Source organism: Pteropus medius, unplaced genomic scaffold (assembly GCF_902729225.1).
Source record: "Pteropus medius unplaced genomic scaffold, Ma_sr-lr_union100, whole genome shotgun sequence".
Taxonomy (NCBI): domain Eukaryota; kingdom Metazoa; phylum Chordata; class Mammalia; order Chiroptera; family Pteropodidae; genus Pteropus; species Pteropus medius.
Genome location: NW_024349803.1, coordinates 3,612,150 through 3,755,762, shown reverse-complemented (window position 1 = coordinate 3,755,762; position 143,613 = coordinate 3,612,150). Strand labels below are relative to the sequence as shown.

At 43.1% G+C, this 143,613-nt stretch overlaps 4 protein-coding genes, 2 long non-coding RNA genes and 1 pseudogene across 13 annotated transcripts in view; 3 read left to right on the top strand and 4 right to left on the bottom strand.

Annotated features, from left to right (window-relative positions):
- Positions 1 to 5,646: 5,646 nt before the first annotated feature.
- On the bottom strand, positions 5,647 to 5,765 carry LOC120582587 (uncharacterized; annotated as a pseudogene).
- Positions 5,766 to 13,774: 8,009 nt separating this feature from the next.
- Positions 13,775 to 56,925, top strand: GALNT15 (polypeptide N-acetylgalactosaminyltransferase 15). 6 transcript variants are annotated; one of them, XM_039837054.1, is made up of 10 exons: positions 13,775 to 14,954; positions 31,403 to 31,569; positions 34,953 to 35,157; positions 40,500 to 40,667; positions 43,052 to 43,169; positions 44,490 to 44,684; positions 47,276 to 47,407; positions 47,796 to 47,900; positions 52,255 to 52,398; positions 54,904 to 56,925. In XM_039837054.1, exons 1-10 carry the CDS (start codon positions 14,425 to 14,427, stop codon positions 55,048 to 55,050), a joined length of 1,911 nt encoding a protein of 636 aa, XP_039692988.1. In that variant the 5' UTR covers positions 13,775 to 14,424; the 3' UTR covers positions 55,051 to 56,925. The 6 variants fall into 6 exon arrangements, with proteins under 6 accessions (XP_039692988.1, XP_039692989.1, XP_039692990.1 ...); XM_039837056.1 differs by having other exon boundaries at positions 14,803 to 14,940; XM_039837058.1 differs by lacking the exon at positions 13,775 to 14,954 and adding an exon at positions 28,863 to 28,954.
- An 18,219-nt stretch (positions 56,926 to 75,144) lies between these two features.
- LOC120582050 (uncharacterized) lies at positions 75,145 to 77,236 on the top strand. Its single transcript, XR_005647444.1, has 3 exons — positions 75,145 to 75,271; positions 75,793 to 75,841; positions 76,996 to 77,236. It is a non-coding gene; the product is annotated as an uncharacterized LOC120582050 (long non-coding RNA).
- A 6,858-nt stretch (positions 77,237 to 84,094) lies between these two features.
- Positions 84,095 to 90,931, bottom strand: DPH3 (diphthamide biosynthesis 3). Of its 2 annotated transcripts, none has more exons than XM_039837052.1 (3): positions 90,671 to 90,931; positions 90,039 to 90,135; positions 84,095 to 86,599 (listed from the first exon to the last, which is right to left on the bottom strand). In XM_039837052.1, the coding sequence occupies exons 1-3, from the start codon at positions 90,776 to 90,778 to the stop codon at positions 86,541 to 86,543; spliced, it is 264 nt and encodes an 87-aa protein (XP_039692986.1). In that variant the 5' UTR covers positions 90,779 to 90,931; the 3' UTR covers positions 84,095 to 86,540. The 2 variants fall into 2 exon arrangements, with proteins under 2 accessions (XP_039692986.1, XP_039692987.1); XM_039837053.1 differs by having other exon boundaries at positions 90,061 to 90,135.
- An 87-nt stretch (positions 90,932 to 91,018) lies between these two features.
- On the top strand, positions 91,019 to 125,520 carry OXNAD1 (oxidoreductase NAD binding domain containing 1). 2 transcript variants are annotated; one of them, XM_039837050.1, is made up of 9 exons: positions 91,019 to 91,489; positions 95,951 to 96,106; positions 97,916 to 98,042; positions 98,337 to 98,400; positions 109,376 to 109,482; positions 116,884 to 117,025; positions 123,147 to 123,389; positions 124,180 to 124,288; positions 124,944 to 125,520. In XM_039837050.1, exons 3-9 carry the CDS (start codon positions 97,924 to 97,926, stop codon positions 125,096 to 125,098), a joined length of 939 nt encoding a protein of 312 aa, XP_039692984.1. In that variant the 5' UTR covers positions 91,019 to 91,489; positions 95,951 to 96,106; positions 97,916 to 97,923; the 3' UTR covers positions 125,099 to 125,520. The 2 variants fall into 2 exon arrangements, with proteins under 2 accessions (XP_039692984.1, XP_039692985.1); XM_039837051.1 differs by lacking the exon at positions 95,951 to 96,106.
- Positions 123,061 to 134,284, bottom strand: LOC120582049 (uncharacterized). The gene is made up of 2 exons (XR_005647443.1): positions 134,062 to 134,284; positions 123,061 to 123,842 (listed from the first exon to the last, which is right to left on the bottom strand). It is a non-coding gene; the product is annotated as an uncharacterized LOC120582049 (long non-coding RNA).
- Positions 134,285 to 138,633: 4,349 nt separating this feature from the next.
- The window catches only part of RFTN1 (raftlin, lipid raft linker 1), a 185,477-nt gene continuing 180,497 nt past the window's right edge, over positions 138,634 to 143,613 (bottom strand). The window contains exon 10 of the mRNA XM_039837049.1: positions 138,634 to 140,008. Coding sequence (XP_039692983.1) covers positions 139,631 to 140,008 — 378 coding nt within the window. The 3' untranslated portion in view covers positions 138,634 to 139,630. The remainder of the gene's footprint in view (positions 140,009 to 143,613) is intronic.

The window sequence follows — 143,613 nt, the reverse complement described above, 5'->3', positions numbered from 1 at the left end:
ATAACTTTTATTACAGTATATTGTTATAATTGTTCTGTTTTGTTATTCATTATTGTTGTTAATCTCTTACTGTGCCTAATGTCTAAATTAAACTTTGTCATAGGTATGTACATATGGGAAAATATGTAGTATGGTACTATCTGTGGTTTCAGAAATCCACTGGAGGTCTTGGAATGTATCCCCCACAGATAGTACTGTATATGTCTCCTAGTGATTCTTCTTTGGTTGACCCCTGACCCTTGACTGATTTAGGTACTCTGCCATTCCCTGGGAACGCAGGCATTGGCCCTTCCCTTTCTCTGTGTTGCAGAAAATGCCAGATGGTGGCCAGTTCCTTAGGCTCCATTTCTACACATACTGCCACTCGACTTGCAAGCTCCTCTGACAATCTCTATTCTATGTGCAGGTGGAAGGCTGGGCAGGCAGCCCTGTTCTCAGCTATGCAGTGGGCTGACTGGCTGTGCAGACTAGCACATGCCAGACGAATAGCCCAGTAGGTTCGGCTATTTTCTCATGAGAGGAATAGTGCCAGAACTGTGACGAGAAATCACTGGAGAACTTCACCAGCTACAATGAATGGTGGTCATTGGCCATCTAATAAATCTCAAGGCAGGAGAGTGAACTGAGCTCACTAGACAGACGCAGAGGTGTCTTGCCATGTAGATGTCAAGACAGACTTCTAAGCATCTCCCAGATTGCCTTAGAGTTCACATGAGCTAAAGATACATTTTCTCTGGGCACATACCCAACAGGTGGGGTTTTGCGCATCTTCTATCAGAGAAGTTGCAAATTGGCAGTCCACGGGCTGAAGTTGGTCTGCCTACATGTTTTGTTTGGCCTTAACAGTGTTTTAAAATTTTTTGATTTTAATGCCAACTTTTACAAATTGGGAATTTCACATTTTAAAAATATCTGAATTTCCTGCTTTTCTTGAAAAATCAGGTTTGGCAAGTATAGGTCTATTTTCCTGCATGGCAAAAATTGGCCGTAGCTTAGTAACAGCTGTTCCTGTTAGACAGGGAAAGAAACTCTCCAACTCATGCAGCCTCACCCACCTACTGCTCTTGCGTATGTTACCTGACCAGCTTCTGGAAGCATCTAAGATTACAAGCCCTGGTCACCCCATCTGTAGCAGATGCTCATATCCTCTCCCACTGTAATGGAAACCCAGGGATGACTCCAAATGACCGTGTCTATACCTCTGCCTGAGGACTTCCTTTGGCAGACAGTCCCTCTGTCCCCTCCTTAGCAGGCTGTGAATATCCCTTTACCATAGTCCTCAACTAATGGGAATTGGTGCATAAATACCCCAGCTGCCTCCCCATTGGTTGGGATCCCCCTGGGGCACATTCTATTCCCTGGTTCCCAGAGGTCCCCAATGACATTAAGCTCTAGTTACCCAGTGGTAGTTGCCTTGCTGACATGCCCTTTAAAGTCTGCCTTATTTTCCCTATTTCTCTTTCCCTTCCCCTACCAGTGTTTTTTTTTTTTTTCTCCTCCACCACCTGAATAAACTACTTGCACAGTTTATTGTACAACAAAACTTTGTACTAGTTATGTTCTACACAGTTGCCATGAACCGTGAATTGGGCAATACTGAACCACTGCTTCCAAGGGAAAAAGAGGTTTAGGTTTTCTCCTCAATGACAGAGCCAGGCTCCTAGTCTTCTGGTCACAATGTTTTCATCAACCCATCAATATATAACATTGTTTATGTGTTTGTTTTCAAAGATACCTTATTTAATATGTACTATTGATTCACTAAGATTGGACTCGCAGCCAACAGCACTACGACTCATGCCTGAATAAAGCTCACCTAACGCATGTCCAGCTGACTCTTGAATAATGTGGGGGTTAGAGGTACCACCAGCCCACGTGCTAAAAAATTCACAGTCCTCTGGCCACTTGGACTCCAAACCGGCAATAGAAAATACAATTTACCCTAGAACAATACGGGTTTGAACTGTGTGGGTCCACTTACACATAAGTATAGGTTATTATTATTTAAATTCGCATATAAGTGGACCCGGGTATTCGATCCCATGTTGATCAAGGGTCGATTCTATTTTCCCTGTAAGGGACATCACAGCCTTCTTGCTCTTAGAAACACTAGACAGCACTTCAGCACTGTGCTTGATGGCCATTTTAAACAGCAAAATCACCAACACAAAGCACAAAAATGCAAAAAATATGGCTCTAAATAGAACACAGAAAAGGACACTTGTGTTCAGAATGAGTGCCGAAACAAGAAGGAGGGATGGCAACCCTGCTTGACCTCAGCTGGGAATGCGCACGCCGGGTAACTCAAATTCCTTGGCTCTCTGTGCATGTACACGAATAACTGTGCAAGTGACACAAATCTTGATTTCGAGGTTACAAATAAATTGTAACGAGTGGGCAAATTCACAAATATAAAATAAGGGAGATCAACTATACCCCAGAGTCTGCTTCTAGGGAACCCCAAACACAGACAACATCATAGGAGTGCTTTCCTCCTCAAGTAATTCAGCAGCAACTAAAAACCTGGAAAGAAATATAAAACAACGGTTTTCAGGAACTGGCCATCAGGTAGCACCGGATAGTGATCTCCAAGAAAGGGAAAACAAATTAAGTGAGTCCTATGATTCCCCAGTGGAGCCTGGGGGTAGCCCTGAGTTGAGGAGACAAAACTGGGAGACTGAGGAGGCCAAGGTGGTTAGAGTTTGAAGGCAGAGTACTGAAGAGCCGAGAGCTGCACACAGAGAGAGCTCCAGAGATTTGCAAGGATCTCCCCGAGTCTTCATATGAGTTCTGATCGGAACATCCAAGGCCAAGGAAAGATCCACCTAAATGAGCAGAGGAAAGAATCCTCAGAGCTCACACAGGGTTGGGAATCATGTTGTCATCAGCCAGAGTGGAAAACTTCGTAATTCATGGGGCATCAGGTAGAGTTCTCAGTAGCAGGGAATAATAGGCCCTCAGCTAAAGACTGCTCAAAAGATCAAGCTGTGTTCAAGTAAGTGAACTACCTTCCAGATATAAACGTCAATGATATTTAGAGAAACACAAAGATATCCAACATCTAACGAGATAAAATTTACAACATCAGGCACCAAATTAAACATTACCAGGTATACAGAGAACCAGTAAAATATGACCCATAATGAGCAGAAAAATTAATTGAAAAAGATCAAGAAATAACATAGATGATAGTATTAATAGACAAGGACATTGAAGCCATCATTATAACTATATTCTATGTCTGAGAAAGTAGAGGAAAGACTGAGCATGTTAAGTAGATACATAGAAGATATTAAAAAACAACAACAACAACAAATAGAACTTCCAGAGATAAAATTAGAATGTATGATATGAAAAATGAAAAATACACTGTATGAGATTAATAGCAGATACTGCAAAGGAAAAGATCAGTTAATTTGAAGACATAGCAACAGAAGCTGGACACGGAAATTGAAATTCAAAGAGGAAAGGAGTAAGGCAAGTCAAAGGCTTCATTAGAGCGTGACTTCTAATTCCAGGTCATTTAGGTCCGTCCCTGGAAATTGACTGGTACATGGGAGCTTTGGCTCTTGGGAGGATACAAGAAGGGGAAGCTGGGCTGAGGGCCAAGTCTCCTAGGCACACTGTCAGGAGGAATGGACGAGACCCTGCCACCTCTCCTCTCGGGCTCAAGATGCCTCTCAGTGCTCCCCAGCTGTCTTCTTTCAGGCCTTAGAGATTCAGCAGATAGCTGTATCTACCTACTATATTTTTAAAGAATTTCTTTTTCCCTAGGAAATGGGGAGGAGCAGCTATGGCGTTTCCTGTCTCTCCAGTTCTTTCCTGCAGTTTTGACTTCCTGTAAACATAAGCACTTCTTGTTTTAAGATTTACTATTTATGAATGAGAAATGGGCAGGTGGCAAGCATGACAAAATGAAGATGAAATAAATGTCCTAAATATCACACTAAGTTTTCATAGATCTTGTTTCTAAGGATGGTAAAATATAAAAGCGGGGGTGGGTTTCCCTTTCTTAACAGACATTTTTGAAACTCTTTTCAGATTATACTAAATGTATTCTGGATAATGTTAGAGCCCTGCAGAAATGAATATTAAAACTTCAATAAGATACCATTGTTTGTTTCAATTATAAAATATCTCAAACGTACTGAAAATATATAATAGATACACATGTATTTACATTGCAAGTTCTTTAAAAATTGATATTTTGTCATATTGGCAACCTATTTTTTATACTTATGTCTTGAAGGGGCTGTTCTTTTAAAATAATTTTTATGTTTTAACACATATGCTTAATATGTGGCATCCTATTGATTATTTTAAAAATTCACATAAATATCATACCGTCATTTTACAATGTACTTTTTCACTTTGTGTTTAGAGATTTATTTGCATTGATTCATGCAGATTTTGTTCGCTCATTCTAACAGGTTGGATAGGACTTCATTATATGACATTATATGGACATTTGAGTTATTTTCTATTTTTTGCTATTATAATGCTTCAGTGAATATCCGTGTACATGATTTGTGTGTGTGTGTGTGTGTGTGTGTGTGTGTGTGTGTGTGTGTGTGAACATGTACAAAAATTTCTCCCAGAAGTAGAAATGTTGGTTTGTAGAGTATGTGTATATTCAACATTACTGGATATTGTCAAAATGCTCATCAAGTTTGTCAAATTACACTCCTGCTAGTAGCATGCGAGCAACTCTTTATTGCCATATCCTTGGCTGAATTAGTATTATTAGACTTAAAATATTTTCTTCATCAATCTGTATCTAAACTCTTCTGCTCTATTGATTTGTTTCTCATACACATGCCAATACCGCATTAGTTTAATTATTATAGCTTTATAAATCTAGATATCTGATGAGAGGGATTTCTTTCCTTGTTCTTCATGATTATCTTACCCACTCTTAGCTCTTTACCCTTCTGTAAGAATTGTAGAATAGCTGGTGAAGATCCACAGAAAGTTCAGTTAGGATTCTGAAGGTAATGACAGTGAATTTATAGATGGATTTGAGGAGGACTGACATTTTTATGACATTGATGTTTTTCACCCAGGATCATGGTACATATCTCCAGATTTACCTTTATTCCTATAAAGTTTATAGTTGCCCCTATAAATTTTGCAAGATTTATTACTAGGTATCTTAAAGTTTTTGTTGCCGAGATACCGTTTTTCACTTAGGTAGGCAAGGATGAAAAAGGTTAATAACACTTTGCACTGGTAAGGTTATGGGGAAACAGGCATTCTCATATTTTATTAGTGCAGGTGTAAATTAATACCACCTCTTTGGAGTACTATTTGTAACAGCTCTAAGTTTTTTTAATGCATATTTTATTTGACCCAGAAATTCCATTTTCAAGAATTTATAATATATGCACATATATGAGATTTTGTGTGTGTAAGGACACTTAAGACAGTATTATTATAAGAACAAAAAATTGTGATGACCTATATGTGCATTGGTAGAAGACTAGTTAAACCAACCACTGAAGTTTATCCACTTAATGAAAGACTATGCGACAGTTATTATTATTATTATTTTATTATTATTTTTTGTTTTAGGTGAGGCAACCCTTGGTTGACCTCGCAGATTGCAAGGACCTTGTCAACTTACAATCCCTTATTTTTTATATTTTACGCCTACAGCACCTTGCCTTCCTAGGTGGTCTCCCATCCAAGTACTAACCAGGCCCGACCCTGCTTAGCTTCAGAGAACAGAAGGGATTGGGCTTGTTCAGGGTGGCATGGCAGTAGACATTATGTGACAATTAAATAAAATAAGGCAGGTTCATAAATGCATGGTAAAATGTCAAAGATTTTTATTTTTTTCTTCCTACTGCTTCCTTTAGGTTTAGTTCACTGTTCTTTTTGCAATATCTTAAGGTGGTAAGTTAGGTTATTGATTTGAAATTTTTTTCTTTTTTAATATAAGCATTTACAGCTATAAGTTTCCCTAGAATACTACTTTAGCTACATCCCACACATTTTGGTTCATTTTTATTTATTTCCAAGAATTTTCTAAGTTCTCATATGATTTCTTCTTTGACCCATTGGTGAATTTCTCAAATTTATTTCTGTCATTTATTTCTGTTTCTTCTATTTTGGTTGGAGAACATACTTCGTACGATTTCAGCCCTTTTACACTTATTCATGCTTGTTTTATGGTTTAGCATATGGTCTGTCCTGGGTAATGCTCCATGTGCATTTCAGAGGAGTGAATTTTGCTCTTGACGGGTGACAGACGGTGTCACCTCCCTTCTCATCCTGCTGTCTCTTTCTTCCAGTTATTTCAGAACCTCTCACCCTCTGAACTTGAAATCTCCCTCTCTCATGCTCAGTTCACAAGGCTTTCTTGTTTTTTTTCCTTCTTTCTCGTCCCTCTCACCTCTTTATTATATAGATCAATGTAGCCTCCTCCATGGTGGCTCTTCCTCCTTGTTCTCTTCTTTTTCTCTATTCTTCACTCTTTCCATTATTCAGATTCTCCCAGAACAAAACTGAACCTGAGGACTGACCCAAACACAGAATCCACTCCCTTTCTCCATGCCTCTTTAGCTTGTCCTTGAATCTGCATGACAAAAAGTCCAGGAACCAGGCTGACAAGGAGAGAACTCTCCCTATGCTCAGAACTCTCCATATGGTTGAAATGAGCTGATGAAGACAAAAATTTTCCTTCTAGACCCACCTGCCATGGATTATAGACCCAGTGGGAGATCACTGTAAACAAAATCTTCATTAACCATGGCAGGATTATCCTCCTCCCTGAAATTACCTGCTGGAAATTCTTTCTTAGCCCTGTCTATGTGTAACAGAAACAAACAAACAAAAGGCTTTGATAGTGGCGACCTCAAAGTTGGAATCAAGTTGGCTTTATTTCAGTATTAACACACTACGAAAGCCCTTTGAAGTCACAGCACCAGCAGACGCCAAGGACACAAGACCCCTCACCACTTTGTGAGATCTTACAGCCTATGACAAAAGGTCATTACACTTTTGTTGTTTGTCACCAGACTTGGAGAAATGTCAGACCTTTATATTTTATTTTATCTCCTTCATATTTATCTAAATATTATTTTTATGCATCTCTATGATTACTCCCAGTGCAGTGTATGGTTATTTGTGGACGTGTCTTACTGGCCACATCTTTTCATTTTTTTTATCTTCTGTGCTAAGCAACTTGCCTGGCACATAGTGGATACTCAATAATGTTTTCAGAAGGAATATGTATTTATTATACCCAGTAGGGCTTCACTGTACTTTCCAAAAGAATAATTTTAGGTACTGCAAACCTAACATATTGGTAACATAACTGATCTTCTAGCTTTCAAATATTCCAAGTCCTGGGTAACTATTCTTCCAGGCACTGTATCAAAAATTTGGCAACATCTTTAATCCTTTCAACCCCACTTCTAGTCAGTGTAATTATCTGCAAGGTCCATTTCAAATTCATACTGCAGATTCATATGTGTGCACGCGTGCATGCACACCCAGACATGCTATATGTTTGCTATTTTGAGTATAGCGAATGGTGCATTCACGCTACTTTCTACGCTAGGACGGGCAGTGTCCCTTTCTTTATTCGCAGGATTAGAGGAATAATGAAAGGTAGAGATGCACTGTTACCTTAGACTCCTTAGACCTTCAAAGACACCTTGGAACTATATGGCAAAATGAGATCTTTGAGGTACTAACTGATGTGTTTTGCTCTCCATAAATTCTTCTGCACCTTAGCCCTTTTCCCGTTCTGACAACTGGCATCTGTCCTCATTATTTTGGGGAAAGGATGTCCCTGAAGAAAGCTGATTACAAAAGAGGTAACTGCTTGGCTTTTGAGGTATAATAGCTAAACAGAGACATAAACAAAAGAATTTGGACGAACACCCGAAGAGTAGCACAGAGCCTCCCTGCTCTGCGCAAGAGCCAAAGGTCTCCTGGGCAAAGCTGAGATTGAGATTGTGGCACATTTTCTGAAAACGGTTGCTTTTGGAAGAAAAGATGTTGATATATATATATATATATATATATATATATAAAATCATGACTTGAAAATATAATAACAGGATTCCCTCCCCGCCACCACATTTTGTTAGAAATTTTTTTTAGTAAAATTGGGTGGCTATATTCAATTCCATAATACTATTAGGGTCATTGGCATTAACTAGGTTTTTAAGACAGGTTGACTTTACAATGTCGGCATGGCCTTTACCCTCTAATATATTATTTTAGGCATCATATAAAACATACTGAAGAATGTTTCACTCTTGCTAGGACTTTAGATTTCAGAGAGTACCAATTATCTAGTTATATACTTTATTTTACAGAACGCAGGTCAAGAAACTCATCACAGATTTACCTAAGAACAGAAATAATCTTGTCGAATGCTACAGGAAGTTATTTCTTTCAGCCATTACTTACTCTGCGTCCAGAAATAAAAGGAAGAGATAAAACAGTTATGCTGTTTGGCATGCCTGTCTTAATTCGGATTCCCCTGAGATAATAACTTGGATGCAGGTAGTTTATTTGGGAAGAGGGAGTAGGAGAGTAAGACAAAGAAGGAAGAAAGTGAATAAAGGGTTTATGGATGAGCAGATTTGCCAGCGTGGAAAACTAGGGCCACAGTCCTGCTAGGAACTCTTTCAGAATTACGTAGACCGTATATCAGAATAGTCTGCTAAGATACTTACACATCAATTTCCTTTCCTCAGTGATTGACATTAAATCCCTACCACTTCTGGCCTGTTCTGCATGAAAGGCTAGCACACTCCCTGATGCTGGAGAAACCCTCAGGCAGGCAGCGAGATGCAGGCACTGAGGTGGTAAGATGTTTATGTACACGGTAACTGTCCATCTGCAGCTGCTGGTGAACTCAGAGCTAGAACAAGGAGATCTAGAGCAATGAATCACCCATGGCTACTAAAATCTCTTTGGGAATTTAAAAAATGTTAAATATATATTTTAAGATCCCCTAGGCTGGAGGAGATATGGTTGAAGGGAAAGCAAAGAAACCTTGGATCCCGGTTGGTCCCTGAAAAGTGCCCTAAGCCCTCCTCCCCACAAGCCAAGTCCCGGGGAAGAAAGTATTTGTGGATAAAAGTCCTCTTCGAACAGCATGGTATGGAAGCAGAAGTAGAGTCGGACGTGAGTTTAGGCTGGTGGCTGTGAGGCAGTCTCGCAAAGTACCCCATGCCCCTGGAAAGAGGGCCATGGGTGTGTCACAGACAGCCTGTGACCCGAGGAGGCCTTGTGTTTGGAGAGCAGGTGGATGCATCAGAACCTCTGCAGGAAAATGTCAGCTTGGAACAGGGCCCTTTCAGAGGACTCTGGCACAGATAGATGATGATGAGGAGGACGGGTGTGCTCCATCTCAATGCCTGGGCCCTGTGTAGCATCCACAACTTAGACGCTGTCCTGGAGAGAGCGAGGGGTCGGAGAAACCTTGAACTCTCAGAGATTGGTTCATGTGTAAGGTTGGAGGAGTATTTCTGTTTTTGCCATAAATGGACTCATGAACCCACAGTCTCCTCAGTGTGGTTCTCTCCAAAATGGGTTCATGAGTTCATTTATGGCAAAAATAAAAACTCTCCTCTGGCCTTGCTTCCCCCTCATGCCTGAGCAGAACTTATCGTGGACCAAAGAGAAGCAACTTGAGCTCGGATCTCTTCCTCGTCGTGTTAAGGTATACGTAGTCTTTGTGAGAGTGCATGCAAACCTTAGCAGACAATAGAAGTATCTGGACGGCTTGTTAAAACACAGATGCCTGGGCCCACCCCATAAACTGACTCAGTAAGTCTGAGAAAGGCCTACGAGAGAAGAAGAGAGCCAAATATTCTCGGTAGGCTCCACAGGGCTGTGTCCAGGCCTGCTCCCCGAAAGAATTCTTGACAGGGCAGTGTAGCCTCTGAGACTTCGGGCAGTGAGTGACAGAAGGGAAGTCCCTCAGGAAAGTCCCTTTTCTGAGACCGAGGAGGGTAAGGTGGTGACAGAAGGGGCTTTACGGTTGTGTTTAGGGATCCACGGCTTGTTCGGTTTTGTTTCTGAAAGAGAACACATAAACAAGAACATCCAGCCACACGAGGACACGAGGACAGAAGCTAAGAGACAGGAGGAAGCACTGCTGACACCTGGGTGCTAAAGGGAGGATCGGGCTACGAGAAATTATAGGAGCAGCAAAGGAACAGCCCTGCAAGCCAGTAGCTGAGACAGAGCAGAGCAGCTCGTGTGGGGAACATGGTCCCCACAGCCTGGGGCTGGGAAAGCCTACTTCCTTCTCCCCCCAGTCCTAGTGACTCTGGGGATTTGTGGAGAAGTCTGGGTCCTCTGCTGTGTGGAGAAGTGACACTTGCTATATCGCCCACGAGTGGGGGCCCTACTTTGAACTGTGTAATAAACGCTTGGGATGGGGAGCTCAGGGGTCCATTAGAGTGAACTTTCCCTGGAGCCTGGTAGGAGGCAGAGTCAAGGGCAGCGCGGCTGAGCCCCTCCATGAGGGTCCTGCCAGTAATGGAGGGAGGAGGCAAGAGAATTAAAATGTTAATCAAGCCACAATCAGAGATTGAAACCTGCTGATCAGCCCTGTGGCCAGGCCAGGAGGACACCTGCAGAACAAAGACAGATTTCTGCTGGGATTGCTAACCACCCATTCCCCACACCTGTGAAGGGGAAACAGGAACCAAGAGTCATTCCCTACTGCTAAAGCCATGCGGAGCCTGAGGAGGAAAGGCTGGGGACTGGCAGCGGGTCTTTCACTCCACTATTCCTACCTTTTCACGCAACATACTCTTTCCCTTCTTCACTGTATGTCCATAGCAAAGGAAATGGGTTAACAAAGTCTTTTAAACTATAACTCGTGGGAACTAAAATGATTTATAAACAGAATTCCCTTTCATGGTCCCTCTCACTGTCCCTCTCACTCTCTGTCTCTGAGAAGTGTTACCCCTTTCCTAATGAACTTTCCTTTTGACTCCAACTTTGGCCTGTGTGTTGAATTCTTTGTTTACTCTCTGCCAAAGGACTCTCTTCTTCTCCTGGGACAGGGCTTGATCTCTCTGTCATTTGGGGGAAATTTGCCTTGTCTGTTCCAAATCCAAGCCATTCCAGCAGATATAGACCAGTTTAGGGGGTTTTGAGGTGTCTCTGTTCATTTGGGGATCACCTGGGAATTTTATTTCCTATAGGGCACCTTAAAGTATCATCCTGTAACTAGAGACTATGTGGAATCCTTTCAGGGCTGATCCAAATCCTAGAGTTTCAGAAGACAGCAGATCTCGCTGGACTTGAATCGGAATAATCATACAGTTGTCTCTGGGCTCATCTGACAAACATTCGAGGGCTTAGTCTATGCCAGACACAGGTCCAGTCTCTGGGGACACAGCAGTGAACAGACAGAAGCCCTCCCCTTGTCGAGCTTACCTTTTGTGAGGGTCAGATGTGGGACAGACAATAAAGAACTGAGTATCTTACTTCTCAAGTGTCGAGAAGAACTATAGAGATTTTCAAAGAAAGCAGGGGAAGGGGTCAGAGAGTCTCGTGCGGAGATGGAGAGATTGTCCATGTAGAAAGGTGGTCAGGGAAGCCCTCACGGAATCTGTGACATTCAAGTAAACATGAAAGTGAAAAATGAGCAGTATGGCTGGATTTCTGGGGAAAGAGCCATCAGGTGGAGAGGCTGCCAGGTAAAAGCCCTGAGGTGGGATGTGCCTGGAGAGCTCGAGGCCAGTGTTGCTGGAGAGGGTCGGGGAGGGCTCTCTGCCCAGGGTGGAGACTACGTTCAGTTCTCTGAAAGCCTCCTGGAACCTACACTTCCTATCCCATCCCCCTCACTAACCTCAAAATATCCTAGAAATTCTAAACTACTTCCCAGGATGTCTGCCTCCTGAACGTAGAGGTCACACAACTCCCAGCCCCAATATACCCTGATGTGGGATTTGGAAAATAAGATCCCCAGTCCCTCTCTGGGGCCTCCTGCTATCTATTGGGGCACGGTACTGGGCTATCGAGAACAACCACTTACAACCCACCATTTCACCTCTGACTCTATGAATAACTTCGGGAAGAACACATAGGCGTGCGTGCACCCACACCCACACCCACACCCACCCGCACAGACACACGCTGGAAGAAGCAACTGAGTCAAAAGGAAAAACATTTTTTTCCATTAAGAGGTTTAAGCTCACTGTCTAAGATCGACATCAAAACAGAAACGATGAGCAATTCACTTCAGGAATTCCCCGATGGCAGTTTTCCCACTCCACTTTTGTTTACAAGGACAGCCTTGCTGCTTTACAGCCATCAGGAGAAACCCCTCCTCTCAGGATCCTGGGTCATGCTGGATTCTCTCCTCTCTCCTCCCTGCATCCCTCCCTCCCCGATGTGGGGTCTCACAGCTTCAGACACCTTCTATGTGCTGCTGGTGTCTCACTTTCTGTCCCCCCTGACCTCCAGCTATCACCTATCTAGTTGCCTACCCTTCATTTCCCCTTGGCTGTCTTAAGACATGTCCAACTTCACATGTCCCAAACTGAGCCGCCGCTGCTCACCTCCTACCTCCTCCTGGCCTTCCTCATCTCAGTTGATGGCAGCTCTGCTCTCATTATTCAGACCAAAAAGTTGAAATCATCCTTGACTCATCTTTCTCTCACACTGGATATCAATTCATCAGCAAATCCTACATGCTCTTCCTTAAAATATGTCCAGAAGCTGATCACTTCTCATCACCTGTACAGATGCTATTTTGCTCTACACCCTTATCATTCTCACTGCAAAATGCCTTAGTTGGCCGTCCTGCTTCTGCCCTTGCTCCGCACTGTCCAATCTCAACACAGTAGCCAGAGCCATCTAGTTAAAATCCAAGTTGACTGTGTCTGTCCTTTGCTCACAATCTTCATGGGGCTCCCAGCTCACTCTGAGGAAAAGCCCAAGTCCCTACAGTGTCCTCCATGGTCCTACGTGATCCTCCCCCTACCTCTTATCCTTCTTACTTCTCTCATTCCATTTTCCATCACGTTTCACCTTGCCCACTCCGTTCCAGCCACTCTGCTCTTCCTCAGACAGGCCAGGCACACTCTTGCCTCAAGACCTTGGCATTTGTAATTCTCTCTGCCCAGAATGCTCATCCCCAGAGAGCTGTCTACTCCTTCTCCTTATACAAAATGCTAACTCTTCTGTGAAACTTCCCCTTGTCATTCATTGTCACGTTTCATCCCCAGCCCCTTCCCCTGCCATATTTTTTTCTTAGCTCTTATCACCATCTGTTCCATTGTATACTTTAATGAATTATCTGTCTGCCTCCCGCTAGAGTGTAAGCCCCACGAGGCACAATTTTTGGTCTGTTTTATTCATCGCTGTACTCCCAGTCCCTAGAATAGTTGTGGCACATGGTAAGTGCTCATTCATATTTGTTGGTTGAATGAAGGAAGTTTTACAACTGAAGGTATTCAGATGCTCTGTGGTCAGGAGGGGCTTATAAGAGCATCCCCCAGCTTGCCTCATTTTCAAAAGAACGAGGACAGTGGTCCTCAGGAAAGGAGAGAGAGGCCAACTGAGCTTTGCAGATCGCCTGTGGGAGACTGAGGGTGAAAATAGACAGCTAGCTCCATGCACCTAGGTCACATGGACGGCCAGCCTTTCTGAAATCAGAAGGGAATACGCTCTCCTGCCCCTTTGGGTGGGGCAAGAAGATTCAAATCCAAACTGCTGGCATGTTCCGGTTTGGGTTTGGTCCTAGCAGTGACGACTTTTATTTTCCTCTGGAGCTGTGTTCCTTGGGTTGTGCAAAGCCTGGGAACAGTGAGGGCATTAGGACCAGGAGCGAGGCGCGTGCCTGGCTCGGGCTGTGTCTGGCAGAGGGCTCTCGGCTGAGCGAGTGTAGAGCTATGTGTGAAAGGAAATCAGGCACTGCCTGCCGGCTTCACATCTGTTGATCTGACCTGACTTGAAGCGTCCAAAGGACGACGGCTGTCAGCTTTGCTGGACTGAGGACCCACCAGAGCTCTCTCTCCCGGACATCGCCTAGCAACCTGACCATTCACGGCCGGGGGGAAAATGAAACACATGAGACTAAACACCTGAGCAGAATGGAATAATAATTTTTTCCCAAGGAGAGAAAGGGTGTAAATGGGAGCAAACAATTTAATTTGAAGTCCCCATGAATGGGCTTTCAGGCAATTAAAGAAGTTTATGCAGAGAGAACCTGGGGTGGGACTTGGGTCCTATGTCTTTCTGATTCTAAGTGGCAGTCGGTCTTACACGCGCTATTGGCAAATGTCGGATGGGATAAAAGGACCAGGTTAAGTGACAGGCAAAAAACTTGCAGGTGGAACCAGGGACCTAGGTTCTGCTGCAAGCTTGAAGGAACCTGGAGCAGGAGAAGAAAGCGAACTTGAACATGACCTGTTGCATTTGGCAAGTTCCAACAACATGCTCCTAAGGAAGCGATGCAGGCATGGACCGTGCAGACTGCAATTCCTGCTGCTCTTCCTGATGCTGGGATGTGTGCTGTTGATGGTAGCCATGCTGCACCTGCCCCCACAGGCCCTGCACCCAGCTGGCACAGCCCAGGCCTCCCGGCACAGCCCTGAGGCTGGGTACCGCCTGGACTTTGAGGAATCCCAGGAATGGGTGCTGGAGTCGGAAGATGAGGACCAAGAGTACAGCCCACTGGAGGGCCTGCCGCCCTTTATCTCGCTGCGGGAGGACCAGCTCCTGGTGGCTGTGGCCTCACCCAGGGTCAGAAGGAACCAGAGCCAGGGCAGGAGAGGTGGCAGCTACCGGTTCATAAAGCAGCGGAGCAAGAGACTGGACCAGGAGGCCCCAGAGAGGGACTGGGGAGCCGAGGAGGAAGACCGGGAGGTATCTGAAGAAGATGAGCTGACCCCGCTCAACCTGGAGGTGGCGCTCAGCGCCCGCATCCCCCTGCAGAGGGCGCTGCCCGAGGTACGGCATCCGCTGTAAGTAAGGCCATTTCTTCCCATTTCCCCGGTACTGGGGTGCTGTCAGCAAACTTTCTGCATTCTGCCTCCACTGTCCCTAGGGCCACACTTCTTAAAGTGGGGCTGCTGGACCAGCAGCAGCACCATTACCTGAGAACTTGTTAGAAATGCAGAGTCTCAGACCCTCCCAGACCCACTGAGTCAGAAACCCTGGGTGGGGTCCCAGCCATGACCTGTAACCAACCAGCCCTCCAGGTGAGAACCACTGTCCTAGAGAACAGAAACAAGCGGCTCTTACTTATTCCTTCTCTTCCCCGTCCTGGGTTCTAGTGCTTCTGTGTCTGGATTATTCCGTCAAACAGAGGGGACTTGGAGCAGATGTTCTCCAAGGCACCTTCCAGTTCTAATACTCGGACTCCAGTGTATTCTGATATTATAATTGTTGTTAGTATTTGCTTTTATTTCAGATCGAAATAACAGTTGCAACAAACATTTATGTGGCTCTTGCCATGTGCTTGGCTTTAATCTAAGAACTTTTCATGTATTAACTCACAAAGTCCTTACAACTCTGTTGGATGGGAGTTATTTTATAAGTATGAAAATAAGACACAGAGAGACCAAGTGACTTCCCCACAGTCACACAGCTAGTAGGTGCCAAAGTAGGGATTTGAATCTAGGTAGAAGCTCCAGTCTGCCTGAACCACCACTACACACTACCCTCCTTAGTCCACTAGACGAAGGGGACAATTCTAACACCTAAGAGCTGAAATACTGCACCCATGCAGTCTAACGTGGCAGGGTGGCCCCACCCTCGGGAGCAAGCTAGGAAATGTGATGACGCGCAGGCTGTGCCCAGGGAGGCAGAGGGCTCGTCCTGTGCACACTGGCCCTCCTCCACCATCGCCATGGCCGGCTGCACTGAAGGGGGCCTGGTTACCAGCATCCAGGGGCAATGCAGCTGGTTAGTTTGGGTGATCTAGGTCTCTTCCCTAAAGCCACTGCTCTTCCCAGAGCCCAGAGAGTTTCCTGGGAAACAAGTGTATCCTCCAGCCCTCTGGGTGAGAGGAGCCATGTAGAGCAGCAGTTGGGAGCAGGACCACATACTCCTCAGATCCCTGATGGGGTCCCTCTCAGCCTGGCTACTGAGCCACCACTCACAGGGTCCTGCAAATACAGGACACCACGAGAGTGACACCTCCTTACATTGTGAGCCTGGGTGCCTCGCTCCCCTCCCCCTCGTTCCAACCCTGCTGTTCTGACTTCAGGTCTTGGCTTAGAAAGCTCTTTTCAGGAAACTCCCAGACCCAGCCAGGCCCACCCCCTTGCAGTTTTGTGTTCCCTGGAGTTTTAACTCATAACACTCATTACAAAGAAAGCTAAATAGCCATTGATGTGTTGGTTAGTTCAGTGCCTGCTTCTCTGCCATGCAGTGAGCCCATAGGTCTAGCACACAGTAAAGGAATGGTTGCTGAATGAGTGAATAGAGAGTTTTCAAATTCTTTTCATACAATTTTTTCATTGGCCTAGAGATAGAATGAGTATCCTTATTTTGCCAAAAAAGAAACATTGCTTCAAACAAGAGGTCTCTGGTTACCAAAGGAGTGTGTGTGTGTGTGACTATGTGTGTCTCATTGTGCAAGTGTGCCGTGCACATGCATATCTATGGGTTCATTGTGTATGTGTGTTTGTGCATGTGTTTGTTGTGTTTACGTTGTGTTGTATGCATATTAAATAAATGCTGTGCATATATGTTTTATGTGGTACATGTGTCTAGTGCATTATATTGTGTTTGTGTGCCCAGATGTGTATGTGGTATGATGTGCACAGGTATGAGTTGCATGGTGTGCTGTCATGTGTACACATGTATTATGGTTGTGTCAATGTACATATGTGTTGATATGGACATTGCAATGTGTGTGGTACACATACGTATTGTGTGTTTTGTGTTGTACCTGTGGTGTGATGTGCCCAAGTGTATCATGCATGTGTGTGCATATGTGTTTTGTTTTGCATATGCTTGTATGGTATGTGTGTGCATGTACATATTGTGTTGTGATCGTGTAGCACATGTATGATGTGCTGTGTGTATTATGTGAGTGTGTTTTGCATGTATGTGTTACAAATGTATTGTGTGAGTGGTACATGTGTACATGTGCAAATGTGTGTTATGCATGTGGTATGAAGTGCATAGGTGTGTTGTGTGTGTGGTGCAAGTGTGGGCGAATTTTGTGGCATGTGCGTGATGTGCACATGTGTATGCATGTGTTGTGTGCGTGTGTGTAGTACACATGTGCATTGTGTATATTGTGCATATGGTGTTTTATGCACAGGTACTGTGATATACTACTTGTTTTTTGTGTTTTTGTAGTATATGTGTGCATGTGTATTTGTTGTGAGTGTGTTGCACATATGTATTGTATGCGTGTGTGCGGCATATGTATTATAATTGTGTTGTGTTACACGTGTGTATGTGCAAGTGTGGTGTGTCATGTTTGTGGTGTGAAGTGCATGTGTGTGTGGTGTGAGCATGGGTAGGTACATTTTGCGTTGTGTGTGATTTGCACATACGTATGTGTACATGTGTGCGTGCATCACTTCAGTGGTTGCCTTTTCAGGCCAGAGTAACCAACTCATCTCAGTTTGCCTGAGACTTTCCCGATTTTAGCACTGAAAGCCCTAACAAGTCCCAGGCAAACCGGGACGGTTGGTCTCTCCACCCCGCAGCTTTCCAGGGTTCTTGCAGGACTGCCCTAGCTCCATTGGGAGGTGTGTGGCGCCCTCTGCTGGCTGGAGCCCATCCATGCAACCTGGGCCTTGGTCTCCAGTCTCCCCTTTTCCATCTACACTTCAGAGACTGGGGTCTTCCCTTCTCAGCACCCCTCCAGGATACACAGGGATTCTCTGCAAAGTGAGGCAATACCCCCACCCCAGGGTGACAGGGCTCTCCTCCTGCCACCACTTTAAAACTGGACCAAAATATAACCTATAAAAGAACAGCCACGTATTAACCATCTACAGGTCCAGAACACTAGACGTCCTGCAGCTCTGCCTCCTGCTGCAGCAAGACACACTACCATCTGCTCCAGAGCTTCTTGCAAGTCCATCGTTGATTCCTAACCCAGGCAAGCCCCACTGGCCCCAGTTCCCTCACCGAAACCCCCACCCAGCCCTGGCCTTTGCTTATTTCCCCCGTCTGGTCCGCAAGCCTTTTCTGAGTACCTCTGGGTCATTGCTAGAGGTCGGTTCAAAAAGGGGTCATTGCGAGGTGAGTTACCAATAATGTAAGACCAAAACAAACAAAAAAAGTCAATGTAAAAGATCAAAAAGCTGCCTCTGGAAAGAGAGAGAAAACTATAGCGAACATTTATTAAGCACTTACTATGTGCTAGGGTTTCTGCTAAGTGGTGTGCACTTGTTTTATCTTTATAACAAACCTATAAGATAGGTAATATTATCATCTCCATTTTATGGATGAGAAAACTGAAGCACAGAAAGAGGAAGGGACTGGGGCCAGGTTATCCGACCAGGTGCGCCTGACACCAAAGCCATGCTCTCTTCACTACCATCCTGTACTTTTTGGGTAAGTCACGTGGGCTGGAAGCATTTCAAGTTTTTCCATCCATACAATGGAGAGAACTCACACTGGTCCACAGAGAGACACAGAGGAGGATGTTTATCACAGCGTCCTTGGTGGCACTGAGGAGTTGGGGACCACCTGGGTGTCTCATCACAGGGCACTGGCTGGATGCAGCCCAGAGGTTCTCAGCCAGGAGGGGAAGAAGCGACACCCTTCTCAGCGTACACTACTGATAGAGAGAGACCTTCAAAGTATCACACTGAGTGAAAAAGACACAGAAAAAGGGCTGTAGCACACCATCATTGGGCGAAATGTGTACTCCATGCACACTGACAATCCGTTCTTTATAAGAACAGATGAAACACGATGGAATGGATGTGCTGTGGGGAAGGGAGGGTTCTGGAGGCGGGGGCAGGGATAAAAGTGAATGAATATGCAAATGAAATAAAGAGAAGGACCCATGATGAAGCCGCAGGCTGAGCACTAAGGTTGACTCAGCCCTTCAACGCTGCTGTCAAAAATGGGGTGGAGAGAAACAAGCCTTGCCCATTCATCCTTGTGTGGCATTGACAGCTCTTCTGGGCCCAGCTCTTCTTTGATCATCCTGGCATCCAGTGTAGGGCAGTTGATGTCCAGGAGCAAAGAGGCTCCTAACTGAGAAAGTGCCTCGTAGTCTTTCCTCCAGGCTTGGGCTCTCAAACTAGAGTGTGCTTCAAAACATTTAGAGAGATATAATTTTATTAACCAATGGGCCCCAATAAATTTAATCAAAAAAAAAAAGAAACCACTTAGAGGGTTTGTTAAAAATACAGATTCCTGGCCTCCGCCCCTACAGTTTTAGACTCAGTAGGTCTAGGGTGAAGTCTAAGAATTTGGTTTCTATGAGTTTCTGGGTGATGCTGCTGCTGCTGATCTAGGACACTCTTTATGCCAAACAGGTTGCACAGAGCTGTGCTTCTCAAACTGTAATGTGCATGCAGATCACATGGGCATCTTGTTAAAATGCAGAGTGTAATTTAATAAGCCAGGGGAGCAGCCCAGGATGCTACATTTCTATCTAGCTCCTCGTTGGTACCAGCACTGCTGGTCCACACACCATCACTGGTTCTCAAAGGACATGCATCTCAGATTCCCCTCTAATTGCTTGTTTAAAACGTAGATTTTCAGAGCCCATCACTAGAGACTCTTCATAGTTCTGAGCTGGAGCCAGTGATCTGAATTTTTAAAAGCTGATGCAGGACAGTTTTGGGGAACCACGGGTACAAAAGCTAGTGAAAGTGAATGGAGAGGTAACAGAGTCCGGGAAGGTTCTATGGAGGAAGTGGTACTAGGATTGGAAACTAGGGAAGAGAGGAAACACAGTTCCCCTCATCACCGGGGATTTTATACTCAAGCATAAGTGTCAGCTCAGCTGTAGGTGGCTGTGTGCCACCTGCTTGCATCAACTTATAACTTGATTTACATTTGAGCCCATTTTTCCCTGGTTTATACAGTCACAACTGTGACTAAATCAAAGTCACACGGAACAGTGAATTTGGGGTTGAATCCTGGCACCACTTGTTATTGTGTGACCTTGTATAATCACTCAACTTCTCTGAGGCTCAGTTTCCTCAAGGAGATAACACCCCCGCATAAGGTTATAGATCAAAGGAGACAAAATGTTGATGATTTTTCGCCCAGTATTCAAGTTCGAGCAGAAGTTGCCCTTATCCTATTCTTGGGTATAGGACCTAGGAGTGAGTTGGAAAGATGGCAGAAAGCTGGAACAGGCAGGTGTGGACATCACACCATCGTCCTTTCTCTGATCAGTTCTTTTCTGCCCCTAGGGGGCTGCTAAATTATTATAAACTTGGGGGCACATTGGAATTATCTGAAAAGTCTTAGAAACTACTCATACCTGGATCCTACTTCCAGGGATTCTTATTTCATTGGTCTGGGGCAGGGCCTGGGCCTCCCCAAATGGTTCTAATGTGCGGCCAGGGCTGAGAACCAGGGCTGCCGGGCACCAGGTGGGCGATGGCCTTTCGCAGCCAGTGGTGGGAGATCGGAAGTGGTATCTTCTCCGTTCCTTTCCTCTTGCCCAATCCATCAGTTCCCCCCAGGCAGTGAGCCACCCCAGGATGACTCTCCACCACTTGTTGGCTCAGAGAGCCTGGGGTACAGAGGAGAGAGGAGACAGCTCAATAAATCTGAGTGAGCGGGCTCACCCCTGGGTGTGGAGATGCAGTGAGGGGAAACAGGAATAGGCTGGGGCAGAGACCCGGGGAGAGTCTCAGCTCATCCCTTCCCCCACGGAAGAGAGAGAAAACAACACAGTACGGCCTGTAGGAGTACTGGTTCCAGGGTCTGGCCAGCCAAGTCACCAAGGGAAACCCACAGGTGCCAACCTTTCTGCCCTGGAGCCCAGCGTTGCCACGGCCAGGAGCAATACCTTCCCTGGATCTCATCTCCTCTCGGGATCTGTCACTCCCAACGGGGTTGTGGTGTAGACAGGCTAATCAAGAGGTGAGCACTGATTGGACTCACCAGTCTGAGCAGTGACCAAGGCCTAAGAAGCGACTTGGTGCAATAGTTCCCCCTGATGGGGACAGCCTCCCCTGGAGAGTGGCCACGTGAACCTTCCATGCTCTTCCTTAAGGAGTTTGATCTTCGGGCATATGAAGAGGGTCAGCAGTTGGTAGCAGGTCGTAGAATGGGCGGTAAGAGATCGAGCTCATGATAGCCAGTGAGGTAGTGTGTTGCTTTGTGCTTCGGGCTGGCCTTCCGCTTTGTGGTCAACTTGTACCTTGTCTTTTTTCATTACCAAACATAAATGGTATTACCTACCCCAGTGCCACTCAAATTGTGGTCCTCAGACCTCCAGCATCAGAAATGCAAGCTCTCAAGCCCCACTCAGACCTACTGAATGAAAATCTCTAGTTTAACAAGCTCCCGTGTTAAAGGTGATTAATATACATGTTAAGGTTTGAGAATCATGAATGAGGCCAATGACTCATGGCCCTGGCTGTTCATTAAAATCCATGGGAGAGCTTACAAATCAAAACCCAGGCTCCACCCCAGACCAACCAGTTACATAACCATTCACTGAGACTCGCTCCTGGGTGATTCCAATGTGCAGCCAGCCTAAGAACCACTGATAGGCCCCTTTAGGTGAAAAGGAATAGAGATATGTTATATCAGGTGTCAGGGTTACTGCAAGTCTGCACAGAAGCAAGGAACAAGGACTGCCCAGGGAAGGCTGCAGGAGGTACAAGCCATAGCTCTTCCAGGACTGGGCCTCCCTGATGTCCTTCAGCTGCTGGTGTCATCACCTGGGAGCTCACTCACTAGAGATGCAGAACCTCAGACCCCACTCCACACCTCCTGGATCTGAATCTGCATTTATGGAGACACTGGGGATACCATGCATATTAACATCTGAGAAGCACTGCACTACCTCTTGGCTTCTGCTGCCTCATCTTTGGCTTACCACCCATGCTATGATCTGCTACCAGCCGCTGACCCTCTTTGTATGCCTAAAGATCAAACTCCTTGAGATGGAGCGTGGACGTTTCCCGTGGCCACTATCCAGAGGAGGCCGTCCCCACCAGGGGGAAACCAGGACACTTCTTAGGCCTTGGTCAGTATTCAGACTGGTGATCTAATTCGTGCCTATCTCTGGTCCAGGGCTAGGGGGCCAAGATCAGAGCAAGACCAAGGACGCCCAAAGCCCCCCAGAAGGAGGCTGTGAGACTTCAGAGAACTCTCACAGAGACGGGGACTGCAAATACCTTGCATGCACTGTGGGAAATGAAAGGCTGACAGCCTCACCTTCAAGTGCAGGCTCCAGCCCTTCCCACACTTCTTTCTCATCCATAAGCTCCTCTGTCCATCCCTCTAAGGGATCATCTCCAGGCTGTGGCCCAGCCCTTCTCTCCCTAGGCCTGGCCTGGAAATTGGTTCCCAAGATGATCCACATCAGTTACAGACAAGATGGGCTGACCATTGGGATTTTCTCAAGATGTAGGAAATTCGCTCAATGGTATTACTCTCCTACTTATATTGACAACCAGCCTACACACTCCTTGAGAGCAAGAATGGTGTCTTTCTTCATTCACTGAACATCTGTTTATCTAGCAATTATTAAAGGTGAGAAGGTGAGCAAGACCCGGCCTCAGCCCCAAGGAGCTTGGGGCCTCTGGGGGATGCAAATAAGTAGCTAGGCTGTTACATGGGTGAGCACAGAAAAAAACTGAGATATGGAAGCCCACCTGAGTATGTATGTGTGGGAGGAATATGTTGATCTGGGGAGAGCCCAGGTCAGTAACCCCAAAATAGCTTTAGAAAACCCCGCAGAAACTTTTCTACTCTGGCTTGGCAAGGGGAGGGTGGGGGAGTATTGGTGCTGCAGCCAGGCCATCTGGTGCAATGCTGTGACTCACTCTCTTGGAGTCATCGTCCAAGTGCATTTTCCAAGTTCACAAGGGATCCTGGAGCTGCATAAAGAGAGGGTGCGCATCTGTGTGTAAACACACACCCGGACTCCTCTGATCATGGAGTGTGATGCTACAAAGCTAACATTTCTTGAGCAGCTCTCTTGGGCCAGGATGATCCCTTTTAATCCAGGCAGCATCCCTGGGCTGGAGAAACATATTAGCATCTCGTGCTGGCTAATTAGAGGGTGTAAATGGCGGAGTCAGGATTCAAAGCCAGGTCGATTTGATTCCAAAGCCCTAGATCTTTTCTGTCCCTTGTTGCCACTCAGAAGATGGACAAATGAGGTCAGGGTGGGCTTTTGGACATTTGTGTGTGTATACAAACTGAGATAGTAAAATATTCACCAGGTATCTGGCAGAAGGACAAAGTAGCCCCATTACTTAATAATAAGAACACATGTTTCTTCATGGTTACTCTCCATGAGTACCTGGTCACACAGACACTGCTTCCCAATGTCCCAAAGGCGTGTCTGTGCACTGCCTTGTCGATCTCCTCAGCAAAGCCATGGCCCAGATGGAGCAGGAGGATGCGCCCCCGCCTGGCTGAAAGAATCTGAGATGCAGAGAGGTGGAGGCCCAGGGCGCCTTGTGTCGACCACTTTCCTTTTGCTCTCGTATTGTTTTGCTCTCTTATTTGCCTACCTGATTCCCGCACAGGATTCAAGATACATCATAAAATAGAAAATTGCTGTTAATATAACGTTTACTCAAGATAAGGGGATATATACTTTAGAATATCTTTTCTTCTGTTTCTAGTCCATGCTAAGCCCCTTCTCACCTCCAGGCCTTAGCAGAGCCTGTGACATCTCCCAGGAACACCTTTCGCCACCCACATGCCTTCTCTGGACTGCGTCCTACCCGCCCTTCAGGCCTCGCCCTTCGTCTCATGGCCCCACTCCCTGGGCAACTCCTCGGAGCACTCACTACAGTTGTCAGATAATTATCTGTTTAATAGGATATAAATTCCATGACGTCAGAGACTATCTTAGTTTGGTTTCCCCCAAAGCGGACCCTGAGACAAGGATTTGCTCTGCAGGAGACGCCAGGGAGAACCGAGAGGTGACTGGGCGTGTGGAGCAGAGAGGACAAAATGTCCATGAGTTCCCGGTAATTCAGACACCACAAAACGGCAGCCCACAGGTTGTATCCTGTCACTGACGTTTCTTTGGCCACACAGTTTTTTTTTCAAAAAAAACATTGGGCTAGTGGCCAACATAAAAACTCAAGAGATTTCATATGAACAATTCAGATTTATGGCTTTTCCTGAAAACCAGGAAGATCTGGCAACCCTGGGATGAATCTCCTCCTGGTCACAGTGGCTGCTCCTTTTAGGTGGGCCATGTGGTCTCTAGCTCACTGCAGCCACCACGGGCCAGTGTACACCAGGAACAGTGACCCCTTGGCTGCCTGCCAGCCTCTGTAGACATTTGAGTTTGTGCTCACAAGCAGGGGTTGGCCTAGATGAACTTTAAGGTCCCTTTTAAAGATCACTGTTGGCTGGAACTTAGGGGGCTTTTTTTTAAAGCCTTCCTGTAGCTTCCCTGAATCACTGACCTGAATGTACTCTCCCTGGGTCTGGGCTACCCACCCCTCTTTCTCTACCCTTAAAGCTCTGGAAGGTTGGGTGGGAGGTGGACAGGAAAAGTGGGTATATTTTGAAACAGATGATGGATGGTTAGCACGACCTCCCTCACTCTCCTCGTTCCCCACCCCCCTGCTTGTGAGCGCTCTCTCCTTAGAGACCTGGTGTTCTCATGCTGACATCAGGGTCTAGTGTTCCCAAACACAGGTGAGCTGGGCTTCACAATCTGAACCTTTTCTTACACTCTCACCAGCATCTCCTGAACCTTATGTACTCACATCAGCTAAACAGTTAGTGGATGCTCACTGTTGTAGCCTTTACCCTTTTGAAGGAAATTCATCCGCATTTTAATAAGACAAATTAAAAGCCACAAAAGCTACCTGGGTGAGGAAGGAGTAGGGAGGCCCTTGCTCCTAGTGACTGCCTGAGTGATGGAGAACATCATACCACTCGGCCTGGGTTCTAGGGAGTTGGGCCCTGCAGGGGATCTGTATGAGCTCCCATCACACGCATGGCCCTCTGTGCCTGTGATCCTGAGTGGTGGACAGTGCTGCCATACTCCAGCTACAAGAGGCATCATCACATGATGTTCAATGAGCATGACATCCACGGGAGATGCACAGCACAACAGCGCCAATGATGGTGATGAAGATTAAATGAGACAGCATATGGGAAACTTCTACGAATGTCAGGGATCATTATTCTGAGAACATCTGGCTGGTCCTCCCCTGTACTGAGGGATAACACCAGAAGCCAGCCAGCACACAACATTAACCTGAGTGATAGTGACAGTTTCCGTTCATAAAAAGTTTGCTATGCACAACGCCCCCACACATATCTCTTTGCTTATGTGATCTACACATGGCCCTCTAAAGTAACCCTACTTGTTATCCTCATTTTGTAGATGAAGAAATTGAGGCCTAGAGAGGTCTCAAAGCACATGGGAGGCTTGCAAAAATAATAATAATAATAATAATAATAATAATAATTATCATTTATTGAACTCTTACTATGAATAAGGCCCTGGGCTAAATACTTTATATGTATTCACTCATTTGATTCTTCCAATAACCTGTTTTACTGAGTTTAACTAAAACTGAATTTAAGTAAGTGCATGCTCAAAAAGGACTTATTGGAATTGAAAAGATGGCTGAAAATAAGAACTGGATTTTTATAACTGGAAATTTTAGAACTGGAAATTTATAACTGGATCTGTGAATCTGGAAATTGTTGAAAGGAAGGATGGTTATCAGATAGTTATGTCGCTTGCCCAAGTCACATAAGGACAGATCCAGGATTCCGAACTCAATGCCAAGGCTTGATCTCTAGCCACTTGACATACAGTCTCTTCCCAAGATGCTCTAAGTTGACACAGTTTCTGAACAAGGTGGGTGGAGTTACAGTTTGGCTGCTCTCAGGGTTATTACATGTCATACCCTCCTCCACTCTGTGCTACTACTACTCGGGCTATTGGCATAGGGAGGGCTCATCCTATTCGCCCATCCTCACAAGGCTCGGTGCTGCCCATCATTCCCTGGCATGATGACCACGGACCCTCACAAGCCCATGCATATATCTGGTACCCCCACTGGTGTCTGGGGCTACACAGCTTGCACCATCCATAGGCCCCCTCCTCTCGGTCACTCTACCTACCAGAAACAATCAAATCCTCAATGTCTCCTCTGGAAAACATCTAACAGGCCTGAGACACAAGTATTGCCAAACTTGTGTTTATAATAATTAGCACTGCATTCCAGAGTCATGTCAAGGGTACTGGGCTTTCTCACAAACCACAGGATTCACTCAGAGCCCAAGCTTATTCTCCCCTGAAACACCAGATTATTTCCATGGTTATTTTCAGCTCTCATCTCCCGGCAGTTTTGCAGTTGTCTGAAGAGATGCCCCAAAGCTGTCTGTTTGTCTTGAAGGCTCTGTGAGCTTCTACCCATGGAGCAAGTGATGACAGGTCCTTTCCAAGCTGATGCCAGGACACCTACATCCACAGCTCATGGAGGCAGCTCCTTTAGCCTTGTAATAGCTTCCAAAAACCCACTTGGCCTTTCAAAGTACTTAGCAATCTATTAAGTTTATTGCATTCACACAGCTTGCCCATTTATCTGTTAGCCATCCTCTCACTGTAAAGAGAGTACACAGTTCTAGCTGTACATAAAACCCAGAAAATCCTGGAATAAGACAGATGGAGGGAGAGGAGGGGAGTCATGAAATTCTCTTTAAAGCTCCTGCCCCTCTGGCTTTTCCCTTCCTCCTCTCCTACCTGAAGAGGGCCCCAAAGAGCCGGGAACACAGAATTTCATGGCTGGAAGAGCCTTTGGGATCCACCTTGCAGTATCGGTATATCTTCTAATAATGGAGCAAATACTCACACAGCATTTACAGCCACTGCTCTTAGTGCTCTGTGAAGCCATTTAATCAATACAGCAGCTCTTCAAAGTGGATGCTGTTATTACCATCCCGAGGAAACCAAGGCACCCAGAAGCTAAGCGACTTGCCCAGGGTCATTTACACTGCCAGGAAGTGTAGAATTCTCAGGCTAGATGCCTCTGCAGAAACCATTCCCTGAGGCCACAGAGAGGAAGTCAGTTGCCCTGGGTCACTGGCTATTTCACAGAACAGGAAGCTCTCCAGCCTCCTAATTTTGAGGAATGTGTGAGGAGTGTGGTCTTAAAGAGCTAGAGTTTCAACAAGAATCTCTTTCTTTGATGGAGTCCCTACTATGTGCCAGCACTATGCTAAGCACGTCTTCCTTATGAAAGCTTTAAAGTTATGTGCTGTGGGCATTCCAATTTGCAGAATTGGAAAACCAAACTTCCAAAAGGTGTCTCATTGCTATAACATAGGGCAGTTGTTTAAAGACAGTTACATTTTACAAAGATGACACATGTGCTAATTACATCTTCTCTTTCTCCAAAAATGCTATAAAATAGCCACTGCCTATTGAATTCCTATCGTTATTCTTAGATTCTCACAACAGGCCAAAAAGATAAATATTATCATCCTTATCTTTCAGATGAAGAAACTCAAGTTTACAAATATTGAGTATGCTATCCAAGGAAACATAGGAAGCAGCAGGGTGAATACTCAAGTCTAAACATGTCTGATTCCAAAGTCTAAGCTTTTCTGATTACCTTACTAATGTAAGGAGGAGGCAAGAGAATTAAAAATGATAATCAAGCCACAATCAGAGACTACAATATGCAGATCAGCCCTGCAGCTAGGCCAGGAGGACACCTTCAGAACAAAGGCAGAGTTCTGCTGGGGTTAACAGCCCATTTCCCACACCTGTGAAAGGGAAACAGGAACTTTGCAAGAGTCATTCCCTATGGTAAAATCATGGGGAACCTATGGATTAAAGGCTAGAAACCGCCAGCAGGCTTTTCACTCTACATATTCTTACCCTTTCACGCTACATACCCTTTCCCATCCTCACTGTCGGTCCATATCAAAGGAAATGGAACTCACAGGAACTAAAGAATGATATGTAAACTGAATTCCCTGAACACTCAGCCCCTCTCTGCTCACTATCTTTCCAAGCCTCTCTTGGTCCCTCTGAGAGGAGACCACACTCTGTGGAGTGTTACCGCTTTTCTAATAAACTTTCCTTTTGACCTTAACTTTGGTGTATGTGTCGAACTCTTTTTCACTCTCTGCCAAAAGACCTTCTTCTTCTCTTGGTACAGGGCTTGGTCTCTCTGTCACTTGGGAAATTTGCCAGTCCTGTATCATTACCACAAGGACACACATGCACTATATACTTGTGTTGTTTCTGGTCATCGTATTTTATGGATTGGGCTAAAAAAAAAAAAAAGAGCTGGTCCCTTGGGAGGAAGGCATGGCCTTGTTCTGCCCTGAGGTAATGGACTTTGTTTCCTATAAAACAGCACCCACAAGAATTTCATATGCAGGTCTCTCTGTCCCCAAATTCCTCTCCTGTCTGAGTTGGAAAACAGTCAGCCTCCTGGCAATTGTCCAAGTATTGTTTTACGTTTTTTTCTACCCACTGAGTTCATTGAGACGAAATACCTTTTCATAGCCCCCCACCCCCACAAGGCCCCAGTCCTAGGACCTCTGGATTTGCCTGCAACCGCAACCACCGTGGTCATAGAAAGGACACAAAAGAAGTTTCGAACCTGTTTGTGAGCAAGTCTAGAACAATTCTGAGGGCAGAGTGGAAATTCTCAAAATCTGGTGGATTTGGAGGAGGAAAGCCTCCCTCCCCCTCCCAAGCATGGGGAGAGAGAAGGGGGAGTACCGGGTATGGGGGAGGCTGGAGAGGGTAAAAGAACTTGGCAGAGACTGCAGGGTGCACTGGGGGACTCGGTTATATTCTTAAAACCTTACAGAGAACTGATTCTGTTACCTGAAAGTGAGTATTCTCCCTCGGTGCATTGTCCAGATTCTTGATGTCTTGAACAAAGATCTGAGCAAGAAGACACCGAAATACAGTAGAAAAGGAAAGCTTTATTAAAAGGGAAAGTACACTACCAGATGTGGAAGCGGCCTGAGCAAGAGAAGCTGGCTCAAAAGGCCTGGTAACAAAGACTTCAGGGTTTTCATCTCTTTTTTGCTGTGGGTGGTTACTTTTCTTAGAGGGGTGGGCTTCCTTGATTGACAACTAAGATTGACAGGACTCAGTGATTCATCATTTGCTTTCTGTGCATGTTTGTTCCCAGAATTCAGTATGTTATAATGATATTAATGAACTTCTGTGCATATGCATCATATTATAATGATGGTATAATGAGGCTCAGGTGAGTTGAAGGTCGTTGGGGTCTTCACTGTGAAGGTGCGAGTGACTGGCTTAAATTGGTACCTAATTCTCTGCCTACTTGTTTCTTTGTATGAGTTTTAAAAAAATGCCTTCTGGCTTGCCTAATTGTGGGCAGATTAGGGCAGACCTCTTCTAGGATAGGATGACCTCAGTGTTTTTACAGGTAGACCCGAAACCCTCTAACTAACTTTCCTGCCTAACTCTTTTCTAAGAGCCATGAATCCCCCTATTATTAGTATGGACGTCGAGGGATGGGAGGTCTCTTCTTCCGTATCTGCTTCCTGCTGAGAAGAGCCATTGTCCCTGCCTATTGGGATTTCATGGAACTCTTTCCCTTTCTGCCTCAGTCAAGGTGGGGTCTTGGGTTTCCTGCTGAAATGCTGCCTCAGTCCCTAGACAAGGAAAAGAAGATATACGCTTGTTATTTAAATTATATATCTATTAATTTCTATTATTGATTTGCCTACTAAGTGAGTTAATGTATTTCTTAAAGAGAAAAAAGACTTTTGGCCTAAAGTCCCCTCCCCTCTCAGACTCTAAGGGCCCTGTCTGGCCTATTGCCATTTCTGCTAACAATGGGCCGATGACCTTTATCAATAGCCAGAAGATCTGAGTCACCAGTTTCAGGGCAATTATCGGGACTTGAGGGAGAGAGACTTTTTCCCAAAAAAGGAGGGAAGAAAACTTAACTAGGTTTACTAAAAAGATGAAGAATTCTGCAAGAGATGTCCCTTATCATTTCCTGCTTAAAGATTAAGAATTTTACAAGTGATGTCCCATATCAATTCCACTTTGGACATGTTATTTGAACAGCCCCGAAATAAGACTGTAAAAGTTCATATAAAGTTCATTATTTTATTTGTCTTTGAAACACTTCTAAGGACACTCATCCATCTAGGGACTTCTTTCTGAAGTCCATATGAATTTCCCTTAAAAATTACTGCTAGATATAAAAACTGGTGAAATCCAAATAAGGTCGGTATTTGAGCTGATAGTGTTGAACTGTGTCACATTCCTGGTTTTGAGCATTGCGGAGGGTTACGTAAGATGTTATCGCTGGGTGAAGCTGGGCAAAGATAACACAGGAACTCTCTGTTCTATTTTTTGCAACTTCTTGTGAGTCTTAAACTACTGCAAAATAAAAAGTTATAAATTATTTTTAAAAAAGATACTAGAAAGAACATTGCCCCTTTCCTTAAAAAGTAGCCCCCTGATAGAGATCACGCCATGCACCCCTGTGTACCTGGCCATGAACTCACAAAGTAGAAAGGTCATGACAGCTTTGAAGGAAAACATCCAGCTCTGCCACTTACCAGTAATGTGGCCTTCAATGAGTCTTGTCACCTTCTCAGCCTCAGTTTCCACATCTGTAAAATGGGGTAATATAACCCAATCCATAGGCTCATTATAGAATGAACACTCAGTAATGTGTATATAGGGCCTAGCACAGGGTCTGGCATGTTGCTGGCATTCACACATGTTTAATCCTTGTCCCTTCTTCAAAAATAATAATAATAATAATAATAATAAACATTTATTAAGTGCCAAGTGCTGTATTAGGTTGTAGGAACACAAAAACAAAGAAAATAGAGTCCCTGCCTTTAAACGGATGATGAAAGTGTTCATACACCACTTGCTTCGTACACCATCCTATTTAGGCCTCACACCAACCAGCTCCATGAGATTGGTAATACCGTCATTCATTCACGTTTTACAGGCTAGGACCATCATCTGCTGAGAATGATGGCAACGCCTCTCACCTGCTATGAGAGAGGCATGGATTAAACACTGTAAAGAAGGTGTTGGGATCTGAGGATCTGGGAGGCAGTACTGTGCAGCATTACTGTGTGTGTGTATGTGGGGGCGGGGGGGGAATGGCTCTCTTTATGTGGAAATTTTAAGAAAACCCAGGGAGAGCCATTGAGTTGGGAAAGAGACGTGTGGTTGGAGCAGCCCCAACCAGGGCCTGGGAGTGAGTTCAAGGATGTTGAACACTTCTTTCAATCATTCTTCCCCACGGCTCCCTGGTTTTCATCCCTGCAGATGTCTACAGCAGCACCCTGAGGACAGCCTGCCCACAGCCAGCATCATCCTCTGTTTCCATGACGAGCCCTGGTCCACCCTCCTGAGAACCGTACACAGCATCCTTGACACAGCGCCCAGGGCTTTCCTAAAGGAGATCATCCTCGTGGACGACCTCAGCCAGCAAGGTGGCTATGGGCTTCCCCCAGGCTCCCTCGGGCGGGAAGGAATCTTGGGGGAAGGGGGTGGTTCCTACGTAAACACTGGAGTTTGGAAACTGCTTAGAAAAGTTTCCCAGAAGCAGACCTTCAGGTGAGACTTCAGGTGCAGGTAACTCATTACTGAAGGGCCCCCAGGAAACTAATGCGGAGGTAGGGGAAGAGGAGAGAGAAGGTGAACAGACATACAAGGCAAGGGTTGCTCCAGCTCGGTCCCATGCGGCAGGGGAGTCTTCCCTGGGTCCCAACCTCTACACAGACCAATAAACTTCCACCCAAGACACTCAAGAATCACAAGGGGTGGCCATTTTGTGAGTGCTCCCTGCTTCCTAGACACTGGGCCAAGCACCATACAAGTATTAATGATTAAATTGTTCTCATTTAGTCCAATGCACTCACTTCCCAGATGAGGAAATGGGGGGCCCAGAGAGGAGAATTGACCAGAGCTGAGTCACACCAAGTGCAGCAGAGTTCCACTGACAGGAAACTCACTGCTGGGGACCAGCCCCTTGCGTGGCTGGGTACCTGGGAGAAGATGAGGCAGAGCAAACCCCAGCCTGACTTCTAGGTCAGTGTTTCTCAAACTTAAATATGTATCAGAATCACCTGCAGGCTTGTTAAACACTGATTGTTGGGCCCACCCTCACAGTTTCGTGATCTGGTATCAGGCTCAAGAACGGACTTTTCTAACAAGCTCACAGGTGATGCTGATGCTGCTGGTCCATGGGCCGCACTGCTCTCGTCTTTGGCTCGGGCCTGAGGACAATACACTTTTGTCTCAAATTGTCTACAGAAGCCCTTCCTGGCTTCATGGGGAGACAGATTGCTCTGAGTGAAGCTGAGTGTTTGTGAGGTCTGCCAAGCACTTTTCTAAAGGGAATGACAGAGGACAGGATAGATGCTTCTGTTAGCTCTTTCTAAGGTCCTCATGTTGAGGATTTGTCCAGCCTGGACATGGCAGTGAGTCAGACTAGCCAGAGGCCTCAGGAGTACACACGGTTACTGAGGTGCATCTGGCTGTCTATTAGACAAATGAGCAGGTCCTGGGCTGGGCTGGGTCAGCTGGCCAAGGTACCCAGAGACTCCAAACCCTTGACTGGGGTTTGGAGTCCTCCCAATAGCACACTTATGGTCCCTCCCCCATCAGCTGATGAACTGTGTTATGTCAGTGTCCCTTCGGGAGACTTCCCATCTCTTTTCATGCGCAGAGGCAAAGGAGCAGGGCCCCAGGGGTGTGGGCCACTCCAATGTCCTCAGCCCCTCTGCTTTCCACTTAGCTGTACTGGAGGCTGGTCTTTGGTCTCATAATCACAATGAGGCTGCTATACCTCTTGGCGTCACATCCCCCATTCCATGCAGGAAAAGGGTAAAAAGCAGATAGGCAGAAGCCAGACAAGTTTGTCCTTTTAGAAAAATATCAGTAAAACGATAGTTTTCCGCAATCCTCTTACTCAATGTATTTCTATCAGAGTTGGATCAAAAGGTACTGCTAGCAGCAAGGGAGTCTGGGTAGGTTAGTGCCCTGAAAAAATAAAGTTTCCATTAGCGAGGTGGAAGGGGAGAATAAATATCGAGAAAAACAACTAACAATAATCAATACAGTGGAGTCGCCAAGAGGCTGATTCTCAGAGTCCAAGTTCAGAAATTTTAACAGCTTCACTAACAGAAATCCTTCTCTAGGGAATGGAGCTGGAGCTCAAAAGCTTTCCAGAAAAACAATTACAAAGTAATAAATCAGCACAACATTTTTACCACTGAGAAATGCAACAGCCAAGTGACTGGGATCCTTACATCCATTGCTTAGAACAGTTTCCTGGCAGAAAAATATTCCTGGGGAACTACATGCTGCTCAGAAGGCAGCTCCCTAGGGAGTCTAGTTGGGCCTTTGGGCAAGGCTGCCTGAGCCTTCTGCCTCCCTGGAGACCCAGCTAACAAAGCCGCCAGGCTCCAGGCTGGGGAACCAGGGAAAGTCGTGCTCTTTGGCTCAGTTCTGTTCAACACACATCCACTGAGTGCCCACTGTGGGCTGCCCCTGAGCAGAAGAGATGCATGAGGTATAAACCTTGTCCTCAAGGAGGTCTTGGGCCAGTGGACTGTTGGCTCCCCACTTCCAAGACTTCATGAAGGACACTACTTCTCTGTGAATGATCAAATTATTCTTTCCACCCCCACTGGCTTGTTCTTGTTGGCATACTGAAACAATAATACCACAATAATATATCACTTGCACACACACCACATATACACACAGTTACACACACACACAGAATTACTTGCAACACAAAACTTAACAAGTCTCTCATTCTTTTTGGCCACATAGGGCCAGTTTATTGCAGTTAAATACTTCTCTATTTCTTGTTCATTTTTCCATAAAGAAAATTACGCAAACACACACATTTCTCATTATTTATTGCCTTCTCCTTAAGACTCGACTCTGTCTCTCTTTTCTCCTATAAAAACATCATTCCTAAGAGAGAATCTAGACTCTTGGTCTCAGTTTTTCACCTCTCACTTTTTTTTGACCCACCGCATTGCCCACCTACTCCTACCCCTGCAATGAGACCTCTTTGGCCAGCACCACCAGTGACCACATTTCAGGGACCCTTCTGCCGTTGACTTCCTTGACCACTGTTTTAGGTCGAGTTCTCTAGAAGCAGAGACTGAGATGAGGATTCATGTGCACGTGATTTGGGGGGTGTACTATCAGGGGAGGGAACCCTGTAGGGGAGTTGGAGAGGCAGAGGAAGGAGCTGAACCAAGATGTCGTTTCAGATGAAGTCCACAGCCTGATCCCATGGGTAACTCTGCAGTGTAAGAATCTGTCCTGCCTTGTGGAAAGGCAGCGGGATTTTGTGCCCCCGCAATGGTTGGTCATTGAGTCTGGGCACGTTCCGCCTGACTCCCTGGCACTTGCGGGAGTGGCAGTTCCAATACCCAAGGGCATGTCCCCAGGGAAGGATGCAATTGCAGTTAACAACAAACCCACATCAGCTGAGGACACACGAACCAAACCAAAGCAGTAAAAGGGTCCCAGGGCATCTGAACAGGGCACCAACATTGTCTGCTACAATCTCGCTGCTGCATTTAGAGGAGGTTAGCACGTTCTCTCCTCTCCTGGTTTTATGACATCATCCTTCCTGGTCGTTACTGGAGAGTATCCTGACTTACCACAACTAATGAAACAACTGACATCTTAGCCACAACCACGGTGATGACGTATCTGGCTCTTGGGCCCCTTGTGCTCACCACACCTCCCAGGAGAGAATTTCTGCCACCGACTCTAGTGATTGTCATCACACACTCACTGGCTGTAGCATCTGTTACCCCACTGACCAAAACCCTGTTGATTCCAGGACAGCTCAAGTCTGCTCTCAGTGAATATGTGGCCAGGTTGGAGGGGGTGAAGCTGCTCAGGAGCAACAAGAGGCTAGGCGCCATCAGGGCCCGGATGCTGGGCGCCACCAGGGCTGCTGGGGATGTGCTGGTCTTCATGGACTCCCACTGCGAATGCCACCCAGGCTGGCTGGAACCCCTCCTCAGCAGAATAGCTGGTGATAGGTAACTCACCCCTGGGGTCTGGGGATCCAGAGGTGGGGGTGGGGGATATAGTCGATAGCCTCAGCCACTCATAGAACACCTACTCACCATCAAAGAAAGTGCCTAAGTCTCCACCATCAGAGAGCAACACATTCTTAAGGGATTTTTTGGATGTTTGAGACTTTTAAGAAGCATAGGGAGGTAGAGTTGGAAGGGAGGCTAGAGTCCTCCAGTCTACTTACCTTGTTCTATAGATACAGAAACTGAGGCCTGGAGAACAGCTTCTATTAGGTTGCAGATTCCCCTGTGAAGGGTAACATCTCATCGCGGTTATCACTACCTTTGATGAAAAGCCAGCAACTGACATTCAAAATTATTATTAGTTTTAGGTGTATAGCATAGTGGTTAGACATTTATACAACTTACAAAGTGAGCCCCCAATAAATCTAGGATGCACCTGGCACCATACATAGTTATTACAACGTTATTGACTGTATTCCTTATGCTGTATTTTATATTCCCAAGACGATTTTGTAACTACGAATTTGTACTTCTTAATTCCTTCACCTTTTTCACCCAGCCCCTCAACTCCCCACCCATATGACAACCATCAGTTTTTTCTCTATATCTATGAGTCTGTTTCCGTTTTGTTTGTTCATTTACCTCGTTTTTTAGATTCCACTTATAAGTGAAATCGTGTGTTATTTGTCTGTCTCTGTCTGACTTATTTCACTTAGCAAAATACCCTTTAGGTCCATTCATGTTATTGCAAATGATAGGATTTTATTAGTTTTTATGGCAGAATAATATTCCATTGTATATATGTACCACAACTTCTTTATCCAATCGTCTATCGATGGACACTTAGGTTGCTTCCATATCATGATTATTGTAAATAATGCTGCGATGAATATAAGGGTGCATATATCTTTTCAAATTCGTGATTTGGATGTCTTAGAATGAATGCCCGGAAGTGGAATTGCTGGGTCCTAAGGTGATTCCACACCTCATTCACAGCTTCCTGCGCACTCCGTTTCCTCTGGGCCCCATAGCTTGGTGTACATGCCCTTACAGATGAGGGTCTGAAAGAAAAGCTACTTTGCCTGGGTCTAAGTTCTCGTTTCTTTCCACTACACACAGCGATGCTCTGTGAGCGATGGCCCGAGAGAGCATCCCCTTTCAAGATTTGCTTTACTCCCTCAGTGACCTTGCTCAGGCAATTCCTCAACTCGTGTAAAGCAAAGCTGTAGAAGCCACTGGGCACAGCTCCTAATAGCTGCTGTTCTTTGAGAGAGGAAAGGGCCCTGGCTGTCTCTAGGGCTCATAGCAGGAGACATTCTGTCACCAGGGGAGGACCCATTGCCCAAAAAGCAAGGAAGGGTATTTAAGAGCTTTCATTAAAAAGGTAGAATGGAAATGGTAAGTAAACAGTGTAATAAGACATAAATCAACTATTTAAAGAGTCATAACTTTCTCAACACCCTGGTCAGAAAATTCAAGGCCTGGTGACTAGCCCTGGTTCCCTGCGCCTGCCCACAGACCGCGTCTGCCGTAACCCATATGGCAGCTTGGTGTGAATAGGTGGAAAGAGTCCCTTCTCCATGACCGTTTACTCCCATTCTTCAGAAAATTTGTCATAATACACTCATTTTTTTAGAAGAAGACACTTTAGTGCTGTCAGATAATTTAGAAATAAATATGCAAAGTTATAGTGTCTATGATATTTGAGGCATTCTTTAAAATTGGGCAATGTACAACCCACATAACTCTATATAACAGCCTCAGACAGAGTTTTTATTTTTTTATTTTTTTTAAGAGAAATTGTTTTTAGAGCAGTCTTGAGAGGTGGTGATTGGTGGCTGGTTTCTGCATAAAGTAACAAGGATGAACATCAAGAGTAGCTGTCATTACAGCTGCCAACTGTCTGGTGCTGACTGCCAGCTCCAGTATTCTAGCCAAGGAATGAGAGTCAGGGCTCGAGAAAAATGAAGATTTCCAAGGGGAAAGGGGCAGTCCTTGGTGAAGTGTTGAAAAGCAGCACCATTTTAGGGGCGATCCTCGCTCAAGAGGCTGTCCAAGCTGTTTTCCACATGAAGACTGGTCTGGTCCCCTATCTTAGAGACACCTAGTTCTTAAGGTCACCTAGAGCTGAGCCAGGGCTGAGCCTGCTCAGTAGGGAGATGCAGGGTGGGGCAGGGAACACACCTACCTCTCTGTCACGGGGTTAAATGATAGAGGGCAGCCTGAGGAATCCCGCGTGAGTGTGTGTTTAGGTAGTGAGTGTGCAAGAGAGTTTGTGAGTATGTGTATTGAGGAGCAGCAGCGGGCTCAAGATGCCTCCCAGCCCGGCAGAGGGAGCAGCCTTCTTTGGGTCTGATGTCCCCAAGGAACCTCTCCAGCCCCATTCTACTCCACACCCCCTCAGCATGACAGAGTCTGGGAAGGGCTGACCCCAGTCTCGGGGTCACACGTGAGCAGCAGGAGCTCTGGGAAGAGAGAGTTTAACACCTTTTGCTTCTCAGTGTAAGAAGCTTTTTGCAAACACCAATAATTCGAGTGGATTTCCCCAATGACTTTACCTATCGCAGCCCTGGAGGGACATCCAGGTCCACGGAAAATAAAGAGGGGCTGGAAAAAACCAGGACTTATTCTTTCTTGTGGTAACAGTGTTGGTTGGTAAGGTTGGAGCTGCAGTTAGCTTTTGAATATATGAATGGTACTTTATTAGTTGACCTGATATGGACTGAATGTTTGCGTCCTCCCCAAATTGATGTCGAAAACTTAGCCCAAAAGCTGGGGCCCAGAGAAAACAGAGTGCACAGGAAGCTGTGAATGAGGTGTGGGGAGACCACAAAATGGCCAAATCTCAGAGGAGGGGCATGTGAAGAGGAAGCCAAGCCAGTCTTTGTTGACAACTTAGCTGCCTCTATTTGTCTTTTGAAATCAAAACACTTGACCTCTTGGAGCTTAGAAAGGCTTAAGAGAGGATCCACCTCCTATCTACCTGAGCATTAAAAGCCAATTCGCAAGCAAGAATGATGGAGTAAGCAGACACTTCTAGTTCTTTCCAAGTCAGACAGGGCAGCTTTGCTATTTTGCTTTAAGTGAATTCCAAGAACATCAGACACATCTGTAGGTACAAAATCCAAAGCTAAATATAAGATCGTTTGGGATTTATTTTTTTTAATCACTCTTTTCGAGTCCCTAGACTGCTGTTACTCCCTAATTCAGCCCAGTTACTATGGTCCATGAAAATAAAAACCAAAACAGAAAACATCTTTCACTTCCTTTATTGAGATTTTATTCTTCATCTGTATCCAAAATGAATTCAAAGAGGCTCATGATTAATCACATATGTGTCTGGTTAAAATAGAAGGAAAAGGAGATTTCACAAAGGAAAAGATGGGAGTCAGGGGTAATGAAGTTAGTAGAAGTGAGCTGTACATCTGACTCTGAACTTCCAGCAAAACAGAGCAAAAATTTAATGAGTTTTAGGGTTCTCATTTTCTGACGAAAAGTAATGTACACTCTGTCAAAGGGGCACAGCTCAGAGGTCTAGGACAAATTGATTGTGTGGCTGCTCAAATGCAATTTCCCTACTATGATTACTGAGATGACACAAATTTGATGAGATTCTTAAAAATTCAGCCACATGGCTCCCTGGCTCTTGATTCTGAAATTCCACAAAATGCTTTGCCAATAGTCAGATCTATCCCATCTGCTCAGTTCATTCTCCAGTAAACGGAGATGGGTAAAAGGCTGAGTGCCCTCCTTTCATCCTTGATCTTGCTTCTCAGTTTTCTTAGGTCCATGCAGGGTGTCCCAAAATAGCAGAGACAAGGGGGGTTAAGTTCCCTTTACCTTCCAGAGGGAGCAATGTGAAAAGGGCAGGAAAAGCTTATTAAGATCCCTGATCTAAATATAAACCCCATGACCCCTCACACCAATATCAGTCACTAAAGGCCACAGGTTAAAGCAGATAATTGAATCTCAGGACCTCCCTGGCCTTCTCTGTTGGGCCTGGGCTTACGCCAGACCTGACTTTCTCCAAGATGAAAGGAACAGAGACGGGAGTCGATGGGAGTATAAACGCACCGTGGCTGGCTGGCGTCTCTACTTCCAGGAACCTCACTTTCCTTAGAGTGGTACCTGCCAGCCACCTCTGAGTTCATGGCCTTACCCATTTCACAGCACAGATTTTAGAAGTCATGAGAGGCTAGGAAAAAAAAAATGTGATTGATATATTGTCCAGGCGGAGAGAAGCTCCTGGTACACCTGAGTGATTACCTGTTTACTTAAAAGGTGAAGTTTCTGATCTGTACCAATTTCCCACATCATCTTCTCTGAAGCTGGATCACAGCCTATGGAAAAGAAAGGGGAGGGGGATAAAATACAATCACCAACAGCATCAATAACTGAACGGATAAACCTAGACTCAGGACTTTGGTTTGCTGGTAGATACCGTGTGCTCACATGCAGATACACTAACACCAGTGACACTTCTGGGGCTTGGCAGAGTCCTGCTTCCTCAAATCAATCGAGTGTTATGATACAGGGAGGAATAAGAACCAGACCCTGTGAAATTGCGTGCAATATTTTGTACATGTGCATGTGATTATTTTTTTCTGAGAAGGGCTCCCTAGTCTTCCCCTGCTTCTCAAAAGAATCAAAGACCCCAAAAAGGTGACAAGCCACAGCCCTAGAGCTTTACATCTGAGAAAGACCTTGGTGGGAAGTAGTTCAACCCTCATTTTACAAATGAGGAAACTGAGGTCCGAAGAGGTCCAAGAGCTCTCTCAAGATCACACAGCTCATTCATGGTAGAGCTGAGCCAAGCACCCCATTCTCCTGTTTCTTAGTGCTGTCAACGGAGGTTTTTAAAGAAAGAAAGGGGCAGGCACTCTCTAATGAAATGGGCCCCCAATTCCTGATGGAAAAACATTTTCCAGAATAGTGCTGACCAATGGAAATACAACATGAGCCACATACGTAATTTATTTTTTAAATTTTTTTTATGTACGTAATTTAAACATTCCTAGTAGTCACATTATAAAATAAAAAGAAATCAGAAATTAATTTAAATATATTTAAACAAACCCAATATATCCAAAATATTATCATTTCAACATATAATCAATATAAACATTACTGAGATGTTTTACTTTTTTTTCATACTGTTTTCTAAATCTAGTGTGTATTTCACACTTATACCACATCCAGATTCAAACACACTATCTTTTGGGTGCCCAGTAGCCACATGTGGCTGGCTGCCGCCATATTGGGCGGTGGGTGTATCGATTATGCTTCTATCCCCAGCAACTGAGTGGTTTGCATTCCTTATTTGACTCTCCCATCCTTTCCAGGAGCCGGGTGGTGTCTCCAGTGATCGACATGATTGACTGGAAGACTTTCCAGTATTACCCCTCCAGGGACCTACAGCGTGGGGTGTTGGACTGGAAGCTGGATTTCCACTGGGAGCCTTTGCCGGAGAGTGAAAGGAAGGCCCTTCAGTCCCCCATCAGCCCCATCAGGTGAGGCCCACCGCGGAGCCTGCTTTTCCTTTGCTTCCTTAGGATGGACTCAGTAGCCAGACTGCCTGGGAGCTAATCCTGGCTCCCCAAGTTTCCTAGCAAGTTACTTAATCTGTGTCTCAGTTTTCTCATCAGTAAATTGAGGATAATAACCATACTTACCTTATAGGGTTTTTGTGAAGACTGAATACGCGTTAATATATGGAAAGCATTCAGAGAGTACCAAGCACTCACGTGTGTTATTATTTTTATATTGCTATATTAATAGAGTCCAGTGAAGGTCTTGAAGATACTTTTAATGGGTACCGCAGTGTGGGACAGTGACAGAACCTGAGCTGGGATCTTGACCCAGCTCTGCCTCACTAGATAACAGTGAAATTTCCCTGGCTTTGGATCCCTTCTCAGGCAAAAAGAAGAACTCAGCCAGGCAACTGCTAAGACACCATAAGTATCAAAATACATCCAATTTTATGGGTTGCTTCTCACCTGTATGGTTTTTGGACAACTATGCTATTTAAGCAGATGTTCTAGATATCTTCTGGTGCATAACAAATCACCCAAACGTAATGGTGTAAAACAACAACACTTTATTAAGCTTATGGATTCTGTGGGTCATAAATTCTGAAAAGGAGCATTGGGGTCAGTTGTCTCTGTTCCATGGTATCTGGGGACTTAGCGGGACTATTCTTCACTAGGCTAGACTGCCTGAAAATGACTCAACATCTGGGAGCTGGAATCTCTTGAAGGCTGATCACAGGTCTGAAGGTTGATGTTGGCCATCAGCTAGGACCTCAGTGGGAATGTCTTTGCCTGTTCTCTCCATGAGGTCACTGCACCGGGGCTAGTTGTGGCTTGCTACACAATGGCACTGGGTTCCGAGAGCAAGTATCCTGAGAGAGCCAGGTGAAGCAACCTATATCCCCCCACTCTTTAAAAAATAATTTAATGAAGTGAAATTCATATGGCCTAAAATTAATCATGTAAAGTGAATGATTCAGTAGCATTTAGTATATTCACATAGTGTGCAACCACTACCTCTCCCTGTCTCCCTGGAGTTGATTTTGAGCTCCAGGCTTCTGTGGGGCTAGCATGGGTGAGGAGGGAGTGCCCCATCTCAGGCTTAAGCTGCCCTGCATCCATGTTCACCATGATGTACCTTGATTGGTCATGGACGCTGGCGGGGGGTTGGCACACCTGACCCCAGCAGCCTGCACCCTCCATGCGCCATCTGCCAAAGGTTCACACCCTCTCTTAGCCCCCATACCACAGCCCATGCTACTCTGCTGACAGTCCCAGGTCCTTCATGGAGATGCGTCCAGCACCTTCTGCCTGGTGCCCCATGGTGCTGCCTGGACCCTATTTCCTGGGGCAGAGGGTGGTGAGGATTCCCTGGGCTCCCAGGGCAGCCATAGGGGAGGCAGACAAAGTGCCCTTGGCTCTCAGATACCCAAACAACAAGTGCTGGGTCCTCCTCCTCGAGGAATTAACCATGAGCTTACAAATAGAAAGTGGCAGAATTGGAAATTGTATCAAGTAATATACAATACTGGTTTTAAGTATTCTGGTATGACAACATTTTTAATAACCTACATGTCAGTAGTTTTGATAATTTAATACTATTTTCTTGGTAATTAAAAAGCCTGGACTCTGAATCATTTACATCTTGAGACATACCCAGAGTTTAGCCGCATTAATATTTGTTTAAATTTTTTTTCCTGAATGGACACGCTTTCAAAAGCCTCGTGGCTACATCTTCTCTTGTTTAAACCCTTTGAGGGATATTATTGTCATCTTAATTCCCTCATTCGGGGGTTCTAGTTTCCTGTGTTTAATCCAGTATTTAAATGTTAAATACGTTTAAATAAGTCATGTGTATTTCTTCGGAACAGGAGGGGACCTATCTACAACTACTGCCCCTGGTGGATTGATTCATCTTAGAACTGGGGAGAGCTCGATGGTCATGAAATAAACGGAAGAGAGTGAGGTCAAGGGTGAGGGGAGAAAGAGGACAGAGCTGACCTTTTCCCTTTCTCTAGGCCTGGTGCTACCTGCCTGGTATCTTATTTAAATCCTAGCCTCCTTCTCAAAAGCCTCTCCAGAAAGATTCAGCCAGAGGGAAGAGAAGCCTCAGATGTGGCCCCATGGCCCTCCCTACAGGAGCAGTACCTCAGGATGGGGTGTAAAAGCCCAGTCAATTACAGTTATCTTTTCATAAAATACTGGGATTTCTAACGTACTTGCTTGGCTCCAGTCTTGCCATTAAAAGCATTGAGGTCTCTTGGAGCCAAGAGTCCACTCTTTCAGCCACGAGAGCTTCCCTCAAAATATCTCCCTGACGTGCTCTGGATTCTGAACTGTAGCCTGTTCCTGTCTTCTCTCTCCAGGAGCCCCGTGGTGCCTGGCGGGGTTGTGGCCATGGACAGACATTACTTCCAAAACACTGGAGCTTATGACCCTCTCATGTCACTGCGTGGTGGTGAAAACCTCGAACTGTCTCTCAAGGTATGCCCTGGACCAGGGGAGGACTCAGATAGGCTCTCTGGAGCTGTCTGTCTGGTCACAGCTTGGAGGCAGTCGTTGGAAATGCCACTGGTCAGGGATAAGGATGTGGAAAAATTATGAAGTCATTAAATGTGGTGTGTCGAACTTCCGGTTTCTTCTCCCTTCCCGTCTCTTTGTGCACTACCGTGATTTTACCCCCAGCTGCCCTCATGAACTTGGCTATCAAACTTGCCCGTGGGAAAGGGCAGATTATCAGTCACCCACACCTCAGGATAGATCTCCCCCTACATTCTCCATTCATGGCACCCTTAGCATCTCACCCTTAGCCCCACAGGCCAAAACGAACCCCAAGCAGTTCTGTACGCTGAGTAGTTTGGTCCAAACAACTTAATAGGCATTTGTTCTAACAACTTAGTACCTGCTGGGCACTGCACAACTTCTCAAATCTTGGAGTCAAAGTGAGCACGATAGTTTTTCATCACAGCAACCTTTAAAAACCCAACCCAGTGAAGGTACACACCATCAAAAAGTGCAGTGATCTGGTCTTGAAACCATGAATTACCTCAAACTTGTAGTTTGCAGAACATCCAACGGATGTCACTATGTTTGTCTCAAACACAAACTATCCCACATGGCCTTTTCGGTTCGCTGGAGCACCCTGGGGCATCTTGGCACACAGTCTGGGAACCCCAGCTTTGTTGCGTTTCAATTCATATGCTGCCTCTGCTAAGAATGGTTTCATTTTCATCTTTATCCCCAAGTGTGCAATGAAAGCCTTCCTGTCAAATGAATTTCAGGCATTTGTGAGCAGGCAGAAGAGTTAGTGGAGAGCGGGGAGAACCCTCCTGAAGCAGGAAAGACTATGTTTAAAAAAGGTTTGCTTTGATCTTTACCAAGTAGCTTCTGGTGCCTTTGCAGCAGGAGACTTGCGAGCTTTTAGAAATTACTGACCACTGGGGACCCCTTTTTCCCTCAAGAAGCCGCCTTTGGAGAATAGGGGTGCTAACTCACGTGGGCACATCGCCATGATGCTAAGTCTGCGCATGTGTTTCAAGGGAGACCGGTCCAGTCGTTGCGTGGGTGTCGCCCCCTCACCCCGGCAGCTCCGGCCCAGGACAACGGCACCCATTCTTCTCACCTTGTCACTCCCCCGCCCAGAACTCCCAGATGCGGAATTTCTGCTGCACCCTGAGGACCATACTTATCTTTTCCGTTTTGTGCTCATGATTCCCGTGCATTTTGCCAGCCCCATGCAGGTCCCTTACTTCCCACGTTCTTGGACCGGAGTGCAGAGGTGTGTATTTTCTCCTTTCGTGGCAGGCCTGGCTCTGCGGCGGCTCCGTTGAAATCCTTCCCTGCTCTCGAGTGGGGCACATCTACCAAAATCAGGATGCCCACTCCACCCCTGACCAGGAGGCCACCCTGCAGAACAAGGTTCGCGTTGCTGAGACCTGGCTGGGCTCGTTCAAAGACACCTTCTACAGGCACAGCCCAGAGGCCTTCTCCTTAAGCAAGGTAAGGAGAGCTTAGCAGGGGCTTCTGTGCCCATGACAGGGCCATCAGCTGGAAGCCAGGCCTGGGAGTGGCTCTCCCTCCTACCTGGAGGGAAAAATAGAAGCTTCTGGCTTGTACTTCCCTTGAGCCGCTCCTCTCAAGCGGGCTCCTCCACCTGGCGGGGCTGTCCTCTGTCTCTCCCAGCATCAGATGGGGCATCAGAGCTGGTCTTGGCATGGAAGTCCTTGATGTCTGTGGGATGACATCTAAGGGATGCAATCCTTCAGCACGGAGCCGGAGGAGAGATTGGGCAGGGAGAAAGTGATGAAATGGGTCTCAGAGCACCCTTCCATCCTGAGCAAGGTGTTCAAGGCTGTGAAATTATCAAAGACATGAAACAAATAGAAGTATATTAATAAATATAAAGGATCCAAAACAAGTCACAGAAAAATAAAATTTGTAAACATTTAATTAAAGGCCCACAAACACTGCATTTTCAGCTAGTCAGCTGTCACTCAGCTCAATTATTATGGAGTGATACATAAATACTATTTCACGTGGGACATAGGTCACATTAATATTTGCTGTACTGGGAGTGGGGCTCTAAAGGTAAGATTTCCAGGACCCCCAAATATCCTGGAACAGCTCTCACAAGCCCCTCGCCAGCGCATATTGCTGGGTGTGGTCCTTTCTCTGGTCCACAAATATCCCCATCTTTCGTTTGATGACTTTCACTAGGAGAATGGCACCTCTTCCTGGTAAGTAAGAAGATTTTTTTTTCTCATTTTTTTTTTTTTTTGAGCATTCTATTAATTCATGTTCTGGAAATGTCCTATCGCTTACTTTGATGTCAAGATTTCAGTAACATCACTGCCTCCCTGAAGGTATTTGATAGCATGTATTTACCATAAATTCAGATAGCTAAATATTAAGTTTGCTCTAATGATTTCTATCCTTCCATCTCTCTTCCTGCTCCATTCCCAAAACCATCACATGGATTTTGAGATACAGAAATCATGGCACCCAAAGACAAGGCTGGAGTTTCAGTGCTAGAGGAATTGACATTCTTTTGTTTTCTCTTTTCTCAGGCATGGTTGTAGAGGGAAAGTTCTTTGTTAGCATGCCCCTTCATCTGAGGTCAAACAAGGGCTGGGTAGATTTGCCAGTTTGTCTCATTGCCAAGAAAGGCGAAGGTAAAGGAACTGGCATAAAGGAATGTTTCTGCATTAGTAGCAAAATCCAGCCCGGGGAAAGAGCTGGGGCAGACTCAAATAAACACTTAAGAGTGTCATGAAACTATCAAAAAACCTGTAGTAATTTCTTCAGAAGAAAAAGCAATAGCTCTCTTTGGTTTAATGGTGAACGAATATGTTGAAGAAACAAGACATTCTGTGGTTGTTCTCAAATTTTCTGTGGATAAGACTCACTGGGAGAAATGGTTAGATGCAGATTATAGGGGCTCTGCCTCAACCTACTGAATCATGAGCTCTGCAGCAGAGCCCAGGAATCCACATTTTAAATAAGTTTCTTGGGCATTTCTGAGCCAGGTACTCAGGGGATCACACTTTGAGCAGCATGTAGAGAGCATTGAAATATTGGAGACCAGGTGTTACTCTTTCCAACATTTCTATCTGAGGATGAAGAGAGAGAAAAAGCACAATCAAACCAAGCTCACTTCACACGGCCAATTAGACCAATGTCTAATTGCCAGAACTAGAGACCATCAAACTGGAACTCTGTCATGGACTTCCTATTCCAGCTCCAGCTCTTTTTTTTCCCCTACCCCAAGAAATAATAATCTCTCTTTTGTTTTGTTTTGTTTATTTTGTGTGTGTGTGTGCATGTGTGTGTGTGCGTGTGTGTGTCTAGTCCTTCCGACCCCTTCTTAGCACCTCTGTCTTCCTTAAATATATCTAGGATTTAGTACTAAACTTCTAGAAAGGGTTCTTTTTATCTTATCAATACAGCCCCAAACCTTAATTTATACTAAAGTGTTAAGGACTTACCTTGATATGCATCCTAGGACAATAGTATCATAAAGGAGAATCTTAAAAAGAGGGGAGAGTTAAGCCCTAAGAAATGGTTCATTCATGGAGGAAATTTGGCTCCTAGAGAGGAAGAAAGGAAAATTTGCCTTTTCTCCACCCCCACCCCACAATTTCCCAGCTTACTTCAGCTCAGTTGCCTTTGGGTCAGTTCCTGTCTCCATGAGGCCCATAATGGTGCTGCACCACACTAACCTAGGTCCAAAGCCCCATCAGTTTTTGCCAACTTCCACAAAAGTCATCAAAGCATATCTAAATTGGTCTTTGTAGACTGAAGATGTGAGGACTTGTGGGAAGGAAGTGACATCATCCACCATGTTGCTGGTTCTAAAACTCTCTCTAGGGAAGACTCATTCTGTTCTGTCCCTTCCAAACCCTCTTTTCCCAACACGTGACCCTCTCCCCTGTCTGCAGCCCTGGGAAACTGTGGTCTCGGTTTCCTCATTCTGTCCCAATCCTTCAGTTTCAGCTTTGGTCCTTCCTCTACCATGTGAATTCTGATCTACAACAAGCTTTTTCTATCTCACTGCCTTTGTCTTCTACCCTCCCGCCCTCCCCTCCCCCCAGGCTGAGAAGCTGGACTGCACAGAACGCTTGCAGCTGCAAAGGAGACTGGGTTGTCGGACGTTCCACTGGTTTCTGGCCAACATCTACCCTAAGCTGTACCCATCGGAACTCAGGCCCAGGTTCTTTGGAAAGGCAAGGCCTGACCCAGGGAAGATGAGGAGGAAAAGGAGGGGTGGGCGGCTTCTGAAGTCAGGAACTGAGGTTCTGATGGTCTTCCATGACGTAGGCCAACCAATGCCAAGCTCAGCTGGGCCCTGGAGGCTTCCATGCCTGCCCTGAGGAAGGTGACTGGGCTGCCCCATAACCCGTCCCAGAGCCCCTCACCAGGACAGGTGCCGCCTGCCGCTTCAGGAGGCCTGTCCCTTAGGACCAGTGGCTTCAGCTTGACCTCGCTCGTTTTTGTGGTCTGAACATAGCACCTTGAGCTACACTCCAGAGTGTGAAGGAGAAGCATGGCACCTGACATAGGGTGTCTTTACATCGAGGGTGGGATTCACTTCTGTATGAATGTCACTTTCAGCTTCACAACACCGGACTTGGCTTCTGTGCAGACTGCCAGGCAGAAGGGGACATCCTGGGCTGTACCATGATGCTGGCTCCTTGCAGTGATGGCCGGCAGCAACAGGTGGGTGGTCAGAGTTCTCAGAATAATGGCCAGGGCAGACCTGCAAGTGGTTTTTCAGTGAATGTTCCTCACTTCTTTTGGGGGCATCTACTTTTAGCGGTCCCACATCCATGATGGCCTACAGTTCCCCACTGTGATGACCCGTTCCAGCCCTGCGCACCCTGCCCCTAGCTGCAAGCACAGACATAGACCATCATCAGAATATGAACATCTGAGCTCAAGGGAAATGGAGAGGCTGTTTAGTCAATGCTTTCATCTGACAGATGAGGAAACTGAGGCTTAGAGAGTGGCCATCCCAAGGGCGGCAAACTCAAAAGTCTTCAGCCTTTAGGAAGATAAAGGAAATGAGCAGCTTTAGCTGGCTTGATTGAGACTGTTGTGACCAAGGAGCACATCGCCCATCTGCAAGGACAGCTGCACCCACCCTAGCCTCAATAAACGATTTTTGTTTCATAGGAAAGTGGACCTAGTATTATGAGATCATCCAAAATTTTAAAAGACACTCAAAATCCAGAGTTTATGTAAAAGCTCCCTATTAAAATTAAAAACTATAACCAGAGGTCAAAGAAAATCTGTATGCAGGCAAATTTCCACCAGGGCACCATTTATGAAATATTAGGACCAGCCAGAGATCATTAGCCAACTGGAAAAGGGGTCACCCAAGTGGGGAATGTAGGCTCAGAAGCACTGAGGAAGTGAGGGAACCCAGAGAAAATTCCTCATTCGCAGGGGTCCCTCAAACCCAAGACTCACGACTCATATTTTTAAGTCTCAAGTCCTTGGATGCTGAGGCCTGAGGGGAGTAGATGTCTTGTGTCTTTCAGGTATTTTATGGGGATCTATGAGAGCAGACACTTTATCTCGGAAGGGGACCTTTATTCCACTAAGGAACCTGTGTGTGTGTGTGTGTGTGTGTGTGTGTGTGTGTGTGTGTGTGTGTCTGAGATGGGGAGGGAGGGCTGGGTTTGGAGCAGACAGGCCTCATGGCCTCAGCTATCAGCTGCCCCACTTGCCAGAGGAGGGTTTACACACAGATGGAGTCTTTGGCTCCAGGTTTCAGAGCTCTGGCTTCATTCAGAGAGCAATTTGGTTTGTGAAATTCCTTCCACAGGGAAAAGGCTTCTACTCCACAGTTAGGAGGAAGTAGAGAGTACAAACGCCCTTGGGGAGAGGATGGGAGCAGCACATAAGCTCTCCTGGGAGGCCAGGGCTGGTGGGAGCCTCTCCCCAGAATAGAGGCTCTGATGACTTGTTTGAGGAAGGACCAAGACCAACACCACAGATTTCCCCGAGGCCCCATTCTGCAGTGTAGCTGGAGCTCTCAGTACCCAACAAGGATGGGGCTGCTTTGGTGACAACAAAAACATATGGGCCAAAGTGTAGCCAGAGAGAAATGCTGCACAGGACTGGCAGGCACACTGCCCAGTGGGAGAAGCCCCTCCTTGAACCAATGGTCCTGCTCATGGTATACATAGCCCAGACTATTTGAAATCAACACTGAGGAATCTCGGTGGTTCCTCGTTAAAATCTAGGCTTAGGAAGGGTAGGTCAATCTTGTGACCTGTCCATTTCCTGGTCATGGTTCTTAACCTTTTTAGGTTATACCTTGTGGTTGCCCAAGGGGGACAGGATCAACCCCTGATCCAAAATTTTGTTCAGATGTCGATACTGATGATTCCACACATACAACACATGACAAGTCTCATTGTTATTCATATAGTGAGACTTTCTGGGGGAGAGCAGGGCAGGGTCCCAAGCAGGTCTGCACCTGGCTTGAGTTAGCAAGAAGGAGTGACTGGCTCTGGCTCTTGTGTGGTTAGGGGATGGGCCAGGATGATGGTTCCTAGGCTCAAGACAGGGCTAACCTGGTTCTAACTTCCCACCGACAGCAAAGAAGGAAGCACCAGGCTTTCTTATGAGCTCATCCAGAACTAGGACAGAGAAGGAGAGGGGTGGGGCTTGGAAACTCAGAGGTCAGACATTAGACATGTTTGTTGCAGGTTAGACATTTCTTTTAAGAAGTTAATGAACTCTAAGGACCCTTTCCCAAGAAAAATGTATGTAAGCGCATCCGCACACATTTTAACAATTTTAAGGGTTCAGCGAGTCCCTCTAGGGTCCATGGGCTCTAGAATTGCTGGCTTAGAATTCTCTAGGGTGAAAGGAAAGAATCAAAGGTAGAACTATATCTCTTCATGCAGCCCCTTAGCTGTTGTAGACTTTATCTCGAGCATCTGAGGAGAGAGGAAGGCAGTTGAGTCGGAGGAAGGATCTAAATGCAGCAGGGTTATTCCAGCATCTATGTAGGCCCCGTTGGCCAGCAGGACGATCTCCTTACATCTTAGGATATATTTTTCTTCTTTTCAAAATTACCATCACAGAATAACTGCCCAAGGTGGTGGGCAGCTTCCATGATGCTGGCTGAAAGTTGGTGGATCCACTTTTTTTTACAACTTGGATGATAACCTGGAAAGTCTAGCCTGCCCCCAAATCTCTCTCCTTTCGGCCTGCTATAGGGGCCTTTGAGTTATGCTATCATATCCCAAAAGCCTCTATTAAAAACAAACAACAAGGTACACATTCCTGGAGATATTGATCAAAAGAGCCAAGTGAAGCTCTGAAAGCCTGGGAGTAAAAGCCGGAACATCTCTTGGAAGGTCCAGAGCTGAGCTTTGCAGGGAGGACCGTCTGAGGCTGGAGCTGGCAGGGCAGGCCCTGGGGTCCTGGGGGAAGGCGATGCTCAGGATCCATTTGGCCTCCTCAGCTTTGCCCTTCACCAATCTTCCAGAACATGGTGGTGGGCATCCACACCTGGCACAGAGGAAGAGGACATGGATATAAAGTAAGGAAGTCTTGTAATGTAGCAGTAAGAGCTTACCACTTTCTAGCTGTGTGATATCACGCTGGCTTCTTAACCTCTCTGAATCTTGATTTCCTCATCTGCAACTGGGGATAATGCAGCCTCCCTCATGAAGAGAGAATGTTAGCCATTTGGGTTTTTTGATTTTGGGTGAGGAGAAGGAGATTAGCAAAAACTTCTGGATCTGGTAAAACTGTGAACTAGATAAGCTGAAAGCCCTTCTGAAAACACCTCGGTAGGCTAGATTTAAAAAAATATATAAGAAACACCCTCTTCTATGCATAAGTAACTGAGTTTGTAAGAAAGAAAAATTTCCAGGAGACAAAAATCAAGAGGTAACTGAAAATAGAACCATTGGGCATGGACCACACTTCCCTGCCTGGGCTGAGGGGACAGTTACTGTCAACCTGAGGAATCTTAGAGGTGTTGGTTCCATGTCAAAGTAAGTGACAAGTGCCTTCCCTGAGCCCATGAGAGATCCTATGTCAAGCCAGCATTGATTTTCAAAGAGAAACTGCGAAAACGTCAAGCTCAAAAGTTTGACTAGTAAAATCTACTCACTGCTACAGGAAAATAATAAGGAAGCTTGTCTATCTCTACAGAGTCTTCGAGTAGGAGACAATTACTCCCCTGGAGTTTTAACCACAAACTTGCATCTCATGTGGGTTTAGGATTCAAATTTATACAAACGGTGTGGTCTGGGAATCTACAAGCAGGACCAGCTACCTCATTTGTGGGGCCCAGATCGAAATGAAAATGTGAGGCTTCTAATTCATCATTTATTAAGTATTTCAACACAGTAGAGCATTAAATCAAGTATGCTGAACTAAGATCATTAACCATTGTAAGCATGAGGCCCCATGTAGGGGCACAGGTCACACGCCCATGCAGCTGACCTCGTCACTAAGCCACGAAATTGACATAAAAATTAGTCCAGGCTGCACTTGGCAGGAACAAATGGAAAATGGTTTTGTCAGAACATGCCCTCCACCCGGCCACACAGGCGTCCCACAGTTAAAGGCCATCTGCAAAGTTAAGCACAACTCAACACTCTAAAACACCAGAGAAGATAATAACCATGAGTGAGAGCAGAAACAACAAACAGCAGGAAATTCAGTTGCAGGGCCAGGTCAGATCTCTCCAGAAAGCGATGACCTTGGGCCTCAGAAGGGTTCTTCATCTGCCCTTCCAACTGTACGCTCACAAAGCTCACAGCATTCTTCATGGACTCACCTACGATGTAGTAAACGTATGTTCCTCCATTAAATACGAATGTGAGAGCAGCTGAAATGTGGAGATGTTAGAGGCCAGAGATAGATAGTCAAGCAGTATGTTTGTCGACTTGACTATGAGATACAGTCTTGCTGACTCCCCGCAAAACCTAAAAATCTAAAAGCCCCTTAGACTTCAGCTCTATTGTGAGCTCTGCTTCCCACATCTCCAGCTTTGGAGAACATCTCCTATCTGTGCTGACAACCATTCCCTCTCTCCCAGCACCTGGAGCACATTGGCAGGAAGGAGATCCACTTTGGCAGCCCACAGCACCTGTGCTTTGATGTCAGGAGCGAGCAGGTGATTCTTCAGAACTGCACTGAGGAGGGTCCTACCATCCATCAGCAGCACTGGGACTTCCAGGAGGTAAGTAGTCCCTTCAGAAAGGGCTCAGCAGTGCTGGTGTCCCGAAGCTCTTCCAGGAACTCAAGTATTACCATTTGACCTGTGTCTCAGCTGTTTAACTTAGTGGCTTGGCACTAAGGCCTAAGGGGGAGTTAAAGCCAAATTTACAGCAATGTTGGGCCACCGGCATCTTAAAATGTACTAATTTGCCATTTTTCTGTATAGCTCTGACCTCAACTGTGGCAAAGTGGAGGCAGCCCCTCTATGAAGTGTATTAGCTCAGGTCACAAGTGGGACCACGAAGCATGTTTTGGAAATAGTCAACCACCTCAGTAGTGTGATTTTAAGAGCAATGGAAAGGTTCCCCCCTCCACCACCACCACATAGATATAGATTTAGGTATTGCTTTCTTCCTTTGCAAATTCTGCTGTGAACATTTCAGCATTTTAGTAAGATCCCTATTTGATCTCTATTACCTTAGGAGAGAGAAGCTCTCGATTCTTTCTAGAAGTTATTCATCAATAAAAAGAAAATAGGTAAAATATAAATACTTAGGGAGAGTGAATGGGTGCCCCATACAGAATTGGGAGAAGAATGTGACAGTATCAACAATAAGAATTCATATGCGACTTTTTCTCCACCTCAAATCCTTTCTGAAATGAGTTGCGGTATAAATATGCAAACGAATAAATACACACATATTTTTTATTTCTTCAACTTCTGCTTGAGAATTAGGAGGGTAAAATAATCAGAACTCTGTGCATTAGTACTCTTAAAGCAAGCTGTGAAAGAAGATCACATGATGGAAAACTTAGGTTGAACTCAAAAGCGGTTGAGAACAAAGTTCACAAGGCTTTCGTGACAAGTAAAACCAGGACTCAGGGGGTCCACACATACTCAAAGAAGCCTTAGAAACCAAGTTAAGGTTCTTTATGAGTGATGATGAAGTATCACTAAGTAAGTTCTGTGGATAAGATACATTTAGAAACAGCATTTAAAAATAATTAGTAAAAGATTAGTGAGTAAAATACTCATAGCATCTTTCAGGCATTGACGAATAAGATTTAGAAAAAGTGTTATTCAGCCATAAAAAGGATTGATGAACTCTTCATAGATGCAGTATTCACAGTAGCCAACAGGTAGAAGCAACCCAAGGGTATAATGGTGGGTGAATGGATAAGCAAAATGTGGTATATACATACAAATGGAATAGTATTTAGACTTAAAAAGGGAGGAGATTCCGTCATATACCACAATGTGTATGAAACAGGAGGACATCATGCTAAGTGAAATAAGCCAGTTGCAAAAAAGACAAGTACTGTATGATTCCACTTATATGAGGTATCTAAAGTAGTCAGATTCATAGAATCGGAAAGTAGAATGGTGGTTACCAGGGGCTGGGGTGAGCGGGGGTTGTTAAATAGATACAGTTTCAGTTTTGAAAGATGAAAAAGTTTTGAATATCTGTTTCACAATGTAAGTATACTTAACACTACTAAATTTATGCTTAAAAATGGTTAAGATGATAAGTTTTAAGTTATAAATTTTTACCACAATAAAAAAAGAAAAAAAAATAGATTTTATTTTATGCTATGACACGAACCTTGAAAATATCATGCAAAGTGAAAGAAGCCAGTTACTAAAGACCATATATGATTTCGTTTATAGGAAATGTCTAAAATAGACAAATCTATAAATACAGGAAGCAAATTAGTGATTTCCAGTGGCTGGAAGGAAGGAGGAATTGGAAGTGACTACTAATGAATAACGGTTTTCCTTTAACAGTGATAAAAATGTTCTGGAATTAGATAGTGGTGATGGTTGCATACACTCTGTGAATATACTAAAAACACCAACTTGTATACTTTAAAAGAGAGAATATTATGGTATGTGAATTATATCTCAAAAATATATAAATAATAAACAAATGACTAAATGGACATTATCAGCATTGCTGGTTAAGGATGTTTAACTTTCCATGGAGACATTGATTTTTGTGTGAAAAGAGCATGGCTAGATTCAATATTAAATCTGATAGATTTTGTGTAGTCTTTCAACCATGGCTGACTTAGGCTTTCAGTATATCCTTAAAGTCTTACTCTCTACTGCAACCTGGTGGCAGCAGTACCAAATTGCAGGTTTATTAGAGGGCAGAGATTAAATTAAATCCTTTTGAAAGCAGAACTTTACAAGTCAGTGATAACAATGAATGTCACAAATACGGTGTAAAGACGGAACATGATTTTTACACTGGCATTTCACTAACCAGGAATAGTATAATTATCCAACCACAATAACGATAATTGAATTAATGGCCCCAAGGCTCTATAAATGACATCCAAACTTTAGAGCTACCTATATTATATTATATTTTAACCAAAATACTATAGTTCCTTACCAGACCAGTTCACACCACCACTATTATTTTCTTAACGATTAACACAAATCTTAGAAATTCCTTCTTTGCCGACTGTAGGAAGCTGACTGGTTCTCTTTTTTTTTTTTCCTTTTCTTCTCACATTTCAGAATGGTATGATTGTTCACATTCTTTCTGGGAAATGCATGGAAGCCATGGTGCAGGAAAACAATAAAGATTTGTACTTGCGCCAGTGTGATGGCAAAGCCAGCCAACTGTGGCGATTTGACAATGTCAACAATGTGGATGAACACTGAACGCCAGTGTCAGAAGGAAAAGAGAAGTTTGGCCATCACAGTTCAGCTCCAAGAGAACTAAAAGAGCTAGAATGTTTCACGAAGCAGACTCTGTTATGTTTTTGCTCCTGGTCATAGTAGAAAAGAAATATCCATGAACGAATATAGAAAAATCTTTCGTGCTCACACCTATTTCATTGTCCACTGGCTATTTTAGAAAAAGGAAAAGAAAAACAAATGGACTCATTGTCTCATTGTCTTCATCACTGGTAGATGATCATTATATTGTACAGAAGGTTCTTCATTTTCTTCCATCGAGCATGTAATAATTGCTTTTATCTCTGACTACAGAAAGAGGCCTGGACATTCTCTGGAAGTACCTCCAGGATACATAAATTTAATCAATCAGTTTATTTTAAGTGGCCTTACCTTGGCTTGTCTTTGTGGCCAGTCGTGAAAATTAAAGCGTGACGAGGGAATAATGGCCCGACATCCCCAAAACTTTGGATTAGGCTTATTAGGACAAATTTCATGTTTACTGGTCGAGCGATAGCTTGGAAGAAGGAAGGGAAGCTAGGGCTGGAGAGAAGATGGAGAGAGCTTTGGACCAACTCCCCAGCTCAGCCTGGCAGCTGAAAGAGTCAGTAAACCAGGGATAGGATGTTTTCGTGTTGATGAGAATTTCCTCAGAACTTTCTACCTCCATTCACCCCGCCCTAGCCTTTCTCTAGCTTGGTTAACCACAACCAGATTCTCATGCAATATATTTCTCTTTAGTCATTGGTGTCTGGAAGGGTCCGCTCAGACTGAGCATTCCTGTTATCAAAAGCATATGCAGTTGAGAAACTCCTGACGCCCTGATACACGGTTTGTATTGACTGGATTAGAAATAGCAACCTTTGAGGCAAACTTCTGGGAGGGGAAATACCAGTGTCTGAGCCAAAATTCTTATGAGAGGAACCAGAGTCGGGTGTTAATGTTTGTGAGGGCAGACAGGGCCATCTCAGCCTGTAGAAACTGTCCGAGACCCCCAAGTGTGCCCACAGGTTGAACGTTCACCATCGTGGAACAAGCACACCTCGACTAGAGCAGAGCCAGCACTAGCGACAGCTGACTGGCTCTCTTTGCTTTGACTTGGCCTAGTCTGACCATGCTGCTGAGTGCATTGGTTCTGCTATTCAGAAGACACCATTCGTGCCCATTTCTCTTTGAGATGGAGTTTACTCTTCACATGCTCTACTTAGAAACCTCCCCTCAAAGATGCTGATTTCTCAGAACTCAGTGTGTTTCAAGTGAGAACAACTAGGTAGGAAGTGAGGGTTTCCAAACAATACCTGTCATAATTATGTATTCCTTCTCCGTCTACTTAGGTCAATGACTCACTGCATTTCTCTTTCCTCAGAATATACTTTAGATCTGTACTCATAGCCACTAGCCACATGTGGCTATCTAAATGTAAATGCATTAAAATTAAAGAAAATTTAAACTCATTTCCTTAGTTGTACTGGTCACCTTTCGAGTGCTCAATAGCCACATGTTCCTAGGGACAACTGTAGTGGAGAGTACAGATATATGACATGTCATCATTGCAAACGTCGGTTCTATTGGATAGCACCGATCTAGATAGACTCATCTTCCCATTGAGAGAAGAAATTTTAGCCACTCTCTTCTTCCTTCAGAACTGTGTATATTTAAATCAAATTCCTTTAATATCCTGAGGCTGAGACAGAGCTGAAAATTCTCAGACAGCGACGTTGTAAAGGATATCAATGGTTGAAAAATAAAAGTTAAACAAGACCTCTATTTTTTTAAATGAACTTTATTATTGGCATTGTGGGTATTTGAAGTTGCTGGAATAAATTAATATAATTAAATAAAAGGCTGAATTCAATTGTATGTTGTGTTTGACAGTAATTAACAAAAAGACCCAGATGGCTTATTGTTTAATTGGTTGAACAAAGGAAGAACTTAGTGTTTCTTGTTTCCTTAACCATCCTCACGATTTATTACTGTATTACAGAAATGACTGTCAACTCAGTCTCTGGCTGGTACTTACAGACCCTTAATTGAAACAAACAGATGCCTCCATTAAGTTCTTAAAGAAATTCAACCTTTTCCTCATAGTATAACTGAGTGTTCAAATTCTCTTCTCCTTGAGCTCAGTTCTAATTTTATAGACAATGATCAACTTTAAAGTAGGGAAACCTGGCAGTTGGAAGATTTGATTCTTGAGTTCGTTCTTTTCATGTCCATCAAAATTTATGATTGGATTTTATTGTTTGGGCTTTGAGATTGAATTCCTCATCACCTCTATCCAGCTCACCAGTTTTTAGTATCCCACTGTGGGGACAGAGAAGTATTCAGCCAGCAGTCTGGAGTCCAACACTCCTTATGCTATTTCACAGCAGTAAAAGCAGATGCCATTCCTGAAGGACCCTGATCTATTTCCTCTTTGGTCTCAATACCATAGATCCCACAGGTCAACTCAGAATTCCAACTCCCATCGACATCAAAAAGTCCCCCAGGTCCTCGATGACGGTACAGTCATTGCACCAGAAGTGGACATTATTAGAGGTCATCTTGAGGGGGTTCCATTTTCTACTGAAAGGCCATTAAAAAAGTCAATTGGATACCATGTGATCTGTGGCAAGTCACCAAATCTGGACAAAGGCAACCCACTGGCATGGGCTACCTTGATGGGCACAACTCTATACATTATATATACTATATATGCTTGTTCTTTCACAGCTCTCTTAAAAATGCAACTTATTCTTGACCAGTTTTGGCGAAACCCCGAAGCACCTACAAGTTTTGCCCTGATTATTCAAACATCTCGATTTAGGCATATTTCAAATGATTAGGTTAAGTACAATAGCCAAGGAGGGGGTATTTCCAGGATTCTAGGATCCTCTGCTCTTTCTGTATAAATAATAGTTCTTTTAATCTCAAACTTCCTTGCCTGTGTAACCCCTTTTTTCATGAAATGTGTTTTTTAGATATGGAGGTTTGTCTTTAGCATTGTTTTTGATATTGTGAGGTTCTTTGCTGGTGTAGTAGTTCTTTCCACAGATCTAGGATATTTATATTTTCTCATCACCAAAGGCTCTATGTAATACCAATATACTATGTTATCACAACCTATAAGCAGCTTGCCTGACTTTATTTGGCTTAGAAATAGTCATCATGATCACTTCGCTTCTTGTGTGATTGTTTGCAATCTCAGCCCAAATAGATCAGGCTCATGTTTGAAAATTAAAGTTTCCCAACAATTTCCAAATGGTTCAGCCAACTAACTCACAGTCAACTATGACATTCCAGAATCCATGACAAATGCTAAAATGCTATAGTCCTCTCTCGGGATAAAGACATGGCCAACTGTGCTGCAGCGTGGGCTTATGAAAGCCTTTTTACTTTTCAGTAAAGTGTGAGCTTCACTTCACTGAGGCACTCACGAAGGCACTGCTGACCACTCTCCTCTAGGCACAAGCCAAGAGTGGCATTGCTTAATGTTTTGTTTAAATAAGATTCAGGAGAGCTTAAGTAGCTTTCTTTAAAGTCATAACCTGCTCAGATGCACCAATGCTGACCCTGTTCAGAGAGGGTGAAGTTCTGTTGTGTAGGAGGTGGGCAGCTATTGGATTATCCATCCAGAACAATTCTCCAACTCTAGTCATATGGCTGCAGTGCAGCCACCTTGTGCCCGCGGCAGGATTCCACCCCCAGTCCCCAGCCAGTCAGTTCCAGAGAGGACATCTGACCCGAGCTGGATCAATCAACACATTCCCCAGTGATTTTGTTACTAAGACTAAGAAATGAGTGTCTCTATACGAGACTTAGATAATGTGAAAATGTATGAGCACTCAGCAGCCTTGTTTTCTGTATGTGGCCTTACAAAGCTGATAAATCCAGTCTGGAGAGAGAGAATGAGAGAGTGAGAATGGGGATGGAAAGTAAACGTACAAATAGGAGCAGAAATCATTTTCTTGGTTTCGGTGTGCTCCCAGTGTCTTGCTAGATCCCTGTTCTCGGAGTCTTTAAATGCTCCGTAATATTTTTGTTTAACCCAGGCTCCTCAAATTTTACTGTGCTCACAAATCACCTGGGCACTGTGTCAAATGCAGGTTCGGTAGGTCTGGGGTGGGGTTTGAGATTCTGCATTCCTAAGGAGATCCCAGAGGAAACTGGTGCTGCTTGTCTGCGGACCACTCTCTGAGCAGCAAACATTTGCACTATCGCAGATAGTTCTGCTAGGAACTAGGAGAGTCCCTGGACCAGTTCTCGGACTGTTCTCCTCTACTTCTCACAGCTCTCTTTTTGAATCCACATAGTAGAATGGTTTGGCCCTTTCTTTCAGGGATCAACACATCTTGTCCAATGTAACCCAGCCATTTTAAAATTCATTTTCCTCTTCTCTCAGTACTCTTTCCTTTGCTCATTCTGTCTACTAGCTCTACTCTTTTGCCCTTTCATTTTTGTTGTTTTTGCTGTTTGTTCTGTGGTTATACTGTGCTCTCCTCACTTTCCTTATTTCGCCCTTCAATTTCCTTTTTTCTCTTCTCTGATTGAAGCTGCTTTACCAGGTTCTGGTGTCTTTTATCTCACTCTCTCTTTTCCTCTATCTGGCTCTCAATCCCCTTCCATCACCAAGTCCAATGGACCAATCTTGAGGGAGTGAACAGCGTCGATTTCTCCAAAGTATTTTTAGAGCACTGAGAAAATCAATTGATCGCTCGAAGTTTTAGCTCTTCTCAGTCTCAGCTCCTCTCTTTAAAGAATCCGTCAAATGAAGGCACAGAAGTGCCATTTAACATGAACATGGGATGACAGTGGTGAGAATATACCCTGGTCTTGAGGAGGCAGCTGGGACCCTGGCAGGCAAGTAGCCCTATCTTAAGGATCTACATAGAGGCAGCAATAGGGGACCTTCTGGAGATGGGTTTGGACCTGTGGCTTCTGAAAATAGCCTCATTTAAGAGTCAAATATGAGATTAGATTATTGGAAAACGAATCTGGCCAAAGCACAGAATTTGAACCTCTTAATCCCTAAATTAAATCCCATAGTAAAGTTAAAGCATAATTAACTAAGAGATTCCAAAATCACCCTTCAATGCCAGAGTCTGTGACATAGAGTGTTCTGGCCTCGCCTTCCTCCCTCTGGCCTTAAAGCTTCAGTGTGCTCCCAAAGAACTTCTAGCTGTCGCTATCCACATTTCTTTGCCTGAAGATTTTTCCCAGAGTCAGAGAAGTCTGCATTATGATATGGGGCAGGCCAGACAGGCCTTGAAAGTCACCCCCAGGAGCAGCCTTCAATCAATGACTAACAAGAGTTGATGTAAAAACACCTCAGCTTTCTCACCTCTCTGGTAAGATAACTCTGAGGTACATGTTCTCCACCCTTTCCCAGAATTTACTGTGGGATTGAGCTCTAATCGCGCACAGTGGAGCTGGCATAAAAGGCATCTTTAATTGGCTACATTCCCTCCCCCACTGCCCTATGGTGCTTCCTAAGCTTGCCTTCCAGATAAACCATTCACACTCAAATCCTTTTCTCAGTGTCTCCTAATAGGGAAATCTACCCCAAGACACGTGGCCTGGCCTACTGAAGTTTCCATCTGCAAGAATTATTTTGCTCATCAAATTTCACTCTTTATCAGTAATTCCACCTCATATGCCAGATACCCACCTTCCCTGACTTGAGCTTATCCCACCAAACTGCAGACCAGAGTATGGGCTTCTGGGTAGCTCTGTCCCAGGAGAAAAAGATTAGGGATTGGGTTCAGTCCTTATCCCAAGCTTATTAATAATATTAGATGTCCTTGCTTCCTGGGGAAGAATGAGTGAAGAGTAGAGAAAGGCTATGAATGTTGTGCCAATTGATGTCCCTCCTTGTAAAAATCCGAAGCCTTGAAAAGCAAGGTTCCTCCTGCATCACAAAAAATGTTTCCTCTCATATTCCAGTTATTTTCCTATAACTGGTACACATCAGTGTTAGAGGATGTATAGGTATACCATGTAAGTGAGAAGTGGAGAGCATGATTGCTCTCTGTGAAAAAGTGAGGGGATTCAAATATGATGTCAGTATTGAAGAAGAGATAAACAAAACAGTATGGTGAAGACCTAAATAGCAGGATGATTAAGGAGGTGTTCCTAGTGAGGGCAGGACGGGGTTGCCAGAGGTATTTTCAGAGTTAGGTATCTAGTCCTCAATATAAAAGTTGTTTGCCTTATTTCAATCACCTCCAACTTTTAGCCAAGACTTCTGCACTAACTTGTGTACTGTGTTGGAGGATGGGAATCAAGGAATAGGGCTGATCTCCCTGTCTGGGACAGAGCAGGAAAGAGCAGCCTTTGCAGGCTGGGTAAATACCAGTGAGTCTGGGTGCTCAGTAGAAGCAGGGTGACACTGGTATAGAGAAGAATGAATGCAAATTCTTGCTGCACAGCATCGCACAATTCTGAGCAGGATAAATTCATTTAGGTAAGATAATATTTCAAAATTATATTAGACTATAGATTAGAGCAGGGGTCAGCAAACATTTTTAATAAATAACTAGAGAGTAAATATTTTTTGGCTTTGTGGGCCCTACAGTCTCTGTCACAGCTACTCAACTCTGCCATTGTAGCACAAAAGTAGCCATAGACAATAATAAACAAATGAGCGTGGCTGTGTTCCAATAAAACTTTATTTGCAAAATCAAGCTGCTGGCCAGACTTGGCCCACAGCCATAGTTTGCCACCCCCGGACTAAAGTATTTGGCCTAGCTGCAGAAGGCGAGATGTTACAGATTCTTTAAAAACAAACTGAGAAATATCAGCAAAGAAATTGTGAGCGAGCTTGAAAAACAGAAAAATAAAGTGTTTCTGTACTATAAATAAAAGAAAAGCGAAGAAAAACAAGAGAGGAACAATAGATAACATATGTTCTCACTGTAAGCAGACTCCAATCCATTTTAGAAAGACATAGGAATAAACAAACAAATAAATCATTTTAAAAATCAAAACATAAATGATGACACTGTAGTCTATAGCCTTCTTTCTTTTGGGGACATATAGATTCCACAGGCCTTCACTGTTGATAGAGGTTGGGCAGAAGAAGCTTTCTTAATGAGACCACAGGCTGCAATAAAAACATCGATACGGAAGAGAGGGCTGCTTAGTAGCAAAAATAACTCTCAGCATTTTAGCCAACCCAACAGAATTAAATTACGCTAACAGATAAAATTTGACACTCTAGTTTTTATGTTATTGTGATGAAGACACTCACAAAAGGCAATGCACACACTCCCACACACATATAATTTTCTTGCAATTGGGATGTAAGGACAATCAGATATGGGCTTTTGTGTGGGGCAAGAGCATCCACCCCATGTATTTATATAAACTCTGATTTCTAGCATCCAATTTAGCCAGACACCAGAGCACAAACAGTAAGAGTCAAGCCACGTAAGGGACTTCGAACAGCAAAGCATGAGGCCAGGGCTGGACCAGGCCAACAAAACTCACTCCTTGTGTTCTTGAGCCAACACGGGCCCATAAAACATGTTAAAAGGCCAGACTGAGGGGTGCCTCTTGCCTGTTACAATCTGTGTTTGGGGCTGCCAGACCATCGTGCCCCTTCCAGTGTCAGTGCTGGTGTGTCCACGGCTGGCTCCAGATAAAACAAACATCCTAGGTTCCTCCTCCTCCCCACACTCACGGACAATGACAAAGCTGTCCAACCCCATCTCTACTTTGTATCCTGTTTCTCCACTTTCCGCATACCTGACCCCACTTGTCATTGTTTGGTGAGCCTTCACCATGCACAAGGGACAGGTAGCTCCATGGCTCTGAGTACCCACATGGAAGCACAGCTGAGGTCTGTTGGTTTTTATTTTGGAGAGATCTTGTTTTGCCCCAATGTTGGTCAGATGCTTAATGCAATGGAAAGATGAAAATCCCTGTTCTTACTATTCATCGGGAACGTTATTTTCCTTTTTGGTCAACTCTTTGAGAATATCTTTGACCACTCTCCATTGGAGGCTCTTGTACATAGCTCTAGGTGGCAGGTTGGTCTGCCTGGCGGTGGAGCTACCACTGTCTGTGCCCCTGACAATGACAGCCCCTCACAGACTGCTTTGAGCAATAGCCCCCTCAGCCAACCAGGTGTCCAACAACCTCCTCCAACCCATCTGCCACTTCCTTGCATAAGCTCCCAGCTAAGCCTGGCCCAACAGGTAGACTCCAGATGGAAACATGACACATGTTGCCTTAAGATAGATGTTGTCCTCTATCCTTATTCAACATGGCCCATGGTAGAATTATATACCAGACTAAGCAATAGGCTTTTTCAAAGCAAAGAGCCATGGTCCATGGTCAATACTTCCTTGTTTCCCTCTCAGGACTTAGCACAGGGCTGGATGCTTGACTCCATGGATTCTATCATGGAGGAGAAAAAGCCAGGAGCTGGGACACAGATGAATGACATTTCAATAACTGGGAGGAAAATCAAGTAGAAAAAATTTTGGACACTAATTAGAAAAAGACAATAAGATCTCTGTGACCAAACATATGTACTCATCATCAGAAATAGCAGTAAAAAAAGCTCAAGTGTTAAGCCTGTGCTAAGCCCTTTACTCACATTATTTCTTCTTCTATTCAAACTAGGCCAACAAAGCAGGTACCATTGTTATTCTCATTTTATATTCTCCATTCTATTGTTGAGGAAAGTGAGGCTTACATACATAAAGCAATTTCCCGAAGGCCACACAACAAGTAAGTGACACAGCTGGATCACAAACCCAGGCTCGTCGGGTTCCAAGGCCTTTACTTTTAACCTCTACATTTATTCCCTCCAGTATGTGTGAGTAAAAAAAAAAAATAAAGTAAAACAGTGACCTTTCCAATGGGAATGGGTGACAATAAGGGCCATGTTGTTTTAGGACCTGCCAAAATTAGATGCATCAGTTAGGAAGCGTTTAGGTCCAAGTAACAGAATAACTGACTCCCAAGAGCTGAAGAAATAAGGATATCTAGTTATCTCACATGCCCATTTCTAAGGTCGGTAGTTCCATACTTGGTGCAACAACTCACACACGTCATCTATGAAGCAGGGCTCTTTATAAACTTCCAGTCGCCATCCCTGCTGGCTTCAATGCTGATATCTATCTCTTCCTGGTTACAGGATGGCTCCCACAACACCAAACCTCATACCCTTGTCCCAGTATTCTAAATAGGAAGGAAGAGAGGCAGCAGAAGGAAGCTCTCCTCTAGCATCTTTGTCTCTATTGAGCAAGTTCTTTCCCAGAAGCCCTTCAGTAACTTCTCCTATTGTCTCATGGGTCAGAACTGTGTCACATGGTTACCTTCGGCACCAGGGAAGCTAGAAAAGTGACTAGGAAAGTATCCCAGGAAATGGGGAAAGTGCTGAGCGCACTGCCACCCAGAACCTAACTGAGGTTCTGTGAACCAAGAGGATGGGAGCTTGACTAATGGATGGTAAGTGTCTGTATTTGGAAATGATTCCTCTCTCGGGCAAGACTGAGCTCTGCTTCTGGTTTTTATTATTATGAGATGAAAATGGCAAGATCCTGAGACAGAGACATATAAAATTCTGTGCTTTCAATTCCCAGATATTATCCAATCAGCTCGTGCCCCAGAACCAGTTCAGTTTACTCAGTTTGGGGTATGAGGACGGCACACAGGTGGCTGCCATCTGGATCTCATCCTCTACCACCAGATTTGAACAAACATTCTAAGGAACAAAGGTGTTTTGATCTCTTTTATTACACACCTTCTGGAAAAAATTGTGGCCCAAAGTACCATCCAATAAAACACTTTTCTTTTATTCCTGTAAATAAAAGAAACACTATTTCTTTTATTCTTTAAGGAGATGGTGTCTATTTGCATTCATAAAGAAACTTAAAAATAGAGTAAGTATGGTTTATAAAAGTGAGAGGAGGAAACTTCTCATGAGATTTACAATGATTTTCTTTCTTTATTGTATGTCATATGGGAGTATCTAACATAGGAGGTTATTTGGGAATTTTGCTTAAAATAGTTACAGCCTGTTAACCCCATCTGCTTCCCATAAGTGGGAGAAGCCATTACATGGTAGTGCAAGGGGCCTCTGGATTTTCTCAAGGCTTTCCCATAAGGCAGATGCTTAAGACAAAATCCTCCAACCCTTCGGTTCTAATCTTCCGCCTTTTGGTCTAGTCAGTAACCACAGACGGTCACAGCATCCGGACAAGATACCCAGGAGGCCTGAGTGGGAAAAGTGAAATCTGTGCTCTGAGAAATTTCTTTCTTTTCTTTTCTTTTTTCTTTTCTTTTCTTTCTTTCTTTTTTCTTTTTCTTTTTTCTTTCTTTTTTTAAGGCAAAGCAACCCTTGGTTGACCTCACATATTGCAAGGACTTTGTCATCTTATAAACCCTTATTTTTTATTTTTTACGCCTACAGCACCTGGTCTTCCTAGGTGATTCTGAGAAATTTCAATAGCTGGGGTTAAGGAGTTCTGCAAGGCACAAAGTTAAGTTTCTGAATGATGTGTTTACTATCAGCAATCCAGATTATAATGCTCTTTCCAGAATGAATTCTAGAGTCTTAGGGCCACTTTCAAAAAAAAAAAAAAAACTATAAATTTTTATTGAATATCTATGATGTACCAAGGACATTTCTCTAGGTCCTTGTCCCATGTGTTTTCTGAGCTCTTAGTTCAAATGACCTTAATGAGTTACCCATGAATCAGAAAATTGCAAAATATCATTTTCATTGTGTTATGTCAGCACAGACTCAGACAAAGTTGGATATGTACTCTCTGGTTTCTGGGAAGGCAAAGATATTTCAAAAACAATTCCAGGAAAGCAAACGAACGTGCCTTTTAATACATTTGCCAAGTGGGACACAAAATAGACCTAAATTCGTAAATAACAATTATTTTTCTGAAATTGCTATGGGAACATGCCTGACATTCAGTGATCCTTAAAATACATATTTGTAAAGTCATAATCCACCTATGTTTGGATAATTCCAAGAGTTTTTCTAACCTTGACTTCTCCCTTAAAGCTCAGAATCACTCATTCAAGCACTCAGACTATAATTGGAGTTCAGGTGGTCTGGTTAAAGTGCTACCCTGTGGGAATGCCTTCCATACTACCCATCACCTTCAGAATAATGCCCTGGCTCCCTGGTACAGCCTATCTAGAAGATCCTTCCTAACTTGGCCTTCACCTTCGGGACTCACCTCCTGCCACTCATTGCACGTCTGTAAATACCTAGTCCCCGGCACAATGCTCTTGATCTCGTCTCTGCATTTGCTCTGCCCTGCTCTTCTTATCCATCATGTGAGACTTAATTCATGCATCATCTCTCCAGAGAGTCTACCCCAAACCCCCAGGCTGGGCTAAGTGCCCCTCTTCTGGAGTCTGTGTATGTAGCTCTGCCTGGACATGGACCACTCTGGATTGAAATGATCACCCACACGTGTCTTCCACTAGACTAAACAAATTGTGCACGTCTTTTCACCACAATATGACTCTTGTGAGACACATAACAAATACTTCTTGAATGTGAACTAAAGTGATAATCACATCTTTTTTTATGCTTAGAGTCAAGTAGAATGAAAGCAAGAAAAGTTACAGAATTCAAATTTAGACACCAAACAGCTTTTATCTGAGGTCAAATTTAAGAGGAATCTTGTCCCGATCACTTTTCAGTCTTCCAGAGTCTTTAGAGTAGGAAACAAGGATTCTCACTATGCCAAAAAAATTTTTTTAAAAGAATGCACAATGCTAGTTCATTGAGATCAAATGGAAACTTTTTTTTGCCAAAGCGGAAATATACATATATATGTGTATATATATATATATATATATGTGTGTGTATACATATATACACACACATATTTGTGTATAAAGGGACACAAATAGGGTAAGCCAGAGTGTGCTAGCTGGAAATGAACTGTGTACAGTTCATTATTCTACATAAGGAGACTAAGGAGGAAACCTTCAAAGTTCTTGGGAGTGATTGCTATGGAAAATAACAATGCAGAGGGCAAGAAACGATCTCCCCACCTCCCACATGGAAAGCTTGACTTTCTACCTGGAGTCCGTGGGTGTCGGAGCAAACCAGGGAGGTGGGGACTTAGTGAGGACATTGTTTAAAATCTTGGGGAGGGGACACTTAAACCCGGAAGCAAAGGATTCTATATGGAGTATGTGGTCTTCACATCGTGGCAGAACAGGTGCAGCAGGAATGGATTCGGTCCCCAAACTCAAACGCGTTTCCATTTTGAGTTCTAGAGCACTAGAGGGCAGATGGTCCCAGTGAATGTAGAGTTCTTCCCCGGCTTGCGTTTGAATTCCGGGGGCTCGCGCTGTGTGGAGGTGTCAGAGGCCAGGTGGGCATCTGCTCTTTGTTCTACACTGTGGCTTCTAAATTTCCTCATTAATATCCGGACGATCCCTCAGCTTTCAACTACATTCATTTGTTCAGGACTTAGAAGTGCTGCTCCCTGAGCCTCTCTGGGACTATGGGAGATCCAGGGAGGCCATGCCTTACACCCTTTATCACCTCCTCGGTGCTTCCAGGCGCTGGGAAGTCATTTATTTTGCCACTGCCTGTGCCACACTGGGCATATGGGAGGCACCCTCTGCTCACACTTACCCCACAGCTGCTGTGGCTTCCATGCTAAGCTGGGGTCTTGCCACCTCCTTAGGTCCTCCTGGGAGCCACAGATTCATCCTGCACTTGACAGGCCCCCTAACCCTAACCTGGATGGGAGCTGGCACCGCATCCTTTCTCATACCGGCGCCCAACTCCCTTGCTTTTCTTCCATCTGGACCCCCCTCTGACCAGGCATATCCAATCTCCGAGACAGTGGGGTGTGGGCATGTGTGGAAGTGTCACTTTGGCTCCTCAGGAGAGCTTCAGAGTCTGTGGGTATACCCTCTGTTCCCCTCAGAACCTAGGCTGTCACATTTCCAAACTTTTCCTTTGCATTTTTATTTTTCCCCTGAGGCAGTAAATGCTACAGACCAAGTGGGGCCTGAGCATCTGTATTTTTAAAAGATCTCCAGGATTCTGCCATGTAGCCAGGATTAGGAGATTCGGATGCCCTTGAGAAGTAGCCTTATTAGGAAACTGCCCTTTGGCAACTTCAGAGACCAGAACAAAATTAAACTTTTCAATTCTTCAGTGTTGAGGAAAACTGGAGGCTGGATCTTTTAGGATGCTTTGGTTTGCAAGCAAAAGGAAAACTAACCCAAACTGGCTAAAGCAAAAGGGGAAAATAATAGACTTGTGTAATTGGCAAGTATGGGATAGTTTACCTTCAGGTTCAGCTTGATCCAGGATCACTAGGCTCCTCTCTGCACTTGACAGCCCCCCGACCCTAACCTGGATGGTAGCTGGCCCATCCCTCTTTGTCATACCAGCACCTAACTCCCTTGCTTTTCTAGGGATGACTAGGATCACTAGGCTCCATCGCTCGGTCTGGCTTCTTCTGATTTAGCTCTGGTCCCCCAAGATGGCCAGCTGATGGCTTTAGACTGCCCCTCTGGCCACAACAATTCCAGACCTCACATCCTCCCACTATACTGCTCCAGTGTTCTAATGCTGCATAACAAACTACCCTTAAACTTAATAGCTTAAAACAACTATTTTTATTATACTTCACAATTTTCCGGGTTAGGAGTTTGGGTATGGCTCAACTAGGCAATTCTTCTGCTTCATGGGGCACCTCCTGGTATCACTTGGTATTCTGCTGGGGGCTGGTCTAGTCTAGAGGGTCCAAAAGAGCTGCACTCACATGTCAGGCCCTTCGGCAGGAGCATCTGGCAGGCCTGGCTCAGCTGGGGCCTCTACTTTCCATGTAGTTTCGGGGCCTCACTCATGGTCTCTGTGGCAGGGCACTCAGGTTTCTTACATGGTGGCTCAGCACACCCAGAGACCAACACAGAAGCTGCCAGTCCTCTTAAAGGCCAGACCTGGATCTGATATAGCTCCCCTTCCACTATTCTCTGCTGCTCAAAGCAATCACAGATCAGCCCAGATTCTGGGCTAACAGACCCCATCTATCAAAGCGGGGAATAATAGGACATGTGCAGCCATCTTTAAATCACCGCCACAACGGGCCCAGTGTCTATGTACCAGGATCCCCAGCAAAAGCTCTGAGGGTCACTCTGCTCCAGCTGGGTTGGGGAATGTGTCCTTCCCTGAACCAGTCTCTGTGACCAGGAGCTTGGGAAATTTTGATTGGTGCTGGGGGTGGAAACAATACCAGCCAGCATTATGGCTAAGAATTTCTATAGGGAGGAGATGGTGGTGGGTGGGTCCTGGGGCGATGTGTTAGTTTGGAGTAATCTAACAGCACACCTGAACAAGGCCTTGGATGCAGGTACTTTATTTGGAAGGTGACCCCAGGGATCAGAAGAGAGGGAGTAGGGAGAGTGAGAAGGGGTGGGAGGAGAAACCAATATAAGGGTGTTGCAAGCAATGGGCTTGATTCTTCCTGCTCTGAGATGCCCACAGAACATGTTCCAGAACTGTCCACGTGACAGGCTCAGGCTGGGACATTTTTCCACCAGCTGTCCTCCCTTACTGGTTGAAGATTACCCCTGGGGGCATTAAGTCTCTCCAATGCACCTTGCAGGCTGCATTTACAAGAGTGACCTTGTTCAATGTTGGTATTCTGTGAAATTATGTTAAGTAGGGAGTGGACTCAGCAGCCTAGGTATGGATGCCAACCCTAGAGGTTGGTGCCTTTTTATTTCTCAGGCCTCATATGATGTAGTCTCTGTGCCCTCATAAGAGTGACAGGTGCCCTTGTGAGCCCAGCTGCATAGTTTTAAGAAACAATCAACTCATGGAGTGCAAGGGGCAGAAGAACGGGCAGAGACTAATAGGGCTCTTCTGTCTCTTGAAAAGCTCTAAGTGTAGCTGGAGACATTTAACTGGGGTCTGTCTTCCTCCTCAGTCACTCACATGAAGCCAGGAACAGGAAACTGACAGGGCTTGCCAATCCGTTTCCTGTCATTCGTTTGAGGGTGACGAAGCATGGCTGGTGACAGCTCAGATAACCTTCCCAGCCACAAAATCCTTAAACTAAATGGAGCCTGGCTGTCAGGGAGGAGAGTGACAGGCATTCCACATGGTGCAGACTTTGCTGCTGGCTGCAACCATCACAGCAGAACTTTAAATGGGACTTGGAGCCTGTAGAGAAGTTTAGAGGCAGGTTTTGTGCACAGCCGCAGCTTCTGGCCACTGCTGTGGGGATGTGATTCTCTTAGCTAAGGGTCTTCTGCATCCTGCCCCAGGATCTTCTCTGAAGGAGAGCTGTTCACACCTTGGCTGGCTGGGAGAGTTAACACCCCCAGGGCAACGCTCAGTCATGAGAGGACGAGGGCCAGTGGATGGATGCCCAGGCCTCCATCCTCCTGGTGGACGATTCTAGAGATAGTCTGTGTGCTTCTCAGAAAAGTCCACTCTTAATTCTGAAGGGGCAAGGAGAATCATATGACTAAAAAGAAAAGTGTTTCTACTAGTGAATATCGGAAATGGAAGGATTATAGGAGTAAACTATTTTAAATAAAAATCAGAGGGAATAATTGAAATTGTTTCTAATGAGTTGCATGGCCCATGGCTTGTAATTTTGCTAGGAAAACTAGAGAAGGATGAAATGAGTATCTTCGGTGTTTTATTGTTATTATTGCTACATACTCTATCATTACTTTACATCCTCAGAATGTGGCTTTTCATACATAAATGCATTTGAACAAGGGTAAATTCTAAATTAATTTGAAAGTAGGGGGTGGAAGATATGTTTTCTAGTTCAGCAACTACAATAGTGTTTTCTGCACGTGCACATGTGTGTGCTTTATTGTAGGATGCTTGAGGACAATGTCTTTATAAGAGAAGAGTAGTGAGTGTTAACTGTGTTATTGAGTGTTAACTGTGTGTCTGAAGCTGTGCAGGATGCTTAGCCTATGTCACTTTATTTAATCCTCAAACCACCCTGCAAGGTGATTTTCATCATTCCTAGTTTACAAAAGGGGAAACTGGTTTGCCTAATAACAAAGGATTCAAATCCAGCAATGTCAGAACTCAAGGCCCTTGCCTTCTACTTTGCGCAGCTGCTGCCCTGAAAAGTGAACTTGCGCCATCTAGTGGCAGAACTGGAACAGGTACCAGGTCAGCGCCGAACAAACAGTGTTAAAGCTACACGCCCCCGGAGGGTTTGTGGAACTTGGAGAAGCAAATAGGCTCATCTGTGTCCCACTCTCGGCCCAACCCACGACCAAAAGAAAAAAGAAAAGGGCAACGAAAGCTAACGGCACCATAAATTCTAAAGAACTACAAATAGTGCCAGGAGATTTCAGGAAAATTAAAAACCAATGGGCCGCGGGTCCCGCCCTGATGGGGTGAGGTGATTCAGAGAGAGGAAACTCTTCCTTCCTCGTAGGCATCACCACACGTGGGTAGCTCAGTCCACTGAAGATTCCAGCTCCCGTTTAAAATACCCATTTTGTGAAAGATGAGGTGAGCATAAGCATCAACCTAGGGTTGCTGTAAGCATCTAATCTCTGTTATGGGGCTTATCACATTTCATTGTAGCTGTTGATTTAAGAAACCAACAAGCAAGCAAACAGCTTTTCTCTGGCCACAAGTGTGAGTTCCTTAAGATCAGTGTCTGCTTGCATTTCCTCTAACTTCAGCACCAAGCACCGTGCCAGGCACAAGGTAGCTCAGTAAATAATAAGAGAATGCAGAGTACCCTGTTCCACTGGGCCATGTCGGGGCAGTATTATGCAGACACTACCACAAGCTGGCAACTCGGCTGTCAATGTATATTTTCGAAAATTAAAAAAAAATGACCCTCATTTAAATTATAGTGAGCATGTGCCAAAAGTTTATTTAACTCATTAACGAGGGTATCAACAAAATGGTAAAGTGAGCTCAAAGAGACAGTAGTATATACAGTTAGTGAAAGAATGTTGCCTTCTAACAAAGAAAAAAAAAATAAAGCAAAATAAAGCCCCTCCCGCCCTCCCAAAGAAGAAAGAAAGAATGTTGAAATAAGATTGCAGAATTAGATGATGTCTTACAGGACAATAAATCCTTGGGAGTTATATTTTCTGGTGGACAGAAATTATTTGCATCTGTAGCAGGCTAAAATCACTTGGAACTTATTACTCTCTACAAATTAACATCTTACTTTATTGAGTCTGAGCCCTTATCAATAAATTGTAAGCCAAACAGAGGCACATTTCTATAGAGATTTAGATCATCCTTAAGCAGGCCCTGTTGGACAATGCTCCAATGTGATGTTGAAAGGACATGCAGACATCCTTTTGCCTTAATTCCAGGGTTTAAACGATTTTTCTCAGCAGTATCATTGGCTGGACTAGTCCTGAGATGTTTCCAGAACAACCTGGAAGCCTCATGCTGCAGGGATGCTCAGAAAGCACCAAGATCTTTGATTTTGCCAATGAGAAACTTGAGGATAAGAAAGTTTCCCCAGAGAATAGGTGCCATGCTAGGGGACTCTCCTCCCCTCAGCACAGGGCTTCCGGTTCCCAGGGGGCCCCAGACATTCAGCCCAGCCCCCTCTAGACTCCCAGGAGTACTCCCCAAGTCTTCTCACTTGTTGCCTATTCCCCTAGGTGAACCTCCTACCCCAACTCTGCCCTTCTCCTTACTGTCTGTCCACACACACCTGGTGCTTTGGCTCCACCATCGACTTCCCTCCATACCCAGGGAGGTCCAGGTAGCCCATCCCCCTCCCCCGCTTCACCTTCCAGCTGCCCCTCTCAACCTTGCAAAAATGGTTAAAAGTTAATTCTCATGAAACTGGTAAAATCATGACTCTCAGATATGAAAATGAGCACATGTTAAAGATCTCATTTTACTCAGGAGGGAAGCATTTTATTGAACTCATGAGGAGAGTCCAGGAGGCGTTATTCAGGAGAATCCAAAGAACAGATACATTTATAGATAAGAATATTGAAATGAATATGTAAATGAGGCAAACTCCACCTTTTCACAGGGTGGGCGGGCAGACAATTGAACCTTTACTGAAAGTACAGAAAGTACACGCCTACAGACCAGAACGAGCTTGCATTGCTGTCAGTCGCCCACAAGGACAGAGTTGCAAAATAGCTTAAAGTCAATGAGAGGCTAGAATCAGATAACCTAGATCAGTCCTCTAGATCAGTGGTCCCCAACCAGGGACTGGTTGGTGCTCCTATGAGAATCTAATGCCTGATGATCTGAGGCGGAGCTGAGGCGATGATGCTAGCACTGGGGAGCTGAGGTGGAGATGCTAGTGCTGGGGAGCGGCTGCAGATACAGATGAAGCTTCACTCACTCTCTTGCCGCTCACCACAGGCCAGTAACTGTCCACGGCCCAGGGATTGGGGACCCCTATTCTAGATGAAGCATATTTTTCTATCGAAATACAATTTTTTTCTCTCTCTCTACACTGGGAATGTAGAAGCTCCTCTTTATCACCCTGCCCCCTCCAAATTTCCAGAGCTTCCCTTGACCCCAACCTGCTGCTCCCCACCCTGACCCAGCACTGTTAACACTGAAGATCTACTTTGTGCCCACAAAGCCCGGCATGGCAGTGACACCTCACACAGCACACGGGTGCTCCAAGGAACCATGAAGTGTATGCAGAGTGCTGAGGCCTCTGGCTCACCTGTGAGCAGCAGGGTTATTGGGGAGATATCTCTCCAACCCAGTCATTGACCATCTGCTCACCCACTGACCCATTCCTATCCTAGTCACAGTCCCATCTTCTCTGATTTTACTATTTTTTGAGGCAGGACGGTGCTCTGTTTCGTGCTGCCTGTTGACAATATTCACTGAGAAAGTATCGTTCAAGTTACTGTTTCCTGCCCCCTGCTACCCCTCAAAATGCACAAGAACTTATTCTGTCCTAAAAAAGATTATAGGGACCTTAGTCAGAAGGCAAGTAAATATTCTTATAGTCTGGCCCATGTCCTTGGCTCTCTCTCTCCCTCCCTCTCTCTCTCCCTTCTTCCCTCCACAAGTCTCTATGTCTGCATCTCTCATACACACAAACACACATACACACATACACACATCTCATATAAGAACACATATAATATTATGTTTAAGGATATCAAAGTATCATACAAAGTGAGTACAAAAAGGGTCAGAGAATGGGCAGCGCACAAAGCTGGAGTCATCTGAGAGAAGTCGTGGCACCAAGGATGATGAGCCCTTCTCTGAATTGCATCGGGAGCGGGCACAGAGAAGGACACTGATAATCCTAGGTCGGTGGTGCCTATAGCTCCTTGGAGACAAAAAGACAGAAAACATGAAATCGCCATGAGAGGAACAGAAATAAAAATGAGGCATCTCTCGGTTTTTGTTTGAAATAGGGATGTGTTTTCAAATGCTTCTCCAACCTCAGGTTGGTGAATAAATCAGCTGCGTCTCGATGCTGATTACCTCCACACACCGGTGGGGGCATCGCTGAGTGCTCTCCGACTGCCAAATGCATCTCCTCAGAGATGCCACGACTACAGCACAATCTCTCCAGCTGTGTAGCAGGCATCATCCTTGGAATCAGTTTCCCCCACTTGGGAATGAGGTGATGGAGGTAAGGGAGCCCCAGCTGGGCCCCAATCAGAAATTAAGCTGGGGGATCCCCATCGGTGTGCATGTGGGAGGGTGGGCGGTGGCAGGGCATGGTAGAACTTTCTGGCCACCTTGTAGTGTGTGGAAAGCAGACTGATTGATAATAGGCACTATTTTCCCAGCTTTTATCGCTATGCTTGGCACATGGTAGATACTTAACAAATATTCAGTAAATTAATAGTAGCAGCAGACACTTGCTAGGGTCTTTCCACATGCCAGATACCGTTCTAATTGCTTGGTTTACATTAACTTATTTATCCTCTCGACAGCCCTGTGAGATAGGTGCTGTTATGCTCCTCATTTTGTAGATGGAGAAACTAGACAGAGACAGGTTAAAGTGCCCAAATTCAAACTAGTAGGAGACAAAGTGAGGTTGTGAAGCAGGTGCTGTGCTAAGTGCTAACATTCATTATTTCATTCAGTCCTCATAGCAACTCTGTGAAAAAATATCATTGTCTCCATTTTACAGGGGTAGAAACTGAATCGCAGAAAGGTTAAACCATTTCCTAAACTGACACAGCTAATAAGTGGCAGACCCGGGATTTGAACCAAGGACAGTAGACATAGGGGCTTAGTTCCCCTGGACTCTTCACTCAGGTGAATTGTTAGGCTTTTAGGAAGCAGATGCCAGTATCCTGGGTTGTCCTATATGCCAGCTGGGCCTGGACTGCCTGGCCCCTGACAAGCAGAAGCTTAGGACTGGTTGGGAGATGGGTGTGAAGGCGCCATTAGCTCTCTCGGTCATCTGGGGTGACAGAAGTGCTCCCTTCTTCTAACTGGGGTCTGGAGGTGAGAGGCCTGCAAAGCGGACAGTGACTCCAAGAGGAGGTAGCAAGGGAGGCTCTCCAATCCTGGGACCAAGGGAAGAGGAAGGAACGGGAAGGGGGTGGGGTGAGCAGCTAGATGAGGAGCTCTCGGGGAACTGGGATCCAGGCCATTTTGTCCTGTGTGTGCTGGACCTGTGGCCCGCGAGAGGGCCTCAGTCGCCCAAAGATCCATTGTTTTCAGAATTTTGCAAGACTTTTTTTCTATCTTGCCTTTTTAGTCTAACTTATTTCTGTCAATTATTTCTGTTTATAATAACAAAATATTGGAACAATCCAACTTACAATACTAAGAGAGTAGTGGAGAAGTCCAAGAACTGGTGGATTGTTTGTGTGAACTGTGGTAAGTTGCAAACAAACATGTACAAAATGATTTCTTTTTTGTCGGAAAAAAGTACACATGTTCCTCTGCATGTGCGCGCGCGCGCGCGTGTGTGTGTGTGTGTGTGTGTGTGTGTGGAGAGAGAGAGAGGCGGGCAGGCAGGCAGACAGACAGACAGATAGACAGAAAGAATTAGAAAGTTATACACCAAGGTATTACCAAGTATTTTCTGAGTTCTCAGGGAAGTTAGGGTGACAGGAGCTCTCATTCTTTGTCTTCTTTAATTTGAGGTTTGCGATTTTTCTCTAATGAGGATGCATTACTTATGAGACAAAACAATGAAATTCTATTGTTGAACATTTAATTTGTACCAGTCGAGCCCCTTTTATTCAACATTAATATCTTCCCCACATTTTGTAATTATAAGCAATATGAAACCAGGAATACTGGCAGGAAATAAAGAAATTAAACAGAAAATAATGAAAAGTTATGAAAGTTGTCCAAAAGCATAAACATATGCAAAGCAGTTGTCAAATGTCCTATTATGTAACAAAAGACTTGAAAGAATATTGACGGGAATATATGTAGTTATTGTTTTTGTTTGTTTGTTTGTTTTTACTGAATTCATCTTTGAATTTGTCAGCTGACTTGCTTTTTGGACCCAGTGTAAGCCCCAGTTTCAGTGGGAGGAGGCAACTCCCTCCCTTGTTTGTCCCTCAGCCATCTGAGTTCTTACAGCCCTTGGGGACCCCTCGCCCCGTGTGTTCTGCCCCTGTGTAGCACTATACTTACATGTCTGTGTTATCACCCACCACTCTTTTGCAAAAGGCAGACAGGCACCCAGAATCTGCCACCAGCTTCGGCCACTAATGCACAGTGTGACTAGGGGCTCCTTCCCAGCCTCTTCTAGGAAAGGGCAGAGACTTTTTTGTTGTTCTTGGAAGCTCAATGATTTTAAATTTTATGTTAGGCAGAGCCCTAGAGCACTGGAAACAGAAATTTTGTTTCATGGGCTTTTATAGGAGGTTACATTTTTTAGAATCTGCCCCACTAGAGGCATAAGGCCCTGCAAGCACAGGGCGATCTCAGAATAAGCCTGTGGTAACCCTCTCCCTTCCTGGGCTATGCCACTGTTGGGCCCTGGAAACCAGAGCAGCTACTCTCTTCTGTCCTAGGTCTAAATGCCTGCCAGAAATCCAGCCCTTCCTCCCCTGTGAGCCTGTCTCCTCCGGGGGGTGCTTACCCCTTGGCGCCTCCATTCATTCCACCTGGGAAATCCAACCATTCGTTGATCCCATTGGGGAAATAAAACAATTCTGTCAACAAAAAGAGAGAGTGGACACAATTTATTATTGGGTAAACATCCACAGACTCACGTGCATTGAAGGTAGGACAAAAGTGACTGTGGAGTCCGGACAGAATTTCATGAGAATTTGTGCAGTAAAGTAAAAGAAGGAACAATGCAAACTTCTCTCATCTCCTGAGAGACAAATGGGCGGGCCTTGGGATCGTCTCCTGTATACCTCCAGAGACGTCTGAGCTAATTTCTATGGTACGTGGCTATAATTTCAAAGGTTGGAAGGGCCCTTGACCTTGCATTATAAAACCCAAACTTTGGGCATCTTATCAGGCTTATTAAGTTTTCAAGAAGACTCACTAAGGAGAGGGAAGCGGGAGGTAAGTGCCTTGTCCCCAAAGAAAGCATCATTATTTTACCTTTAGAGTCCCTTCTGAAAACCCACCAGTACTATTTCCCCAAACCACCTCTTTTTTTGACAGAAGTATAATGTCAACCTCCCCTCCCTTTCTCTTTGTGCATCACTTGATGGCATTTGTATAGTGCACAGGGCTTACCAATAACTCCATGTTTATTATCTCATTTAATTTTCATAATCTGTGGAGGTGGTTTATTATTCTTATCTTATTGTTGCAGAAACGGACTAACTCTCCTAAATTTGGTGCGGGGAGCTGAGACCTGAACCCAGGTCTCTGATATCAAATGTCTCATCCTTTTCACTCTCTAAGAATATATTACTAGGACATTTTAATGCAAGCCAAGAAAGAAAGGTAATATACAAAGAAATTGGGAGAGGTGTGTTATATTCATACAGTATTTGAACACTGTGCCACAATCTAGAACAGAAAGTCCAACAGAACTTTCTGTGATGATGAAAATATTCTTTACTGTAGCTATCTAATGTGGTAGCCTTAAGCCATAGCCACTTTTTACGTGGATACTTGAATGTGGTAGTGTGACTGAGGAATCGACTTCTTAATTTATTTAATCTTAAATAAAATGTAAATTTAAAAGCCACATGTAGCTAGGGGCTCCCATGTAGGATGGTGCAGCTCTAGAATGCAAAAACCCTGCTAGGTACATCTCGAGAAGTCCCCAAGGCCAATAACCAGTGGGCTTTGTTTGCCTCAGACCTTGGAGTGAAGGTCCCTTAGATGTTAGCTGCCCGGACATTCACACCAAGTAGGCTGCTTCTTGGGAAAGAGGACACAGGGGTCCAGAGAGGTTTTGGCTGCATATGCCCTTCAGCAAGCTGGCATGCTCAGTGGGGCTCTGGCTTCCCATATGGGCCTTAGTTCACAATCATTCTCTTGAGAACGTTCTGTCCCCTCCATTCCTTCTCATCCTCCTCCCAGTCCTACAGCCCAGAGCACAGGAGTCATCTGGAGGCTGCCCCTTCAGCCAAGCCAGGAAACTAGAACAGAGAGGAGAAGAGCTATTCACCTGCTCAAAGTCACATCAGAACAGAGCCGAGAGGCACCTTCGAAATCATCTCTTCAAAATCTTTGCTTTACAGAATTTGAGAGACCAAGGCCCGGAGAGGTGACCAGTACTATCCCTGGCCTCTTTGCCCGAGGCCCTGACCCACTTAGCCCACAGACAGGGCAGGAACACATGTGCAAGCGAGAAAAACCAGAGCCATCTGGCCGAGGTCAGGTACTCCTGCTGCCTCATTATGTCCATGCAGTAATTTCTTAAAATTCATGATGAGTATGTTTGGCAAAAAGAACAAAGTTTCCAATCATTTAACTGCTAATACATACATTTGAGTCACTTATTGGTTAAAAAAATCCATCCTGTTCTTAAAGATTCTCTGTAATATAATTCTATTTTTTGAAAACTCTTCCTTGCACAGAGATTAGGCCCATCTCTCATAGACAAAGTATTCTTGGAGCATGTTTATTGATTTAATGACACTACTTACCCGTCTTTGGGGGTAACTAATACTAATCTCAATACTATCCTAAGTGGAAAGTCCTCTTTCGTGTCCAACCTTGATTTTTTCCCTTCTAACACAGCATGGTGTGGAGAGTGCTTAGCCAAACCAGACGGACAAGTCATAAGTAGGCCGCATTTCGTTAGGAATTGTATAAGCTATATTTCGCAGACTTGTTAAAGGTCCAAAGTTCAAAGTTTCAGATATGGCCATACAGATCACAGCAGACCTGATATGAAACAGTCTAGATAACAAACTGTTGCATAACGCTGAACTGTATCAGGGAATAAAAACACTCAAAATGAATCATCGCAAAGTGCCAGCAGACACAGCAGTAAGGTGAGTAGTCAAGATTCCCATGGGCATTACATCTCACTTTTAATGGCACTGTATGAGCACATAGCCCCATTTCTCTATATAATTAGAGCTAATAAATATCTTCATGTGGGCATTTTTGACAGACTTTGGAAATATTAACCTATCATTATTGGAGTTCCGTGGTTCTGAATTTGAGTATGAGAAACACGGCCAAAGTCTTGCTCATCTCAAAAGGCAAACATAGCAAAGATTAATCCCACAGGATTGTTATCTGATGTCTGGCCAGCAAGATGAGGGTGGCTGACTTAATGTTTCAACTGCTTCCATTTTATTACTTGGAAAGTTTTTTGGTTATTCAAACACTGCCACAGAAGAAAAGAAAATGGGATTTGGAGTCAAAAGTATTGGATTGAAATGCCAAGACTGCCACTTAATGACTGTGATAGTTTGGATTATTTTTCAGAAATATTCACTCCTTCCCATCCCACCATGTCATTGGAGAATTGTATTTTCCTGCCCGGTTGTCTTTGGGCTCAGCCACATGACTTATTTTGTCGAACGTACGTTGGCAGAGATGATGCAAGCAAAGACTTGAAATGTGCACGTACAGTGGGAATTAACTCTCATCCTTCTTGTCGGAGGAAGAAGGGAGACGTGGGACCAGACCCAGGCCCAGCCTGCACTTTAGAGACGCCCAGCCAACCCCAGCCAGGACCAGCCAACCTCAGGCAGGACCAGCCAACCCCAGCTGACACATAGATGCATAAGAAAATTTTTAAATGACGACCGTTTTAAATTTGGGGGTAGTTTGTAATGCAACAACACCTGGCTGACGCACTGGCAAAGACTTGGTTTTCATTAACATGGGGATAATAGTATTAACATTACAGTATGGTTTAAATGACGTCATGTTGTTATCACTTTACCTATTTAAGAATAAATAGGGTGTCCCGCCCCTGCCTTGGCTTCCCCAACATTGTATATAGTGACAATTTAGCGAAGCTGAGACTACAGAACTACACTGTCCAGAATCCCCTTCCCTGTGTGGTTCCAGGTTAGCACTGACCACCAGAGAAATTTTGTGCCATTTTTGGAAGCCGGAAGTAAAGCAGCAGACATGTTTTTATGCTCTGAAGGTTGGAGCAGGGCACAGGGAGCAGTGAGCACTACACGTGTTGTGCTGATCTGCTAGCTTGTCTTGTTCTGGACCAAGTACTTATGCAACTCCATGAGGAAAGGCACCCTGGAAGCCACTCACAGCATCAAGGTTGGAGGTGGCGAGAGACAGGTGTAGGTTCCAGTTTGTATTTTGTCTTGTTCACACCAGACTTTCTTTTCCAACTACCAGTTTGGCTGACTTATAGCTATGTTAGGTTCAACATCAGATTCAGAGATTACTGCCTTGCCTCGATGTCACCACTCACTCCCGCAAACATAAAGTCTAATCCTTATAACAAATCCTTCATTCGCAACCACTCACAGTTCTTCTCTGGATTGGATTCTGATATATTATAGCTAAGTCCATTGTTGTCTTAATCTATAAATTCAGGCAAGTTCCCCAGACCATAGTCTTTGAGTCATTTTTGATGGATCAAGAAATATGTAAGATTAAACTATTCTTCATTGAGTTCTTACTGTGTGCAAACATTCTGCTGCGTTACACGTATCTCATTCAATTGCATTAAATGGTCCAAATCCCCCATCCTAGCTAGCTCACTCTTGTCATCCTCACTAATTAGTAGTTCAGAAATACCTGCTAGCTACAGTAATATTTCAAGTTCTGTCACTTGGGATTGTAGACTGGGACCTGGTGCCTTCTGGGGTGACCCCGGGTAGCCTGTGCTGCCCGCATCTGAAGAGCCTGGATCACAGGTGGTGCCAATTAAGGGTTTGTTTCCTTCTCTTCTCCTCTCTCAACCTTGACATTAATTTTTGTCCAAAGGTACATCCTTTGACCCTACCCAAGAACTCAGTTCCTCTCTAAGAATGAAGTCTGGCCCCAAATCTTTGCCTAGTGACTGGGTCTTGCTGCCATGGTCAGGTCTCAAATGAGAACTCCTTGCCTACCCCAGTCTTGAGTGTTGACCCTCCTGGACTGAATAGTTCCTGTGGCTTGATGCCACTTATTGGGATACCCCCACCCCTTACTAGACATTCATCCCTAATTGTGAGCTTCTTCATATCGAATCCCGTCTCTCATCCAATACCCCTCATTGGCCCTCTAGGACCGAGGTAGCTGCCTTCCTTGGAGACAGCCTGCTGGGCCCACTGTGCCTCTGCAATCTGCACTGGAAGCCAGGTTAGTTTCTCAGTGTTTGTCTCATCTCAGGAAGCAGGTGTTATGACGAGGTTTGCCAGGTTATACAAAGATTAAATGTTGTGGGGCTTCTAACCCAGATCCTCATGTGGATTTGAGAGGTTTTTCAATAGCAATAACTATGTTAGTTATTGACTACCATATAATAGCTACGGTATCAACTTGGCTAAGCTGGAACAATGATTTCCAGGATTCTCTTCCCTATATGGTTCTGGGTTACAATTGGCTAAAAAAGAGAGATTTGTGCAAAATTTGGAAGGCAGAAAGGAAGCAGTAGCTGTGACTTTGAAGATCGCTGCAGTTAGAGGTGGTGAGAGACAGATGTGGAGGCGCCAGTGGTTAATTTATCCTCTCTCTTTCCTACTGCAAGTCAGCTCTTTTTACTGTCACCTTTACTGACCAACAGCAACTCCCAGCTCATCATGAAATGCTTGGCTGTGAACTCAGAAGCAACACAGAAGCAATGACCTTCCCAGAGTTCTGCACCAGCTGCCTCCATGGTTTGTTCCTACTCCAGCAGTGGGATGTGCCTAACTTTGATATCCCTTCAAGCTCAAATTTGTTTACCAGAACCAGGGTATGGAGAAGACTGGTTAGTGACTTTTCTCCCCTTATTTTAGCAGTGACCAGTTTTCTTTTGAATAATGCTAACATGCTTTCCTAGAATTTGATTAATATTCATTCAGTATTCTATTGGTTTTTTTTTTTTTTCTGGGTTCTAGGGTTCTCCTGTAAATCCAGAGAGAAAGATAGAGATTCTGCTGTTCCTTCTCCTATTTTAAGCATTTTGTGAGCTAGGGCTAGTATTTTTCACTGTGATTTCTTTTTCATATGTCCTTTGTTTTAAACCCCTAACAAGGAAAAATTTGTAAATGGTTTTCCAGCCAAATATGTAATCATGAGCAATTTGCTTTGTAGGAAGTAGGGAATGGCAGGCGTCTCAAATGGAGTTAAAGAAATTCTAATTACTTACACCTGCGGAAGCTGTCACTTTTCTAAGATGTGTAATTAGCAGCCAGAGTGCGTGTTGGAAAAGTGTGATTGCCTGTTTAAATAGGGGGCACAGCCCAGAGGCTGCCCAAATTGGGGCTCTCCCACTGTGTTCATTAGCCCAGCCTGGGATCTCCGGTCACTTGTTAAGGCTGATTGCATGACTGAACACAAAGTGTGTGGCCAACTGAGCCCACACACTGTTCCATGTGCAAAGCAGGTGTGACCATTTTAAAAAATTGAATCCTTCTTACTTTGCAATTATAAATTTTCTGCTTTCCTAGCTCAGTGGTTCTGAGCTTTGGCTGAACATTAGAATCAACAGGGAGAGTCTTTAAAAATCCTGATGCTCTAGCTGCACCCAGATCAATTAAATCAGACTCTCTCTGGGAGACCAATAGTTTTAAAGCTCCTCAGGTGCTGCCAAGTTTGAAAACCAGTTCTAGACCACTTTAGCTGCATCAGAATCATCTGGAGGGCATGTTAAAACCCACCCCCAGAGATATTCAGTAAGGTGTGGGCATGTCCAATATTTCAAACTTCTCATATTCATTCAATGCTCAAAACAACGTTGAATTCCTTTTTAATTAGAATAATCTTTTTCTGCACATATGACAGGCATTGTGCTAAATGTGTTATAGTCATTCACTTGTTTAATCATTTTCATAGGCTTCCATTCTCACCCTTTAGGTCTCGGAAAAAGTGCCGGACCTGAGACAACTTCTGTTTATTTACCCTTTACAAAAGCACCTGCTGCAGCTATCACATCACCTGGTTTGTTTCCTTCTGGGCCCAAACCAGTCTGTAATCTTATTTCCTCTGTTCCAGTTGCACGCAAGCTCCATAATGACAGAAACCCTGTTTGTCCTCACCTAGTGCCTAGAAGGTAACAGGCACTCCACACTTGCTGAATGAATGGATCCACAGAGCAAACATAAACCTAGGAAAGAGGTACTAGCATGGTATTTCTCAGAGTAAGATCTGGCGCTACAAAAAGATTAAGGAACTTGTCCAAGATTTTAGTGGAGGAATTGAGACTCAAACTGACCAGGGTTGGGCTTTCAAACCACTGCAGGAATTGATCATTAGCGTTAAATAAAAGATGTCTTCTTTCCCAGTAATAAACTGAATTACTCACCTAAGAATGTCAACTATCTTTTCCTTAATGCTACTTGATTCAAAGATGTATATATATTTCAAATAACAATAAAAATCCAGATCCCAAATGCATATGGCCAGACTATAGGAACAGTGGCAATTTCTTTCCTTTTTAAAAAAACTCTTCTGTTAATACCCCAAACCTATTTACAATGCCCCAAAGCAGGTTAGAGATTTCTATGTCATATACAATTACACCAAATTTCTTAAATATAAAATGTTGGTATTTCAGGGAAGAAAAAAACACATGAAAACAAATGGATCTGAATGATCTGACTTTATTTAGCCTGCCAATACAATTATTTTGGTAATAAATTAATATTTACAGTTACAAAAATGTCGAGTGCTAGGAAAATGCTTCTAAATGTGGAAAGGACATGTAGAATGCTTTAAACAGTTGACTATAATTTTCAAACTCCGAAGTGTAATAATATTGTTATTGAAGAATGGAGTCTCTGTAATTCGTGATTTAGAGTTTATAAAGGTTTCAATTGCCACTTCAGCTCCTGCAAGCTACAATGCCCGAAATTATGGAACTGACATTTTAGAAATTACCTGATCCAGTCTTATAAGTATACAGATCAAGAATCCACTGGCCTTGCCAAAGATTATAAAGCTAGTAAGAGACAGAGGCTGGATTATAAATGTTCTCTGAGGTGCTCCAAAAATATCTGCTGAGCTAAATAAGGCACATATATCACACAGAACTCTAGCTGAATATCTGAAAAGACCCTGCCTGGTTTTACTTTCTGCTTAACAGAAATTTAAATTTAAATCCTGATGTGTTCTTTTGTAGTTAAGAAATTTAGTGATTCAGTTGCTTTGGAAACAAAATCGTTTCCATGATTGCAGCTTATCGCTGATCACTGATTGCTGTTTATGCTTCTTTTCTGCTGGGATGTTTGGACTAGGGCAATTTGTCTTCCTGTTCTTCTGTGCTCATTGACCTATATCAAGGGTGTCTGTTCTTGTTTGAAATTTATCACCAGCTGAAGGAGCTAATGTCATCAATACCTATAAACCATCAACATTTGTGTATGGGACAGTTTGTTCCTCTTTGCAGCTCATTCCCACAGGGTCAGCACCTGCTCTGTTCATCAGAGCCATCACTGGTTCCAAAGCAACTGTGGATTACTTCTGGGATGTCAGTGTCTCGAACAATGAGATTTCTCATCACATCAAGAATATGCCATATAATGCTTCATATCATGTACCAAGCACTTCTAGCACACATTTTTTTAAAATGATATATTTCTAAGCCTAATGGCTGCACATAGCCATGCTGCTAGCAGGTAAAAAAAAAAGGCACTCATTTTAATTTAAACCTCGATGAGTGTGTGCAGCACATTTATCAATCAGTAATAGAATGTTCACATTCTGGCAAGCTATTTTTCTTTCTAATTATAGGAGCCATTCCCAAAATAAACTGCCAGACATGTTTTATTTTTAAACTTTATATACACACAGCAAAATTATAAAGTGAATCTCTGAATTTCCATGTAAGTGATTCTAATTTCTTGCTACTCTCAGCACTGCAGCAAAGGAAGACTGGTGGCCTATATTTATATATTTTTCTCCAGGGCAATATTTCTCTGTAAGAGCAAATGTTTGGTTTGGTTGCAACTTACAGAGGATTATCAGATGTGCTCTCAGGGCCATACTTATTTAGAACGGGCATCTCATTTTCAAGTTCATCCTCAGAAAATACAAGAGTTTTGCCTTTTAGGAGTAGTGACTTGATTTTGCGATAATGCTAAAAGCACTACCACCAGCCATGAAGACTTGACATTACCCTTGATCTAGAATGCAATTTCATTAGCTATATCTAAAAATTAACAGACAAACAAGAACTCAAGACACAGAAACATTTGCTCTGATCTGGCAACAACGTTCAAGTATTTAATTTACTACTTTGGCATGTTTTTCACTTATCATTCTGTTACCAATTTCGCTTCCTTTGGCTGTTTTTTTTGTTTGTTTGTTTGTTTTAATCCTGTCCTGATTTTCAAGAAGCATGCAGAATATCGATAGAGAAATGCCACGCTCTTTGACCATTTCACTTTTTGACTTTTCTTTCTCACTAATTTTTAGCTCTGGAAAAATTGTGAGCTCAGTATATTTCCTAATACCATGACCAGAACACAAAGCATGAACTACAACGGAAAAGGCATGCTTAACAACGGGAACATTCTAATAATGGCAAGACTGAGAAGACTGGATTGGAGTGGGAACTAATATTCTTAAGTTCAGAACAGCAAAGCTGATGTCAAATTTCAAAAAGGACTAACTTTAATAATCTTAATAATCAATTCGAAAATAAAAATCTCTTTTTTATTAAGGAATCCTAATGACTTTGAGGTAGATGATGTTGCTATCAGATAATAATTAGTTATAAGATATAAAAATAAAACTAATGGAAAGAAAGCACTGATTTGAAATTGTCTTCCTTTAAATTCAGATGGAAAATTAAGAACACTTTTTCCAACTCAAAGTTCTAAGCACAAAATCCAAGTGTGTCACGTCATAGACTTGCTCCTTTAATTGGAGATGAACTTGGCAGCCGATGGAAAGAATCCATCCTCTAATGGAACAGCAAACTACAAAACGGTTGTCCTCATGAAGAAGCCAGTAACTCGGCATTCATTTTTTCAGCTTGGCTCATTCCCAAATGTTCAGGATTTGGATTCCTAGTGTTTTTCAGCATTTAACTAATTCTTTGCTGGTGGAAGGGGCTGGGATTGTTTCTCCACACATAAACTGCTCCTAAGAAAGAACAAACGTAACATTAATCATTCAGTGTCTGTGTCACAAACATATTAATATTAAACTTTCATCTTGTCACAGAATCAATCCAGTTTTGAATTTTCCCATTGTTGTATCACTTCATCCTTGTTTGGAGTCAATGTCAACACCAGAATTATAAACTTAAAAGTGTATCATTTTTTAGTCCTAAATTCATATTTAATATAAAGCACCTTATCTTATAAACAAGCATGCTCACTTTCACTACAGAAGCATCCACTTCTCAGAAATCACACTTATAAAGACATTGCCACACCTTTGAAGTTACTGTATTAACTACTACTTATACTAAAACTTCTCCACTTCGACATTTGGTCATTCAAATATCCATCCTCTTCAAAGTAATTATTTCTTCCAACAAAAGGGACAGCTCTTTATGTGTTTCCCAACCAACATTATTTGCAATGTTAGCTGCTTTATAAATGAAATCCGATCTCTGATCATTTATCCTGTTTACATCAGCTACTGCAAGAAATCTCTGCCTCCCAGGTTACCCCTAATCTCCTGCAATCTGGTCACCGTAAGGATCAGCCTGTATCCTGCCCCTTTCACTCTCTTATTCCTGCCTAGCACCTGGAACCTTCCCAATGTGCTCTTTGGAATTCATGGTCCATCATTAGAACAATGCTCCATATTCTCGACCTCTTCTTTAAAATGTCCCTGCACATTCTTGCTCTAACACAGTGGTCTCAAGGTGTAGTGCTGGTGGTGGTGGTGTGTGTGTGTTGATTTCGCCTCCAGGGGACATTTGGCAACATCTGGAGACATTTTGAGTTGACACGACTGAGGGGGTGGTGCTACTGGCTAATGGGTACAGGCCAGGGATGTTACTAAACACCCTCCAATGCACAGGGCAGCTCTGTACAGCAAAGTTGTTCAGCCTAAAATATCCGTAACGCTGAGGCTGAGAAAAGGCCATCCCCTAAGGGCACTGTTTCACCTGTAACCCCTCAAGTGATGGCTCCGTGTTTTCTCAGAGCCCCAGTACCACAGAGACTGGAGGAGAAGCTGGTCGCTCCTTTCCGCTACTGCTCTCCTTCCCTCTCAAAACCCCACCAACTTTGAATCTTACGTCATGAAACTATATCATCACTACTCCTCTCTGTTGTTGTACCCGCCTTGGATCCCTCATTCCAACCCCTCTGAGATCTCTAGCATATTCATCCTACCACCTTTACACTGCTGCTCACTCCCTTAATGTTTTCTTTACCTAGTTTAAATTCCACGGTCAATTATCACAATTGCTCTTCTCTCACTCCTTCCTATTCACTTGGCAAATCCACAAGCTGGTTAAATCCAACTTCCTGTGTCTCCATTCACCCACGTAGCTGAATGTCTACCACCATTAGGCCCTCTCATGATCCCCACCAGTTACTGCTCCATGTCTCTCCTCCCCTTTGTAGTAAACTCCTTGAAAGTAAAGTCTACACTTGCTGCTTCCTATTCTCTCATTCTCTCCAACAAGTTTCCCATCAGTCAGGCTCTGTCTCCTTTACTCCACTGAAACTGCTCTTATAACCATCACAAATGGCCACCCTGTTAAAGCCAATGGTTAATTTCCAGTTATCTTTCTATCAGTGGCATCTGACAAGGTTGAGTACTTCCTCTACCTTTTCTCATCTGGCTTCCACGATATGATATTGGAATATGAATCCTCCTCCTTCAGTGGTTGCTCCTTCTCCCCCAGCTTTGCTGATTCCTCACTTCCCTCCCTGACTTATTACGTTGCAGTGCCCCAAGGTTCCGTTCTTTCTTTTGTCCATCTGTACTACATTCACAGTCCTGGTGATCTCATCCAATCTCATGGCTCTAGATGCTATCTACATGCTGATAAATCTCAAATTTACAGTGCTTGCTGACCACTTTTTGAACTCCAAACTTGGATATCCAATCGGTTTCTCACCAGCTCCACTTTGATGAAAAATATACCTTTTGAACATAGTACGCCCAACTTCCACTCCTATACCTGCAGCCACCCCCATCTTAGCTGGTAGTAAATCCATCCTTCCAGTTACAAAGGCCACAAGTGTTTAAATCATCCTCGACTCCTCTCATATCCTATATCCAATCAGTAAAAAAATCCCTGTCCTTTAAAGTATATCCAGAATCCAACCATTTCTTACCATCTCTGTTGCTGCAGCCGGTCCAAGCTACTCATCCCCTCCTTTGATTAGTCTAACGGCCTCCGACCTGGTTCTCCTGCCTCTGCCCCTGTTCCTTCACAGTCTACTCTGGACACAGCAGCCAGAATCCCTCTTTTAAAACTCGAGCTGGCCCATGGCACTCCCTTGTTCAAGGATCTTCCAACGGTTCTCTATATCATTCACAGGAAAAGCCAAAGTCCTTAAAGTGGCCCACAAACATCTCTGTGATCTGCCTACTCCAGTAATTCATCTTAGACAATTCTCACCCTTATTTACTCTGCTCTGGTCACGCTGGCCTCCTTGCTGTTCCTTGATAAAACTAAGCATGTTCCTGGCCAAGGGCCCCTTCACTGAAAGTTCCTTTTGCCAGGCTGTTCTTACCCATCATATGTATAGGGCTCACTCCCTCACTCTTTCAGTCTTTGCTCTACAAGGCCTGCCATGATCACCCTATTTAAATCTATAACATCTCCTCAAACGGCACTCCTGCTCTCCATTGTCCCATTCTCTTTTTGTTCTAGAACACATTTTAATATATGAATAAGTCAGTAAACTTCTAAATTACAGTCTAAACTATCCTCTCATGAGGCTAAGTGCCTGGTCCCACCTTCCCTATACTCATTTTAGAGTTCATCCTTAAGAAGGTTAAACTGTTTTATGTCAATTACATATCAAAAAGAGAAAAGAATGTTAAGTTTCTTACTTAAGACTTTATTCCAAGTACTGACCAAAAGTTGGGGTATGGATGGGCAGTAATAACATTTATTTTGTTTTCTAGTGTTAATGTCTTTGGGTGAAAAACAACAGGACAACTAAAGACTAAAATGAAATTGTAAAATTACAACTATGACTATTTCTCAAACAATATATTGCTGACATTCTATATATAAGCCAGGTAAGAAATACTATACAATTTTTCCTTTGAAAATAAGCCTAGGAGCACTGAACGATTTTAATTACTTATTAAATAAAGTAGGAATAAAGACTGTCAATTAAATAACCTTTATAATTATTTTTCTATATAGGAAGCAATAATTTTCATTAGATACAGAAAAGTTTTCTTATTGCCTTGCCAAGGCTAAAATGAGTTAATCTGAGCTTTAAAAATTTTAATTTACGATACAGCTGTTTATTAATGGCTTTTAAAATGTTTTTAAAAACATAGCATTTACCTAACACACTGTTTAGAAAACATTCTCCTGCACTAACATATAGACAGGTTGCTATAGGTTCTTGCATTGCGACCCTTCTCCCACCTTTTAAAATGTGTTCCCTTACTTTGTCATAAATCACTTTTATAATGAGAGAGCAGCTAGGACACGTTGCCACGTCTTCCCCATTCTCCAAATCTTCCTGTAACAAAATCAAACACGTATGATCAGTATAGTCTTCCCTTTGCCATCTCCTCCTCCCAAACCCTGCCACCCCTATGGGCAAGCTCCTCTGCGACTTGCCTCCCTTTTGCGAGGGCCAAAAGGGCCTTCCGAGAGAAACGCCAACCCCCCCCCCTTTTTTTCCCCTGGAAGCGTCACTTGGGGGAAATACCAGTAAGGTTAGTCAAGGTTCAGTCGCCTCAAAACCTCTGGGAAGACAAAAACGCGTCACTTCCTCCAAGGAACTATCTCAGGAAGTGAGACCCGAAGTAGGACTCTAAGTGCGGGAGAATGGCGATAAGTCTGATGATGCTCACCCTCTACCCCCAGCCTGACTGAAGGCCTGAACGATGTGCCCACTGACAGTGTATAGAGTATCAATTTTGCAGAGATTCATAAACAAGACAAAACAATAACTATGAACCACATGGGCGACTGAATGGCGGAAGGGACGTCGTACAGCGAAAATGCGTCAGCTCTAATAAGTCGCCCGGAGGGATTCGATCCGAAGTTACCTTGGTGATGCAGAAGTTATCTCCACACGGGCAGGGGTAGAAATACGTCTCCAGGTCCTCGTCATATTGGAAGTCCTCGATCTCCACCTCGTCGTGAAACACCGCCATTGTCACTGGGGCCAGCAGAGTGCCTGTCACCCCCTCCTCCCGACACCGAGCCGGGTCGTTCTAACCCAGCAGATGCGGGCCGCAGCCGGGCGGTGTCACCATGCACCGACAGCCCGAACTAGCGCTTCCGGCGAGGAGACAATGACGCCACTGCGGGCTTGGAGGCCAAATGGGTGACCCTGTAGCGGTCACCATGGAGATGCCTGAGCGAGGGGGCGGAGACAGCGGAAGACGGCGCTCACTGCCGAGTCGTCGTGCACCGCTTCGCCCATTGGACGGAAGCGACCAATAGACGTGATGACCGGTCGCGCTGCCGCTACGTCACGACGGGGACACCTGGAAGCTTCCAGGCACGGCCGTGGAATTTGGCCCGGGTCTGCAGCCTAGGTTTCCGTAGGGCTGGCGGCGCGGAGGCGTTTGACCGCGGCTGCTGTTGGGTGAGCTCATGTCCACCGACCTTAGGAGGCCCCAACCAGACCCGGCTGAAGGCCGCCGCAGGCCTAGGGAGCAAACTTCCCGCGCTCGGCGCCCCTGGGGCAAGAGCCGCCGCTCTGGTCTTCGGCAGCGGCACGAGCAGTTCAGCTTTCTCGGTCTCCCTCCGTGCCTTCCCGGTGACGGACGAAAAGCAACCTTGGAATTTCGGTTAACTGGGTGACCTTGAGCTCAGAGCGACGTCTAGCTTGTATTTCCTCGCTGCACTCGTCTCTTCAGGTATATCTCCGCTTCTTCCTTACTCCCTATTATATCCAGATGCCCTAAATTGTTTTGCTGAAAGGATCAAGACCTGGGAGACGGACTGAGTTCTACTCCTATGTGTGCCAAGCATATGACATTATTTACTGCAGTGATTTGTAGTAACATTGAAAACGTCATCTTTTATTTAGAGAGTTTACTATGTGCGAGATGTTGCGCTAAGTATAATCTTCCATTAACCTTGGGAGTTTAGATGTTACTCCATGTTATTAATCTTCAAACTAAGATACAGAGAGTTGAGAATCTTGACCAAAATCATATAACTAGAAGATGAAGAGCCTGTGTGTTGCCAAAGCTTGGGAACAAATTCATTAACTTACGTGAACCACAATTTCTTTTTCATAAAAGTAATGGCATCAGCAGGCAGAGTTATTACCACGAGGCCTATTTATATGGGAAATGAAATACAGATAAAAGGTGCTCTGTCTTGGAAGCAGTGCTCGTGCCTGTTTTAGTACAACATGGAGATATTGCTTCATTGCTAGGCATTAATTCAAATCTTGGCAGAGAAGGAATGCAATGCAATAAAAAAAGCTCTGCTGAGAAGCAGACCTGGGCTCAGAATCTGACTATTGTGGAACTAGCTCTGAGAGCTGGTTCTTGTTTCTTCTGACTGAAAAAGGATTGGATTAGAGATGATTGGCAAGATCCATTTCAGATCTAACATTCTACTTTTGTGTGGAAATGATGAGTTTTATTTGATTCAGCAACTGCATGTACCATATTTAGTTTATGTTAATATAATACATATACATAATACACATACACATATGTACACATCCCTATGCTTATTTATGTACACAAATGTTTGCATGAAGTTACCAAATTTTATGCACACTGAAATGAAGTTCCACCTGGTTTAGCTCTTTTCAGACTTGAAAACCTAAAGGCAGAGGAGTCTTTGGGAGAAGATTCAGAAGTTATGTTAAAGGAGTTTATACATTGTTTCAAAGGCTCACAGACACTCCATTTCGCATAACTGGAGATCTACCCAGCAGTTAGGAAAGATTTTTAAACTTTTTGAGGGTTAACTAGGATGATTCTGCTTTCTTTGAGCAAAAAAGGAATTCTAGCAAAGCCAGCTTAGCCCAGTGACTGTTCTCTGTAGACACAGATACTTCCTAGGTAGCATCTTGGAGACAGGAGGGCAGGGGAGAATCTTCAGTGGCTATTCTGTAGTCCCAATGAGCATTTTGAGGTTGGGAACCATCTTTAGTTCTTCAGTGCTTCTTAGAATAAGTACCTACAAATTAAAGATGAGCCATTTTTGAGTGTACAGAAATGGGTGCAGTCATATTTGATTCATGGAAGTATAAATTGGTAGACCTTTTGGAAAGCAGTTTGGATCTATCAAAAACAATTTTCTAGGGAATCTTAAAATCTGAGGTTAGTCCTAAAAGTTACAGGAGTCGTTGGGTAATTTTTTTTATAATTTCTTTGTAATTTTCCAATTTTTCTTTGAGTACATATTACCTAAAATGGAAGAAGAAAAATTAATGAGACATGAATTAATAATTGACACTATGTGCCAGGCACTGTACCAGATGGTTTACATGCATTATTATATCATTAAAATCACCCAATGAGGTAATAGGTATCATCAGTACCATCTTCACCATTGGGAAATTTGAGATTTCGGGGCTAAGGAGACTTGCCTAAAGAGGCAAAGCTAGTGAGTGGCAGTAAGTTATGGTGAGAACTCAAATCCGTCTGATCCCAGAACCTAGGCTTTTCATAACTTTGATGCCATCTTGATATGATGGTGTTGAAGCAGAGCTAGATTAAACAAGTAGCCCTGAAGCTCTGCAGACTGCTGAGATTTTTGCTAGAGCTGTGCTGATTCCCTTGAGACCTAGATTTGGGTGTCTCCTTGGCCTTCCAGACTGTTTTCATCCTGCCATCTGTTGGCCATACCCTTGTCTGGCTAGAGGAAGTTCCCTGTATGGTTCTGTGCAGTTTGAGTTCATTCTGTGCTGAATAAAATAAAAACATAGCCAAACATGTGCGTTTTTTTTTCTCCACCCAGTATTTTAAATAAAACATTACAGTAACTACTAAACTTTACATTTATTCCTGAAAGGTAATGGAAACATTCAGTAATGCGACATTTCGGGACCCTGGAAGCATGACAAAAGCAGATTTACTAGTTGCTATAGGATCATTTGAGGTCAAAAATTTTTTTTTTAAAATCATGAAATGTTAACACTACTGATCTGGAAATTAACAGTGACTAAAATAATTAGCATAAAATCAAGTTTGGAAATAGATCATAATTATGTAATAGAAACTGTTCTATGAGTGCTGTTGTGTATCAGGCTAAGGGGAGTTGTTTATTAGCAATATCAAACCACTACCTCTTTAGATTGTTTGGTAGGGAGGCAGGGGGTTAATGTATTTGGGTTAGGTTTTTGTAACACTCTTCTTCCTTGCCAGATACTTCCATAGATATTTATTCCTCTAAGCAATCCAATGAAGTAGTGTTGGCATTCCCATTTAAAAATGGTCAAAGATGACTGGCCTAAGATCAAAAAGCAGGAAGGAGTCAGACCTGAGCCCAGTACCACGGATTACAAATCAAGCACTCTCGAAATAACTTGGACACTGCTAGGGTTCCCTTACCAAATGCTAAATGCCCAGAAGCCCCTTACTCCCTCAGTGGCACCGAGGATTCTAAATCAACAGATGCCATGGTATTTCTGTGAATTTACTTCATTTCAGCATTAATGCTTTCTGAGGCATTTCTGATTTTTCTCTCACTGTTCTCTCACACTTCATCCAATCTGTCAACACGTCCTAGGGCTCTAATTCCAAGATACATTCCATGCTCATCTACTTATGTCATCTCTGTAGCTTTGTCCCACTCTAATCTTAGACTGGGGCTTTCTAACTGGACTTCCTGCTTAAACTCTTGCCCCTCTGTGATCAGTTCTTCACTTAGCAGTGTGCACGATCTTTTAATGTAGATTAATCATGTCCCTCTCCTGCTTTATTCAAACACTTTAGTTCCTTCCAGTTGCCCTTAGAATAAAGTACGTACCCTTACCATGGCCTGATGTGATCTGGCGTGTGCTACCTGCTCGACTTCATCTCATATCACTCTCACCTAGCTCACTGCTGTCCAGTCACACTGGCTGTGGTTCTTCTAACACACCAAATATACTTATTTCTGTGATTGGGCCTCCGCCAAAATGCCGTGCCTTTAATGTTTGCTTCGCTGCCTCTTCATCATCATTCAGGTCTCAACTAAAATGTCTCTTGAGAGAGAGCTTTCCTGGTATTTCCTCACCTGCCCCATCACTTATTTCCTCTTATCACACACATTATAATCTGTAATTATCTCATTATCTGTTTACTATTATCTGTCACACGCACTGTAATAAAAGCTGCATGATGGCAAGGTCCTTGTGTCTGGTTCTTTACTCTGTCTCCATGGCCTGAAATGGTGCCTGGCACCCCATTAATTGTTAAATAAATTTTGTGTACTTATTGAACAGAAACCAGTATGGTTCATTTTAAATATCAAATTTAATCTGTTGCTTGCAGTAATTTTTTTTTTACTGCATAAATGGATATGTTTTATTTGGCATTTATGATAGTTTTCTCTGTCTTAGAAATAGAGCTAATTAAGAATATTTTTGGTGAGGTAAGTAAGGCCTATGAGAATACAGACGTTTATGGAATATTCTTGTTTGTATGGTTTTAGAAAATAATATGTTACTGTTGCATAGTTAATTAAATATTTACATCAAATATATGAAACCATTTGATATATTTTAAAAAATAGGTAGTTTTGTTTTTTAAATACCTTATTGCTTTGGAAGTCACTTTGAACACATTTTTATAAAAATACCCTTTATTTACCAGTAGGTGGCACTCTCGGTCATGATTACTATTATAAAACAAGATTTTAGAATTTTAGAGAACAGCTTGTAAAAATTAACATTTCTTTGTTTTCTAGTTTGAGTGGTAGGCCATTCAAACAGCATAATCACTAAAATATATATCTTATGTGAGGACAGTTTATTTTAGCAATAGTTGTCTAAAACATTGAGCAGAACAATGTTTCATATTAAACTATATATATCAGTTAATTTTTATGAGAGAATTTGGCCTTAAATGACACTGGCTGTATCATTCCAGCTGTTGGTCTGGTTTTTCCTGAGTAGCAGGAATTAAAGGCCAAGAAAGATGAAAAGTGAAGCAGTAAGAGAAGCAATTAGGAAAGTAGAAAAAAAAATCAGAAAAAAGAAAAGTGGAAGCATGAAGAGGAAGAATTGATGGAAAGGGGATAATTGAGAATAGACTTGCCGTGAGGTGATTCCTGCTGATTATAATGAGCTTTCCTTCTGCAGCTAAGAAATAGTAATGCTTTTTAAGTTTCCCAAAACATTTTCTTATATGTCGTCTCTGCCATTACAGGAACTTTGTGGGAATGTCAATATATGGAAACACTGTTCGTGTTCCAACTGGTGTGTATCCGAAGGTCTCAGTATAATACCAGGACCAAAATATTGCATGTCAGTCAGTCAGCCAGCCATATACTTAATGACTCCTAGGATCTCATGGGCTTCTAAAGTAAGTTTCTTTCAGTGATTAACATGCCATTTTTGGTTTAGCACATTTTGAAGGAGAGAAACTACATTTAGTAGTCTTGCATGAGGTAAAGGGGCCTTATACTTTTTTCATGTACTAGGGAAAATATCAAGTAACATGTTCATCTACCAAGATGCTACATCATACAATGGTATCTAAAGATTAGTTATGAAACGGCGGCTTTTTGATAGGATTTAATTATAACTGAATAAATTAGATGTGACTTATATCACCACCTGATTTATTTACTTTTATTTATGTTCTATCTCTGCCTTCTAAAATATAAGCTCCCTAAGAAGGTTTTTGTTTTGTTCACGTCTGTATCTTCAGTGCCTGCCACATAATGGGCTCTTAATAAATATTTGTCAAATGAATGGCTAAATTAATGAATATGGAGTAGGAACATAAGCACACCTAGCTTGAATATTTTTCTAACACTAAGTTTATTACCATTAATTTATATAGTACCTTCAAAAGAACTTAGAAAAAAAGAGTGTTCACATTTGTCTCCATTTATTTGCAAGCTAACTAAGGTGGGTAAGGACAGATACAGCAGTATAATGTGTTAAAAGCAGCCACCTTGGCTATAGAAATATTTACAAATTAACTGAGGAAAGCAAAATGGTAGAAACCGAAAAAATGCATTATCTGACTCCCAATCAGTGATTTTGCTGATAGGCTAGTAGTTTTTAGAATTTGAAATGTTGGGAACCTTTCTGGGTTTTTGTTTTTTAAATTTTTTATTGAAGTTTATAACGTACAAACAGAAAAGTACAAAAATCCTAAGAGGACAGCTTGATTAATTTTTTCATTAAGACAATTTTTTTAGAGCAGTTTTGGGTTCATAGCAAAATTGAAGGGAGAGTACAGAGATTTCTAATATACCCCGGCCTCACAGATGTACAGCCTCCCCTGTACAACATTTCCCACCAAAGTGGTACAGTTGTTAAAATTGATGAACCTACATTGACACATCATTATCACCCAAAGTCCATAGTTTACAGCTGACTCTTGGTGTTGTATGTTCTCTGGATTTGGACAAATGTTTAATGATGTGTGTCTATCATTATGGTGTCATACAGACTATTTTTACTGCCCTAAACATTCTTTGTGGTTTGATGAATTTTTACAAAATGAGAATACTCTTGTAATCGGCATTCAGATTAAAAAACAATGTTGTCAGTTCCCCAAGGGTAACTGCTAACTTGATCTTCAACTTTGTAGATTAATTTTTTCTGTTTCTGTACTTTATATGACTGGACCCATAGAATTTGCACTTTTAGAGTCTGACTACTTTCATTCTTTTATTCAATATTTGTGATATTTACCTGTGTTATGAATATAGTTGCAGTTTGTTCGTTCTCATTGCTGTAAACCTCAGACAATTTGCCCCTTGCACTTAAACAAGAAATGTTAAAACTTATGTGATGCTGTTTGGGCGGAATAAAACTATCAGGCAATTAGAAAATCTCTCCTCTTCTGTAATAGCTTAAGATTAGTCATAGAGCTTGGTCAGAGATTTTGGAAACTAATAGAGAATATGAATATTTGATGGCACCAATAATTACATATGTATGTACTGTAGAGATCCATTGAATCAGCTCTAAATAATGGCAGTAATTTTCTCAGGGTGAAGTTAGGCCCTTAATTGCTTTGTTGTTAGATGAGTAAGAACATAAGCACACCTAGCTTGAATATTGATTGGCCCCTTCTTCACTGGCCCCTAAAATAGTCTGATATTTTTCTGATTTTTCTTAAAATATTTTAACTTTTAGTTTTATGTTTGCCCAGGAAGCACCATGGCTTGTGCTGCTGTTGTGGTCTCTGGGTTTTTACGAAGCTCTGTTGGAGCCATCTGCACCCAGGCTGCTTCGTTGAGATTGACGCCCAGTGCCTTGCGCCATCTTACTCTAGCCAGGTGAGCCACTGCCCTTGAGTGTCATTTGAGGTCGATTTTCAAAGAGACCTGACCTGCTGTTGGTTACGAGAGGCATTTCAAACTCCTGAAATCATAACATAGCATACTGCTTAAATGTGCATAACATCAGTCAATTGTTAAACTGCAGTTAGACGTGCAAATTTTCATTGACCATTTTCTAGGATCCATAATGTTATATTGTATTTTGGATAGTCATGATATTACAGGGGAAACTAATTTAATGATTTCTCATGAGGATAATTTTTAATAACCTAATTTTACTTTCTATTAAAGCATAATGAAATCCAAAAAGAAAACTGATCACTTGGAGAGAACTGCAAATGTCGTTCGACGGGAGGTTTGTATCTTTGGGCTGTGGCAAGTTTTCTTAGGCCGGACAGTTTGTACACAGTTTGACTGCCTTATGGAGAAGATAATAGATGAGCTTGACCTTTGAAGGACAAAGGTTATTTTTTTGTTCAGAACTTTTCTGAACAGGACATGTGACAACTGATTTGAAAAGATGACAGTGAAATACTCAAATTTTTCCCTTTGAACTTGGAACGAATGGATTAATTTTTGGTGGAAGAAATATAGCAGCAATTCAGGAAACTGTCCTCACAGGTATGATGTGTAGGGTTGTGTTTTAGGGATAGAACTTCTTTTAGAGCCTACATTTTATGAATAGCTTAGCTTTTCTTTCTTTCTTCATTCGTTCCTTCTTCCTTTCTTTTTCTTTTTCTTTTTCTTTTTTTTTTTTTTTTTTTGACATTATGTGTCAAGGTCCTTCTTCTTATCCCTACTTTAGAACAACTTCTATTTCATTAAGGGAGAAAGTACTGACATCTGAGAAAGGAAGGTGGACGAGCTCTTGGTACTGTTCCCATGAGCAGACTTTTTTCCACCATATTCAGACTAGAGAAGGTTAATCCACCGTCTGAAGGGGTGCCAAGGGCTGAGGAATAAGGATCCTCACCCTTTAACTCAGTGAATAACCACATTTTCTTTTACAAACATAAATTGGAACTTTGTTTTGCTTTTTGAGTGATTCTTCACATATTTAGATATATTGAGTTTAGTGTTATAAGTTAAAAAAATTTCACATAAAGAATGATTTATACACTTCTGTAACACGGTTAGACATTGTATTGTCACAGTAGCTTAACTTTAATAATAGCAGGACACTTTTATGTTCAAGAGTATTGTTTAGGCCCCACTTTTCAAGCTAATACTATTTTCAGAAAATTGCTTTGGCACTAAGGGTGGTATGTTTGTGGATTCAGCTCTAAGCCAGTGTTTTGTGAGGTCCATGTAAAATTAGTTCTGCATAACATTTATGGATGTGTGGGAAAATATGCTTTTCTCACCAATGATAAATCCAAAAATACTTTTTTGGGGTGTTTGTTCAACACACAAAAATGCTGACTCTGTAAATGTGAGATCTGTTAGAATTTCTTTTTTGAAAAGTGAAACCTTACCAGTTTTGAAGAAAAAGAGGTTTAACAGTCGTAGACTGTACTCTTTTCTATTATATTTTGAGGCACGTAGAACTGGTGCAGAATTTGGCAGACTTTCTGTAAAGGGCTAGATAGTATTTTAGACTTCATGAGCCATGCTATCTATCTTAGCTCTAACTACAAAACTCTGCCTTTATAGTGTGAAAATAGCCATAGATAACACATAGACAAATCAGTGTGGTTGGGTTCCAATAATATGTTCTTTACCAAAACATGCAGATTTGGTCCGTGGATCATAGTTTGCCAACCCCTGAATTAGCCATTTCTGAATTTTATAGGACAAAATTATTGAGACTTTTTGGGGTGGTTATTTTGAGCCATGTTTAAGAAAACTACACAGAAAGTTAATGTGAACTCTAATAGTGTGACTGAAAAGCTGAGGATTTTAATTCCCAGAAGTCAGAAAATTACAGGGCTAATTCCATCTATGCTCTTACTTTGGTGGAAGAATTTTCCAATTGCAACTCTTATCTTTTTCGTCTGTTTCTAATTTCCACTCCTTTCCCAAAGAGAAAAAGAGCTGGGAGCTGGGAGGAGCTGGATAAAGCTAGATGATGTCTGGGGTCACTACCTGAGTGGTATAAAGTCATCAAAGCTCACCTCAGTCCTTCCACAGGACAGCTCCTAGCCATAGAGCGGAAGCTCAACCTTGGACTTGCTGAAATGAATAGCGCTTCAGGTTGGGACGTAACAGAACTGGCTCACCTCATGGTCTTGTCTGTATTGCAGATATACTTTACAAAACTCTCCACCTGCTACTTGCTCTTCAGTTCAAATCTGAAGTAGCCTAGGGATAAGATTGCATCTGCATCTTGCAAAAGACGAAGTAGAGCCTAGGAGCTATCTAGTGGCTTCTCCCAGGGCCAGAGGGAAGCTCCAGCCCAGGTCTATGCTTCTTAGGCCAAAGGACCCTGCTGCCCCTTCCAGAGTGGGTAGAGAATGGAGCACTCATCCACCCAGAAATGTCCTTTCCTTATTAGACACTGGGTTTCCTTTAGAGAACTTACTGAATGACTATGATATAATGTTAATGCTTCTTACTTGGGGCTGTAAATAAATGTAACCAATTTGGGATCATGCTGATGCAGGAAACTGAGCTCTGAATTGAATGACATTGGACTGTGTTGCGTTCACATTTTTTTCTTAGGGATCAAAGAATAACAGGGTAACAGAAATGTCAAGTAGGTAAGAGTAGAAATATTGTAGTGCAGTAAGATTGTTCAGGTAAAACTAAGATTTCATTGGAGGAGTCACTGTGTGCTTGGTCCCTGCAGAGAGCTGACCCACCAAGCAAGATGTACTCTAGTCATCAATTTGATGGGAGAGTTTGGTAATGAAAGAATATTTTAAATTACTAATTCTTATGTAATAATTTGAAAATATGCCAGGTTCTGGGTTACAGCATTGAAAATGATAAATAAGATCCCTGACCTTAGATTCTAGTGGAACTCTGATCAGAAGGAACTGGTTTTGTGCATTTAACTGACTTTGGAAAAACCACTAATGCTTTTTCAATTGTACTTGTTTGCTACTTCTAGAAGTCTGTGCTTACAGATGCCTCATGTGTATTGTTACCTATTTCTTTACAGAGCACTTGATGATATAGTAAGTTGTTACTTGATTCTCACAACCACCCTGGGAGAGAAGTACAGGGGTCCTTATTCCCATTTCACAGATGAGGAAGTTAAGACTTTGGAGATTTAGACAGGGTGGTTCTGCTTCCTGACTTCCCTGGCTTATGCCCCTTGTCCTGGTGGAATTATCAATAGCACCCCCTTTCTTTTTCATAAATGCCATGTTTTGGATAATAAATTACATTTTCAGCCTAAGTTTGAAAGACTTGTTCAAGTAAGTGGAGGATTCAGTCTTTGAACTCAAATCTTTGACATCAAGTTGGTTTTTCTACTACAAAAAAAAAAAAAAATGTGACACTTGACTTAGATAAAGTTTAACTGAGCAACACAGTGGAAGATAAATTTCACATATCCTCTTCATTGTTCAAAATCAAAACTTCACTTAGGTGTTACTGGGCGGAAGAAAGGAAGCAGTTATACTGGCACAGTAGTTAGCTAACAAATCAAATGGCTGGGCTCCTGGGACAGGGACCTTTGGCAATCCTGTGGATCCCAGTGCTGATTATTAAGGACTGATAATCTGCTGGACTCGTGGTTTTGCTGAGGCCTAGGTTTGAGTGAGATGGGCTGCTTGGCTGGAGAGCTGGCCCATATCCTGAGTTTAACGTTTACTATTTGTCATCACCTACACATTTTGGGAAGAGTGTATGCTGGAGTGGCCATCTTCATCTTGGTGGGAGAGGAGAGCATCTCTCTAATATGGAACATTTCCCAGTAGTTGGACACCTAGTTTGCTTTGATTGTCAGAGTCTGTTGGTTGGAGAATCTGGGACAAGTAGTGCTTGGCTTTCCAGTTTCATGGCACTGTCAACTCTGGCTGAGCAGAGAGAGCTAGGGAGAAACCTCAGGCACCCACCACCTAGAGGTAACCGTGAGCATGTAGAGGGCCTGGGCCGCAGATCCTTGGAGAAATTTCCAAGGAAGTTCAGTCTGATGGCTCTGGCAGCTGGCCTCGGGGTCCCCAGGGTACACAGCTCACCCTGCAAAGAGGGAGCCCCCTAGAGGAAGATCCAGCTTAACAGTGCTGTAGCCACAGTGTCTAGCACAGTGTCAGCATGCTGTAGGCATTCAGTATGTTTCCTTGAGCAGCATCAACAAGTGTTAATCTCACCTCTGTGGCTAGTTACCTGTACTACCTCTGGTGAGTCACTTTGTAAAGTAGCAGCAGTGACAATCAGGTGATGATGTGAGTGTACTCTATGGTTCTGTATAGATATGAGCTGTGAAAAATGAGGACCTGCCTCTACTTCTACTTAACTATGTCCAGAACTTAACTTGTTCATGTCTAAAATGTATAGTGTTAGTGCTTTTTAATAAATTAAGTAATCTAAGAGGCAAGGCTTTTTTCCATTTTACCTCCAGGAATCTAATCAAATGAAATGGATTTTATTTTAATATCAGCAGACATGTGTTAAGTGCCTGCTGTGTGCCCAGCCCTGTCATAGGTGCAGGGGACACAGCAGTGCATGAGGCAGGTAAAGTCCCTGTTGTACATGGAACTTATTACGGTACAGATAAGCCAGAGACTGTCACATGTGATATACGCTACGAAGGAAATAAAACAGGGTAATGGCTGGGGACAAGGGTGCTATTGTAAATGGCTGTGTAACATTTGACCTGAGACTTGAATAAGAAAAAGAGCCAGCCAGGTGCACAGCATTCCTGGCAGAGGGACTGGCAAGGGCCAAGGCTTTGAGGCAGGAAGGAACTTGGCATGTTCAGAGGAAGGTGGTTGGATGAGAGGTAGGCAGGGCCCAGCTTGTATAAACTGCTGTGGGCTTGGATTAGGAGTTGGATGGTTTTGTGCAGGGAAATGACATATGATATACATTTTAAATTGGTCATCTATTTGCTTGGGAAAGCACTGTTTTTTTTGTTGTTGTACTTTGACACCAGATTGGAGGCTACTGACCTAGTCCTAGAAGAGGTGATGGTGGCTTAGAGTAGGATGGTAGTGGTGGGGATGAAGAGCATTAGGTGGATCTGGGACAGAGGTAGGGCTAATGGGGTTCACAGAATGAGAGGAGAGGAAACATATTTCTAGCTTTGGGATTTGAATAATCTAGGTAGATGATGATGGTGACATATATTTGCTAATGTGGAGCAGAATAAGTTTGGAGAAGGGGAAATAACTCAATTTTGGAATAATCTGGGATGGGAGGTGGGAAGTAGATGGAGTTACAGATGAAACAATATTAACCATGAGTTATATCAACTTATATTAACAGTTGAATCTGGAACATGGGTTCAATGGAGGTTCATTATATTATTTTTACTAGTTTTACATGTTTGAAATTTCCCATAATAAAAAGGAAGAAACTTTGGGAGATAAGATTGAGTTCTGTGTTGGATGTGTTGTTTGAAAAGGAAATTCAAAGTGACAGTTGGATATATGAGTTTGGAGTTCACTGCTGGAAATAAAAAGTTTAAGCCGTGTAGAGAGTAAGGGAAGAAAGAAGGCCCAGGCCTCAGCCCTGGGTGTGTTAACATGTAGAGGTTAAGCAGAAGAGGAAGGACCAGGAGAGAAGAGGGAGAGGGAGTGGACAGTGAGGCAAGAGGGGAATCAGCAGGGTGCTGGTGAAGCCAAGAGGAAAAATGTTTCAGGGAGAGAGGGGCCACACGTGCTGGATTCTGCTGAGAGGTCGTCGTTGGATTTAGCTAAGCAGGTAGTGGGTGACTAGAATGATCGGCTTTAATACATTACTGAGTGTAAAAGCCTGACCGTATTGTGTTGGAGAGAGAACGGGAGATAAGAAAGTGGAGCCAGGACCATATATAACTCTTGAGAGTCTTTCACGTGAATGGGAGCAGAGAAATGGGGCAATAGCTGGGTTAAGGGAGAGGATTTTTTTTTGCAGGGGGGTTAATTTTTTGTTTTTGGTATTTTGAGAAGCATTAAAAGCACAGTGGCCAAGTGCCTGGATTCCAGTCTCTGCCACATACTAGCTCTGGGACCTCAAGTTTTCTCATATGTAAAATAAGGATAATAGTAATACTTACCTTTTAGGGTTTGTGTGAAGATTGAATGAATTAATGTATGTGAAGTACCTAGAACATGGTAGGCTCTATATATAGGTGTTTGTTGCTGCTGCTGCTATTTGAGGTGGAAGTGCGCGCACATGTTCTTGTGGAGGGGGGAGAAGGGGTGATACTTGCTCGAGTAAGGCCTGAGAAGGCAGAGCGGAGGTCGGCCCAGCGGACAGGTTAGCCCTTGGTAGGAGCAAGGAAAGTTCATTTGCCAGGATGTAGTGTTGATGGGCATATGCCACTTAAGAAGTTGTACGGTTGACAGATTTTGTGGACTTTCCTTGTCAGGAAATCACTTCAATAAAACCAGTTTCTTTTCATCAGGTTCCTACTCATCAGATTGGTCCTCTGCCCCAATTTAAATAATATCTCTGGGCCTTGGTGTCCTTATGTGTAAAATGGTATTTTTGATGATGAGTGAATTTTCCTTCAACTCTGAAATTCTCTGTGCCCTCTTTTGTTTAAGGTCATCGCTAACCTTGGCTTTGTTTAAATTTTTAAGCCAGCAAATGAATGAATGGGAATGAACAGAGGAAGCCAGTCAAGTTCCCCAAAGAAAGACCTATTTCCTGTACAGAGACTTTTGCAGCAGCATCAAGATATCCTACATAAAACCTGCTTTTTAAACCAATGTGATGGAATTTCCTTTTAGATGCTGACTTCGTCAAAGCATTGAGAATGTGTGCTAGTAAAAGGTTGGCAAATGTATTGTTATTTTATTGAACAGTAGAAGACTCTAAATGTTATTTTATGGAAAACTTCATTTCCTGCCATGTGTTTTAACTTAGGACATGGCCAGCTGAGGTTTCAGTTGTGAAATCTTTTGATCCATTAAGTATGAGAACAAGTACAAGTTAAATCATAAAGTTTCTCCATCATGTTTTACTTATTCAGTAAATGTAGGGAAAGAATGGCGTACAAGGGCCGTGATTACAGATCATAATCATTCGAAACTAGCTTCAGAATAAAGATGCGGCCTTCAAAAAGATTTTGCTAATGTTTTTAATCCACATTGCTAGAAACCTTTATATAGTGTACATTATTTGTATTAATTAAATAGAACAAAGAGTTAAGAGGGAGGCATGTCTTGAAAGGTATTTCGTGTCACCAGTTATAGCAGTTTTGCTCAGATTATTAGGACAAATAGTGACAGGTATATATTACTGTTAATGTTGATGCCAATAAGCATAAAGCATCTGGGAACATTTTTGGTCAGAGACAATCCAAATAAAAGTAAGACTTTTTCAATAGAAAGTGTAACATTTTCCCCTTCTTCATTGAATTTTATATTTAGACATTGGCCAATTTTGGTGATTTCATTTCACATAGACTGGCATTTGACTGTGAAGAATGCAGACATGTTTCAGCTGAAATTCTGCGTTCCTCTCCCCCTTCCCCCGAGTGGTTATGAATGTTGATTTTTCTGCTACCAGGTGACTCTTTGGGATGTATTTAAAGCTATGTATCTGGTTTGGTTCATGAATCTGACAGATGCCAGTTAAGCTCTTATAGATGAAATAATCTAGCTCTTTGTTTTGTTTTTACAGATTATTATATTGAAAAAAAATAACGAATGTTTATAAAATAAACATTTTTTTTTGTAAGCCAAAAAAAAAAAAAAAATGAAAGCAATAATGTAAGGGAGAATCTTCTGATGATTCTTATTACTTGTCTTTGTAATAACATTTAAAATTGAATGTGTGACAGACCACGAAGATTCCTCGTCAAAAAGACATTTTCAGGAGAATTTGTATTTACATTAACATGTGCTAAGTATGATGAGAAAGGCTGAAATATTTTATGGGTAGAGTTGAAAGGGTGGAGAGAAGAGGAAAGACCTCGGGCGGAGGGTAGGTGGGTAGTGTTTGAGCAGGGCCTGGACGGTGGTTGAGGGATTGTTACACAGGACAGAGAGAGTATGGTACCTGCCGAGTGACCTAGGCAGCGTTTTGGGAGGCAGGCAAGTGTCAGGTGCCTTTGAAGACCAGTGAGTTGTTCAGTTTGGCTGGTAAACCTCTAGCATAGGGATTGAGGAGGAGCTTAAGCTGGAATGAATTACAAAGGCCTTTTACGTTGTTTTGTTTTGTTTTGTTTTGTTTGTTTGGTAATTGAATGTTGGAGAGCCCTTGACGGTTTTTGAGAGCAACTCAGTGAAGTCAGAACATTAGGAATATTCACTTGTTGGCTTCTTTGAGAGAGACAAAGAGGCAAAGGCAGCAGTTCAATTGAAAAGAAAAATTTTTTGGCTTAGGATGGTGGTGGGTGCACAAGTGGCAGAAAAGACACGAGCTGAGTTTACGGAACTTGGCTATGTTAGGGACATAATGCCTGGAAGAGTCAAAGACTCTGTGTGTGCGCGCATATGCTCATGTACCAAATGAAAATAGATTTGACATTACTGAGTCCAAGATGGGTCTGGAATTGAAATCCTGGTGATGGAAAGCAGCTGATTTTAGGGGGCTTTCAGCGGGCAGGGGTAGCCTTTTCCATCTCTCCATATCCAGTACCGGGCACCATGCTCAAGAAATGTCTGAACGAATATGGTGGATTTAGTTCTACAAATAAGTGAGTTTATTGTTGGGATAAGACTATCAAGTGATTAAGGGCCAAGCAGACCTAGGTTTGAATCCTGACTCAGCTGTTCCTGAGTCGTCGTGAGAAAGTTGTTGAACCCTTCCATTTCCTCATCTGCAGAATAGAGATGATAACACTATGTCTTGGGATATAGTATAATTATTCATATTAGCTGAATGAATCAGTGCACATAAAACATTTAACCCAGCATCTGGTATACACCCGAGATAAATGCTCCCCAGACATTGGCTGTTACAGGAGAATGTAGATGTGAGCCTGTGATTAGCAAAAAAAGTAACGAGTTGGGTGTGGAGGTTAGAGCTTTGGGATGCTTGAGGGCCTCAGCCTAGAGGTGGGAGAGGGAGTAGGAGTGAGGCCAATGAGAGAAAGTCCCATCGACGAAGTGGGAGGAGGAATGGTAAAGAAGAAGGATTGGGTCATAGGGGCAGAGGACCCGAAGCACTCAATGTCAGCTCTCCCAGGCAAGGAAAACGCGTCAGGATGGAAAAGAAGTAAAAAGCATCAAGTTCAGAGAGATCAGAGAGAGTGAGAACTGAGACCAGATATTGAATTTGTTCAGGAAGATATCCACCAACCTTAGAAGGAGAAGTTACGGAGAACATCAGGGAAAAGGGAAGATTCTGTCAGATAAAGAAGTATCAGAGGCAGGGATTAAAGGCAAAATTTCTAAAGTAGCTTCAAGACAGTATGGCTTTTAAATTTGTTCTAGCAAAGTAATTGATAGAATGTGGTACAAAGACCGACATAATTTACAGGTCCTTATTGTCATCCACGAGAACAGTCCCCATGGGGGTCTGCAAGGTCCTGCATGGCAGCACTGATGTGTTGGCAAATGCAATAGTAAGTGAAAAAGTGTAATGTATAAGGTAATAACAATATGGATAAATTCATTATAATTAATGCAATAAGATATATTATATCTGACATTATAATAAATATGTACTTACTATGGGCCAGCAGTGTTATAAATGCTTTGCATATATTATCTCATTTAATCCTCCCAGCAACTCTGAGGTATAGGTGTTGTTATTCTCATTTTATAACTGAGGTAGGCTAGGGAAATGTGCCCAGAGTCACACAGATGGTAGGTAAGCAAATTGCGGAGTCAGGATTAAATGACAGGCAATCTAGCTATAGAGCCCGTGCTGTTAACAGCCATACTATGCTGCTTTTATTTTGTTGCTGAATTGTTTAGAACGGGCAAACAGCATTGAATATCATGTCTGGTGAAGCAGAAGGTCTAGAGGGAGAAAACTTGAACATGAAGGAAAGGGCTGGTAGGAGCTGGTGAAGCATTGTTTCAGAGAGGATAGGCAGGACTAGGATCAGCAGTGCAGATCCGTGAAGGAAAATCACCCCACTTGCTCCCAGGGAGAGAAGAGAGAGATTAGCAAAATACAGAGAAAGAGAGCCAAGGGACTTCATAGGAGTAAGAGAAAGAAAATTTTAACAGATTTTGAGGTGGTGAGGGAGACCACCATCCGTCCTGAGAATTCTCCAGTGGATTGTTAAGAATGTTTCCCACTGATAGTTTGATTAGACCTAACTAATCCTATTGGAGACAGGGGGCTGAATGAGCTAGTGTTAGGGCGGAAGGATCACCAACCTTGAACAGATTTTCAAGGCACCCTTGAATGGAGCCCAAGGAAAATGACTGTATTTTGTTCACCTGCTACTGATCTTGATTTGCTGCCGGAAGTGGAGTTGAACAGCAGTAGGACGTTGAAGAAGGAGTCATGCTGTCTTTTTTCGCCCTTTGTGCAGATATCCCAGGCTTAGAGAGAAAGAGAAACCCAAAGACAGAAGAAACAGAATGAAGGAAATAGAGACATTTTGAATTTGAGAGTTGCTGAGTCATGGATGGCACTTGACTGAAGAGTACCTAACTCAGACCTTTTTAGGATTTTCTAGAAACCAGATATCTGTAGTGAAGGGCTGTTGTTTTAAGATTGTAGACCATTTATATTTTGTAAAATATAATTAAAAAGGGATTATAAAAAATAAAATAAAGACTTAAGAAGTACAAACCTACTTTCTATTATTAGATTCAACAGGTACACAATTTACTCTAAAATTGTGAAAATAAAGTTTCTCAGTGCTTACTATTTTAACTTCTGAAATTTGCATGTCATGGATTTCTTGTAGGTTCGGAACAAACACAGGCTCACAGCTAATGGTGGGCCTCACTTTGAGGCTGTAGTACTGACAGGCTTTAGGTGCCAAACAGACTCGAAGTCCCAGTGCTCTTCCTGAAGTGCCCAGCCTGGTGCACGACACATGGCAGACACTCAACAAATAAATGCTTGTTAAATAGTCCCTTTGAGATGATATTGGTATGCAGAATAAAAGTCAATTTATATTTTAGCAAGTCTCTCAAAAACAAGATAATTAAAATTCATTCACCTGGTGATAGGCAGAATTTTAAAGCAGAGTGTGGTTTACCTTGTTTTGCAATGGTCAAAAACCACATCTTCATAATACCTGAGTTACCAGAAAGCCACAATTTGTTCTTGGCGTGTGTACACACTAACCTCAGCCACAGTTCATCTTTTGACTCAAGGTCGTGTCAGCAGCAAAGGTGTGTGGAGCTGCCAGTGAGTCACCGTCTGTGAAGAGGCTCTGCCTGCTTGTTGCTGATAAGGATTTTTCTTTTAAAGCTGGCCAGTGGTAAGTGGCTCTTCTGTTTCCTAAGTGTCATGAGTGTTTACGAAGGTGCCATCAGATAGACGGGCTTGTTTTATTTTCTGGACAGGGCTTCTGTGTCCAGCTATTTCTCCTGAGGAGTAAGAATTCTAGACCATCTCCATTCAGGGGGAGCCTTTTTTTTGGCACAGAGAATATGATTTCTTTCCTGGCCCCAGAGCTGACCTCGGTTTTGAGCCTGTGACCCTCTTAGTCATATATGAAAATTGCTGCCTTGAGTTTTCCAGATTGAAACAAAGCATCTAATTCTGGTCCATGGAGCTGACAACTCTGATAATTTTCCTCTGCAAGAATGGTTGCTTATAGAATGCACTGCAGTAATCTAATCTAATAGAATTATGAGTTGCTGGGTATTGATACGTTTTCAAAAATGAGTCTTCTTTATATTAAATACAAAATAAACAGCAGTCTGAAAATAATAACCAGTTATATCACAGAGCTAACTAAACTACCCTCTCAACTGAATTCCTGCATCACTCATATTTTATCTGGGTTGAGTTTATTATTGATCCTGAATTTATTATCAGGAGCCCCCAGTCAGACCCAGCCCACACCCACTCATGAGTCCACTCCATTCTCTGTGGACTAGTCAGTATGCTGATAGGGTAACAGCCCAGGTGTCCCACTGTTCCTGGGAATGGCCTCAACTGAGCTGAAATTCAGGCTGAATTGTAAATAAAGCAACTTGTATTTCCTTAGGAAAGGTGTGTTTGGGTGTACGTTTCCTTTATTTAAATAAAGCATTCATTTCTAAATGAATTTCTGGCATGTCAATCTCGGTAGTATTTCTTAGGAGTCACTTGACTAAATTTGGCAGTCCATCTGGAAATGTGGTTTTGTTAGAAGGAGGATGTGTGATAATAGCAAGTGTGATAATAGCAAGAGTTAGCAGTCTTGTGTTAATAGTTTGCCTTTGAATTTAGAACTAGGAAACAAGATGCTGATTGCAATAATTTGTGTTTGTGAAGCAATTTACTGCAATCTTTGCACATGTTCAGTGATACATATTAAATTCATTTGGGCTGTTTTTTGGGGGGGTTGGGCAACATTTTTACCCTTCAAAAATAGTTTAGCAGTTATTACATTGAAAAGTAGGAACTTTAATTGTAATGATCTGTCTTTCCATATTTCCCTGCTGTGGGAGTGTTTGTGTCCTGTGCACAGCATTGTCTCTGTGCCTTCAACTCCAAATCATGCAAATACCCTGAGCCCAGTCCCCAGTCTCCTGACTAGAAAAAGCCTGCGCACTGGTTTATAATGCTGCTGCTATGGTGTGCCTGCGAATGTATTAGCACTTACAAACTGTAGTTAGCTGATGAGAAAAACATCAGTTCTCTAGTGATAGATAAAGAAAAAAGGTCCCATTGTGATCCTCAGGATAAAATTATTCACTGTTGGGTGTTATATATCCCGTATCAGTGAATGGATTTAGTCACGTCACTGACATTAGGACTGGCTTTAGTATGCGCCTGGCAGACTCCTGCTTCAGAGGGCAAGCATGGGGTGGTCATCTCTGGCTGGTTAGGGATGCCCCTTTCCCTGCCAGATGTCCTTTCGGCACTCATTCCTGGCTCGTGGACCTTTTTTTTTTTTTTTAAAAAAAAAAATTACTCCCTTAGCACTGACTTATTGCATGGCTCTAGGGACTGTGAGTTCCTTTGGACACTTGACTTCATCGTGATAGAATGGGCATTTGCTTAGGTTGGTGGCGTCCACTCCTTCAGTGCGGTTGCTGGGACAGCTTGCACTGTAGGCTTCCTTAGATCATCATCCTGGTAGTAACCTCATGTGGCACTTTGAGGAGAGGGCAAGGATCAGGGAGTGGATGTGGCTGCCGTGTAGACTTTGTAGTTAGGATTATCAGAGTGGACTGCTGCTTATGAAGGGGAAGATTGCTTTTGGATGTATCATTCCTGTTGGGCCTATGTCTGGGCCATGATCCCACATCTCTGAATCCTCTGACACCTGCTAAATGGTGAGGGGGAGACTCCAGACCTGCCTCAGTGCTCTGGAGCTTTGGTCACAGATCCCAGGTGGATACCTTCGACGTAGACCAAAGGCACCGAGTTCTTACTGGGCCCTCCTGAGGGGACTGGTTCCTGTACAAGGAAACCAGTTCCAGGATCTCAAGTAATCCAATCCAGAGAGAAGAAACTTCCTCTCTGGATTTCTCTCACGAGCAGGGCTAAACTTTGTGGGCTTTTCTCACCAGTAGTTCCACCACTTAGCTCCTCTTTGGTGAGTCCTGCCCTTGACCTTCTCAGAATTCCTCCTTCCCAAGGACAGAAAGATTGAGGCTCCCTCTCGGGGCCAGAGAGGCCACTTACAGTGCTCGTGCAGTGTGTGAGTGTCCGGAGTTGTCAGATTCAGTGTTACGTGTGGTGCTCACTGCTATGGGCCAGACCCTTCCTCTAAGGGAGGCTGTATCACAGTGTCACACGCCTAGTGCTCTGGAGTCTGCCCAGCTCACATGTTCGCTTTTCTGACTGCCCTGTGACATAGGCATTTTCTGTCTTTCTCTGGGTTTCGGTTTCCATGTCTTTAAAGAGAGAATAGTGATATTCATATGTCTTGGGAAATGTCAGACATTTAGCACAGTGCCTGATGTTTAACTTTATTAGTTTCCTTTTGTTTTTTGTTACAGCCAATGTTTCACCCAGGCAGTTAGATCATTTGTGCTGGTGAGGCCCAGGGTACAGATTCCGATTCTTAGTTCCTTGGCTAGTTCTCCTGCAGTGACACTGTTGGTTGGAAGAGCAGCAGGCCAAGTAGGAGTGGGTGAGCGCACATCTCCGCTGTTATGATGCCCCTCGTGCTGCATCATAACTCCCCACTGGGGCTGTGCACAGGACATCACCTGAAGGGAGCAAAGGCAAAGCGGTTTTGGAGAGAGAATGGTATATCTCTGACTTTGTACAAGATAATATAAGTTTTTATGCTTGAAGATGACTGAGCTGTACCAAGAGAAGGAGGACACCAAGAAGAAACAGATTAGAGGAGCAAAATTAGAGAAATAAGACTCTACTCCTACCCTCTAGCATGGCTGCTGCATTGTAGACACTATACAAACTACACAGCTGTGTTCGGCAGCCCTGACTCACACATGACCACACGTAGAAAGTGCTACATTCTTTGGTGTCATTGTTCAGACTGTGTCCTCCTCCATTGCTTGCCTGGTGAGTTCTGTGTGTATTTAAGACTCCTCTGCAAAGTCTTTCTTAATTCTTCTACCCTTGGTAGAATTGATGACTTCTTCCTCTGCTGTCCTCCCCACTGCCCCCAATTGACCCCCCAGCAAATTTTTTTTTAAATAAAACAATGGCTTTATTAATATTTTCCTGGTAAAATCAGTATCTCATATGTTGGAGCTAAGAAGAAATCTCTACTAAGAACAGTATAGGTACTTCTAGACGTATCTCAAATGATGAGCATTTTCTCTCTTTGCTAAGGACAGATTTTGTTGTGGCACATTTAATTGTATTTATTTGTTAATTTTTCTCCCATTATGATGAGTTTATTGATGGCCGGGACCAAGACCTACTTGCAACCTTTATTTCTAACAGGAACCACAGTCCCTATGCATTGTAGGCAGGTACTGTCTATAGTGTTTGCAAAAGGTGTGAATGAGGGGCTCCAAGTGCTAGAGCTGAGAACTGAGGACTTTTGGGATCTCATAGTAAAGCATCGTCATTCAGCCACTGTTCGCATGCCTGCTGTGCGCTGGGCATTGGGCTGCATCACTGGGCAGGGCAGGGCTGCTTCGTGTGTCACAGCTGGATATGGATATGTGCCCTTCACCACAGGATTAGGCTGTCTCAGTTCTTCATATACTTATGCATATGGGGGTGCAGTAGGTGGCTCAACTCTTGGCTCTAAGAGGGCATTTTTAAAGGCATGTGTGTATGTGTGTGTACAATTTTTTCTTGGACAGATGTTTTATTAAATATGTATTGTGCATATTTCCTTAAATCCATTCAGAGGGAGTTTTTATGTCATTTGAATCCCGTAGCATTTAAGAAAGGAGTCATTTTTTTCTAAGGGTATCTTTCTAAAGTTTCTAGAAAACGATTCCCTTTCACTCACCTGAAAATGGTCTTTATCAGCATCAAGCAGCAGAGGGCACTATAGTTCAGGAGATGAAGCAGCAAAAGTAGCTCATTGATATTTTTTTAATCATGGACACTGTGGAGATACTATTATAACTCCTCTCTAAAAGCATATAGCAGTTGTGTTAATAAATGTTAACTATAATCTTTGGAAATTTGTGTCTTGCCTGAAACAAAAGTGAAATTAAGGTATTCATGGGAAAAGTCAAGTGGAATATAGGTGGAAAGTAGGCTAGGGACATTTTCTGGAGCACTTCCAGTACAGAACTGTTTTTTTTTTTTTTTAATGCTATAAAAAAAATGACCAGATCTTTAAGGTCATAGATCAAAAGAGAACACCTTTTAAGGTCATAGATCAAATCAATAGAGAACATTGTGTGCTTTTCTTGTAAGCCTGCTAGTAGGAAAACAACTGAGGAAAATGATACTTTTTCTCTTTGGTGGTAAATAAACATCTAGAATGGACGTTTGTATTTCCTAGACACTAGGATGAGAATTTTTTGTGGTCTTAGTTTCTCATAAATTTCTTTCCTTGGTGTATGTGACTAGATTTGTTGCACTTCCTAGAATCCCCACCAAAAAAGAGTTTCTGTGGCATAGAATTACTGAAGGCTTGAAACTTGCAAGAGTTCTAGACTTTAGAAGTGTGGTTAGAAGGAACAATATCAATATCAGTGGAATTATACAGTATGTGGTCTTTTCTGTGGCTGACTTCTTTCTCTTAACATGATTTCAGTGTCCATCTATGTTGTAGCATGCGTCACTACTTTATTCCATCACGTGGCTATACCACATTTTGTTCATACATTCATCAGTTGATGAACATTTAGATTTCCACTTTTAGTCTATTATCAATAATGCTACTATGAACATTTGTGTGCAAGTGTTTGTGTGAACATATATTTTCATTTCTCTTGGGTATATTTTGTGAATTTAAAAGTGTGATAAATATCTTCCTCACTGAGTGGAGTTGTGGGTCATACAGTAACTCTGTTGAACCTTTTCAGGCACTGCCAAACTGTTTTCCAAAGTGGCTGTGCCATTTTACAATCCTACCACCATGTATAAGGGTTCCAATTCCTCCAGATCCTCACTAACACTCACTATTGTCTTTTTGATTAGCCATTCATCCCAGTGTGTGTGAAGTGATAGCTCATTGTGATTTTGATTTGCATTTCCCTAATAACATACAATATTGAACATCTTTTCATGTGTTTATTAGCCATATATATTGTCTTTGAAGATATGTTTTATTCAAATCCTTTGCCCACATTTTTTGAGTTGTCTTTTTATTACTGAGTTGTAAGAGTTCTTTATATATTCTGTATACAAGTTTCTTATCAGATATATGATTTGAAAATACTTTCTCAGTCTGTCGGTTGTCTTTTAACTCTCATGATGGTATCATTCGTAGCAAAAAGTTTTTAATTTTGATGCAGTCTAGTTTATTTATTTTTTGACCCTTGTGTTTTGGTGTCATTGCCATGAAGAGTTACTCTTGTGTAAGTCTTCTAAGAGCTTACAATTTTAGCTTTTATATTTATGTCTATGATCCATTTTAAGTTAATTTTTGTATATGGTGTGAGGTAAGGGTCAGACTTCATTATTTTTACATGTAGATATTCAGTTGCCCCAGCACTATTTGTTGAAAAGACTCTTTGCCATTGAATTGTGTCGGTATCTTTGTTGAAAATCAACTGACCATAAATTTGAGCATTTATTTCTGGACTCTCAATCCTTTTTCATTGATCTGTGTGCCTATTTTTATGCTAGTTCCACAGTGTCTTCATCACTTTACCTTGATAGTAAGTTTTGAAATTAGAAGGTGTGTGTCCTCCAAATTTGTTTTTGTTTTTTTTTTTTTTTCAGGATTGTTTTGATGATTCTGGATTCCTTGAATTTCCATATTAATTTTATGATCAACTTGTAAATTTCTGCAAAGAAACCAGCTGGATTTTTATACATAGTGCATCGAATCTGGAGATCAATTTTGAGAGTATTGCTATCTTAACAATATTAAGTCTTCCAATTCATAGCCATGAGATGTCTTTCTGTTTATTTAAATCATTGATATTTTTTCAAGAGTTTTGTCGTTTTCATTGTCCAGATCTTATTCTTCTTTTGTTAAATTTATTCTCAATTAATTTATTCTTTTTATGCTATTACAAATAGAATTATTTTCCTTAATTTCATATTTAGATTGTTCATTACTAGTATATAGAAATGCAATTGGTTTTTGTTATTGACCTTGTATTCTGCTACCTTATTTCACTTGTTAATCAGTCTAATATCTTTATAGTCGATTCCTTAGGATGTTCTATATACAACATCATGTCACCTATACTCTTTCTCTCGAATCTGGATGCCTTTTATTTCATTTTCTTGTTTAATTGCCTTGGTTAGAGCCTCTAACACAATGTTGAATAGAGGTGGTAGGAGCAGACATCCTTGTCTTGTTTCTGTTCTTGGAGTGGGGGATTCTTAGCCTTTCACCATTAAATATGATATTAGCTGTGGATATTTTGTAAATGCCCTTTGTCAGGTCGAGGAAGTTCCCATTTATTCCTCATTTTGTTGAGCGTTTTTATTATGTAAAGGTGTTGAATTTTATCAGATGCCTTTTCTGCATCTATTGATCATGTGTGTTTTGTCCTTTATTCTACTAGTTGGTGTATTCCATTGATTGATTCTCAGATATTAAACCAACTTTGTATTCCTGGGATTTTTGCATCTATATTCACAAGGGACATTGATTTGTAGTTTCTTTTCTTATGATATCTTTCTCTGGTTTTGGTATCAGGGTAATAGTAATACTGGCCTCATAGAATGAGTTGGGATGTGTTTACTGTTTTGGGGGGAAAATTTGTGAAAGATTAGTATTCTTCTTTAAATGTTTGGTAGTATTCATGAATGATGTCACCTGAACCTATTTTTTTTTTTGTGGGAAGTTTTAAAATTACTAATTTAATTCATTAACTTGTTATGGGTCTGTCAGATTTTCTGTTTCTTCTTAAGTCCAATTTGGTAGTATGTGTCCATTTCATCAAAGTAATCTAATTTTTTGTCAAACCGTTGTTCATAGAATTCCTTTTAATCTTTTATTTTTGTAAGGCTGGTGATGAGGTCCCCTCTTTCATTCTTGAATTTAGTAATTTTATCTTTTTTTTCTTAGTCTAGTTAAGTTTGTCAGTTTTGTTTACCTTGTTACCCACTTTTTAAATTGCTTCAGCAGTAATAATTTATTTGCCTTTCCTTTTAGGATTGATTTCTTTATCCCAGGAGTCTCTGTGGTTGGTGGGTTCTCAATATGCTCTAGCCCCAGACTGCTAGAACAAGAGAGGATGATAGAATTGGCAGTGAAATATACAAACCACCCTCCTGCTCTCTGGATTCACAATCAGGTGAGCAAACCTGTGTTTAAACTTAAAGATTAGAACATCTCTACTTTCCAGAAAATTTGTGTTCATATCACTTAATCTAAGAAATCTAGGCTTGAGTGAAAAGGGTACATGTTCACAGAGAGCTCCCTTATATCCAGAATTCAGACTCTAAAAGGTCAGGGAAGCAGAATCTTTTTGATGCATTCAGGCTGACTCAAAGCTCCTTAGGGGGTCTGGAAATATCTTCTGGGTCACCAAACTGCATTCAGTTGAATACTACTTTAGGAGTAAAACAGTCTACTTTATATGTAAGATTTTTGAAAATTCGCTCTTTGTATGTCTTGTAATTGGTAAATCTACAAATCAGATTATTTTGCCCTATCCATCCTAAATAAAAGGAATTAAACTATCATTCTGTCACTAGTTGGAGGAGAAACAGTCTCTGATTATATACTACTCATGCCCAGAGCTACTACTCATGCCCAGAGCTGAGCCAGTGCTAATCCTGTGGTGCCACTGCCTCTTCATTTTAATCTCTAGAGAGTTCTTCACATGGGATTCTGAGAGGGAATCTACATTTGCTAATAACTCATGCTTCCTCATGGGACTCAAACACAATCCTACATAAGGTGCCTGTTGATTCCCTACTAGAACTCTGATAACAAAGAATGAACTCAGAGCAGATCAGTTATTTGTCTTCGTAGTTTTTGACCCATTTCTTTTTTTTACTGCCATCTCCTTTACTTCTAGAGTGTGTCTACTTTATTTACCAGCAACCCATCCCATCCCAGGCATTTTCTTTCCCCCTTTACCAAAAAGGAATGTACCAGTACAGATACTGTAGATATATATAGATAAACTGATTTTCAAATTTACGTGGAAGAGCAGAGGAACTCAGATAGGTGAAACAATTTCGAAAAAGAAGACTAAAGTGGAAAGAATCACAAAATTCAAATTTAAGGTTAAAATAAAGCTACATAATCAGAAAAGTGTGGTATTGGTAAAGGGATAGACATATAGGTCAATGGAACAGAATAAAGAGTTCAGAGATACACTGGCACACATGTAGCCATTTGATTTTTGACAAAAGTGCTAAAGAAATTCAATGTTGAAAGGATAACTTTTTCAATAAATAGTGTTGGAACAATTGTTTATCCATATGCCAAAAAAAAGAAACTTTACCTAAATCTCATACTTTATAGTCAAGATTAACTCAAAATAGGTTTTTGATCTAAGTATAAAACATGAAACCATAAAAATTTTAGAAGAAAACACAGGAAATATTCTGAACTTGAGGGTAGGCAAAGAGTTCTTAGACATGATACCAAAAGCAAGATCCATTAAAGACTGATGTCTAGGACTTAATCAAAACTAAAAGTTTTTTTCTGCAAAAGACACTATTAACAGAATTTAAGAAAACAAGCTACCTACTAGGAGAAAGTATTTGCAAATTAGATATCCAACAAAGGACTTGTATCCAGAATATATAAAGAATTCTCAAAAATCAGCAAAAAGAAAACGAACAATTTTAAAATGGTCAAAGGGTCGAATAGACACTTCACTAAAAAGGATATAAAGGTGGCAAATAAGCAATGAAAAGATGTTTAACATCTTATAACATTAACCATTAGGGAAGTGCAGAGTAAAACCATATATAGTGGGATATCTCTACAGACCTATTAGAATGACTAAAATGAAAAATATTGACAATTCCAAGTGCCGACAAGGTTGTGGAGCAACTGGAACTCGCTTATATAGCTGACAGGAATGCAGGATACTTCAGCCATTCTGGAAAACATTTTGGCAGTTTCATATGAAATTACATATACACTTAGCATAAGACCCAGCAATTCCACAGAGACGTGAAAGCTCTGTTCATATTAAAACCTGTACGTGAATGTTTGTAGTGATTCTATTTCTAATTATTGAAAATTGGAAATACCCCAAGCATCCCTCAGTAGATGAATGTATAAACAACACATTCACACAATGTATTGTTATTCAGCAATAAAAACAGATGGACTATTTATCGATGGCATCCAACACTTTGGGTGAATCCCGGAGGCATTACGTTGAATGAAAGAAGGCAGTCTCAAAGGTTACATACTATATAATCCCACTTATGTCACGTTCTGGAAGACAAAAATTCAATGATGGAAAATAGATCAGTGGCTGACAGGGATTGGGATGGGGAAGGGTGTGAGTGTAAAAGGATAGCACAAGGGATTTTTTTGGGGGTAAGAAACTTTTATGTCTTGATTCTCATGGTTGGTAGTTACACAGATCTATGTATCTGTTAGAATTCATAGAACTGCACAAAAGAAAGTTTTATTGTAATTTTAAAAATAAAGGATTTTTAAATCTATGGGTACATTAAAAAAATAAAAAGTATGTTCTTTTGGTTTACATGTCAAGTTGTGTCTGTTCAGAATAACCCCTAGCTGTTTGCCTTAACATTTCCATTGTAAATGTATCCTGTCACATTTTTATCTTCTGACCTCTGAGTTCTTCCTTCGGTGTGCCCTTAGATGCATCATTCTTTTTTAGGTTTTCTTTGGATTTTTCACCCATTACTGTCTCTAGGCTACATCCTGAGTCTCTAAAATATGCTGCAGAGGTGGCACCAGCAAGGTGTTCACATGCCCTGCACTCACTGTCAGAATGAGCTTAGCCATCCCAGCTCCTAACGCCATGAGCTCCTCCATTTGTCAGCCTCCCATGTGACCTGACCTGGTCCTGGTCCATAGCTCCCTGCTTGGTTTCATGCCTCATTGGCATTTCAATGAAGGAACTGTAGAAAATTTCCAAGTGGCATTGCTTGAATGCACATCCTAATTGTAGTGCCTGCTCCACTCTGCCCAGTGGGAGTTGCAAACAGCCTTTATGAAGTCATATTTTTCTTGGAACCTTCTCAGGTGGCTATAGTCCTCCTGAGGATTTGTCTTATTAAGCTATTAGAGTGGACAATGGAGGCATGTGTATGTTAGGGTGGCAGCAGGCTGCTCTGTTGGGACGTGGGATAAAGTGCCAAAAATGGCTTCCTTTGTTTTATCTGCTTTGGCTCAAGCTCCTGGCAGAGGAAAGGGTTCTAGACAGCTATTGTGTCCCTGCTGCAGTTGCTGTGGACAGGTTGTTTCATAAATAGAAAATCTATATCTAAATTAGATACACTGCTATGTAACTGAATGTAATATCTTTTAACTTGCTTCCATATTGTACTGTACAGTACTTTTTGTGTTCATGCTACCCTAGCAGTTTTTATTGATCAACAAAAGATGAGGATGGCTTTTGATTTTTTCCAGATGCTGCAAATTAGAAGATAGATCTACTGGAGATTATTTTGTCACTAAGGAGACACAGGCTTCCTGAGTATTATCTTTCCCCTGGGGTGTGTTTTCTTGTCAATTTTAGGGTTGAAAATACTGTGGCTTCTGAAAACAAAGAACCTAAAGGCTTTTATTGCTGTCATTCCTAAGCATGCTGAAGATGACCATTGGAGAAGCTTATTTCTCTTACATTTCTTAGTCTCTTTTACACTTAGATTCTTAGAGATAAAGAAGTGTACAGGCAAGCAAGCAGGGGAGGCAGGGCATAAAGAGATGAAGTCCATTGTCATCGTTAGGCAGAGTCTCTCGTATTATAAATTCTATTTTCGAAACTTGAAAAGAAGGAGCATTTTAAAGCACTTTGGTAGCCAGTGTAGTGATTCCTAGATTTTAGTTATTACTAACAGAATGCTCCCTGCTGCTAATTTCTTTTGTCAAAAATGAAAACCCACTTACCATCATCGTGTGAAAATCTGCATATTTAAAATAGTTAAGTTCAGAAGTTTTTATCCTTCCTCAGAGAAAGGATTTCTGTTCATTTAACAGTTCTTTACTCCCGCAAAAAAAGATCTATTTTGTGAATTCAAATAATTTTCATTTTTTTTCTTCGATTTTCTGTAAGATTAACTATTCTTTAAGATGTGGAGCCCCAAATTAAATTCATGTCCAAAAGTACTTAGTGCCTGCTTGCCATGCAAAGTGCCAAAGTGTGAATGCTAAAGGTTTGGTCTTTGAAAAGCACATGGTACAGTATTACTTTTTAGGAGGGAGTTCGTTTAGTTGGTTTATGTCAGGAATGTGTAATGGAGCAAGCCCATGCTCTTATAATATAAGTTTCTCTATACTTAGAGTCTGTTTTTTAGTGACAAGGAAGAAGGAAGCGGGCACCCCAGCACCTCTTCTTCCAGACAGCCACAATGACCAAATACCCTCCTATATGGAGCTGGATGCAGCAGGATGTTTTCTCCCACAATGTGTCATGTGATGCCCACCACAACCCTGTGGGGTGAGCAGGACAGGTGCTGGTACCCATTTTCCAGATGTGGCAGCAGAGGCTCAGAGAAGTAAAGAGATTTGCTAGATATTATAGGGGCTGTGATTAAAATTCAATCTTCTGACTCCTAGATCAGTACATTTTTCTCCAAACTAGGTGTTTTCAACCATATCAGACCCAATGGCCCCTTTCTAGAACTGCCCTGAAATGAAATTCAGAGTTAATGTAATCAACACAAAAATTTTTTTAGAGGCAGCATAATTCTCTAAGTGGGATACAAAGGAGAAATAAAGGAAAATGATTCATAACCAAAGACTATATTTCAGTATATAAATGGTTAGGCATATCTAAACTAGAAAATAGAATGAGATAGTGAGATGGCTGTTCTTCAACGTGGAACCACCACGAATATACTGTCTGCAAATGCAGGTGGTGCTTACAGGTCATATGGTGACAGAAGGACCGCGCACGCATGTTACCAACTGGGATGTGGTTTTCCAGAAGAGCATACATGTGTGGTAAAGTTCTGAGCACAACAAAGTACAGTCTACATGGTAGTTACCTTCTGGAAAACTCAGCTGTGTTAAGTTTGTGCAAAAAATACTCGAGTTTTTTTTTTTGTAAAATGAGAGTGTAGTCTCAGATCATTACGGAACAGTTGTCAGCTACATGTATCTCATGGGGCATTCAGAAGTCCGTGCAGGGCAGTCCCGTGCATTGCAGATAGTGGTATACTGCTACACCAGCTCTCTGAGTAAGACAAGCCCTGATTTGCAGCATTTGCTGATTTCTTTGCTGTAAATACTGCCAAAATCGCTGATTTCAAACTACTAATAGATACTAGCTCGCAAAATTCCTGCAGATTTAACCATCAGCTTAGTAGGAGCCAGCTCCTGGACACTGCTAACTTCACAGGACATCTGGCATCTCTGGCCCTGCCTTTTGAATGTTAGTTGGGTTCTGCAGATCACTGTCATAATAGAGAAGTGTCACCACAAGTTTCCAAAAACAGCCCCCTCGGGCAGTATCACCTCCATGGAGAACCAGTGCATTCAACTCTGATGGTATTTCTGGTGTAAGTGACCTCACCAAGTAGCAGGTGCTCTGTGTTGTACCCCCTGTAGTATGTAGTCCTTACCCCCTCGTGTACGTGGTACTCACCCCCTCGTGTATGTGGTACTCACCCCTCCCATAGGTGGTACTCACCACCTAGAATACGTGGTGGACCCACGCCCTTAATGTACGTGGTACTCACCCCCTAGTGTGAAGCATCAGTCTCCTTCCTGTTCCTGCTCCAGGAAGACATGAAAAGTACTGAACGTGCTACAGTGCTGGCCTCGGTCTGTGGAGAAGCCCTCAGTACCCACACTCCTCAGCCCCGACGAGGCTAGGGCAGCCACAGATAGTGACACTTGCCCTGTCCTGCCTCTCCTAGTTCCATGGCTTTGATCAGAACAGGAGTGCCACTCAGAAAAGGAAACTCACGCTTCAGAGCCGTCCCCTGAGTCCAGTGCCTCCTTCCACAGCCCAGTTCCTCACCTAAGAAGTTAACAAATGGCAAAATTACTCAAGTGAGTTTCCTTTCCTCAACACCGGAGCGGCTGTGCAGTATGGATCACAAAGGCAGAGCAGCAAATGGCCTATATAATGGACAAGTGGAATCAATTCACAGGGCCCTGGGAAACTTGAGAGCAAGCTGCAAAAATAGCCCTAAATACTGATAAAAATGCAGGAGGTAGACACCATCAGTTTTATTAAATAAGAACATTTGATTTAAGACCTGCGCTACAAAGGACTAAAGGATATTTTCTTTCCTTCTTAGTGTACACTTGACTCTGAAGTGGCCGTGAGAGTGGGTGGAGAGTTCTTCTTCGACCCTGAGCCTTCAGATGTGTCCAGAAACCTTGTGTTGATTGCGGGAGGAGTCGGAATTAACCCTCTGCTTTCCATCCTGCGGCACTCGGCAGATCTCCACAGAGAAAGGGCAAACAAAGGAAGTGGATACGAGATCGGAACAATAAAATTATTCTACAGTGCAAAAAACACCAGTGAACTCCTGTTTAAGGTAAGGGGAAAATGTATGTTTCAAAGCTTGCTGCGAACAAACTCATGTCATGATATTAACTGTTCATGGAACTTTTCTCTCAGTTGTTTTCTCTGTAACAGTTAAAACAAGAAACCTGACAAGGCTTGGTCATGTTTAAATGGGAATTAACCAACAATATCTTACCCAGGACAGTTAAAATAGCTGGCGTTGTGGAGGCTCCCAGTGGCGTGGCAGGGCAGGGCAGGGCAGGGCAGGGCAGGTGGGCTTGACTCTGGAGGTGGATCAACATTGGAGTCTCCATGGCCCTGAGACTCCAGAGTCAAGCGACCTGCACGGGGGCTCACGTGTCACGATGGTGGGTGAGATGGACACAGTTTGGATCCAGCTGGGTAAATGAAACCCCCACCGGTCGCATCTGTTGAAACCGAGTACGCTCGATGGAGAAGGCTTTCACTCTGGATTGCTCTGCAGCTGCAAGGATAAACAAAAGAACAGAAACAGCTAAAAGACACAACTGTGGTCAGTGAAACCGCTGCTTAATTGCTGAGGCTTGAGAAAAAGGGAAAAGAGAAAACTCCCGGAGAGTTAGTAACATGCTTGTTAGCATATTCAGATTTCAATTAAAGCCAAATAGCCCTCTGTACTCTGAATGCTCTGGCCTGCTAGGCTGCAAACAATATCTCTCTAAGTGGAGAGTGAGCGCCGCAGACGTGTGCAGAATGGGAGGCGAGGTTCGGCGTCAGTGGCTGTGCACATCTGTTTTGATTTTTTTAAATTGTAGTGTGACCAAATATGTTTGACATTCCAGAAAAATATCCTCGATTTAGTAAATGAATTTCCTGAGAAGATTGCATGCAGTTTGCATGTTACAAAACAGACTACACAAATCAGTGCAGAACTCAAGCCATACATCACGGGTGAGTCTCCTAAAGATATTTTGACTATCTCCACATAGTTATTTGATGGACATACTAGTTGGTTGAGTGTAGATGCTTTATTGTTGGGAGTTGCTGGCTGGGAATGTCACTACCTGGGGAATTGAGAGGTGATTCATCGTGAAAAAATAAGGAGATTTAGTTGGATTTACTTATTTTATACAGGTTTCCTGTTGCCCATATTAAAAATTTATTTTCCACATTTTTTAGGGGACCTTTGCATCATCACTGTAGTATGCGTACAAAGAATTTATATTCCAGCTTTGACTGATCAATGCCATTAATGGTAATTTAAATTACTTGTGATTTCCCCTGCCTGGAAGGGTTTTTCACAAAAGTTTCTTTGCTGAAGGCAGTTTTGAATCTCTACCAAAGATCAGTAAGTTAACTGGCACTGTCAGAAGGCAACCTGATTAGTGTCCCACTTCACTTGCAGTAAGTTTGGGAAAACTGAAGGTGCACTCTGCTGGGTCTGGTCCCAGATGCCAACAGGAGCCATCGTGTGAGTGACTTAAGACCCGAGTCACTAAGTTTGAGTTACTGAAAATAAACACTGTTGCTGAGTTGTGATTAGTCTTTCCTCATTTCAATACAAACATGTCTGGCTTAATTTGGTATTTATTCTGTTTCTTGGTAGAAGGAAGAATAACGGAGAAGGAGATTAGAGATCATATTTCAAAAGAAACTTTGTTCTATATTTGTGGCCCACCTCCGATGACAGACTTTTTCTCCAAGCAACTGGAAAACAGCCATGTTCCCAAAGAACACATTTGCTTTGAGAAATGGTGGTAGGGAGCGGGCAAAGGTAGAAAACAGAACGCTGTGAGATCCACTCAGGACAGTAACAAGTAGTACACGATTTGTGGGAAGATGAATTTACCGCTACTCAGCCTTGTTTTTCAAGACTGTGAACTAAGTGACCCACTGGAGAGTAACAGAAAACCCAGCTGACAGACTTAAATAATAAACTTTTTGCAAAGACTTCATCGATTAAACTATTTTTTACTGTATTGACTTTATTTTATTAATAACTGTTTGATTATCTCTTGATGTACCTTGAATTGGTCAATATAGATTTTCTTTCCTCTGAGGGAGAAAACAGATACGTTTAATCATATGAAAATACAGTTTTGTGTGTGAAATGTAGGCTATCTTTAAATTCTTTGACAGCAGCCTATATATCTCATTTTCAATAAACTTGTAATTTAAACACATTCTTAATAATGTTACTTGGAAAATTCTTTATACATAATGTCTTAGTTGACCTTACTGTGGCCTACAGCCTTGCCTCTTCAGACCATCGAAGTCAGGTTTGGAAATAGAAAATTGTTAGGAAAAGTGCTTTAGGGAATTGAGTAACCAGTATGTTTGCTTAATGTTAATGAATATCCTAAGTATGTATCCTGAATAATTGTTAAGCTTCTTCTCAAATGAAACCCTCTCTGTGCTCTGTGTCTTGGCTGCCTGCCTTAACACTACATGGAAGAGGAGGCTTCTTGTTGGGGACAAAGGCGTTGGTGACTGCTGTGTTCCATGTTGAATCTGCCTCCGATGGCTGGGGTGGCTGGCTGTAGGAGTATGCTTGGGATCAATTAGGGGACATACAGCTGTTTACAAATCTCGCTCTGCCTTTTATTTCATTCCTTCGCCAGGGTCTTTCCTGGCAGTAGCAGCTCCTCAACACATACTTTCATCGAGTGGCTGAAAGAAAGCCAAGAAAGTTGCACTCCTTGCTAAGCCCGGGGTAGGGAGGCAGTTTCCAGGATGGGGTGAGAGAATGGTGGTGCCTCGTCCCAACAAGGCTTCTCGGGTAAGGCCAGGCCATTCCTTCTGACAAGCAGTCTTGGACCAAAGGCTGCCTGCTTGGAGAACACCGAGGATACAGGCGTCTGGGAAGAAGAACAGATCAGTGCTGGAGACCTAGGAGCTTCAGGTGAGGAGATTCTGTTCTTGAGCTGGTGAGAGAAGCGAGGTTGCCCCTCTAATCCCTGGCTGCAGGCCTCCCATGCTCAAACACACTGATTTATGGACCTGATGATGGCTGGCATCTCCATTCTAGCCTCTACCCTGTTTTGAATTTTGTCAAGTTTTAAGCAGAGGTCATTTGTCAACTATTTCAATCCCAAATATGAATTCAATGGGAAGAAAGAGCGGGGCCATTGATCTGATGAGAATTTCAAAGTGTACTCAAGGCAGTGATCGGCGTTTCAGAGGCAAGGGGACTATGAAAAGCTCCAGCCAGTATAAGGGGTCCTGACTCATCAGTTGGCCCCAGAGTGTCCAGACCAAGGGCTGGGCGTTAGGGCTGAGTACGCAAAAACTTTAGTAGCCTAATGCGTTGAGATTCAGAGATGTAGGAGCAGCAAGGGGCTCTTCTGCCAACTGGCAAAGGCAGCTGGTAGGGGAGGAGCCACAAAGGTATGGAGAAAGTGGCCTCCCCAGGTCTTTCTGTGTTGGGAGTGGAGGTGCAAGGTGAGCATCTTCAGTAGCAAGGGAAGAGTGCCAGCCACCGCCGCCATCCCACCAACACCATCGCCTGTGTGCCTGCTGTTGTCATAGAGCAAGGACCACCTGTCCTGGATCCCAGCTCTGCCCGCCACCCTGCCAGTGACTCACTATCACCATCTGGAAACTGCTGAGATGGGCCAGGTCATGACCTTCACCTGTACTGTAGTTCCTTCCAGTTCTTTCATTTCTGGTGCTTAGTACTGAACAGTATTTCTGGTCTTCTGGCCACGACTGTCTTGTTGCCCTTGCAGTCAGGATGCCTTTGGTACTCACGCTTGGCTGGTAACTCCAGCCAAGGCGCTTTGGAATTTATAGTGTGGTACCTGTGATTGGAGAGAGCCCTTGAGCCAAACTACCTGGGTTCAAGTCTCAGCTATGCCACTTACTAGGGAAATGACCTTGAGCCAGTCACCTAACTGTGTTATGACTTGGTTTCCAATTACATGTGCACACACTTGCCCCTGCATGTAAAATAGAGCTAATACTACCTACCTCATAGGGCTGTTAATTAGGATGAAATGTGATAATACAAATTGCCCCTGCATGTAAAATAGAGCTAATACTACCTACCTCATAGGGCTGTTAATTAGGATGAAATGTGATAATACAAATATAGTACTCGGCGGAGCACTACATGAGTATGTCGCTAATTTGCTCTTCCTTGTTCTTTTCAGAAAGGATTTCAGGAGGCCAAGTGGCTTAAGTTTAGTTCACTAAGCTGTAACCTTCATGTGGGTAAGGACCTGTCTTGTTCAGCACTGTGCCTGGCACATAATAGGTATTTAATAAATATTTCTTATGTAGGTGAAAGAGCTTACCCAGAGCCAATGAGCTGTATTAAAGGAATTGTTTAGGAGTCTTTTGAGCCTATGAGTTTATAAAAAGATGTTTCTTCTTGTAACATGAAACCTTTTCACAGTGTACTCAAGAGATGTGTGAACCTTTCCCAAATTTTAAGTGTTACTATGAGTACCAGTGCTCACCAGAATGAATCAAATACCTAATATTTGCTAAATAGTCCACCATCAGGGAGGCATTCTGCAAGGCACAGATCACTTCTTCACCAACAGATGTCTGCGGGTGGACATCAAGCTTTGAGATAAAGATGTTCCCTGGGACCCTGGTTTTTAGTCAGTAGCCCCTACTTAAAAATAGAAATCTTATGAAAATTTTCAAAGATATATCAAAGTAGAGGAAACAGTAAAATGAACTCCTATGCATACATTACCCCGATGTCAGTGATTATCAACATTCTGCTATTTTTGTCTGTGTTTTTGGTTGCCTGGTGTATTTCGAAGCAAATCCTAGAAATTATGTCACCTGTAAATTCTTCAGTATATATCTCTTAACAGATGACATCACCTCAGCATGATCATAGGGCCACCATCATAATCAACACAAGTAACAATGATTCCTTCACATCATCTAAGACCTTTCCGTGTTGTTTTCCCCCGTTGCCTCAAAGTCTACACATTGAATTCAGTTGCTATGTTTTTCAAGTTTCTTCTAATCTGTCACTGTCTTCCCACTGCACACACATACATGGTACTTTTCCCTTCATCATTTCTTGAAACTGGGTCACTTGTCCTATATAGACTCCCATATTTTGGACCCGATTACTGTATCCTCAAAAGTGTCATTTAACATGATCCTGTCTGTATTTCATGTGAACTGGTGATTAGATCTAGAGTTTAGATTTTTAAATTCAAGATATTCTTTGCAAGCCTACATTCTAAGTAGTAGTGTTGTGTACTTCATATATCACACATGAGGAGGTATGTAATATCTGATTGTCTCACTTTTAGTATTAAGATCGAGCAGTGGGTTCAGTTTTTGTTAGTCTGATCCATCAAATAAAGTTCTCTATCAACTTTTTACCTAATTAACTTAGTAGCTATTGATCATTGCCTATATCTACTATGTCTATCATTTTTTCCTGCATTAATTATCTGTGACTCTTCTATAAAGAACTTTCTCTCATTGACTTTGCCCTGAAATGAGTCTGAACAGGAAAGACAGGATCAGTGCTGGATTCTTTCCCTTTATCTATCAATTAGCCTGTTATAGAGTTGGTGCCCTAGCAATCTTTAAGCAGTGAAAGACTTTTTTTTTTTAAGCATCATTATGAACTCATGGTTTTCTATACATTATTTTCATCTGTTACGGTCAGTTTTTCAATGTTCAACTTGTTTCAGGTTTCCCCTGCTATGTTAGTGATCCACACTAAGGAAGTTTGGTGAGGTTTGAGATTCTTATTAGAATTGCAAAAGGTGCTCTTATAAACAGGAAGAAGGAAAAGGAGATGAGCGTGATGTCAGGAAGCCACATGAAGAAAGTGTCTCAAGGAAGATGGACTGGTCAGCTGTGTCATGCTGCCGATATGACAGGAGAGGCGTTCTGATGGGCAGCCATTGACTTAGCAACTGGAAGGTCCCTGATAAGATGGGTATTAAGAGTGAAAACACTAGAGTGGGTTTAAGAACAGCTGGGAGGAAATAAATTGTAATGAGTGAATATAGATAATAGTTTCAAATGATATAACTATAAAGAGAAGAAGGAAGATAGGATGGTAGCTGGAAAAGGAATTGGGATTAAGAGAACTTTATTGTTTCACTCATTTTTATAAATTTGTTTTGTTTTTAAAACTTTTTATTTGGAAATTGACCTATAGAAGAGTTACAAAGAGAGTACAAGGTTTCTATCCTTTATCCAGCTTCCCTGAATGTCAACATCTTACATAGCTGTGGCATATTTACAAAAACTAAGAGTTTAACAATAGAGTTAAATTAGTACAGAACTATTAACTAAAACAGTTTTTTTTTTTTAACTATGAAAGAGTCATTCAGTGGGACTGCAGTTGGGGAAGTGACAACTTTTTCTAGAGGATGATAAATTTGTTAACTGTCATTTATTGAGCATCTATGATGTGCAATCGCTGTGCTTGAAATTGAAGATAGGAAAATAAAAGACAAAGGTTATCTTGAAGAGCAAGTGAAATACTTTGGGGAACTATTTTTTATGAGGCTAAAAAGTGATAAAAGCTGTCTTCTATGAAGTATATTGAGTACCAAGAACATTTCAACAAGATTGAAAGTAAAAATGCTCTGGGGAAAATATGTTTTTTCGCAACTATCACTGGTTGAAAGAGAAGCTGTGGAAGATGGATGTCTGGGTGAGTCATTGGAGTGATGGTATCCTATAGGTAAGGACGGGAGGGGTGATGGGAATGGTTGTTCCCACATCTTGGAGACAGTGCTCAGGAGAATTGATATTATGGGATGCATAGCTGCAAGTGTGCATACGTGAGCAAGTCCAAGAACAAATACGTGTGTGCATGCAGTGATTGTAAAGCAGTACCCAATGTCATGTGCCTCTGCTTGAGGTTTTTTCTTTTTCTTTCTGAATGGAAAACAGCAATTTCCTTTATTCCTGGGTATTGCAGATGATCATATGCTGATAATTTAACCTGAGAGCTATTTCATTTTAAATGAAACTCAAAGAAGTATACTGTTCTCATCTTAGAGAAATAGTGAGATCTTTAATATTACTCTTTCCTAATATGTGCATTTGCAGCACATGTGGTGATGGCAGATAAAGATACCTACTAACCCACCATCGATTCAACACATGCATTTTAAAATGGTTTGTGCTCAGGAACTCAGGCTTTCCTAGTTGTTGAGAGCCATCTCGATCAGTCTGTTCTGAGTTATTAAAAATGCTGCAGGTGCCCATTAATCTAACCTAGTCTCTTCCATCTTACCCCATGTTCATTTTGCTATGCTTGAGCCTACCAAAATTTTGTCTGTTCCTTTGTTATTTTTTAATTACCTGATAAATAGGAATGTAAAAAATCAAATAATAAAAAAGCATGTCCACTCAATGCTGAAGTCCTCTGATCTGCTCCATTTCCTCACTACGGATGAACGGCTGCTAGGTATCCTATTGGATGTTTTACAGTGCATTAACCTTGTACACATATGCAGGCATGTGTGCTAGTGGGTTTCATTCTTTTAACACTCCAAATTATGGATATACACCATAATGTGTTTAACCATATCGCTATGATGGACATTTAGATCGTTCTCAGTTTGGGGCTAGTCAAACATCATTGCAGCCATCACGCTAGTTCATATAATTTTTGTGCACTTATTCCTGTAGAGTTTCTGAAAGTGTCATTTCTGGATCAAAAATTGGTTAGTATTGCCAAATTACCCTATAAAATGCCTAATTGATTTATACTCTAATGGAGTATGAAAGTATTCATTTTCCTACCTTCTGGCAACACTAGAGATTCTAAGTCTTTAAACTGTTTTTCTTTATTAGGTAAAAGGATGATTTTTAAAAATAATTTTCTGTGTTCTCTCTAGCATTTTTTTCCTAAAGTGTTTTAGCCATTTCTCTTTCTTTTGAGAATGGCGTGTTCGTTCACATTTTATGTCTATTTTGATGTCTGACTGATTTATAACTCTTTATAAAATAGGGCGAATGCTAATCCTTTGTCTGTTATATATATTACAAATATTTTTCCCAGTCTATTACTTGTCACTGAATTCTGTTTGCTCTTATACCAGAGTTTAAATTTATATATAATCAATTATGTCAGCTTTTTTGCTTTTTTTATGGATATATTTTCTTTTAATACTTGTACAGGTCTTTAATCCATTGGGGATTTATTTTTGTGCTTGATGGGGGACAAAGATCTGGCTTTTTTTCATATGGCTCTTCAGTTGCCTGACACCATTTGTCAAATATTCCACACTTTCCTAATAATTTGAAATGCCTCCTTTATCCTTCTAAATTCCTACCTACAGAGGATGTCCCCCCCCAGACTCTACTCTGTTCCACAGGTCTCTTTATTTGTTCCAGCTCTGATATCACATTGTTTTAATCACTCTAGCTTTTTAGTATATTCTGAATTCCCGCCCCCTCCTCACCGCACACATGTTTTTTTTTGTTTGTTTGTTGTTATCTCCAAGTTATTTAAACACAAAGTCTTATGCATAACAATATAACTTCACTTTCACAGATAAAGCTATAAAGGAAAAGTGACAGGAAATAGTGACTCTGGAGTTACCTGAATTCATTGGTGGTCTAGATTTTGGTTGGAGTTCTATTATCAATTAAACATTAGATCAGTACATGGTATTTGATGTATACTTCATTTTATCTCATTAAATTACAACAATTATGTGAAGTAGGCAGGATGAATGAGGTCATGTCACTTTACCAATAAGGGAAATGAGGCAGAGTGGTTGGATGGTTTGCCCAATCTCACAGGGCTGGAGAGTGACAAAGCCAGACCTACAGGCCTTAGTCTCTTTCCTGTCCTATTTCTCTCCAAGGACTCAGCTTTGGGATTTTTCCAAAATCCTCCTCACCACAAAGGGGTGGGCTCTACCTTTTGTTTGGAAAGACAACCAAAGTACCCCACCGCCAGAGCATTCCGGTTAGAAGGGATTTTAAAATCCTACTGGCCTTTCTGTTTTTAGTGACTGTAGGAGCCTAGAGAAAAGAAACAAAGAATGGGACAAGGTTTAGTCGGCTGGGTGATATGATCGAAGAACATGGCGCCAGGTATCAAGACACCTAAATCATCCCTATTCTACGACTTGCTTCCTTTATGATTCGACCTTTGTCTGTAACTTGCTTTCCTTATCTGTTAAGTGGGTAGGACCATGAATTTAAAATCTCTTTCGGCTTTGCTCTTCTACAATTTCATGATGGAAAAGTGGGCCTTAGAGATCCAGGGGAGTTGAGGTTGACCATTCTGACAAGAGATGACAAAGGAGTGTCTTAACTGTCTTCAAAGTTTTGATTAATCGTTGCAGTGACTGTTGTTTGCATCTCCAATGCTGACAGAATAAGAAGAAATTGCCTTGGACTGAAGCAAGGGAAATGTTAGGTTTGATATAGAGGACTTTTGGACTACACTGCTGATTAAATTCTGGAGTTGGGGCCCAAGAGAAATGGTGATTAACCATTAATAAGAAAGGAAACTGACAACATTTGCCTATTGGGGCTTAAGGTGGGCTGGACTGAGACATGAGCTGAATTGATAGTTTGTTCCCTAGTGTCATGAAAAGGAAGAGTTTTAGACAGTTGTTTGGCGTTTTGTAGATTCAGAAACTGGTGAGCTTGCTGGTTGTCCTTCCTTCCAAGATGATTTTCTTGTTCTCTTCATTGAAGAATCAACAAGATATGAGATATCCAGGACTGAAGGTTCACAAACATAGAGGTCCATTACAGGAAACATTTTAACATTCACTCTGCTAAGTGAAATATATTTCTTACCAACATTAAGTCTTTATATTATTTAGAGGCAGCAGAAAAATCCAGAGCCATACCGAGCTTAAAGACTAGTGAGCAACACATTTAAATACGTTAGTGTAAGTTTTTACTGCATTAGTTAGAGGGTGAAAACCTTTTTCTTTTATTAGTCAACCCAAATGGGATCTGTGTTTTTAAACTGTCTCTGTGGTGAGTGAATCGTTTTAGCCCATTTTCAAGACATGGTCCCTACAGTTGATAGCCATGGCTGTAATTGCCAGCATCACCATTAAAATCCCCTCAGACCCAAGATGGATAATTCCCTTTGTACAATCACACGCCTTACCCATGGTGTCTCCCCATCAGCTGCTTCTGTTTCCCTACAACTCCAAAAATTAAAGAATGAGTTCTTTGGGTCTTAAGACCCATATCATGACTTATGTTTTAGTGATTTTGTAAAATAGTGTTGAATTAGTCTTTCAAGTTCTGAAAAATAATCCATGAGCCTGGTAAAAGTTCCACACAATAGCGGTATCACTGGAGTATTAATTACTCTGATGAAACGACTTTGAGAAGAATGGTACTCACCTGTTTCTTCACTCTATGGCTTCGACACCTCCATCCCTCACCAACCAATTGCAAAATTCAGTCAATTTTTGCTCCTCAGTTATTATCAAATCTGCCTCCTTCTCCCCTTCTCCACTGAGGCGCAAACCATCAGCACTCTCCACTGGACTAAAGCACTGGCCTCCTAACTTGGACCTCTGCCCCCTCCCTGGGCTCCCTAACTTTCTCATTCAGCAGCAGAGATCTTTTACAAATACAAATCTTATGTCATTCCTCTGTTTAAAGTTGATCAACGGCCTCTCTTCTAGCCATTCTGTAAGCATCTTGTATATATTAATTCATTTAATTCTTACAATTATTATCCCCGTATTACAGATGAGCTAACTGAGGCACAGAGAAGTTAAGCAACTTACCCAAGGCCACACACTTGGTGAGTGGAGGAGTCAGGATTCTAGCCAAAGAGTCTCGCTCCAGAGTCCACACTCTTAGCAGCTAGGCACACCACTTCCCGGTGGGCTGCTCCTTGTGCTCACCTCTCACGGCTCAGCCTTAACTCTGGCTTCCTCTACAAAGCTTTCCCTCAGCAGGTTACATCTCCCTATTCCATGCCTCACAGCAGCCTGCACTTCTCCAAAGCACTTACCACAGTTGTAACTACTGGGGCAACTACTCAGTGTCTGTTGTAAGCTCCAAAAGAGCCAGGATTGAGTCTGTCTCTTTCATTGCTGTCTTCCCAGCACCAAGTTTTTAATGTAGGCATTAAAAACTATATATCTGTATAGTGAATGATCCGGTCCTTCATGCCGCATAAACGGGCAGGTCTCCACGAGCCTCGCTACCTCTGCTGGAGGGAAATGCCAAGCCACACTGTCTTGCAGGGGCTGGGGAAGCAAGCACCTGCTGGTTCAGAGAGCCAGCCATCTGTAACCAGAGTTAGTTTTCTTAGTCTGACCGCAGAAACGGTCGTTATCAACAGGAACCTGCGGTGAACATCGCTTTGCTTCCTTCTCTGGTAACAGCCATCTCAGAAATCCCAGCCAAAGGTTTGTTAGGGCTTATACTTAGGTCTAAAGTTCGCATGCTTCCTTGTTGCAAACTCTGGGAGCCAGGTACAGGAAACCCAGACTTTCCTGGGAAGCGCACCAGTCATTTGGGCAGGTCACTGAACGGGCAGAGTGCTAATAATGGCCAGGGGCACACCCAGCACTGCTCACGCAGTTAGCTCCCAGCACTTCCGGGACGGCTGCTGGATACCGGACCCATTCAAATAACTGGGGAGTCGCTGCTGAGCTGCCTCCGGGCTGCCCGTCTGCACCGCGGTCCTTCTTTACCCGTCCCCCTCTCACCAACTCTTTCAGGACTTCATCTTTAGTCCCGACTGCTGCTCCTGGCCTGTGCAGGGACATGAGCCCCAGTGGGACAGAGCCAGGACTGTGCTGCTCCCTGCTGTCCCCCAGGGCCAGCACACCCAGCACCAGCAGCGGGTGTGGGCACAACCGAAATGTGTTCCATGACTGATGAAGTTTGGGTCAACATAGTCCTACTAACAAGCACTGCTACATCTGGAAGCTATACTTGAAAGGAGTTCTTTGGTTTAGGAAAGGCCATAATTACTATGTCTAGAGTACTGATAAAATGTGCTTCATAGGAAACGAATTAGAATGGCTCTTAATGTTTTTTCTTTCTTAAAGCTGTTCTCATCATGCATAATTCTAGTGAAGTATGATCAGTTCGGAGATTTAAAAAAATTCGGGCAAGGATTGTTACTTATAAACCACTAAAAAAGACTTTATAAACATTGTTACAGTATTTCCACTAATCAGTATATGCTTCAGTATCAGATAAACCTCAAAATTCCAGTGGCTTAGCACAGGGAAGGTTCACTTACCCCTCATGCCACAGTCCATCTTGAACTATGCCAAGGGTGCTGGAGATGAAGAGAGGGCTGGGGTTATTTTTAAAGGTTAGGCCCAGAATTGGCTTACATCACATCTGCTCATGTCCCCTAGGCCAGAATCCAGTCACATGGCCCCAAACTGCAAGAGGGACTAGGCAGTGCCGGAGCTCAGGGGTGCTTGGGTGAGCACTCACGGCCTCTGTCACATTTATTATCTATCGATCGGCACTGGGATTACTTGCTACCCATAGAGCCCTTTCCACAAACCAAGTACTAAACTGCATTTTATTAATCCTCACAAAAATCTGAGGAAGTGGGTGTCATTAGCCCATTTCTCACATGAGACTGATGCTTGGAGGTGTGAAGAAATGAACTTGAGGTTACACCTGTAGGTTGTGCGCAGTCAACGTTAACTAGCTCCATCTGATCCCAAAACCCAGCTGGGCTTTTCCACTACGTGAGCCTGATACAGAAAGTCTCCCAGCTTCATTAACACAAGTGTCTGCAGGCTCTCCATACCTCACTGCTTCGACCTTGTGGCCATGTGCACTGGGGAGCGATACACCTACCTGCATTTCTTTAAGCAGATCTGATAAGAATTCCTCTGCCCACTTCCCTTTCCTGAACCTCTGAGGTGAAGAGTAGGTCTTGAAAGCATTTCCTAGTGAGAGACTCAGAATTCAGCCACTGTTCAGCCACAGTTTTATAGAAACATCTCTTGTGTTCCTAGGAGAGATTTTTTCCGCCTCTCTAGAAACCTCCTTCCACCAGCAAACAACTGGGCCAAAGAACTACCAGAATCCTCCATGGCAGTATCTCTGGTCCCTGAAGAGGCAGGCCTTGGCCTCCCTGTATCTTGGTGCCCTGGACGCCCTGGACTCCCTTGAGTGCCCCCTTGGGCTGCCTGGTGGTGACGACAGGGTTTATCACCATCACTTCAGTTCCTGCTTCAGTCACTTGATCACCTCCCCACCCCAGAATTCCCTGTTCCTTCAAAACCTGCTGTGACAGCTGCAGCTCCAAAGACGAAGCACCACATGCACAAGCCTCCTCGAGCCAAATACTATAAGTTTTTGCAGCCTTTACTGGTCACGGGGGCCTCGTCAGTGCCAGCGATGCCCCACACAACTATCAGCAATCACAGGAAAGTAAAATTTCCTTCCGGAATTTGCAATGCACGTGCAGGATGTTGGGACTGGATTTCAGGGGCTTGGTTATTTAGCTTTCATAAAAAGCATTGCATGTCACAAGGAACAAGGCGGGATTTGATTCACAGCAACGCTGCTGGCCAATGGATTTCACCATTGGCTGCACCTTAAAATGTGTGTGTGTGTGTGTGTGTGTGTGTGGTGTGGCAGGTGTGGGCAGGTGGTGTGGTGGTAATAAATCCCAATGCCCAGACCACTCCCAGAGCAGCCACTCCACTCCCAGTCTCTGGGGTGGGACCCAGGTATCAGGGGTTTTTAAAGCTCCCCCAGTGATTCTAAGGTGCAGCCAATTTGAGAACCACCTGTAGGAGACTGATGTTTTGCCAGATATCAGCAGGGTGTGGAGAAGTGAAGGGAAAAAACAAGACCTTCAGGAATTATTGTTAGCCTGGCTTTAGGACCCGACTTCCTGAGGAATTCAATTAGCTACAAACACCTTTAATTTTTTTTTTCCCCACAACAAATTCAGCCAAAATAAATGTCATTTAATTATTGAGAAATGTACCCAGTACTGAGTGGCATAAGGCCATCCACCTGGAGAATGCAGCCTGGGATCGTATGCTTTTCAAAGTTGTGAAAAGTGAGCAGTTTTTGTCCCAGCCTGCTGCTCCTTAGCATCTTTTTAAAAAAGCTGTGATCCTCTAAGATATGAGTTAAACAGCGGTCCCTAACCTTTTTGGCACCAGAGACCGGTGCTCCTATGAGAATCTAATGCCTGACGATCTGAGGTGAAGCTGAGGTGATGCCAGCACTGGGGAGCGGCTGCAAATACAGAGGAAACTTGGCTCACTCTCCTGCTGCTCATGTTCTGCAGTGAGGCCCGGTTCCTAACAGGCCACAGACAGGTACTGATCTGCGGCCCAGGGGTTAAGGACCCCTGGGCTAAGAGATAATATTTTTCTTAAATGAAAATGCTGTATAGTTACTCCTGAGTATAATTGTGGTAAATGTTATTTAAAAATCTTTCTCTTTGAGAAAGATAAATACCATATGATTTCACTTATACGCGGAATCTAAGGAACAAACTAATCAAAAACAGACTCACAATAATAGTGGACAATTTGGTGACGGACAGATGGGAGGGGAGTTTGGGGGACTGGGAGAATGGGGTGAAGGGTTAAAGAAGTAGAAATTAGCAGTTGATAGATGGTCATGGGGATGGGGAGCACGGCAGAGGGAATGCAGTTAGCATTAATATGATGGCTAGGTGGAGGGTCGGGGAGGGAGGGAGCAGTTGGGGGGATCATTTTCTAAACTATATAAATATCTAACCAATGTACTGTATACTTGAAACCAATTAAAATAAATAAATTTATAAAAAATACATAAAATAAAAAGCAATATTTCTCTGTAAAGAGCCTTCAACCTTTCTAGGTAAGCTCTGGGAGTTAGGTGGGGGAAGTCTGCTCAAAAATCAAGAGGAAAATGTACAATGTGACTGTACAGGGGTCTTAAATTCTGCTTTATAAAGATATATTACAAATGTGTGTTATTTTAGTAAAGTTGCAAACAAGGAAAAGAACTGCCTCATTAAATAATTTACTTAAAAGCTTGAAAACATGCTTAGAAACTGGCGTGGGGCTTTGTTTGTTTACAAAAGGTATTTGTCTCCATCCCCCTGGGCAATGGGAGGCTGCTGAACCCCGACCCACATGGCGGCACCTGAATCCCACTTTCTGTCTTCTTTCTACAAATGACAAGAAAGCACAGTGGGATCACTTGGCTCTGCTGTTTCCCATAGGAGCCTCATTTTCTCCAAAATCATCGTGTTGCCAGGAGTTAGAAACTTATGAAAAATAAATGAGGGATGTGGGGTTGAGTCCTCTGGACATCAAGCTAGGAGTTTTCGTTATGATACAATAAATACTCAATACTCTCAATGCATTAACTCATAGATGATTTATTGCTTTAAGTAACTAAACCAGAAAGAGAAGAGACAGGCTGTTGTTTTGGTCAAGACACTTGGCATTCTCTCTCCAAGGTTTGCCAGTTGCATCTACTTAAAGCCTTAACAATACTTTCTGGACGATATAAACATGTGATAGCATACATGGGAAACAACTTGGCCAATGATACACTGATTAAAATAGCACATAACAAGGACATCCAACCAGGCGGGTTGCCCTGAAATGACAGAAAAAACGTGTGTTCACATGATGTGATGAATACAAAACCTTTAAAAATTTTTTGGCATTAATACTAACACAGAATACTTTCTTGGACATTCTGCAAGAGCAGGTGCACAAACAGAATTACCTCTTCGTTTCTAGATCACCAGTATCTATGGGAATAAGAAAAGCTAGGAGGTGGGGCACCTCCCCTCTCCCTAATGTCAGTTTCTTTGCCAAAGCAGCAGGGTCTGGGGGGTTCAGGTGGCAAGGAGCAGCTGACAGGGCTCCAGGGGTTGTTACAATTACCAGGTAGCTGTGGAAAACAGCAAGGGACGGACACTGCCCCTGGGGGGTGTGGGAATGAACATCACACAGTCTTGGTTTGTAGCCAGGGAGGCCCATGGACTTGACCCGAATGCTCCCTGGAGGCCCTGGGGGGGGGGCAGATACAGGCACTGGATGATCCAACCCTCCCACTGAGGAGTGACGGAGCCAGGGCTGGGCTTCCAGCCCCGAGGTCTAGAAGAAATAACCCGACCTCCTGCATTCTAACACTGGGGCATTACAACACGTATCAAATGCATGTGCAGAAACCAACACTGTCAGGGAGCCGGCCCTTGGAGGGCCCGGGCGAGCTCACAAGGAGAGGTCAAACCAAGCCAAAGAGCAACAGGGGACACCAGGGCAAACCAGGCCCCGACCCGGCTGCCGGCACAGTGCCCTGGGTTGGCCAACTCTTCTGGCTTTAGCTCCGACTGCCTGAGGCTCAGTTGTCTTCTGCTGTCTCGGGCTCTGCAGCCACTTCCTCAGCACCTCCCTCCCTGGCATCGTCTCCGGGACCCGAGTGCCCCTCACAACCCCCCTCCGGTGCCCCGCAGTGGCCGGCAGGACCATTCTCCACACAGCATCGGCTGTCAGAACACAGCTGTTTTCCTGTGACCTCTTGGACCTTCATTTCCTCAGAGGCTCCTTCTTCTTGCTGCTGGCTCAGCACACAGTTTCCCACATCTCCAGCTTTGGAAAACTGGTCTTCTAAATTCTTCTCATTTTCTTCTGCTTGTCGCTTGTCCCTGGCACTGAGTTTACCTTTGGATTTCCTCATCTGCCTGCTGTGCATGTCTTCTCGGGAGAATCGCCACTGAAACTAAAAATCAGAGAGTATGGGGATAAATAAAGGCAGTCCCCGTGAACCTGGAGCTTTACTTGAATGTCCGCTTGCATTCACACCCACATCATTTTTTGCAGCAAGACACCTAATTCCCCGCCTTCCTGGGGCGGAGCATTAGCGGCACCAAACATTACAGCCCACACACATCATCCCCACGGCGAGTGCCTGCTTGATGCCTTTCATGAGGTGTATTCCAGGGGTGGATTTCAGAGTGTTGTGGGGGCCGAGGGGTACTTCTTTCAATTGACCCCATACCGAAGGCTTGGAAAGAGAAATCCTATCATTTTGATGACGAGAATGGGAGAGGGGACACGGGGCCTACCCTTAAGTGCCGGGGCTCTGGCTACTCGCTTCCATTCTGGGCAGGCTGTGGATTACCAGGCACTGGGGCTGGCGTTCTCTCACCTGAGTTAGAAGGGCACAGGATGTGGGGCATCCAGATTCTCCTGTGGGACTAGAGGGCTTACCGCTCCAGCCGTGGGGACTGCTGCCTGCTGACAGCCGTCACTGAACCCCTCTCTGCTGACACCCCCCCCACCATTTTCAGTGAAGGTCACACTTCCTTCTTTGGGCAACCTACGACCAATGACTGGTCCAGGTGGGGTACGGCGGGATCCCATCCAGCTTGTCCCAACTCGGGACAACTCTGAAAGGCCATCCCAGCTCCAGAGCTACCTGGAAGGTTGACTGAGGCCACTACAGTGACTGGATCGCAGCTCAACTCCCTCTGCCCACTCCGGCACCCATCTTTCCCCTCAGGTGTTCCTGAGCTGCTCCCCCTTAAAACTTCCTCTATCCAAATCTATCTCAGAGTCTGCTTCCCAGGAAGCTCCACCTGCAATCAAGCATTTCCCCCATGTGACAGGGACGTCAACAGAGACTCAGGGAGGGCCCAGGGGGTGTAGTCAGTAAGAAATGGGCAAGAACACCAGGTCATATCCAAGCCTGGAGTGCGACCTCCTGTGAAGAGTCCAAATTCCACCTCTCGCTGGCTTAGTTCTACAGCTCAGTGTTCTCATCTATACAAGGGGGACATCACTCTAACTGAAATCAAGACTGCTAACCTGATTTGCTATAAAAGCAAGGTCAGATAACTTTTTCTATAGACGATAATAAATATTTTAAGCTTTCTGGTCACAGGGTCTCTGCTGCAACCATTTACCGTTCTTGCAGAAAAGCAGTCATAGATAATATGTAGGCAAACGAGTGTGACTGTTCCAATAACACTTTATCTACAAAATCAGGTGGTGGGCTGGATGTGGACCATGAGCTGTAGTTTGTCAAGCCCTGCCTTAGAGGGTATTTATGTGATTTCAGTGATGTGATAATCCATGTCATAGCACCGTGCCCAGCACATACTATACCAGGTATGTTTGCTGTTACCATTATTGACACCAGATGTAAGTTTCATTAGGTCGAGGATGCCACCTGTCCTACTTACTCTTGTGTCCCTGGGGCACAGCACAGTGCCTGGCACAGAGCAGGCACTCAAACACTGCTTGTGGGGTGAATGAATGGGAGGAGGACAGAGCCCGGCCAAGCCTGCGTTTCAGGGTGAACCAGTCTTGTAATTTTAGAGTCAAAACATAGCCCAGGATTTAGTAAGGAGGGACTAGTGCCTCTGCACATTATTTCTGGTTGATCTCCAAAAAGAGAAATTAATTTAAGGAAGAAAAAGAGGGGAAACATTCAAAGCCCTGCAGAGTCTGTCGACTACACGACTGTCCCAGAGGAAGACAGTTCAGGAGCCTGCATGCTTGGAACAAATCTGGGCACACGAGCTTGAGAAGACGTGGAAACACTGAAGGGTGTTAAGGAGAACACCTTGGAAGTCTCGGAGTAACGGGGCACTGGATTTATGAAAGAGGAATGAATTCTGTGGGCTAACGACTCAGCAGAACTGCAGCCTTCTTCTACTCCCCAAACATCAGGGGTCCCCCAATTTTCCTGAGCAAAAGACCCTCTGACCTTTGTCCTCCTTGGGGGTCTGTATGCCGTGGATGGCCTCCACCTCAGAGGCGGGGGCCGGTCTGCTCTGGGCCGGGACCCTCAGAGTCAGATGCCAGAGATCCGTGCCGCATACACTCAGGAAGATGGGAGCCACAGGTTCTTCGGGACGCGTTGGGCCCAGGTGTGAAAGGCACAAAGGACAAGAGCAAAACCCCAGAGAAGAGAGAGATGGGTGGGTAGAGGCCAGAGTCAGGACCCCCAGTTGCACGGAGTGGTCTCACTGGGAGGAGGGGAGTCATGGGACTAGATTCTGCACATGCCACTTGGCCAGTGTGCAAGTGCAGCTCAGTGACCCACGGGTCACAGAGGGCTTTATGTTCCCCCCACGGTCATTTCTTCCAACTTCAGTCACATCACACTGGTTTCACCAAATACGGACTTAAATCTTAGACATTCTGTTATTGAAAGAAAAATAAAAGGGGCCTTTGGTTCTGGCGACTTCTTGCTGGGCTGGAGAGGGAGCCCAGGAATGCAATTGCACCATCACTGGAAAATGGTTTCTTAAGGCTTTACCACATTGTAAATAATTGAGTGCTTTGCTAGGAAAAACCAAAAATGGGCTATGTAAATTTAAGAAAATCTGCCACCATCGCAGAGTTTTCAGTGGCACTGAACATTCACAGGGTTCTGAGATAAAACACCTCATAGGATTCTTATATTGAACACCTTTTGGACAAGACAGGTAATTTTAACTATTCCATCAAAGAAGAGAAAAAAGAGCAAAGTACATGTTGAGGTTAGGATTTAACATTTACCCTGTCCTCCGCCACCCCACCCTCCCACAAAAGTCCCCATATGAACTCGCCTACAATGTTGGATGAGTTTTTCCCCAGACACTCATTTTTTGGCATTCTCTCTCTCATACTACAGCTGACAGACTTCCCTTCTGGGGATGGTTTGAGATTTTTCCACCTAAGCCATGAGTTCCCCAAAACAGAACCCCTCTACGGGCAAAGCGGTGCCTCAGACCCCCACCCCAATGGTGCCCACTTCAGCCAGGACTGACAAGTAGGCATCTCAGCTTCTAACCACCAGTGTAGGATGCTGACTTCAGACCTCACAGCCACTGCCGCTGCCTCCAGCGCCAGCCCTCTGTGGCTCTTGGGCACACATGACCATGGTTCGTAATTGCTGCCTCGTCATATGCAGCAGCTGCTGCTGCATTTTAATTCAAGCTCAATGGAAGAGTCTTAAAAAATCGATGTCCCCAACTAGTAAAAGCCTCTGCATTTTGCATGTTTTCAGAAAAAGGCCAGTTAAGCCTGCCTATATACAGTATTCCACGAGTCAGTCAGCTATCAGGGGAGTCGGAAGCAGTTTTACTTTTGCTAAAAAAAGTGGTGAGATTGCTTTGGCTGAAAGGGCCTAAATGCTATAACATCAAAGCACTGTAGTATGGCAACTGAGACCCTGGTTCAAATCTCAGTTCTGGCACTTGTTAGCTTTCAGTCCTTGGGCAAGTTATTAATCTCTCCAACTCTCAAGTTCCTCACCTCTAAAATAGTTGTCTCTGCCAACAGGGCTGTGGTGCCCAACCCAGGGACCCATTTACACTGACATGAATGTGAATA

Bases quoted from the DNA above. Each gene is read 5' to 3' on its own strand.
- GALNT15 (XM_039837054.1), top strand. From the start codon at position 14,425: ATGCTCCTAAGGAAGCGATGCAGGCATGGACCGTGCAGACTGCAATTC. The intron at 43,170-44,489 runs GTATGCCCTGGA...CTTTCGTGGCAG, and splicing joins ACCTCGAACTGTCTCTCAAG to GCCTGGCTCTGCGGCGGCTC. The intron at 44,685-47,275 runs GTAAGGAGAGCT...CCCTCCCCCCAG, and splicing joins AGGCCTTCTCCTTAAGCAAG to GCTGAGAAGCTGGACTGCAC.
- OXNAD1 (XM_039837051.1), top strand. From the start codon at position 97,924: ATGGCTTGTGCTGCTGTTGTGGTCTCTGGGTTTTTACGAAGCTCTGTT. The intron at 109,483-116,883 runs GTAAGTGGCTCT...CTTTCCTTTTAG, and splicing joins TCTTTTAAAGCTGGCCAGTG to GATTGATTTCTTTATCCCAG. The intron at 123,390-124,179 runs GTAAGGGGAAAA...TTGACATTCCAG, and splicing joins CCAGTGAACTCCTGTTTAAG to AAAAATATCCTCGATTTAGT.
- DPH3 (XM_039837052.1), bottom strand. From the start codon at position 90,778: ATGGCGGTGTTTCACGACGAGGTGGAGATCGAGGACTTCCAATATGAC. The intron at 90,136-90,670 runs GTAACTTCGGAT...ATTTTGTTACAG, and splicing joins ATAACTTCTGCATCACCAAG to GAAGATTTGGAGAATGGGGA. The intron at 86,600-90,038 runs GTGGGAGAAGGG...GTTCTTTCTTAG, and splicing joins AAGGGAACACATTTTAAAAG to GAGCAGTTTATGTGTGGAGA.